The 121,896-nt window shown below is 36.1% G+C and overlaps 2 protein-coding genes across 8 annotated transcripts; one reads left to right on the top strand and one right to left on the bottom strand.

The window, feature by feature from the left end:
- Positions 1–287: 287 nt before the first annotated feature.
- LOC139117745 (V-type proton ATPase 116 kDa subunit a 1-like) lies at positions 288–37,405 on the bottom strand. Of its 6 annotated transcripts, none has more exons than XM_070680996.1 (21): positions 37,284–37,405; positions 36,141–36,305; positions 34,462–34,540; positions 31,303–31,400; positions 29,932–30,060; positions 29,284–29,387; positions 27,600–27,726; positions 26,277–26,359; positions 18,292–18,385; positions 17,846–18,058; positions 16,599–16,749; positions 15,725–15,864; positions 14,901–15,046; positions 13,885–13,972; positions 12,630–12,748; positions 11,548–11,761; positions 8,739–8,846; positions 7,739–7,867; positions 6,904–7,021; positions 3,374–3,545; positions 288–2,404 (listed from the first exon to the last, which is right to left on the bottom strand). In XM_070680996.1, exons 2-21 carry the CDS (start codon positions 36,255–36,257, stop codon positions 2,314–2,316), a joined length of 2,520 nt encoding a protein of 839 aa, XP_070537097.1. In that variant the 5' UTR covers positions 36,258–36,305; positions 37,284–37,405; the 3' UTR covers positions 288–2,313. The 6 variants fall into 6 exon arrangements, with proteins under 6 accessions (XP_070537097.1, XP_070537100.1, XP_070537098.1 ...); XM_070680999.1 differs by lacking the exon at positions 7,739–7,867 and adding an exon at positions 7,518–7,607; XM_070680997.1 differs by having other exon boundaries at positions 29,284–29,369.
- A 29-nt stretch (positions 37,406–37,434) lies between these two features.
- On the top strand, positions 37,435–116,712 carry LOC139117747 (V-type proton ATPase 116 kDa subunit a 1-like). Of its 2 annotated transcripts, XR_011548562.1 has the most exons (22): positions 37,440–37,571; positions 42,662–42,833; positions 49,350–49,428; positions 52,347–52,444; positions 52,698–52,826; positions 54,269–54,339; positions 58,791–58,917; positions 60,792–60,874; positions 61,248–61,341; positions 61,617–61,829; positions 72,852–73,002; positions 75,598–75,737; positions 77,250–77,395; positions 78,694–78,781; positions 86,955–87,073; positions 92,437–92,644; positions 99,084–99,194; positions 101,564–101,647; positions 102,492–102,609; positions 104,256–104,427; positions 113,849–115,696; positions 115,778–116,712. XR_011548562.1 is itself a non-coding variant. In XM_070681002.1 (21 exons), the coding sequence occupies exons 2-21, from the start codon at positions 42,717–42,719 to the stop codon at positions 113,937–113,939; spliced, it is 2,439 nt and encodes an 812-aa protein (XP_070537103.1). In that variant the 5' UTR covers positions 37,435–37,571; positions 42,662–42,716; the 3' UTR covers positions 113,940–116,712. The 2 variants fall into 2 exon arrangements, 1 of the variants encoding a protein (XP_070537103.1); XM_070681002.1 differs by having other exon boundaries at positions 37,435–37,571; positions 113,849–116,712.
- The last annotated feature ends 5,184 nt before the right edge of the window (positions 116,713–121,896 follow it).

Below are 121,896 nucleotides of genomic sequence, written 5' to 3'. Positions count from 1 at the left end.
ATCTGTATTATGTTGTAACCCTACTTGCACACAATATTGGTAAAAAGAGGGCAGAGAATTACTTATCCCTGGTGGTTACAACACATACATAATATTTATGATACTGGCACTGTCTGCCAGTGAGTGATGATGGACGGGCAGATAGGTTTGACACACATTGCACTTCTATTGCAGAATTGGATGGTCTGATTCATGTATAAAGCACTACTTTATACCTACCAATAGGCACTTGAGAGTTGGAAATATCAAAATTCTTAATGCATTGAAAAATGACATAAACACTTGGGTAGAAAGAAAATTTGAAGTTACATCCTTTATTACATGCATTTCAAATCCACACAAAAGATGTATTAAGTTTGTGTACAAGTTAACAGATTCATCTGAAAATTATAATAAAACCTATCTTTAGAATGAATCTGAAGATCTCGGTTTGATTGTAGATGATAGGTCACCCAGCACAGAAAAACGTTTATCATTAGAAGATTATGTTGACCTCACTCAACATTTCCATTTCCTAAGACTGATCCATAAAATGCAGTACTGATGATCTAATATAGTATTTCTCAAAAGGCTTCTCATAAGAATGAACCGTGTAAGTTGCTGCCGGTTACTTCATTTTGTATATTTATATACCCATACATACCATCATGGCAAATACTGTAAAAAACATTGTGAGATTATAATGTGATGTCATTTCACGCAAAACAGCAACACGACGGATGTACGTTCATGTTCGTGATGTTTTCCCTTGTACCATACTTGCCAAAGAATTAGATCTCCCGTTGGTGGGCATCAAGTCAAATTTACAACAGAGTTGAATCCATATTCTCTTTCCACTCATATCCTGTATGTTCTGTTCAGGTCCTCCATACTATTGTAATGTACTTGGGATGTTGAATTTCAACTTTGTATTCACAATTAATTATTCTTACATGAGTATTCACAAATAAATTTCACATATATTTGTATCTTATTAGACATACATATATCTCATTATGTGAGTGTCTACACAGCTGTTTAATTAAACACTTGATGAAGAAATATTGCACACTTGTAATTAATCCTTTAGATTAAATTAAATGTAAATGAATCACAAAATACAAGTACTAAGTTCACAAACTCCATGAGATAAAATTGACTAGCTGGGTAATACTAATAGCATTTATAATACATGGGAAATTAGCATACTTTGAATAGCTTTACAGATAAAGATTACAAGATGTTCATTTATCTATCCATGCAAACACTATTTATAAGAAATCTCTTCAAACTCCTGAACCAAGATGATTTTCTCTATAAAGTCAGATCTTAACGTATGATACAGTCCATATCAAACACATTGACAGTTTGTTTATCATGCACAACACGCTCCATGCACACATCAGAAGTTGATTATGTGTTGAATTATTTAGAATAACTTGAAATTACAATTGCAATGATGTTGATTCAGTTTAACTTCAGAACATATTTTTGGTATTGTGTAATTTTTACTTCTTTATACTTCAAGATCAGACCTCATAATATACAATAATGTTTTCAACTGTGGAATGCTATCTTGATTCAATAACACAGCCAGTCTTGTCATGGTATCTCCACATTTGTTTACGATGTCACTGTTTCATTTTTTTACAATGTTGATATTTTAGTTTGTTTACAATGTTGATGTTTTATTTGTTTACAATGTTGATGTTCAGCATTAACAATACGAATATTACTTTGCAATGCTGTGTGAAAACTATTCTCTGTGAAACAATACTGTATTTTCAGATTATACACAAACCAGAGTTTGTTCAACACGAGACCCTCATGTGTGCTATACCCACATGTTGTGTAATTTATTTAAAAGTAGCACTGAAATTACAAACACTGAAACAACATATGCAGCATGGGAGAATTTTGCAAAATATGAGATTGCTAAGGGGAGGGACAACATTACAGTCTCTTGTGAATCAGCAACCCAATATCAAATTTCAACACATACCTATCCTGAGTAACACCTTACACTCTCTAGGTTATGTGACAAATGGTATTTTCTTTTTGCACAACTTCACTGGAAACAGAGAGGCATAAGCATGTTGAATTATGATAAATAAGATAATTACACATTCATTGAAGAATTTAAAAATCCAAACAATCAATTACATATACAAAACAACAAAGACCAGTGAGATACAGAGTTTAATTTTGTTCTACACCTTAACCAAAAACACATATACGATATTTTCAGATTAATAGTGTCCATAATTTTAAATGTCAGACAGGGCATTGACAGAATGACGTATGGCATTGATTACTCTTCCTTGGATTCTATGATTATTCTTCCTTGGATTCCATGATGATTTCAAAGGAGAATGGAGCAAACAAGTGTCCATCGCCAACATAAAATTTATTCTGAAATTCCACCCTGTAATAAAGATATATTGAATCTAATTAGTATATCTCAAAAACAAACATGGCAACAAGACAAGGTCTACATTCTCCATTGGAAATTTGTTACTAGGGTATTATGATGACATAAGAAATAACAAAACTGTAATTTACATTTCCAAAAGGATGAATGAAGTTTACTTGAACTCTTTGGAAAATTTTGAAATTACAAGCCTACTCTTTTCTTCACCCCAATGCTTTGATTCTGAAATACCACGTCAGTACATTAATAGTGAAAATGCTGTGATCTGATTGGCTGGCACATGAAAATATGTGCAATTTTACCAATATAGCTGAGTTAGAAGTGCAAGTTCTTAGTCAGAGGAAAATCCCTCTAGTAAAGTTTTACATCAGAATTTAAAAATACTGTTACAACAACAGAAAACAACCTCAGCAATAGCTATCTAACTTGGTTATGACCAGTTAATGTTTTTGCTATTGTGCAAGCATATGTGTCATCAACTGGTCAAAATCTGGTGGTTACCTGTTGGATTTGGTGGTTTATTGCTAAACCCTTTCAGGACTGAAATTCTGGTAACTTACCAGAGCTACCCCTTAATATAGGGGTTTAGGCCTGAAAGGGTTACATATACCAGCAATAACATGTGAATATCTAATCTAACAGTTGAGCTGCAGGATATTAGAATCAAGTAATGATGCCATTCAAGGCATTGAATGCAGTGGATAAACACACTTTACATCATTTAACCCTTTGAGCGCCAAACTCAACTTTTGTTGCCTTTATAAAATGTACCACGGTCATTTTTTTCAGATTTTTGCCAAAATTTTGATGAAAACCTGTAGCAAATGAAATTTGATGTCCATTTGGTTCAAAATAATAAAGAAAATTACAGAAAAATTCATAAAAATTGTTAAAATTTTGCACTAAAATTTTGGTGGGAAAAATTACAGTACTCAAAGGGTCAACTTGGGATAAGTGACTTACCAGTGAAGACGTAGAGCATGAAGGAAAGCAGACAAACCTTCCATAATCAGTAGAATAGCAATTGTCAACACTGCCCAGAATGCAAATACTCCAAATAGAACAACGCTTCCTAAATAGCCTTCAACTGACAATCCAATGCGCATCACCATCTCCCACAATACCAAGGATAATTCTTGAAACAGAAAAGGAAAATGGATTTCAAAAATCTACAACCATGAAACGCAATCTATCAAAAGCAATGCAAGAGTACATAAAAAGTAACTTTTCATAATTCTGCCTCACCACTTGATTCTTTTGTGGCAAGTTTTGTTTTAAGAGGGGCGCTGAACCAAACAAAGCGTATTTTGCTCAAAAATCACGGTTTTGCAAATATTCATTCAATTTTAATTAATTTGATAACCCCAAATTAAAGTATTGGTTGGGTTTACCTTTTAGCTTGTCAAGCAGTCGAAAGTTGCGTGATAAAGTGTTAATTTATGCAAATGTATGCAAATCACCCCATTTCCTGGCTTCTCTTCTCTCCCAATTTCAAGATTTCCAAAGAATTTAATTCCACCCTGGCTGGGTCAAATTTTCTGAAATTTTCACATTATGTATATTATGCCATACTAAAAAGCACTATTTTGTTTGGCATTAAAGTTCTTACATTTGGAATAAGAAGCATTTTAATTTTGTTAATCATGATTTTCATCCCTTTTTGAGTTTCATTCTTTCTACCATGCCATTTTAGAATGAGGAGATAATGCCAAATAAAATAGTTGTTTGTTTCTACATATATTCTTCTTTCACGTGAAATATTACATTTCAGAAAATTGTGTCAAGATTTTGACTTAATTTAATTTTTACCAAAATTGCTGTTTTTTGCCCCACATATATACCCACTTCATCCTTTGAGTAAACTGCTACCATATTAAACTTTACAGTCTCTGCTTTTTGAAAATATATAGTATGAGGGGGTTTCCTTGTCATCTTTGATGAGAAATATTGCTTTGAAAAAAACTGTGTTGGCAACATGCAGCTCCACCTTAAGAATAATAGACAGCAACTAACAAACAGCCCATTGAAACTATGTAATCATGTAAAGTTTACATTAGGTTATGTTGACTGGCTGTATTGCCTGGCTATGTTGCCTGGCTTAATTCGTTTTTTTAAGTGATGAAATTTCTACGATTTCCTGAAACAACTTTGATTAGCATACAATGTACAAGTATACTTGGCTAGCAAAACTCATATGATGAAAACATTTGTTATCAAGAGAATGATGGCTACATCTTGTCAAGAACAATTACATGGAAACAGCCAGAACGCACGTGACCGATTCTACCGTTAAAAGCGGTGTTCTACAAACATACGTAGCTTGCTTTGCACAGCACCCTCAGACATTGACCCTGGGTATCGCAGATGGCGGGAAAAATCCATGTTTGTTTACAATAGCATTTTACTAATTAATTAGACCTGTTTTGATGAACCCATACCGCATAAAATTATATAGACACATCAAGTTTGTATTTTTACCAGTAAAATTGGGGTTACGTGCCATTTGAAACAATAAAATCTTTGATCGTGCCCCGGCCACTGACACAGGGTTTCACATTTGTTTACAAAAAAATAGCCATATTCTGAAAGAGCGCATTTCCATATTACAAACAAATGTCAAAAACATTTGGGGATTTATGGTTTCCTTGTTTCTTAAGGAAGACATTAAACCATAATTTAGAAATGCCTCATGCCAAAAGTAACTGGCAGCCATATCATGGAGACCTACCCACAGTCGCTTGTATTTCCGTACGAGGCGAACCCGAGCACACATGGAGGTATATCTGCTCACGTATGTCATATACAGAAAACTGAGAAATGCAAGTGACCGTGGACGTGCCATGCAGCTTCTCAAAAAATATGATACACGCGCGACCTAAAGCATGATTTGGACAACAGGTTAGAGGAACTTGTCTGAATCACCTGGCATTTCATTTCAGCAGAGGCAGCATGGTGTGTTTATGAGCAATTTTGACTGTTGCGCTTTTTCAAGGCGATTCACTGACTGTATGTGTTGTAATTGGAAATTTGGTAGGATCTTTCACATTTTCAACAGCGCCATCCCAGGAGTCATCATCAGACTAGGAAGTTGGTTACATAAATTGCTGATTGCTTCACTGTAATTCATTTGTCTCATTTTATTCCACAATTTGTTCAGTGACTTGGTCATACCAAGTTCTGTATGCGATCACTTTGCCAGCTCCAAAAGCAAGTAGCAAGTGCCTCCTGGGCGTTAAGAGATTTTAATCAAAATATGTGCATGGTCCGCCGCCACTGACAGTCCCTAAATTTCCCCTCAGTGTGTAACACAAAGGGCGTTTACCCTTTACAATGATTCAGAAATGCGGTGTCATGTCGATTTTTAAAGAGCGCATTTCCATATTACGAGAGAGAGACACATGAAATTGTATTTTGTGTGTAGTTTACACTGATGTGCAGATAAGAATGGACAGTGAAATTGATCTAAATGTTATCACACTTGTGTAATTGGTTTGTAAAGTTGTTCCAAAACTTGCCTCAGAAGTTGCACTGACTTGTTATGACTGCGGTGAAAATCAGAGAGCTTTTATGGACCCATAATAAACACACACCAGGGAGTACACTTTGAAGTGCACTTCACATACACAGACTCATATTACATTCCTTATATACCGCCGCTCTGAGTTACAGCGTATCACAGCCAAGTCAAGAGTCTAGTTGTCATTAGACTCTTGTTGCCTTTGCATTGTATGAAGTTCTTTGGCAAAAAAATCATGATCCGCAAGAAAAGAGGTGTACATATGCCCGAAGTAGTAAGTGAGAAAGTTGTCGAAATGTACGGGGATAGAAAGTCAGGAAATCTTTACCCTACACACACAGACACTATTCAGTGTCTACTTTACTGCTTTATATCAACAATTACAGCAGAAGCCTACTGTGAGACAACACTATCATCTGTCTGTTGTGTGCCGCAACTCAGGTAAAATTACATATCCTGTAGTAAATTTCGAAACAACTTTGCAAACCAATTACACAAGTGTGATAACATTTAGATCAATTTCACTGTCCATTCTTATCTGCATACGACAATAATATATAATGCAGCAACTCAGCTAGAAGCAAAAGATGCCTCATTGCAAATTTAGCATTTTTTTGCTGAATAACACGTTGACCTTGAATATTCTGACACTGACCTTTGAAAATAAGCTCTCGTAAACGAGTGGAGAAAACATGTATAGTCTAATTACATCTTTCACCATAAAAACAAGTTTGTTGGAAAAAACTTGCATGAAATTTGAACTTTGAACAACCATTTTTGATTCATAAATCGAGCAAAGAAAATTGGAAGCAGAAATGGGTTGAATGGTGTCAATTCAAATTTTCGTCATGTGACCATGTTTATAGAATCAGGTCACGTGACACCACGTTCCGGCTGGAAACATTTTGACAATCATGGCTACACCTTGTCTACGACAATTTACATGGAAACACATTGACAATCAATGGTGATTTACCTGCATGGGCAAGACTGAGAGCCCATAGACGTAGATATGATGCAGTGTTGGAGATGCAACCAAGACAATACTCAATAGTGTGAATAGCTTGAAGAATGAAAACATCACCAAAGTCAAACTGCAAAAAAAAGACAAAACGTATTGTAACACACCTAGTCCAAACTTCATGTTGTCATTTGTTTATCGATAGTCACGTGGTAAGCATCATTTGCATGTGCAAAGCGCAAGTTACCGTTAAGTTTCCAAAATTGTTAACAGGCAAATTACTGAAATAACATGTTAATATGATACAAAGGGTATCAGGTTGATATTTTCAATGACAAGATGGTAATCTGGGGTTGTGACAATAAAATTGGACAAGAGAAATCAAAAGCAACAAAATGAACTTCAATATTATTTTCATGTGTTAATAATGCAAGAAAACAAGGAGAATGGAAAGGTAATCCACGTGAGAAACAAAAACTACACATGCAGTTGATTAGAGAACTTTATCTGGAAAGGTTACAAAGTGAAAAATTTCCTCAACCATGGCCATCTTACAAAAGTGTTATGTATTAATAACTGAACAGTTCCATTGGTGTTCTTGTTGCAGTGTTGTTCAGTGAAATCTTTACCTTCTTTTCCTCTGGTTCAGCAGAGGGAGAAACTATAGTCTGGCCATTTTCTTCGGTTTCAACCTCATTCTCAAATGGTTGGTGTTGACCCTGGCATTAAAACAAGGACAACCAAATTCACAATAACAAGAAAGAAAATCTACACACAAGGAAAAGATGGGATTTGGATAGCATGCACACTGTGAGGACAGAGGTAGCCTTTCTGCTGACTGGAGTTTTACCTTTGGCTTGTCCTCTTCAGTTTGAGAATCAGTATCAGTCGTAGCTAAGGAATCATTTTGAAGAACTTCTGCCATATCCTCACCATTCCCGCCATTGACTATCATGCGAACATTTCCAAATTGCAGTCCCTATGTGGTCAGTATTTAGGACACACACAGAGTGTGGCAAATATTGTTAGAATTTCAATCTCTATCACAAAAATCAACTTTGCAGTCTTCCAAAGTTTGTATCAAATATCATCTCAGTATCTGAGAGTTGGCAAAACGTTTGTTATTGCTATTTCAGTATCTCTATATAATTTCAACCACACAAATTCCTTATGACTCTAAAATAACAAACAATACTGATGTTATGATTAAAATATTGTAAAGTTTACATCACTTTCACCTCATCAATGTCATCTCTACCTCTCAGCAAAACCTGTTGGCATATCCCAATATATCACCTTTATTCCTAAGTAATGCACATATCCAACAGTCTACATCTGGTGATCACAAACCTGTCTAATTGCCAAGTGTACTCAAGGCCATCACTGAAATCTCTTCCTTTATGTTCAATGTTATCATTGATGCAAATTTAGTTTGAATATGGACTAAATCTAAGACCAATGAAATATTTGCTTTGAGGGCCGTAGCTAAAACTTTTGCTGATTTGTTTCACTTTTTTGTTTTATATGTCAATTGCAAATTCTTGTTTCACTTTCCAAAGCATAATGAAATTAAAACTATTTAGTTTGTCAACACAGCATCTATGAGTGTAAAATGCACTGTTGCTGTTTTCATTTGAATTATGGTCTGGACCAGAATTGATTTATAAACAATAAAAACGCAGTCTACACATGTACAAACTCTGCTGACAAGCTGAATAATGTGTATCTCAACATGCTCTGGGAAGTAAGAACAAGACACTACAGCTGACATGAAAAGCAAAAATGGGGAAAAAATGATCAAAAGTCACAGTATGTGGTGCATAAATTAAAGAATATCATTAGAAACTTACCAGCTTCAGACGTTTGTTGTTTTGCACGTAGAGATAGATTGGTTTGATAAACAACATCCATGGTACACAGAGGACAACTACTAATACCAGAAACACCTGCAGTTGATTCTGATATGGAAAAAAACCCACCACTATTAAGTCATTTATGGGTGACTGATGAGAAATAACATTCAAAAGATGGCCTGGTATGAGTACATGTAATATCACTTGTGTTTGTCAACGATTACTGTATTCAGTGAAAGTTATCGGAAAGTCAGAATATCATGTTAACTAGGAACATGTATCAAACAACAATGTTGGCAAATTACCGGATTTTTCTGAGAGTACGCCCACTCGAAAAACCGCCCATGGGCGGTTATTTGGGGGGTGGGCCATTATTAAGAATTTTAAATTTCATCTCAACCTTTGTCTACGGCATTTCAACTTGACTCCCCTTGTAAAAATTACCTACGCAAAGGTCAAAAAGTTTTATATAGCGTACAAAATAAAATAAGTTACACTTCTAAGATAATTACTTCGGCGATATATGTCCGTATCCTCCTATTTACGCAACTAAAATGCAGGTGGAATGATCCAGAAGAACGCAAAGTCAACGTTATAGAGTTTGCCACACAATGCCGACAATGATTGACAGATGAAGCAGGAGCCAGGAATTTTCATTCTGCACGATGGGGATCATGAAATAAATAAAATGACTATCATAAAAAATAACTCTGTTTCATTATTTTTTTATTTAATGTACATCATTACTTTTCAGGTTTTTTTCGCTTTGATACAAAAATCTGATGATTTTTTTCGCGTAAATTTGTTGCATTCACAAACGTAACAGTAGTAGTAATCCCTAGTAGAAATGGTACGATCCACAATTGTTTACGATTATTGACCTCTTTGCGTGCAACGAATGTGAAACACTGTATCTATTTTCACACGTTCGACTACTTTGATTAACTTGTCACACTTACAAACTAGGTCAACCTCAGAACACGTGCACACGTCAAAATCTGATCGATGATTTTCTTCGCTTAAATTTGAATGCGTTCGACAAACCATGGAGGTAGTAGAGAAGGAGTCACAACTGAGATAATTACGTTTATTACTATTGTGCACCATTGTTTAACACCCCTTTCCCGCCATCTGCGTTGCCGACGGTACCTTCGCAACCGAACCGAGTGAAATTAACCTGGGTTTGCTCATGCGACTCAGTTTCTCCACAGTGTCATAACGCATGCGCAAAGACTGTATTTGCGTAGCTCGGGTCAAGTGCGTCATGATAGTGTGAGAACCGACACGTTCCGTCCACGAAAAGTGAAGTTACAAGGAATTTAAGTTTTTCATTCTCAAAATCTTGGTAATTTTAACGTCGTTTTTTATATACTTTACATTCGATCGCAGGAACCTTTCCTTGTTAGAATGAAAGTTCTGATCACGAACTTTTCAATCATGTACTGAGCACAGGCGTACGGAATGTTTCCTAGATCGTCGTCGGATGGGAAATGACTGACACTGTACTGTGAGGCCGAAGGCCGAACCTCGTACTGTATAAGTATTTCCTCGTACTGTATAAGTATTCTTATACAGTACGAGGTTCGGCCTTCGGCCTCACAGTACAGTGTCAGTCATTTCCATCCGACGACGATCTAGGAAACATTCCGTACGCCTGTGGTACTGAGTATGGTGCAGCGGACTGCAGCACTGCCGTGAGCGTGGGTTAAACTTGTAGCGTTTCCCGGGTGTTTAATGACGCGTCGCGACGCCAGCGACGCCATAGGCGACGCTGCGACGCTTTGTTTCAATGCATCGTACGTGTTGTTTTTATATCGCGACCATTCATTAAAGTCATGGACGTAGCAGTTAAAAGCTATGCTTTCTTATTTAACCTTAAATATCATTAATGCCAGTACAACATGATAAAACACGGCAAGAACCAAGAACTGGATTTGGCGTGTTAACGGCGTGTTAACAATGCTGCTGTACGATGTATGGCATTTTTTTTTGTAATCGCACGCTATCATCAACTCAGTCTCCGCGCCTTTGCAGATACAAAAGCTCCCTTCCTCAATTATCTGTTCCTCGACCTCTTTAACATCGTGTACATCAAAATCAGTGGAACGACTCGAACTTCCCGACGCGACGCTTGGACACGTGACGCCATGTTTGAAGATCTGTCAACTGCCGAGGGACGGCCGAAACACCCGAACTACCCCGAACGAACTTAATCTTGATAACTCCTTGATTTTTTAGATAATAATTGGCGGTAAATTTTTACCGAATTACGGCCCTGGGCCGTTATTTAGCTACAGGTGTGAAGCAGACAATGTAGCCATTTTCTGTTTAACGGCCCTGGGCGTACTCTCAGAAAAATCCGGTAAAAATTTAACAAATTTACACTTTGCAAAGAAAAGATGCACTTTTGCTAACACTAACACTCTAATTAAAGCCCCAGTGCTGCTAACTTTCGATGGTTTTTTCATTATTTTTATTTTATAAATCAATTGCAACTTCTTATTCTACTCCCCAAAGAATGTTGAAACACCCACTATTTAGCTTGTCAACTTAGCGTCTATATGTGTAAAATGCATGAATATTGTTTACATTTGAATTCTGGTCCGGACCAGAAGTCAGTTTTCAACAATAACAATGCATTTTACAACCATAGGGGCTGAGTTGACGAGCTGGATACTGTGTAGATCAACATTCTTGGGGGAGAAAAACAAGGAATTATGGTTCACATTCAAAATAAAAATGGTGAAATTATCATCAAAAGTTAGCAGCACTGGATAGCAAGGAGAAATATAACATTTCATGTTACCTGTCCAGCAAACAATAGCTGCGCTTCCGGTACTGGTGTTAACAAAAACATGTTGATAATCACAATAAGAAGGCTTGGAGCATTGGATGAAGTTGCAGCGTCAAACTTGAACCATTTAATGAAGATCATGATGACCAAATATCCAAACATACAGAACAGGAACAAAACTTGGGGAATGAACTCGCAGAATATGTTCAACGGTTTGTTGAAGTACCTGCACATGGGAATGAAAATACATAGCGTTTTGCACATATTTGGTTAGATGAGGCAGAGCAAAGTAAATGTATTTCACAGCTTCTAAAGGCCTTAGCTTGTAATATTCATAATGTCAGGAGCGTTTGAACAGATTTTGATGCACTGTCCATCAAATGCCAAGGGGATGTCATGATTGGCAACCGTTGTAAAGGACACACACATATGGATGAACATACACAATACAGGCAGACAGACAACTCACTAACATATAAGCTCCCTTTGGTATATATACATATACCAAATGAGAGCTAAAAACAGGTTTACAACTCATGTGAGTTTCTGGACTACGATTGCAGTAACACGGTAAGAACTGTTATGATATTGCAAAGGTATGTTTATAACAACACTGAGACTTATCTGAATCAATCACAGAAAAATATATATTAATCTTAGGGAAAAATTAAATGTGTTTTGTCTTTCATTTCTTATGAATAAATAAGCCTTTATTCCATAATCATAATGCTGCCAAACAGTATTACTTTCCCCATGATGTGTAGAACCAGTAAAAAAGCTGCATTGCACCAAATCTGAATGCATCTTCATCTACTTGACATAGTATCTTATAGCAGATTTGGTCTTGAAAAATAACATTTACCGTACCTAAGTTATTCTGGGGTCTTTAAATATTCAAGTATAAGTGTGACATTTAGGAGGGGACCTGTTATGTCTCACTAGTTTTAGCCAACTTGACCTGATGATGACATATGAACTTGGCAGGATAAGGGTTATTGGGCAATATGATTATTTTAAAATGTCTCCATCCTGTACAAAAATCTTTCACAATTGCTTTTTAGTGCTGTATACTGTATATGACTAAAATTACTTACCTATGGTTGAGTAAACTGAGGAAGACACCAAACATCATTTGCATAACACCAAATATAACAGATAACTTCATCTTGAAGGAGTTGGTAAATGTCAGTTCATTGAGAGATATACGCCAAATCTATCATCAAAAAAGTTTTCAGAGGAAATCATCATGAAAATCATCTTTGAACAAGTTGCAGCATAATTACTTTTTAATTTAAGAGCACATAACACTACATCACACCAAATAATGTCTCAAAATAATGAAAATCATTGTAAAAGCATACGGCCACAGATACAAGAAGTTATGAATGACTAAAGAACTGTAATTTGGTTAACAATAAAAGCATTGGATACACAGTAGGTACTGGTAACTATGGGACACTAGCTACTGGTAACTCTTGGATAGATAGTAGGTATTGGTAACTATGGGAGAGACAGTTGGTATTGGTAACTATGAAATAGACAGTTGGTATTGGTAATTATGAAATAGTTGGTATTGGTAATTATGCAATAGTTGGTATAGGTAATTATGAAATAGATAGTTGGTTTTGGTAATTATGGAATAGACAGTTGGTATTGGTAATTATGAAATAGACAGTTGGTATTGGTAATTATGAAATAGTTGGTATTGGTAACCATGAAATAGATGGAACTGGTAACTATGAAATAGACAGTTGATATTGGTAATTATGTAATAGACAGTTGGTATTGGTAATTATGAAATAGTTGTTATTGGTAATTATGAAATAGACAGTTGGTTTTGGTAATTATGAAATAGACAGTTGGTATTGGTAATTATGAAATAGTTGGTATTGATAATTATGAAATAGTTGGTATTGGTAATTATGCAATAGTTGGTATAGGTAATTATGAAATAGACAGTTGGTATTGGTAATTATGAAATAGTTGGTATTGGTAACCATGAAATAGACGGAACTGGTAACTATGAAATAGACAGTTGATATTGGTAATTATGAAATAGACAGTTGGTATTGGTAATTATGGGATAGACAACAGGTACTGGTAACTATGGGAAAGACAGCAGCCAATACAGCAAAGACAGGATATAGAAAACTTTACGGGGTAGCAGATAGCAATTGAGATTAGGTAATTGATTAATATATGTAGTAATGATAAAGTTTTGTCTACAATCAGCAGTAACTACTGAATGAGTTATCACTTTGCAGTTACATCAACCACTGAATCATACATGTTATTTGTTGAAATTTGAACAACAGCAGTTGATGAAGGTTAAATTGTAAGAATACATACTGGATCAAATCCAAATGGATAAGGTGAGCCTGTGTACGTGGTCTGAGGATCAAGCTGTAAAAATTCATTGTTTCGTATTGTCGAATTTCTGGAAAAAAAATCACAAGAACTTTAGTAGTCATTTTCTTGTAAACCTTTTCTTCAGAAAACTTACATTTTTTAAGTATACATCAGTATATGTACACTTACAAATAACACTTTTTTCCTTTTGACCATTTTTATGATTTATTTTCTTGACAGATGCAAGGATTGAATTAAAATGCTGTGGCTTAGAGAAAGAGGTCATTTTCAAATAGGAGGTAACTATAGAGGTATCTGCCATATACCTCTAACCATAGAGGGACAGGCGGGAAAGCAGTTAGCAATTAGCAGCTTTGAATGAACTTGAATGCATAATGATACCACGGAAACCATTCTATTCAATAAATTAACAGTAAATTGTGTTTTTGAAGTCTTTTAATTTTGCTGCCAGTTACTTCTATGTAGGTTGGCTCCTACGCACATCCTGCCCTTAATCCTAAATACAGTCAGCAGCATATATTGTAGTAGTATACAAGCCATTTATAAAGTATCATGAATGAGATATCGCGATCATATTCTTATTGGGATTTTTGCACTTGACATTGCATTGCTGAAATCCCTCTCAAATGAGCGATTTTCACTGAACCAGGAAGAAATTAGCCAAGACCAGCAACCTGTGATATTGTCACTCATCATTCTCACAAAACTGCCTATATGCATGCTGATGTCAAAACTCTCACGAGACTAGGTGTTTGAAAATGTCTGAGAAATATGACATTCAATGAATGCTGGAGTGCATATAGTTTCAGCAGTCCATATGCTGTACATAACATATGCTGTTACCCTCGTAGCCAGTAAATATCTATGAACTGTCAAATCATTACAAGAATTGGTCATGATAGTCAACAAATACAATGTAATAAATTTGATCTTGTCTTACATCTGTGAAGTGAAATACTTCACATACAAAAGATTTAAAAGGTTTTTTCACTTACGTGTAATTAGCATGACTGACGATGAATGAGGATCCGAATAGATTAATAGATTTGGAATAGATGTCATTGTATATGAGTCCAGAGTAGATGGCAAACAGACCCATCAAGAGAATTACATAGCGACCGCCATAGATGGTGCCCCACATCTGGGAGAAGAAAACACAGTAATCTTGTTTTGTTAGCCTATCAATATTTTATGTGTCATTCTGATTATCCTGTTTTATTTTTTCAAATTCTGATAGAATCTGGAAACCAAAACATGATGAATTTTAGTGTCGCATTGGTATAAGATTATAGAAATTATTTGCTCTTTATGCCTTGGTCTAGTGCCTTGTTCCATTCTTCTTTGAAATTCATCAAAATGTCAAACCACAGAAAAATAACATTAAAGAATTTAGCAATGTTCTTAAAATTTAACTTTTAATATGCCTACCCAGTCTTTAGTAACTAACTAATACCAGGTTAAAACAATACCGAAAGTCACTTTGCATTTTCATGTCAACTAATTTATAATAAGCATATCTGATGAGCTTTCAGTTTGGCATATGTAACTTGACGGACTTGACCAAAGGCAATTACACTTGCTATATAAAGTGGTGATACAATGAGAGCAGTCAAAGAAGCTTAGTATTGTTATTTCAGCTAATTACATATTTCTATACTTAATAACCTTTAGAATTAATCTTTGGTGAATCATGTTCATGATGTTGATCAAAACACTTTCGATGAAGTTGCAAACGTGTGGCAAAAGTTTATATTTATTCTCAACTGCAATATATATGAAACACGTGAGCATTTTCAGTTCACATCTGGTCTTTCCATACCTCACTCTCCTTAGCAGATGCTGCAAGCTTCTTCTCATAAATGACGATCCATAAAGCAAATAGTGCCATTATTAAACCATGTCCAGTATCACCAAACATCACAGCAAACAAGAATGGGAAAGTAATGATAGTGTATGGTGCTGCAGTTAAAAAAAGAAAATACTTTAATAAGTTAAAGAAGGCTTCAGATCATTTTTTTTCTCCAGGTTCACATCATCAACCTGAAGTTATCAAATTTGGTTAAATTTTACTATGTCATATGGAAGTCTGCTTTTAACTTAGTCAAATTACAGCTTTACAGGTATTTTGATATTATACTACCGGTACATCACATAAAATTACACAGAATACAAAGAATTTTGAGTACAGGAGATGTGATGTACCAAACGGAAATATGTGGAACAGTACATTTGCCTTATTCCATGGAGATGTCTCGCAACATATAATGTCAACTTTGATTTGTGAGTTTGAAGCTAAGACCTCTGTCAATACTTCCATAGAACAGGAACAATTTTACTAGTTGACTTTTCAAATTTACTTTTTCACTGGGGAATTCTTACTTTGTACATTCATGATTTTACATTTCTACTGACACTCACTGACAGCCACCCTAGTGAGTGTACGAGCGTGAGTGCTTCATGAAATCCACAACGTGTTGAGCGGTTGTAGTCAGAAAAATGTAATCAACTTAGCCCATTATTAAACCACTCTTTTTTGAGAATGGGGATTTGGCCAAGCTGTTCTGTCTGTTGCCTCTCCTCTGCTGTTGCCTCTCTAGGCAACTGGATGCCGTATGTTGTGAGTTCAAACTCTATTGAAAACTAGCCATATTGTGCTTATTGTCATCTGAAATGTTGGCTACGAAAAGAGTTACCTGGATTGATTTCCCGATAGCATGCTACACCATAGGCATCTACAATGGCTTGGAAGGCATTGGTAAACTTATTGGTACGATTGTAAGTTGGTGGTTCTTCTTTTGTTTGCATACGATTCAAGATGGATGGTACACTTGACCCACTTCTTTCCTATTTGAATATGGATACAAAGTATATTTAATACTCTTCGCCATTAAAGTTTATGTCATTACATCAGATTTCTCATAGAGACAGTCATACAAAAATGCTTTAGTTGCTTAGAGTAAAAGGGTTCCCAATTGTATTTTTAGTTCAGGCTAATTTGCATAACTTTTCTCATCCATCTCTTTGTTTGCGATTTATTATTTCAGTGAAAAGAAAAACAGAAGAGAAATTCTAATTGACCTGAGTGATTTTAAATTCTACATATAATTTCTTTCATAAAGTTGGTTACACACCACAAGAAAACTGTTAACAGCTTCCTTTATTTTCTGGAACCCCAATATTCAGGAAATTCTATCGTGCAGACTCAGGATAGTGTAGATTGAAACTTAGGTAGTTAAATAATGATGTGGGATGTAAGAGCCCTTCAAACTCATGGGAAATTCACAAGAGCATTTGAGTGACAACTGGCAACAATGAGGTCCGCTGCTTCGAGAAAATCAGCCAAAAATAAGTCTTAAACAAAACTTATTGGCATGCCATCTTTTACTAGGGTTTATGATGAAATGATAATGGCATCATGGAAATTTCCGACATGACCTTGCTAGCAAGAAGACTAGCAAATAGTAAGATATATTCTTTCAAAAGGTGGATGCTCTATATTTCATTTTGGGTAAGATTTCATCTACACTGTCATTTTAGGATGGGTAAACCTCTGAAACCTAGAGGTTTGTCAACAACAAATAAAGCGTTGCTGTTGAGTTGCTGCAACCCCTTAACCCTTTGAGCTATAATTTTCTCCCGCCAAAATTTTAGTGCAAAATTTTACCAATTTTCATGAATTTTTCTGTAATTTTTTGATAATTTTGGACCAACTGGACCTCACATTTCATTAGCTACAGTTTTTTCTCAAACTTTTTGCAAAAATCTGAGAAAAATTGACTGGGGTTTATTTTATAGAGGAGACAAAAATAGACTTTGGCACTCAAAGCAGAGAACCCTGATATCAAAAACCTTTGTATTGCAGCTACTTTATGATAGATATGAACTATGATATGTTGTTTGACAATGGTTGAGAACCATGCTATGAGGGATGAATACTCACTGTTCCCCTTCTCAAAGCTTGTTGAATGCTGTCCAAGTCAGCAACAGGGCACCAACATTCTGCGATTAAACACTTCTGAGTAACATCAAGATTAAAGAGATTCAAAGTATGGTAAATGGCTTTGATCTTGCACACCTTGATAAACCATACTTTGATATTCTTTGCTGCTGATGCCAACACTCTGTGACGGTGATCCTGAGTTTGACCTAACACCTGTATCACAATACAAACAGCAATTTGAGTTTACCCTAATACAGATACAGATTTACATCAGGCTTAGAGTGAAAACTAATGTGTAGATGCCATTTATAAACTTTGACTCACCATAGATATTAAGAAATTCTGTAAAGCACACATTCCAACATGTTGCAGTCTAATTTCCATGGTGCATAGTGAAGAATACAATAAGTGGCGTAGTATTTATACATAGGGAAGTAAGAACTCACTGTTTGAAGATCTTCAATTCTTGTCATTACACCCATTGCCATTTCACGACGTTCAGCCTGTGTCTCTGGACATGGATACAGAGTTGCACGGAATCTACAATATGTGAAAACAAATGTTGCATTGTGATTTGATAGCAAAACATATAGTCTAAGTGAAGTATGTGTTGAAAACTATCTTTATATACATTGTAGTGAACCTAGTTCATCGGCCCCAAGAACAAAGATAACAAGTCATCGTTGATGACACAGTCCCCACTTGTTAATGGGTACTTTGATTACAGGTCCTCAGAGAGGATAGAGTCCTCTTCATTAGGTCTGAGATAAAAATACTTTTGAATAAATTCGCATGCTACATGTCTGAGTTGTAGTTCAGGACATGAAAAAATCGTAATAAAATGGGCACATGGCAGCCATATTGGATTGTATCACAAACAAATCAATGTGCATAAGTATAACATCGGTCAATGTCCTTGTACCAACTTTGAATGAAATCGGTTGAGATATGCCTGAGTTATGGCTTTGTACATGAAACATGGGGCCCGGGGGCACCGACGTCCTTTGTACCTCCTTACTGTTTATTAATTGCCATAAATGTGAAATTTGGCAAAAAGTCAAATTGTTTTGACATAAATGAAAGTTATTTGAACTGGTTGGTTACCGGTCCAGCATAAGTTCAAGTGTGGATTCTAAGTATCAACAACCTTGATATGAACCATTGACTAAAAAACATTTGCTTGTTACACTCACCACACTTGTACTTAGTATTTGGAGTGTACACCTATCTACAATACAATGATAAAAAGTTTGGACTCTGTAGGTCAACAGTGCATCTTTAATGTATGAGACTAAATAAGCTTACCCTCAAGTATGTATAGGCCAAAAACAATATTTAATTTTGAATTATGTAGTGCAGGGAAGGACATACAATATGGTGAAAAGCAAACTAAATATAAAAACTGAATATACAATTATATGGAAATGTTGTTTTACAGTCATGAGTATCTGGTGTGAGAGACAAATATTAAAATCGGACAGTATCATCCTGACCACAGTTTGTCTGACTGGTTGTTTCCTTCTGATTTTCTGACACGGTGATAGGTACAAAATATTATGCTATTCACGATAGTTATACAACATAGCTTGCATTTTGTTCATAGTAGAACTGAGTTTTACATGTAAGATAACTTTCTCGTAAACTGTAAATTCTGGCTTCTGGCAGCTCAAACGTCGCAATACTACATTTTTTGATATGATATGGAGTGATTTGCACACATGCAGTGACAGTCGATATATTCATAGTATGAGAGTCTACTGTACATAAGAGCATAGTGATGTTGACAACTACATGCATGCCAGTGCACGATTTCAAAGTAGCCAGGAGGAAATTCTAATGGTCTTTTAGTGGAAATATAGGTATTAAACGACAGTGAAACAAACAACATTAGTTATCGTGACCTTGCTAAAGTGCAATCTCGGATCATGTATGATCTGATGATCATGCCAAATTTACCATGTCGGATTTAGCCCTGCGTACGATGCTGTGTGTTCCGCTACAGCTATTCGCCCTGCTCATCACAGCCCTGCAAAGACCCGTACGTAGGGTCGGTGACTTCAAATCCACTTTGGGACTTGACGTAAAAAGCCAAATTACTGCCGAAATTCAGCGTTCTTGGGCCCAAGTCGTATCCCTGCCCACCTCAGCTACTCGATCGCTTCCAAAAATGCCAGTCTTTTATTCACTTTTCGTAAATAACCGTCGATGTCGGCAACTCTCTCGCTAGCCCTGCGTACGTACGCAGTGTACGCAATGCATTCCCTGTGTGCGTTCCTAACACACAGCATCGTACGCAGGGCTAGCGAGAGAGTTGCCGACATCGACGGTTATTAAGTAAAAGATGATGTCAAAATCAATGCACAACTGTCGAAATTACCCAAAATAAGCAACAGAAAACTAAAAGTTATCGCTGTGTCGAAAGGACAGTATATCAACATAAAAAGACGCTAGTTTGTTATGACATGGAGGCCGGAGGTAGAAGGACAGAGCATTCCCTCGCTCTCACCCAGCTATTAGTACGGGCCGCCGGTGGGATTGCCTCGCTATTAAAAGCAATGGATTCGCCGGTACTGGGGAGTACGGAGCCCATCATTCTTCAGTCTATCGAAGGAGCGGTTCGTGCCAAAAAATACATGACAGCAATCAAATATACGCTAAAACCTTTAAAACGTCAAAATCCGCAACTGACCGAGACACATGATGGCAGGCCTTGAAAAACAACGCTAACTTGTTATGTGCGCATGCGCATATTAAGGGGAGACCCATTTGATTTCGGGGGGGGGGGGGGTATGCAGGAAATGGGTATGGGAACTTTTTTTGTTAGACAGACAGCATTTTTTTATTTCTACAGTCAGACCTGCATCAATTTTTTTTTTCAAATGGAGTAGCAGTGCAATTTTCAAATTTAAGCCAGTGTTTCACATATCACAGGATGTTTTTATTTATTCATTTTACATTCCAACAAATGACAAACAAAATGGAAAGTCTATTATATATACAACTTTAAATTATAGAACACTTTTTTGGCAAATCAACTGTGATCAGTACTATACCTGCTTTTCTTTAAAACAGTCAATTCCTTTTAAGTTCTCAGGGGAGATGTTATCTTTTGTGGTCAGAGAAACAAGGCTCACACATTGTATTTCATTATATTTGTTGTTCCTCAATTTTCATTGTCAACTTGTAATCTTTCTAACATATTTATATTGAGAGAATAATGTATTGGTTTTAACACTAGTTTATTGACTCCTATCTTGTGTTTTAAATTTTCACGATTTAGAGAAGTCAAATAGTCCATCTAGATATTGCCTATACCATTGAGATATTGCAACAGAAATCCTGAAACATGATTTCTTGGGTCAGAAAAGGGAAGGAAAACATCAAGTGCACCGAGGTGTACAGTAGTGAATGCTTATATCATAAGTGCTGGAAAAAAAACACATAAGAATTACTTGTGGTAAAAACATTTGCGTGCCTTTGGCAGCATGCCAGCAAAGAATACATGAGAATGAAGTTTCCAAAATTTTGCTCATTTCAACAGCATTGTGACAATTCCTTTTTTATTTCTGTCTGTTATGAGAATATTTTTTTCTCATGCCATTACAGGCTTAATTTTTTTCTTTTATTTCACCTGGTGACAATTTTTTTCCTCGAAATCCTCCATACCCCCCCCCCAGAAATCAAGTGGTTCTCCCCTAAGTGAGCCCCTATACGGGCCAGTGGATTACTTCCTCAGTAGAACTGATATGCCTGCCAGTACCGGTGTTTATCGCCTACGGAGGCCATCATTCTTCAGTCGATCAAAGGCGCCTTTCGTACCAAAAAATACACGACAGCTGCAAAAGTGCATCACTGTCAACTTCATAACTATAGAACATGTTGAAAAACACAGTGAAACGTTCACAATGTAAAAAATGTGTCCAAACCGAGAAACAAGATGGCGTCCGTTTTGATTCTTCAACTCAGATTTTGTCCTACAGTTGTGCGCATGCGCAGACGATAGCTTTAGCGAAAGTGAGGCAAAATCAAGTAAATATAAAATAAAATGGATAAAAATATTGTTTAAAAATAATGTAAGGCATGTACAGTGTTGAATCTAGAGCGCGCCATCGCGGGATTGACGCGTTTCAGCAAAAAATCCCGCTCTGAAATCTACCCAGTGCGTCACTTTGGGCGCACTCACAATAAGGGGGGTCTGTAAATAGGTCAACGTGTGTTTTCTTTCATTGTTAAACGTAACCACTTTGCGTGATGATTTGCTATATTTTGCTAGAATGTTACCAATGATTTCATTTATAAATACTTTAGCAGCACACGTCCGTTTTGAAATGACATTTGCGTTTGTTACATTGTCAATAAAACTTGTTTGTGAATGTACTGACTGACAGCCGTGACGAGAAAAAAAATTCACGTAGGGGAGTAATTTCAAACTAACTCTCACACAGAAAGGTTTTTGAAAAATGTAGCCAACACACCTATTCCATTCAAAAAGAAAAACATGTTCTTGATCAAGCGGAAATCAAACCAAATTCCAAAATTTTCTGAAACATTTCATGTGTCCACATGGATCGAGATACTAGACGTAGCTTGGTTCGTGTTGTTTGTCAAAGTCGTTATGCCACGGTCACGCATGCATGGCTTGCCAAGAAATTCGATCTAGCGAGAACAACAGTGAATATCTATTCAGATCTTATACCAGACGGGTCATATGTCAAGTTCTTTAGTAAGAATGCATTTACTAATACTTGCACGGCTTGCATTGTCAGAGTCGGGACGTTGTGCTGTGTTTGTTTTGCCTCGATGCAGCACATGGTGTCGGCCATTTTCCAAACTTGCTTAGGACAAAAGCGTCATCACTCTAGACTCCCTAGGTTACCCTTTTATGTCTATGGGAACTTACTGCTGCAGAGATCGAGACTACTTAGTCATTAAAAAAAGTCCTGCTCTATCAATGAGAGCTGTGAAATAACAAATGAACTTACTTTTCTCACTGTGGGGAAATTGTCAATTGTATTTTTGCATAATACTGAAAGAATTATCTCTTGAGACCACAGGGGCTCACAAGTGGCTATATAAGTCAATATTACAGCGGTTTTCTTTCTTTTTCAATGTTACAAATAAACTAGCTGAGCCTGAAGAGCACAACACTTGTGTAGCTGTCTTTTGTGTAGCTTGTATTGGCATGTATAGTGCGCCCTCAATAGGGAGTGTGATCATATGTAAATGCGACCTTTGGTTCCGTGACCTCTAGCCATGCCTACTTCCCTCTCCATATGGCCGGCCATGCGTACAGACGTCGCTGTGTTTACTGACGTCGCTGTGTTTACTGTACTAATTAGTACAGTAAGCATAGCGAGGACAGGAAGTAGGAATGGCTAGAGGTCACGGAACTAAAGGTCGCATTTACATATGATCACACTCCCTATTGAGGGCGCACTATACATGCCAATACAAGCTACACAAAAGACAGCTACACAAGTGTTGTGCTCTTCAGGCTCAGCTAGTTTATTTGTAACATTGAAAAAGAAAGAAAAACGCTGTAATATTGACTTATATAGCCATTTGTGAGCCCCTGTGTTGAGACTAACAGAATGTGCTGCATCTTTTCTATGAATGTGAGTGAATTTGTGATACTTTATTCAAAACAATTATATTCTTGAATAGATGTACAAAGACTTCATAGACTTATTTTAAATAAATGCTAATTTAATATGCAGATTAATATGCAAATTTGCTGCAAAAAAATTGTCCCCCAAATTTTGAAAATGTCCCCCAAAATTTAAGGCAGTGGGCCCAAATGTCCCCCAATCCTAAGATCCTAGATTCAACACTGCATGTATCACCAAATTTTGAACATTTCTGACGGTATTTCAACTATACGAACACCCATGCCAAACATCACAATAATCAAATCAGTGGTTTTGAGGAAAAAGTGAAAATAGTGGTTTTCAGAAAAAAGCTAAAAAAGTGACTTTAAAATGATTCAATCAAAAAAAGAAAAAAGACCGTTTGAGATACATGCCCAAGTGACCACCAGACCAAATTTCAGAAAAAGTTACTGAAGCGTTTCTGAGATACCTGCGTCCACAGCATACGGCCCACTATGTTGGCCGTATTGGGCCGCGCCATCACATTAGTACCTTGTGCCCACAGGGCACAAAGTACTAAAAATGGCCGCACGGCAGCCATATTGGATCGTATCACAAAACAAATTAACGTGCATATCTATGACATTGGTCAATCTCCTTGTACCAACTTTGAATAAATTCGCTCGATACATGTCTGAGTTATGGTTCTGGACATGAAAAAACGTAATATAAAATGGCAAGAGTTCTCCCCAGGCCATTTTAGCGTAGCGGTTCCGCTACGCTTTCGCCTCTCCCCGCTACACTTTGATTCTCCCCGCTACGCTTTAAAATATTCCCGCCATCCTTTAGTGCACACGCTAGCGCTCTGCGTAGCTACCAGCTGTTGCATGCATTGTCTACACATTCCCGCTCACTGCAACTTTCAACCTGGTGAAAGAGTGGAAGGTGTGAAGTATGGTATGTGTCCGATAAGTTGTCCGTGAGTGGTGTTGAGAGGAACGTTAAAACAATAGAAGAATCAGCTGGGTTGTTCACGACTATTACGACCAACAAAGACCTTTTAGTCGGTATACATCGAGGAAAAGTATTAACAGAGTTAGGCGGTGTAGCACTAGTGGGGCCTTTGATCACATTCCCATGCTTTGATCAACGAAATGGACCGCAAAAGAAACAAAAGAAGCAGTTGACTAGTGAGGTTGATTATGATTTTACAAGGATGATCTTTTTTTTCGTCCGAGTACGATCACGATCGCGATCGAGTTCACATTGCATAAATTCCAATATGGCGGCAGCCATGTTGGCCGATATGTTTATAACGTGTTGACATTGATCCTGGCGTCGCGTGTGGTTCCACTCTGACACGTTCTCTGAAAGATTATACACCTGATTTTCGGGTGATTCTAGTCGTACTTAGTTCATGTCTTGCGATCATCTTGATGGTATTTTTAAAATCAAGAATCGAACGACGATGTTCAGTGGCAGTGGTAGGTATGCGGGGGGGGGGGGGGGGGGAGGATGGGGGGGGATGGGTGGGTGGGTGGATGAAATTGATCCCCGTGATGAAATATTATTCGCGGTGTTTGTCGTCCAAAAATGATATAAAACTCAATTACATTTGAATCGTGTAAAGCTTAAACTTATGAACTTTCCTCTTTGTTGGCAATTTTTGACAATTTTATTAGCAATATATGTATTAATGAAACTCCAATCAGACGAACCATTTCTTGCTTTCAATCTGAACTTGCTGTTACTGTTTGAATCTTCTATTTTAATTGCAATTTTACTATACTGTGATGATTTATTTAAGTGTAATAAAGAGTTTCCATGATGTTCACATTGCATACTTGTGTGTTACCATTGCATTTTGTAGTGTACATGAATGCCTGGGTGCATGTGTAAGCTTATATCCATATGCAAATATAAATTAATGATATGCAAATGATTATGCAAATTAGCCGCTACACTTTTGCTTGATCCTAAGGGGGGAACACTGATGGCCACACAGTGGCCATATTTGATCGTATCACAAAACAAATTGACGAGAATATGTATGACATAGGTCAATGTCCTTGTATTCAGTTTGAATAAAATCCGTTGAGATATGCCTGAGTTATGGCTTTATACATGAAAAAATCGTAACAAAATGGCCGCCTGGCAGCCATATTGGATTGTATCGCATGACAAATTGATGTGCATATCTATGACATTGGTCAATGTCCTTATACCAACTTTGAATAAAATCAGATGAAACTTGCCTGAGTAATGGCTCTGTACATGAAAAAATCATAATAAAATGGCTCCCTGGCGGCCATATTGAATCGTATCACAAAGCAAATCAACATGAATATGTATGACTTAGGTCAATGTCCCTGTTTAAAGTTTAAATAAAATCGGTTGAAACATGTCTGAGTTATGGCTCTGTACATGAAAAAATCGTAATAAAATGGCCGCCTGGCGGCCATATTGGATCTATTGGATCGTTTCAGAAAACAAATTGACGTGCGTCTGTATGACATATGAAGTAATCCTTGTACTAAATTTGAATGAAATCGCTCCAGGCATCTCTGAGATATCTGCGTGAACGGACGGACGGACGGACGCACGCACGGACATGACCAAACCTATAAGTCCCCACAGACACCGTCTGGGGGGGGGACTAACAATTATCCTGTAAGCTATGAAGCATACCCTATTAAGTGGGCTGTACCTATGCACATCACGTCACATTACAAGATTTTTTTCACAAGGAACACAGCAACTTAAAACTCTGAAAATACAATTACAAATGAAAACAGATTCATACTGTTCTGTTTACACTGATATACATCAATCATTCATCTTACCCTTCACATATTTTCTTCACACGTGATTTCAGTTGATCTCCTTGAAAGAAGATGATGAAGACTGTCTTGTGGACTTGGTCACCCTATCAGATTGATCAATATTGATGATTAGTCACATGACACTTGGTCAACCTATCAAGATGATCAATATTGATGATTTAGTCACATGACACTTGGTCTCCCTATCAGATTGATCACATGACACTTGGTCATCTTATCAGATTGATCAATATTGATGATTTAGTCACATGACACTTGGTCTCCCTATCAGATTGATCAATATTGATGATTTAGTCACATGACACTTGGTCTCCCTATCAGATTGATCACATGATACTTGGTCAACCTATCAGATTTATCAATATTGATGATTTAGTCACATGACACTTGGTCTCCCTATCAGATTGATCAATATTGATGATTTAGTCACATGACACTTGGTCAACCTATCAGATTGATCAATATTGATGATTTAGTCACATGACACTTGGTCACCCTATCAGATTGATCAATATTGATGATTTAGTCACATGACACTTGGTCACCCTATCAGATTGATCAATATTGATGATTTTGTCACATGACACTTGGTCACCCTATCAAAATGATCAATATTGATGATTTAGTCACATGACACTTGGTCACCCTATCAGATTGATCAATATTGATGATTTAGTCACATGACACTTGGTCAACCTATCAGATTGATCAATATTGATGATTTAGTCACATGACAGCATCTTTCATATTTGTGAGGAAGTAAATACTTTCTGAGTAGCAGCTCATAAGTATGCATGGTCTACTCAGCATACCGGTATGTGATGTCCTTTTGAAAACAAGGATGTTTAAGTCTAAATCTGTACGCCCTAAGGAAGTGTAAGCAAGTGACGTATTTTTGTTAGCTGGTTCCTAGTTTGTTACCATTGATTTAACCTGGATGGACATAAAATATAAACTTGTTGAATCACTCACTGTGTACCAGAGCATCATGACTAAGGATGGGCTAGGATTTTTGTTACAAAAATATCCTCAAAAATATTAACAAAATTTGAGCAAATCCAACGTAAAGGCCACTGGATAGGTGATTATTCATGAAAGAGTTGAAAGTTGACAAACTCAATGAAACCTAGGTAAGGCTTCACAAATTTCAAATGATAATTTACATTCAAGATCTATTGTAAGTGTGCTAACACACTAATGCCTTGACCTGTGTTTACTACTTTTAAATGAAATACCTGCAAAGAGAGAAAAAAGAAGAGAAAAAGATAAGGGATGGAAAAAGGAAAGAGTAAGTACTGAGTCATAATGATGAGATTGGCTTACAGTGCTTGGATCTTCCAATGGTGACTCTATTTCTGCCTGCTTTAGAAATACATTACCACGACATGCACGCCATAACATCCTCTCAAAACTTGGAATGCGTTCACGTGGAATGACACCAGCAACAAACCTGGAACACAAAAGGTTTAATTGTCATTGCAAAATATTTTATTCTCTTAGCAGATTACTGATACCAATACTGCATTGCAAAAGGCCTTCATGGCATGATGCCATCAATATTACAGATGGTGTGAAAATAAAAAATAAGACCCAAACTAATAAAGTCATGGTATTTAAATGTACAATTAAAAATTCTGACATATTAGAAAACATCCCAGGAAGTTTACTGATAAGAAATGGATAAATGTCACATCACAACAAATGTCAGATGACTTCTTCAAACCAGAGACAATTGTCAATTGGTTCATACAAGGTGGAGCTGCACGTTGCCAACAGTTTTTTAAAGAAATATTTCTCATCTAAGATGACAAGGAAACTACCTAATAGAATATATTTTCAAAAAGCAGAGAATCTAAGGTTTAGTATGGTAGAAATAATTTACTTGAACGATGAAGGGATGTATACTCGGGGAAAAAAATCTCAATTTTGTAAATTTATTTGAGTCAAAATTTGATACTATTTTCTGAAATGTAATATTTCACTTAAAAGAAGAGTATATGTAGGAAAAAATGACTATTTTATTTTGCATTATCAATCCTCATTCTAAAGTGGCATGGGTTGAAAGACTGACACTCAAAAAAGTGATTAAAAACATGACCAGCAAAACTAAAATGCCTCTTAGTCAAAGTGTAAGAGCTTTATTGCCAAACAAAATAGTTGTTTTGTTATATAGCATTTAAAGAACATAATGTGAAAAATTCAGAAAATTTGACCCAGCCAGATCGGAGTTAAATTCTTTGAAAATTTTGAAATTGGGAGAAAAGAGAAGTCATGAAATAGGGTGGTTTGCATACATTTACATAAATTAACACTTCTTTATCACGCAACTTACGACTGCTTGACAAGCTAAAATGTGGACCATACCAATATTTTAATCTTTGGTTAACATTGGATGAATATTTGCAAAAAAGTGATTTTAAAACAGAATACACTGTGTTGAGTGCAGAGCCCTATTAAATAGTAATTACGAATACAACACTTGAACACAAATCTTTTAACAAATAATTGACCAACCTACTTCTGTTAGTTTCATTTGGCATATGAAGTAATCATTGCAATATCAGTTTACAAAATTACAACTGAACATCAAAGTTGTTGATTTACACATGTATTGCATTACCAAGAACAAAACAACATCAAAGTTGTATGGCGCAACAGTAGTTTATTACACGCCTGACGGTGGTATGAGAATTGTCACAGAGGGGTATTAAGAAACTGTAGATGACCTTAGAATGTGAACATGACCTTCATGACTTAGAACATTGATGGTAGCTAACACAATAGTTAGCTAGTATCTTTCAAATAAATAAAACCATTGAAAGTCATTGTGTACAGGAAAACATTTATAAGTCATGTTACAGTTATTACATGCATATAACAAAAAATGCTATATGTGGTAAAATCTGCAAATAATTTTTGTAACCCAGTGTAGATCGTCTTGTAGGTCGCCTTTGGACAACTTTTGTAAATTTGGTTTAATATATTATTGTATTGGTATGTTACCTACCCAAGTCTCATGGCTTGTCCAGGTCTCATCCCTTCTTCACCCAATAAGGCATGGGACTCCTCTGCTAGACTAGGATCATGCATCTGCTGGTGATGCAATTCAGCCTATATTACCACCGGGAAAACAAATTACCGGTACTATCATGACTACAGGGCCAAGCATGCAACAATTACAAAACACAGCAATAAACAAAAATCAACACCCATATGGCTAAAATCAATCTCAAACAATAGATGTATACATAAACTTTGGTTAGAGTTTACTTGTAGTACATGCATTACATCACTAACAACGCATGCTGTGAGCACAGCTTTATATATGAAATGGTATAGTGTTGTTGACCAATTGAAATAAAAGATATGGCTATGACAACCATTGAAATTAAATTGGCCCTGCAAAACAAATTAATGGGGATATGGCTTTAAAAAGACAACAATAGTCAAATGACAGTATACTTTTTGTCAAATTTGTTGCAGTATGTTTGCAAACGTCAATAACATTGAAAACACACCTTAAGTTGACTTCTGTATGATTGATACTGATAATTGTGTATAATATGACAGTGAACCACTCTTTGTTCATCTATGTCAAATGGAAATACAAAACACACACTTCTAACAAAAAACAATACCACAGAAGAGTACATACTTCATCAAAAAAATTCTGGGTTTTCCTCAAAATGTGTTTAAGCTCAGTGAGTTCCAAAAAATTTCTTTTTAGAGCTTCTTGGTTGGTGTTAACCTCTTTCATTTCATTCTCCAGCTTTTCAAAAGTTGCCTGTTTAAAAAGAGAAACAAATACATTAACTACATATAAATACAATCATTTTCAATTATCTTATCAATAGTTACTCACTTCAGACCCCTTATCAATAAATTATCTGGCCTTCAAATGGCTGCATGTTACAAAGATTCTACAAAAGATTCTAAAAAATGTGACAGAATCCATGTTGTTAGACAAGGAATTGAAACGGCAGTGGTTACTCATCTCAAATGTTATAGAAATAATGCACGATGCGCTGACCATTAACGTTTATTTAATGGGCAAGGGCGAGAGGAAAGCCAAAAATTAATGGGCGAGGCTTGCCGAGCCTGTTAATTTGGCTTTCGTAAAGCCCGCACCCATAAATAAACGTTAATGGTCAGCGCAGACTCAGTTATTTCCATTGTATTATCAACGAACCCTGAAGAACCGTCAAAATTTTCGAAAATTTCCCGTGCGAATGACAACGGGGCCCCAGAACCTGTCAGTGAGTAGTGCGCGCTGCAAAAATTTTGCAAATCCGGATATTTTTTTGAAAAACAGCGTCTAAACTTGGCCCACAAATGCTCCATTTTATTTTGTGGTTGATGATGATCTTTGTACAAACCACAATTTTCGTTTTAGCTGTAAAGTTACTATGTTTACGATATTATTCATATTCATGGGCATAAAAACAAACCATTACTGTATATTTGTGGGCAGTCACGTGGTTCAGCTCGTTCCAATCAAAACGCGATGGACAGAGCATGGTAATACAATGTGTGATCTATGAACCAAAACTAACCTGTCAAAAACTATTAACCCTTTTAGCGCTTTAATTTTCTCCCGCCAAAATTTTAGTGCAAAATTTTACCAATTTTTATGAATTTTTCAGTAATTTTTGGATAATTTTGGACCAAATGGTCATCACATTTCATTGGCTACAGTTTTTTCTCAAAATTTTGGCCAAAATCTGAGAAAAATTGACAGGGGTTTATTTTATTTAGGGGACAAAAATAGACTTTGGCGCTTAAAGGGTTAAAATCATAATTATATAAACTCTAAAATCATAATTATATAAACTCTAATAATGTGATTATTTCAACATGGCAGAGCCATTTGTCACAATGAGAGGTTTTTGTTACACAGAGTTACAATAATGATTTAACCTAAAACTACTGGTTCTCATTCACAAACAATGCAGTGCAATCACATGAATCAATATACCCTGTAGTGCTATCACATGATTTTTTTTAAGATGTTAGAACGCTTACTTACCTCCAAATCAATCATTTCTCTTGGTGGTGGGGCTTCTGGATTTTCACCAGTATCCAATATTGGAATATTGGCCTTCTTGATTTCCTTCTCCAGGAAACCTATAAACAAGCATTATGATACATTTGTGTACTTACAATTTAAAAACAACTTTATACATCCACTTATACGTACTCCTATATAGACCTTTATCAGGTTATCCCACAATGCATTACTGTGGCTGTTTAATTAAGCAATAAACTGCACCCAGCAATGGTATATCGCAAGATTCTGATCAGTTTACGACATAGATGCACAAGCGATAGTGAGTGCACTATGTGAACTGGTTCTAACCGAATTATTATATCATAATAGTATATTGAAATTCTGGCATGAAATGCCAGAAAAGGATTTTTGCTCTTGGAGAGAGCTTGTGTGCGCAAACCTGCTATATCATGAGTATACCATCAGATTGCTGTATTTGTGCCGTCAATATACTAGCATAATATAATACTCATTGTACAATCTCGAAACAAAATATGATTTTTTTTCATTGTATAAATATTGTATCATATTTTCCAGTAATATAATTCTTAATACCAAACAAGGTTATTGCCTTGTGTATAAATCAGTGACAAATATATCATTCAGGGTAGCATCAGTAACAAGTGCCATAACAGCATACGCCACTCGCCCTGTGAAAAAATAGCGTCAATGACACTGTAGCTCCCATCCTGGACTATTTAGCGTTTGTTCTCTAGTCAGATATTTGAACATGTGTGAAAGGGATAAAGTGCATGACGTGAAAATACTTAAATGTGATGTACTGGAGACAGTGAAATATGTTTAATGTATTTATTCAGAATATAAAATGGAAAAAATACAGAATTAGAAATATCGAATACTGTGATACAACCATTAACTCAACAAGTCATTGACAATGACATGTCCCCACTTGTAATAGGAGTATTAATCTTGATGGGGCAGGGAAATGTGGTCATTAAGAAGTATCACTGGAGTGTATATGTTGAGATCTATGGGCACATAGGTCTATGTCGTTGTTCCCAATTTGAAACACATGAGGCATCTCTAAGTTACGGTTCTAAATCGGGAAAAAAGATCAGACCTCTAGCAGTATTGGCCAGCCAAGAAATACATATGCGCATAATAAATGAGGTACAAGATGTGACATCTTAAGGTATAATATCCTATCAAAATATTGAGGGTATAGAACTTGTGGTTACTGAGATATGCATAAATATGTATAATCAAGGTCAAAGGTCATTGAGGTCACATGACATTTTGAAAAAAAATTATATTGCTTATTAATCCTTATATGCCAAAAAATCAGACCTCTAGCTCTATTCACTTGTCCAGAATTAGATGTGTGCATAATTAATGAGGTAAAGCGTGTGTTGTCATAAGGTCTCCCATCCTACTAAATACAAAGGACATAGCACTTGTGGTTACTTATTTATTGACATAAACATATATTTTAGGTAAAAGGTCATCGAGGTCACATGACATTTGGTCAAAAAATTTCTCTCCTATAGTTATCCCTATATACCAAAAATCAGACATTCAGATCTATGGGTTTGCTCAGAATTAGATATACGCATAATTAATGAGGTACAGTATGAAGCATCATAAGGTCTCCCATCATACCATATATGAAGGGTGTACCACTTGTGGTTACTGAGTTATGGACAAATATGTATATTTGAGGTCAAAGGTCATTGAGGTCATGTGACATTTTGTTAAAAAAATTGTATTGCTAAGTTATCCCTATATACCAAAAATCAGAAATCGAGGTCTATTGGCTCACCCAAAATTAGATATGCACATAATTAATGAGGTACAATATGTGGCGTCATAAGGTGTCCGATCATACCATACATGAAGGGTGTAGCACTTGTGGTTACTGAGTTATGGACAAATATGTATATTTGAGGTCAAAGGTCATCCAGGTCATGTGACATTTTGTCAAAAAAATTGCATTGCTAAGTTATCCCTATATATATCAAAAATCAGACCTCTAGCTCTATTGGCTCACTCAAAATTAGATATGCACATAATTAATAAGGTACAATATGTGGCGTCATAAGGTGTCCCATCATACCATATATGAAGGGTGGTAGCACTTGTGGTTACTGAGTTATGGACAAATATGCATATTTGAGGTCAAAGGTCAGCGAGGTCACATGACATTTTGTCAAAATATCTGAGATATCTGCGTGAACGGATGGACTCACGGATGGACGAACAGACGGACATGACCCAATCTATACGGACTTCATCCGTGGGGATTAAAAATTGTGTCACTGCATCCTTTTTGCAATATGAATATGATGAGAAACTAAATTTTTATTTTTCGTGGCATTATACATGGGAATCTATGGAGATCTGCCTTATACATGGGAGTCTATGGACGTGTAAACTAAAAATATGCAAATTTCACCACGATTTGCCCAAATTTGGGAAAGGTCACTCCTATGCACTTCCATACCAAGTTTCAAATCAATCGGACCTGTGGTTTCAGAGAAGAAGATTTTTTGACCAAAAATGGGAGAAAATTATAAAAAAATTCATGAAAAATAGCAAGTCCAAGATACTGACCCAAGAAGTGCACAATCATTTCAGGTCAGCCCAAAGTACTTACATGCTAATTTTTCATGTAATCTGCTCAGTGGCTATTGAGTTTTCAATTTTGACTGTTTTTTACATTTTTTCACTTAATTTGCACGTTTTTGGCAATGACAACTTCATTTGAACAAAATCTCATCTACAGCCCATCATCCATGTACACACCAAATATCAAGATGAAATGTGCAGCGGTTTTGGAGTTTTTGATGTTGACGGACAGACATACAGACACACAGACATATTACATAAAGACAGTTCCCTAGCCTATAAGAATAGCTTCCATTGCCATATATACATATGGCTATGGGAGCTAAAAAATCATCATTGAAGACGACTAATATCACATAGAGCAAGCACTTCATGAGTATGTAACAAAAAGAAAGCTTCATACATTTTCTATAAATCAAACTTGATCGTCACTGTACATATCATAAAAGAAAACCCTACACATACTGTGACACTGTGATCTGATCAGATGACATACAACAGCTAAACGTTCTTTCTGCTTTTTCAAAGAATAAATAAACAAGGAAAACATACGTAATTTTCTTTCCATTTCATCACAGCGCCTGACTTCATTGACAAACTTCCTCTGAAAAGCATTGACATCTGGATTCAACTGTAAAAAACACCGTTACTGAGTTAATAAACACCACTTCATTAAAACTACATGTATCATGATTATACAATTAGTGCTATGTGAAGACTTCATGCTAGATTTAAAAGTCACTGTAAATGACCAGCTGGGGTAAACATTGCTCAGACCATGATAAATTTGAATAATCATGAGTAACAGTTTGCAAATGGGGTCAAATGATCATTCAGCTTTTGAAACACATGCGTTCTCTGATAAAAAACAAAACTTTTTTACAGTTTACCGTTGGTATTTTTGACTGAAGTGTAATGACTACAGTGTATGTATTCACAGACATCATATGCAAGATTCAATTACACTGAACACAATATGGGATTCTGGGACCAAACATGACATGTCCAATCAGTAGCGTGATTTAGCCAATAAAGATTGCTACTGTTGTGAAGTATTTCTAAAAGGTATGTTTCAGGAAACACACACATTATTTCTTTGACACAAAACACATTACGTTTAACACATGACACAAAATTAACCGTTTTTGAGGTACAGGACAACCATTTTAGACAGTTAGTAGTCCGAAGAAGACATCTGTTTTTAAGTCAACCATATGGCTCATTTTCATAAATGATCAATATTTCTGAAAATCTGATAAACACATGTATATCATATTCTATCATCATTTCTATTCAAATTTAATATTAAGACAATCAGCCAGCAAACAGTGACTGTGTATGGCAAGTTTTTAGTCAAAAATATTGTATAATACCACAAAATACTGAATTTCATGCCATGTACATGGTAGTCCCATGGGACAACCATTTCTACAAATTAGTAGTCCTAAGGCAAGGTTTGGTTGTTCTGAAACCTATACTATTAATTGTAAGGATTTAATTACACATCTAGTAGGCCATAGTATCTCTTTTGAATCTTTGGGCCTAAATATTATTCTGAACAGATTCATTCAGGGAGTATTAATGCTCTTCTATTGTACTTTTTTCTCCACACATTATAACAAAATAATATATGATGGACATGAATTACTGTTCATTAGATTGAAACTTTGGTATGGTACAACTTTGCTTTTATCGTTCTTCAGGCCCGGCAGGTTAAGGGCTAATAATGTTGCAGTCATACATGCGCCATGATAATGGAGTATTCTATTGCCTAAACATAGGTACCTGCATCTACATCATCACACACATGTACTACAATAACACTTGATCATTTGTAATTTATTCATCATCCCCTTCCATTGTTAATGTACCAGCATTTCTACAGAAAATTTGCTTCCTCCTAAATGTAAATATTATACACTTTCAAGACAAACCGGTATGTTGGCAAATGCAAATTCACCACAGAAAATGTGCACCATCAAGGAAAATTACATTTAAAACAATCAATGGATCTATCTTGCTTTATTTTGCAACACACTGATTGATAACAGAAACACATGTCATTTCAAATGTTGCAACATTCAAGTTGGCTAGCATACTTTGATGTTTAAATTTTAATCTATTAATATGGACAAAAATCTCAGTAACCTATGATACCATTGCCATTCAGGTATTGATTCATTTGGAAACAATTTTATTGGTATTTAGCTAATATGCTGACAACAACTTACATCTCTGAACTGAACCACTCCCAATTCTCCAAGTTCAGAAACACATGCATATGCTGCCTCAGACTGTAAAAACAGCTGGGCTAAGGTCATCTCTTCACTTCTGTACAAAGACCCCATTTTGGAGCTTTATAGAGCACTATCGTTGTAACTTATGTACTCAGTGACCTGTGTACAGACAACAAAGGTTACAGTGGTTATAAATTACAAGGTGAAAACTGATACAATCTATCATTAAAAACGACACTGCTTCAAGTGCATAAGTATGCCATTTTCATAACCAAACGCAGACTATTTATGCATACTAAAACATTATGATACTGAGGGATATTCTACTTTGGCACCAGTGAAATATACCATAAATATACACTGTATCTTTCGACTTTCATGAAAATTCCGATCATCAAGAAAAAAACACGGACTGACCGAACTTGCGATTTAAACAGTTTTCGGGCAGTGGCAGACAAAATCCTGCTACGAATTACCTGAATGCGTGAAAATTACCTAATGCGTGTGTTAGCATTACGTGAATAGAGATCACATTTCCTTGATACACTCGCATATTACTAGGCTATGGGTCCGTGGCTGCTGTGGTATTTTCAGACTGGATTCCTGCCTTTTAAGGGCTGATTTTGACTTTTAAGACCTTAAACTTTTATGATGAATGGTGACTTTGTGGTGGAGGGTGAGGTCCCTTCTCTCCTTCTAGTTCTACCTCCATGGTAGAAGTCAAAATCGGCTTGCATAAAATACGCGCGTTGAACATAACTAACTACTGATAACGTACAGTCGGATACAAATTTGCTGTAAATGTTAGACTTAAATTTCGTATTTATCAGTCGAAGTAGATAGACAGTGATTCGTTGATTGATGTATAAATGACAAAGCCGGTTCATTACATCTTAATTTACTATCCTATATATTATATATGTCTATGTAAATTTTACAGTGAGAAAAAAAATAGTAGACCCGCAAATCCGAAATCGCTTCGACTTTCAATAGTCGGATACGTGTCTCTACTGTACTGTAGTGCAGTTTTGTAAAAACAAGTTAAAATACGCAGTGAACAATGGTATTATTCTGATCAGATGCATTCGTTCAGATTTTCTGTACCAAAATAAACATGGTATTTCTTTTTTAACTTACCGAACTAGATGAGACGTCAGACGCGAGACAACACGGTTGTATCGGAGCTGTCGGACAACTGCGGTTGAGCAAAATGGCGATGGTGAGACAAATTTGTCAGGTGACCATGACGTCATAAAAATCCTCCAAGTAATGAACTCCAGGTGGCGCTAGTACAAGTGACCTGTGACCTTGAAAACTTTCCTCTGAATGTTGGTACGGTGGGTGTTTCATTCCCCAAACACCGTACCCGGAAGGAAGCTGAAACCTGAACATCGTGCGACCGGCGGCTCTTTGGAGAATCGTAAGGTAATATTAACCCGCATATCAATCTTTTAATACTCTCACGTTCATGAAAGATTTGATCAGCGTGCGGCATATGGTTGAAACCTCTCGTTGCGCCATATCAGAAAAACACTGATCTCATACCTTGTGACGAGAGTCACATGATTTTGACTACAAAAGTTCACACCTCAAAACTGGCAAAAACGATTGCAGGTTGATCAAGCTGGCTAATCACAGCCTGTCCTGATTGTTTAGAGCACGTTTACTGTACCCCGTGTTTAGATGTTGCTTTGAAATTTAACAATCCTGCATTTTTGGTCTGGTACAAATGTTCAAAGCAACCACCCATATCACCTGTACCTGAAATTGCAGCTCTCACATAGTACTTTGACATGGATATGGTCCTTGGCATGGAGGAAGCAAACATGATTAGTTTTCTTTCCCCTCCCCCGTCTTCAATATCATTTTCTTTTCTTTAGCAGAGCTTAAAATTTGTATTTGTGAATTCCCCTATCATAGTGCCATCAGTTTATAACAGGTATTAACAAGCAAAACAGGATGTGACAATGTATTTGAAAGATATCTATTGTCATACTTACAAAGTGTTTCTGTTTGTAATTGTATCGTCTCAATAAAACTGAATTTCTGCCTCAGCTTTTGCCATGAATCCTAATGATTGGGTTTCGATTTCAGTACTATTGTAGTTGTTTGTTGAAGGTTGTATCTTTGAGTTTTGTAATTTTGCCTTACCACACTACCTGAGTGTGTTGTTGAGCAATAAAGTAAAGTAAAGTAACAGCAAGAGTAGCAGAGATACATCTGCTCCAGTACGTCAATGGTATTGTGCACAAAGCTGCATTGCAGCCTTCATGGCCTAGTCAATTGGTTTTACAAGTCCCTTTGGATGACCTGACCTGGGTCTGTTCAAGATGCTCATGAAATTTGTCAATGCCAAATTTTAGGGCTTATTCTGTCAATTTTGGTTAACACATCTCCTCTGATGGCCATGGCCTGATACTGTGATAGCTTTCTGCAAATTTGAATGTAGCTTTAAAAGTGATGCCCTGATTTGGATTTAGTGTGACATTATGTAAAAAAAATATTTCAGTAAAGTTAATCTCCCAAATGATACAACTGAAAATCACCATATTTCTCTACTAACAAAACAAGAGTAACAGTTGTCTTTTAATGAACAATTTGCAGCTTATGTTTTTACTTTATATTAACAAAGAAATACCTAGTTATATTTATTGTTAGCTATTATCATTATGCTGTATTACTTTATCTTTAAAGCTTGAACTTATTTTTATATTACACTTTTATTACCATAAGTGTGATGCAAATCCTATATTTACAAGCAAGCAATAAAATATTATTGTTAGTATCATTTAAGTATGTAAATTTTTTAGAATGTTTGGCTAGATGGTTTTGCTCATTTTCTGCAAAGTTATTTCCTCTGTAAGTGCCTGTCTGATCATTGTCAAGTTTAGTATGTAGGTTCCCAGGACTGACCTCATTCATAGTTTTTTCATAAGCTTTCTTGTAAATTTAAACATCTGACATTTCAGAAATATTTAAATGATACTACTTTTAGAATGGCTTTGTTACAATTCTTAGTATCATGACATGAATTTTTTATGAAAAGGGCAAAAAACTACATGTTAGGCTTGACCATGAGCAAAGACAACATCCATTCCATTGTGATGGTGTGAAAGATGAGTTTCACATTTTGCTGGTGTGTCTAGTTTATCAAGATATCAGGGAAAGATTATACCTAAAGTTTACTGAAATTTAGCCTGTGAATGGAAATCTGTGTTGCTGCTCCAGTCAGACAAGTCATACACTTTATAATATTTAAGTAGATATATTTTTTATTCTTTTAAAAAATGACAGAAACATTTGAATGACAATGACATGTAGTTATATAAAGCATTAAGGTAGCTGTAAAAGATATATTTGTTCTTTTGAATGATAGTGATGTGTAGTTATATAAAGCCTAGTGACTTTAACCTTTGTTCAAATTATGTTAAAGGCCTGTGGCCTATAGTTCCGAATAAAGATAATACTAATATATTTAATTTCCATATAAACTACCAAGCCTTATGTCAGAGCAGCAGTTTGGCTTTGTTTCTGAAATAATCAGTATGAAACTTAGATGCCATATTCATGCAATATATATTTTATTCATGTACATTTTGATCAAATAGTTGCTCAGTGCCATTTGGTAAAAAATAGCACTTGGCCCTTGAGTTTCCAGCCATGTTTGTACCGGTAAGGTTCCGAGGTATGATACCAGTCAGATTTTGTAAATGATGCCGGAAATTTTATATTATGAATATTGAAACATTATGAATATTGAAATGTTATGGTCAGTTTTCTTAGTGTTGAAGTTGTTGGTAAAAATGCTACTCTGCTGCATTTATTGAAATTCCTCGTCTCAAATGTACGTCAATTTTGATTAAAAAGGAGTACAACATCAATTGGACTATGTTCAAACATTAATGATTGTCATCAAGCAATGAATGACAAGCACTAACTTCACAATTATTGCATTACTCCCCAAAATAACAATAGTCAAACTGCTGTCACCAAGTATCAATATTGTCACTACCGCCATTTTTAGCTCGTGTGTTCACACATGTGAGCTAATGTCATAGCAATGTCTGTCTGTCTGTCTGTCTGTCTGTGTGTCTGTTTACATGATAACTCAAAAACACCTGGACAGATTCAAGTCAGATTTTGTAGACTGGTACCGTATGCTAATTACAAGAACTGATTAGATTTTGGTCAGTGTGGCTTGCATATTAATGAACTTATGACATATCTTTTTTTTTCATACAATGGTTTCCCTATGGAGACAGTAATGATATTGTTGACATATATCAAGAAATACTGCACAAAATTTCATGAAACTTTTCACAGATGACAATCTCAGAACATTAGGGTGATACTATGAGTGTCATGTCAATTATCTGCTCATTTGCATATTAAATGAACTTCGTAATTAGGTATATAACTCTAATATTACAGCACCCAATTCGGTGAAACCTGCTACAGATTTTGATCCGATAAATATCTAATTGTGCTACGAAACATTAAGCAGTATCAAGTTAATTAAGGGTTCATTTGCATATTTAATGAACTTTGTAATTAGTGATATTACTCCCGAATTACAGAATTAAATTTGATAAAACGTGCTACATATGTTGATCTGATAGATATCTAATTGTACCATGAAGCATTGAGCAGTGTCAAGTTAATAAACAGCTCATTTGCATATTAAATAAAGTTTTGTAATTAGTGATTTAACTCTAAGAGTACTGTGCGAAAGTTGATGAAACCTGTTACATATATAGATATTACAGATATCTGATTATTCTGTGAAGCGTATTACTATTAATGAACCTGTTGTAAAACACCTGAGGACATTCAGTTCACATCTGGTACTGTTTGATAATCTTTGTAGCTTGAGGTTCCCTAGGACTCTATGCCATCAATACCATATGAATACATGGGCTGCATTTTTAGCTACTATAGACTATAGTCTATAGAAGCTATTGGGATGGGTATCCTTCTGGCGTCCGGTGTCAGTCTGTGTGTATGTATGTATGTATGTATGTATGTATGTATGTATGTCTGTTTGTGAGGCGTCCGTCCACTCAGATATCTTGAGAACCGCAGTACTTACTGATTTGATATTTGTTGTGTAGATGAATAACATGATTATGAGAAACTGTTTTTTTTTTAATTTTTTGATGTTGTTGAAAATATGCAAATTTGTGCCAAAAACGCATTTTTGATAAAAAATCGTCTTCTTCATAACCCCTGGTCAGACAGCTTTGTTATGTGGTATACAGGTCCCTAGGGATAACCCAACTTAGATTTCTTCAAATTGTGATGAAATATGCAAATCTGTATTTTTAAGGAATTTTATTATCATTTTTGGTCAAAACTTTATTTCATCGAAATTGCTCGTGTGACAGCTTTGGTATTTGGTATACAGGTTCCTACAGATGAACCATTCTCGTGAGCCAGAGCAATAATTTCCGCTCCGCTGACCTACACAAAAATCACGGGTAGCGCTGAGCTGTTGCCGTAAAGAGGCACGTGGTTTACGACGATGCAGATGAACTAAATATGACATATTGAATATATGATGAAATCTGAAATTTTGTATTTTGGTGCAATTTTTGCCATTTTTGGTCAAAAATGTATTTCTCAAAAACTACTTGTCTGATGCCCTTGATATTTGGTATACAGGTTCCTAGGGGATGTCTTAGTGTGGTATAATTAAATTTGATGAAATCTTCAATTTTTGAATTTTAGGTCAATTTTTGCCATTTTTTGTCAAAATATTTGTTTCTCAAAAGTTACTTATCTGATAGGTTTGATATTAAGTATACAGGTTCCTAGGCTTTATCTCAATGTAATATATTGAAATAGCGCTGATTGCAAATGACATCACTGTTCTCTCTCATTAATATGCATAAATAAATATTTTTTCTCATTTCCGCATGAACGACGAAAATAAAACCTGCGAGTGTTAGAATGGCTATTTAGCGTCACACTTATTTGTATGCATTGATGACTGAGACTACAAGCTGCAACAACAGCGGCATATACAACGATAAAATTTGTCCGAATTTCAGCATATTTGTCCGAAAGTCGCATGCGTGCAGCTATATTTAGTAACAAACCCGAAATCGCGATCAACGCTATTATGATGAAATCTTCAATTTTGTATTTTTGCAACTAATTTTGCCATTATTGGTCAGGCCATCCTGAAATGAACAATCAAAGATATCCGCCTTCTTCATCAATACATGTGTTACAAAAAGTTATTCTCTACATAACACAGCAGAGCTATGTCGACTGTTGGGTCGCTTTTTTCAAAACCGCTGGTCAGACAGCTTTAATATTTGGTTTACAGGTCCCTAGGATGATCTTAGTGAGATACTTTCATACAGTCAGTAAATATTTAATTTTGTATCCATGTCTATAGTAGCTTCTGGGACTTTGGCCCTATGTTTTATCATGGTTGTAATATATTCAGATGACAAAATTCAAGTGATGTCTCGAAATATTTTAATTCTAAATGTTTTTACGTACAACAGGTACCTACCAAACTGGTGGCGTTGAGAATCTTGGATAGAAGATCACAAAGAAGTCATGGGTTCTCTGTTCAGAAGTGAACAGATGACCTTAGCCCAGCTGTTTTTACAGTCTGAGGCAGCATATGCATGTGTTTCTGAACTTGGAGAATTGGGAGTGGTTCAGTTTAGAGATGTAAGTCGTTGATTTTGCAAAGGCAGTAAAGTCAGACTAAAATAAATTACTTGTTCTTCGGAATCAGTGCTTCCTTCTAGGAAAATGATCTTCTATGTGAATACTGACTCGGATGCTACTGTGAACACTGACTGGGATGCCAAAATTACAAATGCATTCATGAGTAAATACAGCAGCTATAGAGCTGTCAAAATAACAACCTTTATCTGTGTTGATATACACTTCAAAATGCTTACAGATTTTTAGCTCACATTTGGTGTACCAATGTGAGGTTATCATATAAGCTGAAGTCGGCGTCTGTGTGTATGTGTATATACCGTACTCGTCCGAGTATAAGCCCCCGGTTCGACAACACTAAACAGCGGTAAAACTAGGGGAGGGGCTTATACTCGAGCAACCCCAAGTTATCTGGCATGGACGCTTAATTTATGCTAATTTTATGCACGATTTTTTCAACACCACTCGATTTTTCTATCGCTTTCAAAATCGACTTACAAATCCAAAGAAATTGATTGTACAATCTCTGAATACAGAAGTGACATTTTGGTGAAATTTCCGCGTCGAAAAAAAACCCCAAACTTGAAACAAAGACGTCATGTATGCTGCTGATCAACAGTAATGTGAACAGGCATGCATGCCCACACGGAAAGGCAACTCAATATTCCAATATCAAACTGTCTACATCTTGTGAAAACAACAACATAGCAGTGAAAATTGTAATAGTCACAGGAAAAGTCTTCACAAATGAAAGGATAATTACTTCAAACAAAAGAAACTGCATGTTTCAAGCATGAAAACATCGTGGCCGTGAATGAAAATAAACAATGGCGGATCGAGTGAGACTATTCTATTTAGGCGACGGGGGTGAGTAGGGTCAAAGAATCAAGATAGTACTGGAAAAACGTGTCATTTTCCTTACGATATTGTCAAGGGAACTCTAGTTTCCCATTGCTTTAACATCTTTTAATGGTTTCTTTATTATCTAAAATTAATTTTACCAAGTCAAATGACCAAATATACTCCCCTAACCTTTCTGTATATGAGTTACACTAGGGTAGGGGCTTATACACGGATGTAATGCATTTTCTAAATCCTTTAAAATCAGTAGGGGGCTTATACACGAGCAGGGGCTTATACTCGGACGAGTACGGTATATGTATGTATGTGTGTATGTATAGTATGTCTGTCAACATCAAATCTCATGAACCGCTGCACATTTCAGCTTGGTATTTGGTGTGTGGATGCGCATCCTTGGCTATAGATTGGATTTTCTTCAAATGAAGGTTGCACTGCCAAAATAATGCAAATGAGCTTTAAAAATGTGAAAATGGTCAAGAATTAGTAACTCAAAAAATGCTACTTTGATTGCTTTGAAAATTTGTGTGCAAGTACCTTAGGGAGACCTTATACAGTTTTATGAATATTGTAAAGATATCTTGAATTTTGTATATTTGCTGATTTTTTTTTTATTTTTCTAACTTTACATTAAAAATTCTTTTTTTCTGAAACCGCCAGTGCATTGCTTTCAAATTTGGGTTGGATGTTTGCAAGGGTATTACCCTTTTAAATTGTTGAAATTACGACAAAATTGGAAATATTACTGATTCGGGGCAATTTTTCTCATTTTTGGTCAAAAAAATCTTAAAAAAAATATTTTCTTTTTAAAGCCACTTGACAGACAGCTTTTATATTTTGTATGCAGATGTCCAGGCCAGGGATAACAATAATAGATATGTGGAAATTGTCCTGAAATATACAAATTTGTATTTTTTAGGACAATTTTGTCATTTTTGGTCAAGAAAACCTGTTCTCAAAATTACTTATCTGATAGCTTTGTAATTTGGCATAAAAGACCCAAGGGATGTTATTAGATAAATTTTCTAAGTGTTGGGAAACCCCCAAATTTGTATATTTTAGGTAATTTTCTCAGTTTATGACCTTAAATGACCTATACCAACCCAGGATATGTTGTGAGAGAGTTTCGAAGGCTATGAACATAATTTTGTCATATTTGGTATCAATTTGTAGTAAAATTTGATCCAGAAAACAAAGCTGAGGTGAATCTTTTCATTGCGGACCAATTTTTGCAACTTTTCCGCGTAAGACACACAAGAACTGATGAGAAACTTGTATCCAGGATAATTCCAGATGTCATAATCACCCCCGCAGTGGAAGGCTTTTCACTATCTGTAACTAACTTAAGTGCTGTTTACATTGGAATGATAGCACTCATAGCATTAATTAAAAAATCCCTGAGATTTAAAATACATTTCCTGCCATCTGGTCAACGTAAACATGGTCAATATCAAGGGGTGGTACATTTGATATTGAGGAAGGGGTAGGGTCTAGAAGATTGATGAGGTAGCATTACTTTTTTACCAGATCCTTTGTACATTTTCCCCCCACTCTTCATATTTTCCCACTCTCCCACCTTTTCTTTTTGTCAAGCCTTCTCTGGCCGATTTTTATGTTGACATTTGCTTATGTATTTAGGATCTGCTTGTCCCATTGCTAAAGAAGTTGATATGCATGTTCCCCAAGTCGACCTCCCGTACCTAAGTTGCAGACCTTATTTGCTTTCGTCATGCTTGTGTTTCTGGTTTTAATATTTCTTGAATGGACCAATTCAAACTGAATGTGAGCACATAGTGTCTTTGATGGTATTTTTATGATTAAGTCGTACTGATAACATTTTTTGCCAAATGAAATAAAAAGTCAATCCTCTCTCAACTGATTACTGTATAAAATCACTCATCACATTATGGTGGTGTTAGACTGTCAGACAAAATATGTTGCCATACTAGTAAAGAGGCCAAAAGATAGATCTGGTCATAGTAAAATGAAAAATCCCAAATATGAAGTCCCCACCTTCAGGAGGTCTAAGGGACAACAGTGTATACTTACACTTTTTCAGCACTTTAGTTCAATTTTGCTTACATTTTCGTGTTCTATTCTGAAAAGCATATTGAACTGGTCTCCAGATATCACTTTGTAAACACTACCAATAAATGTAATGTGCATTACAGTTATTGTTGTTTAAAGTCATCGATATTTTGATATCAATGTGTCACCTTTTCTCTCCTGGGCTCAACTTCAACCAAGGTCAAGGTCAAAGTCAAGTCAGCGACTGAGAGAGAGATAATGTTATTAGTCCCCACGGACACCGTCCGGGGGGACTTATAGGTTTGGTCGTGTCCGTGCGTGTGTGCGTGCGTCCGTCCGTGCGTCCGTCCGTCCGTTCACGCAGATATCTCAGAGATGCCCGAAGCGATTTCATTCAAACTTGGTACAAGGATTACTTCATATGTCATACAGATGCACGTCGATTTGTTTTGTGATACGATCCAATATGGCTGCCAGGCGGCCATTTTTATTACGATTTTTTCATGTACAGAGCCATAATTCAGGCATGTTTCACCTGATTTTATTCAAAGTTGGTACAAGGACATTGACGAATGTCATAGATATGCACGTCAATTCTTTTTGTGATACAATCCAATATGGCCGCCGTGCGGCCATTTTGTTACGATTTTTTCATGTACAGAGCCATAACTCAGGCATATCTCAACCGATTATATTCAAACTTGGTACAAGGACATTGACCTATGTCATACATATGCACATCAATTTGTTTTGTGATACGATCCAATATGGCCGCCAGGCGGCCATTTTATTACGATTTTTTCATGTACAGAGCCATAATTCAGGCATGTTTCAACTGATTTTATTCAAAGTTGGTACAAGGACATTGACCAATGTCATAGCTATGCACATCAATTTTTTTTGTGATACGATCCAATATGGCCGCCGTGCGGCCATTTTGTTACGATTTTTTCATGTACAGAGCCATAACTCAGGCATATCTCAACCAATTTTATTCAAAGTTGGTACAAGGACATCAACCTATGTCATACACATGCACATTGACTTGTTTTGTGATACGATCCAATATGGCCACCGTGTGGCCATTTTATTACGTTTTTTCATGTCCAGAACCATAACTCAGACATGTATCAAGCAAATTTATTCAAAGTTGGTACAAGGAGATTGACCAATGTCATACATATGCATGTTAATTTGTTTTGTGATACGATCCAATATGGCTGCTGTGCGGCCATTTTGTTATGATTTTTTCATGTACAAAGCCATAACTGAGGCATATTTCAACCAATTTTAATCAAAGTTGGTACAAGGACATTGACCTACTGTATGTCATACATATGCAAATTGATTTGTTTTGTGATTCGATCCATTATGGCCACCATGTGGCCATTTTATTACGATTTTTTCATGTCCTGAACTACAACTCAGACATGTATCAAGCGAATTTATTCAAAAGTATTTTTATCACAGACCTAATCAAGAGGACTCTATCCTCTCTGAGGACCTGTAATCAAAGCACCCATTAACAAGTGGGGACTGTGTCATCAACGATGACTTTTTTATGGAAGATTGCTTGCTGCCACAAGTGTTTTTGTTAGTCCCCATGGACACTGTCCGGGGGGACTTATAGGTTTGGTCATGTCCGTGCGTGTGTGCGTGCGTCCGTCCGTGCGTCCGTCCGTCCGTTCACGCAGATATCTCAGAGATGCCTGAAGCGATTTCATTCAAACTTGGTACAAGGATTACTTCATATGTCATACAGATGCACGTCGATTTGTTTTGTGATACGATCCAATATGGCTGCCAGGCGCCCATTTTTATTACGATTTTTTCATGTACAGAGCCATAATTCAGGCATGTTTCACCTGATTTTATTCAAAGTTGGTACAAGGACATTGATTAATGTCATAGATATGCATGTCAATTCTTTTTGTGATACGATCCAATATGGCCACCGTGCGGCCATTTTGTTACGATTTTTTCATGTACAGAGCCATAACTCAGCAGGCATATCACAACCGATTTTATTCAAAATTGGTACAAGGACATTGACTTATGTCATACATATGCACGTCAATTTGTTTTGTGATACAATCCAATATGGCTGCCAGGCGGCCATTTTATTGCGATTTTTTCATGTACAGAGCCATTACTCAGGCATGTTTCTACAGATTTTATTCAAAGTTGATACAAGGACATTGACCGATATCATAGCTATGCACATCAATTTGTTTTATGATACGATCCAATATGGTCGCCGTGCGGCCATTCTGTTACGATTTTTTCATGTACAGAGCCATAACTCAGGCATATCTCAACCAATGTTATTCAAACTTGGTACAAGGACATCGACCTATGTCATACACATGCACATTGACTTGTTTTGTGATACAATCCAATATGGCCGCCGTGTGGCCATTTTATTACGTTTTTTCATGTCCAGAACCATAACTCAGACATGTATCAAGCAAATTTATTCAAAGTTGGTACAAGGAGATTGACCAAATTGGTAATATATGTCATACATATGCATGTAAATTTGTTTTGTGATACGATCCAATATGGCTGCTGTGCGGCCATTTTGTTATGATTTTTTTCATGTACAAAGCCATAACTCAGGCATATTTCAGCCGATTTTAATCAAAGTTGGTACAAGGACATTAACCTATGTCATACATATGCACATTGATTTATTTTGTGATTCGATCCAATATGGCCACCATGTGACCATTTTATTACGATTTTTTCATGTCCTGAACTACAACTCAGACATGTATCAAGCTAATTTATTCAAAAGTATTTTTATCACAGACCTAATGAAGAGGACTCTATCCTCTCTGAGGACCTGTAATCAAAGCACCCATTAACAAGTGGGGACTGTGTCATCAACGATGACTTGTTCAAGGCTGGGTTTGGGTGCAGTCAGGTCGTTTGTGGATGTCGAGTGCCGAGTAGAGTAAGAGCAAAGGGGAACAGCCTCGCACTCCTATATGATGAAAGCACGGAGAGAAGAATTAAAGTCAAATCCAACTGCGTATTTATTACTTCCAGAAAAGTTAACATACTATTCAGATAGCTGTAGCTTGCTCAGCATAATCCACTGGGGAAACTGGGCAATTGCTCCCAGCCGGCCTTCTAAGTTCTACTCTCTACGGGCAACTGCTCTCTCTTGAGGCCTAATTCAAGTACGGTAGTTTTACGAGCTATTTATAGTGCTCGGCCGGATCAACTGGTATGAAGATAATTTGCATTGTGAACGTCAAAGAAAAGACTGATTTGAACAATTTACCTAAAAAGACCGGGAGAAAATGTTGCATTGCTAGCCAACATCAACAAACAGATCCACAGCACTGTCAATCAAATTTACTGTTAGGCATAAACAGATCTGCCTAGGTGATTAGAAACTAACCGCAAGTGAGTGTGGTCAAAAATATGTTGATTGCATTCCAGACAGAAGTGTCACAAATGTAACTGTTTATAGAGTGAGTGAACAATCTGAGGTCACTTCCCACTGCTCAACCTCCCTAAGGCTTAATATCAGAGACCACAAACTTTATATTTTAAAGACAAAATTAATACATTCTATTATTTACCGGGTAATTTTTACCCTTTTCTTAATTTTACATCCTACAGCTAAATCCAGATGTCAATGCTTTCCAGAGGAAGTTCGTCAATGAAGTCAGGCGCTGTGATGAAATGGAAAGAAAATTACGTAAGGGGTTAATATCTTTCTCACCGGATCTCTGTAAAAAATGTGTATTATTTTCCATCACCAAATGATTTTATTGACATTTGATTGTGATCTATGAAGTTAAGGGCTAAGAATGCAGTAGCTGTTAATGGCCATGGGCTGACAATGAAGTTGATATTACTTGGGATAAAGTGTATGGAATGTTGATGGCATATTTGTATATATTTGAAAGGATCCTTTGAGAACCCAGATGCACCTATGCAATTTTATAATGCATTGATTATTGAACATCTTTTACCTTTCATAAGGGCTACACCCAATTTACTGGGCTGTGCATGACCAGAAATACTATGACAGAACCCCATGACCTGTGAGTGCAATCGCGCCGTACTAGTGATATTTCCACAAGTGCTGCGGTGTATTCTGTGGCAGTCTTTTCATGAGTGAAGCAATGTACTGCAGTGTATTTGGCTGTCCTTTCACTCCCAGACTGCCGCAAAATACACCGCAGCGCTCGTGCAAATACCACTAGTACGGCACGATTGCACTCACAGGTCATGGGGTTCTATTATTATTACATATGTTATATCTTTTATTTGCATCATTTAGCGAGAAAATCAACAATTAGTCGTGGGTACTACTTGTCTATCAAATCGTTTAACGTGACTTCATAAGCTTCAGCTTGACCTGCGGAGTTATATAATATTGTCATCACTGTAATGAGGCATCGAATGAGCTTTCACTTTTCATCAGTCAATGCCGCCACACCCTCTATTTTGATTGGCTAAACTATTGTGTACTTGTTTATCGAGGATGACCTCAGAGAAACGTCGCAACGGAGAGCGTGAATTCTGCTCGCGATCACTCACACATATGTCGCAACTTTACAGAAGCCATAGATAGTCAAACAAAGAGAACTTTGAACATTTTGAGCATGAAATTTGATACAAATAACACTTTGAATATTTTTAGGAGAATTTTAAGAGTCAGATACAGCAAACGCAACTGGTCGAACGATCAAATTTCTGTCTTCGCCTCGGCACACAAGCGCTCAACGGTTATCGATAGTGTGTGGGACACACAAACGGCGTAAACTGCACACAAAAAATGACGTTCTAAATATTCTTAAAGATTGATAATAGAGAATGTTCAGTGAGAAAACTACTGGCTAAAACGTCTCTGCGCTGAAGATGTTAACTGTTTAATTCGCTCCGCTACGCCCACAGTTGTGTGTGGTTGGATACACGGTGGCCACCGTGGCCATGTAACTGTGGCTGCGCCGACGTTGTCCGTTGTCTTTTCGCTTCACTGATGACAAAGTGCTCTTCCGGATAATAAAAATCATCCTCACACTGCAATAAGTACATGCAATTTTCCCTGTTGTAAATTTTATCGGTAATGTCATCCATTTTACGATAACTAGCACCGAATCAAAGTGAAATGAAATCTTGTAGACAACAACTTTTGTGTTAACATATAAAAATAGTTTTGGGTTAAAATTGGTAAATACTCATTAACATAAAGAAATGGCACAATGCTTTTGGTATTGCACAGCAGTGTGCGTGCTCTTTGATGCAAGTAAACAGTGGTACATGTAATAATATGCTATTTCCTGAAGCCTTGTGTCAAGGGAATCAGGAAACAGCATTGTGTTTCCAGTGATGCAAACCATCATAAAGTGGATAATAAAACTGGCACTTTACCTATATAAAGGCTGGGTAGAAGGTGTTTCATAACATTTTGAATGCTTATGGTGGTCTGTATTATTGTTTTTATTGTGCTTAACCCTTTGAGTGCTGTGATTTTTTCCCGCCAAAATTTTGGTGCAACATTTTACAAATATTTTTGAATTTTTCTGTATTTTTTAATAATTTTGGACCAAATGGACGTCACATTTCATCAGCTACAGTTTCTTTCTCAAAATTTTGGCAAAAATCTGAGAAAAATTGACTGCAGTTTATTTTATAAAGCGGACAAAAATAGACTTAGGTGCTCAAAGGGTTAATGCACTCACCACAACAATATATTGTGAATAGTTTACGTGGTGAGTTTGCCACAGTGGTAATGGTGATGCTAGTTTCTTCACAAAAAAAAGTAAATATGTCCTTGGCATACTGAATAATGTACTGTCTTTGTGCACTTGAATCTTTATTGTCAATAAACTGTTCAAGTTCCAGGGCTGTTAGAATGCAAAATCTTGCTATTTTTGTCAAAGACTGATCACATCTGACCTCCCACCATGGGGTGTGTTTGGGCGCACTGTTCTCAACACGAGAACGGTGCTCGGATATGCCGAGCGAGCTCGATTCTCTTTGCTACATTTCCGGAAATAGCCGATCTTTGTTCCGAGAACGGAGAACACAACCCTGGTCTGTACCGGGAGCAGACGAGAACAAGATGGCGGAAACCAGCAGCGCGAAAATGAAAATGTTAGTGCTCTGTTGCTATTGTATAAAAAACGTCTCAGGATACAAGTCGAGATAGGTGAATTATTACTACAAGTTTGATCTTTCCAAACATGTGATGTTTTTCGGTTTTGGAGTGTTGTCAAAAATTTTCGAGAGTAAACTGTTGTACAAATACAACGAACGTCTTCAACGTAATATTTGGGTAAAGCTTCTGTATGAACGATGATTAAAATATAGCGCTACCACTATAGAAACAGGATCTCCTTCGTGACAGTTGTCTGTTGCGGTGACTATAATTACATTTGTACCAAGTTAAGCCAAAGCGAGGCCGTGTCGTTTGGTCGTCAAGAACAAGAACAGCCATCAGAAGCTTGCCCTCGTTGGATGTTCTCCTGACAAGAACGGTACGCCCAAACGCACCCATGGTTTCAAAGCAGCAGACAGCAATATGCTAATTGCCGTACATAAACCTCACAAATGACTGAACTCTTAAAAAGTTCTTGCATGTTTTCTCTTCATTCTTGTCGGCAGGATTTTTGGAAACAGAAATCAAGAAAGCTGAAATCTCTATTACAGAGACAGAAGACTACCCTCGAGCACCGCCTCCAAGAGAAATGATTGATCTAGAAGTATGTCTCCAACTATACTAATATCCTAACTATTTATTCATTATTTTATTCTCTTTAGTGTATCATGCCTTTAGAACGATTACTTTCTGATGTGCAAAACACAAGAAGCCCCTGTTCTCAAAAATGCTTTGATGATTTGTGTATTTTCCATCAATAAAGGGTGAACATATACCTAAACTTTGGATATTTGAAGTAATTGTAGATTTTGCTTACTTTTTACAATCATAAAACTGTTTATTTTCTGTCCATTTAGGTAAAATTTGAAAAACTTGAAAATGAAATGAAAGAAGTACTGGTCAACCAAGTCACTTTGAAGAAGAACTTCCAGGAGCTCACAGAATTAAAACATGTCCTGGTGAAAACAAGGCACTTTTTCAGAGAAGTAAGAATCAATAGAAACTCCATGATGATGTTGTTCTGTTTCAGTCATTACAAATAAGACATAGTCAGCATTACATGAGAAGTGGAAGCACTGCAATCTTGGAGTGAACACACCATGCAATACCACTAACCTGTACAAACCATTCAATACAACTAACCTCCACAAACCATATGATACCACTAACCTGTACAAACCATTCAATACCACTAACCTCCACAAACCATGGAATACCACTAACCTGTACAAAACATTCAATATAACTAACCTCCACAAACCATATGATACCACTAACCTGTACAAACCATTCAATACAACTAACCTCCACAAACCATATGATACCACTAACCTGTACAAACCATTCAATACCACTAACCTCCACAAACCATGCAATACCACTAACCTGTACAAACCATTCAATACAACTAACCTCCACAAACCATATGATACACTAACCTGTACAAACCATTCAATACCACTAACCTCCACAAACCATGCAATACCACTAACCTGTACAAACCATTCAATACAACTAACCTCCACAAACCATATGATACCACTAACCTGTACAAACCATTCAATACCACTAACCACCACAAACCATGCAATACCACTAACCTGTACAAACCATTCAATACAACTAACCTCCACAAACCATATGATACCACAAACCTGTACAAACCATTCAATACCACTAACCTCCACAAACCGTGGAATACCACTAACCTCTACCACTAACCTATACAAACCATTCAATACAACTAACCTCCACAAACAATATGATACCACTAACCTGTACAAACCATTCAATACCACTAACTTCCACAAACCATGGAATACCACTAACCTCTACAAACCATTCAATACAACTAACCTCCACAAACCATATGATACCACTAACCTGTACAAACCATTCAATACCACTAACCTCCACAAACCATGGAATACCACTGACCTCTACAAACCATTCAATACAACTAACCTCCACAAACCATATGATACCACTGACCTCTACAAACCATACAGTACCACTAACCTCTACAAACCATACAATACCATTAACCATTACAAACGTGCAATACCACTGATCTCTCCAAACCATGCAATACCACTAACATCTATAAACCATGCAATACCATAACCCTTACAAACCATACATTACCACTGACCTCTACAAACTATGCAATACCAACTACCTTTACCAACCTTGTGATACCTCTTCCTTCAACCAGCCATATTTTCCAAATACATGTAAAAATTAAGACATCTGACCACCACATTACAGTATATACTGTGGTATGTGGACTGCAAAGAATTTGTATATCAGCTATTTCTGTATGAGCATGCAAACATTCAACAACTGTGTTCATTGATCTGTACATGTCAGTGAATCTCCCAATCTCCCAATATTTCAATATACAGGATGTAACTTTTTATGACTTCAGGTGGAGGTACAAAGTCAAAAGATGCAAACTGGAATGGAAGAGGGGCTTCGTGCTGATACAATTGGACTCGGGTAAGCTATATAGCTAGTCAAAACCATAAATTAATGAGATTGACTGATTCTGATTCAGAGTTTAAATGTAAAAGGAATTTACATTTAAACTTGATCAGGTAAGGTTTTCCTTCAGACTCCAAGCAAATGTTGTAGGCTTGCCCAAGTTGTAAAAGATGGAAAATATTGGATGGATTTGGAATAGTTCGCGAGATTGTAGACAAGCTATTCAAATCACGGAGAGATAATAGAATGTGCATAATAATATATATATATAAAAAGCACAGAATATTCAATCTCTAGAATCCCTTCAAGACAAAAGCGCACGTGAAATTCAAAATGCTTTGCAATAATAGTGAGGTGCGGAACAAGTCATTGTTTTGAACCCATGTACAAACAAACATGGCTGACAATTCAATTTATGAAATGCTAAATTTTTTATTGCACTCGTGGTACTTTACACTAAAAAAATACCAAATATCCCCAACCAATGAAGGTTTTGACAGCAAACAAAGTAGAAGATAATCAAAACATTATATACAAATGTGTTTGAAATGGAAAACAGAAAAATTATTTATCATCCATGAACGCATGTGATATTTATAAGCACATTAACAGTAATTATGTGCAATGGATAAAATTGACAGTGTTTTCATGTTTTATGATGAAGAAGTAGTTTTGTGCAGTTTTTGTGCTATGTGTAAAAAAGCAATATAAGTCATCTACAGTAACAACAACAATTTGTTAGGCCTCTTGATTTTAACCCTTTGAGCGCCGAAGTCAATTTTTGTCACCTTTATAAAATATACCTCAGTAAATTTTTGTCAGATTTTTGCCAAAATTTTGATAAAAAACTGGCCAATGAACTGTTGTGTCCATTCGGTCTAAAAGTATCAGAAGAATTACAAAAACGTTCATATAAATTGGTAAAATGTTGCACTAAAATTTTGGTCGGAAAAAATATAGCATTCAAAGGGTTAGTGTCTTTTAACCAAACTGTGACATTGCTCAGTGCCAAGGTTGCCAGGCACTCAGTGTTTCCTGGTATCTGTCTAAGTTGTCATTGCCCCTGAAATACCTTATTCTTTCCAGACTCGTGTACTAATCTGATGCTTCAGTGAATTCTGATCTAATGAATTTCTTTCCAAATCTTGCTGACCGACCTTTTTGCTGCCAAATTAACAGTTCCTAAAAATCACCATCAAAACTGTTGCAATCAGGAAATAGATCTAAGTCCTTATGTCATGGATGGATGTAGAGAAAATAACAAGAATCTTACCCTTGATGAAGGTTACAGTTTCAAAACCCTTTTCTAATCAGATAGATAAATCTGAAAAAGTTACATGAAATGAAAGAGACATTACTCAATCAGATGCTTGTTCAGTTTTCCAAGCAGTTTTCCAAGTCAGTTTTGAAAATAGCGTCAAATGTGAATTATATTATATCATGCTACCATGGGCCATTCTGATTCGACAAGAGCTCATTCCACCGATGCTAAAATACTGTTTTAGCACTGATAGCAGTGGTAAAACGGGCCCCTAAACCAGCATTTTCCAAAATTGCCCGGTCGGTGCATTTGAACGTACCTATCTAAACCATAGAGCCTCGAGAAAAACCGAAACAGTCCACTTTGTTTCAAAGACAGAAGACCGAATTTTGATACACAGATAAAGTGTGGGTCGGTAACTCACCTCTTGGTGTAAACAAGTCATCGTTGATGAAACAGTCCCCACTTGTTAATGGGTACTTTGATTACATGTCCTCAGAGAGGATAGAGTCCTCTTCATTAATTAGGTCTGTGATAAAATACTTTGATACAGATGGCACTCAATGGCCAATTCTATGGTGATTAAAACATAAAACCAAAGTAGGCCACCATCCTAAAGTTCATAAAATGAGTCTACTAGGAATTAATCAACAGGATGTTGCAAAATATTTTTGCATATAATCCTAACACTTAACAGATTATCACTTGTACCATATTTCATAAAGTTTGATGCAGTATTTACAACATATATACATATGTATAAATAAGTCAATGTCCTTGTACCAACTTTGAATAAATTTGCTTGATACATGTCTGAGTTATGGTTCTGGACATGAAAAAATCGGAAAAAATGGCCACAAGGCGGCCATATTGGATTGTATCACAAAACAAATCAATGTGCATATGTATGACATAGGTCGATGTCCCTGTACTAAGTTTAAATAAAATCGGTGAATAAAATCAGTTGAGACATGCCCAAGTTTTGGCTAAGGACACGAAAAAATTGTAACCAATATGGCTGCCATGCAGCCATATTGGATCATATCATAAAACAATTGACGTACATATGTATGACATTGTTCAATGTCCTTATACCAACTTTGAATAAAATCGATTGAGATATGCCTGACTTATGGCTCTGTACATGAAAAAATCGTTAGAAAATGGCTGCCTGGCGGCCATATTGGATTGTATTACAAACAAATTGACGTGCATATCTATGACATTGTTCAATGTCCTTGTACCAACTTTGAATAAAATCGGTTGAGATATGCCTGACTTATGGCTCTGTACATGAAAAAATCGTTACAAAATGGCCGCCTGGCGGCCATATTGGATCGTATCACAAAACAAATTGACGTGCATATCTATGACATTGGTCAATGTCCTTGTACCAACTTTGAATAAAATCGGTTGAAACATGTCTTAGTTATGGCTCTGTACATGAAAAAATCGTTAGAAAATGGCCGCCTGGCGGCCATATTGGATCGTATCACAAAACAAATTGACGTACATATCTATGACATTGGTCAATGTCCTTGTACTAACTTTGAATAAAATCGGTTGAAACGTGTCTGAGTTATGGCTCTGTACATGAAAAAATTGTTACAAAATGGCCGCCTGGCGGCCATATTGGATCATATCACAAAACAAATTGACGTGCACTTTTATGACATTGGTCAATGTCCTTGTACCAACTTTGAATAAAATCGGTTGAAACGTGTCTGAGTTATGGCTCTGTACATGAAAAAATCGTAATAACATGGCTGCCTGGCGGCCATATTGGATCGTATCACAAAACAAATTGACGTGCATCTGTATGACATATGAAGTAATTCTTGTACCAAGTTTGAATGAAATCGCTCCTTGCATCTCTGAGATATCTGCGTGAACGGACGGACGCAGGCACGGACGCACACACGCACGCACGCACGCACGGACGCACACACGCACGGACACGACCAAACCTATAAGTCCCCCCGTACGGTGTCCGTGGGGACTAATAAGTTAGGATACATGATGAAATACATCTCTGAAGCAGCCCATTCGGGGTGTGATGCACACAAGAAATATTAGGCGACATAGCGCACCGTGAACTTTGCTTGATAAATATCAATGATATATCCTATCAAGATCCTATTCTATCAAGATAGTATTCGTTCATACACAAATAAATTGACACTTCCTCACAGTAAGAGTATGTCAGATATTCTTTACCAAAGTTTAGGCTGTAACAGACTGGGGTGTCCTAACGATGTAGACCAAGAAGTTCAAAATAACAATGGGATGACTCCTGGCGACTGCGATGGAATTTGACATCAAATGCAACGAGCAGTGTCAGCGTCCAGCTCTCCCTACATCGGGCAACACACTCTGCACAACTGTTCATCACAGTTGCAGTAATCGCAAGTCTTGATTATTTCAAAACTGCTTGTTTTCTGGTACAATTAACATCCAAATTATCCATAAAAAATAGATCCTTAAACTTCACTGTGCCACCTCTGAATGTTGCGACGGTCGACCGTATATGCGTATGCGGTACAGGATGAGACAAATCTATTTTTAGTATGCCAAAAAAGCCAGGACCATTGTTCTTATGTAAATTTTCGAAAAAAATTGTTACTTTTTTCTTTTGATTTGAACTCTTGACCCATTTTCTGTGTGACTGCAGCAGGTATTTTTTGACAAGTATAGTGTTCGTGTTGCATGCGAATAAAATGCAATGTAATTATGAACGTAATGCGTATTTATCGTAGGATACTGTGTGCCTGTACGTAATCCCAACGAATAAAAATGCTCGGTCTCGGGTGCAGAATTTCGTCCGTTCGATCTCTCAGACGTTCGTTTTCTGTATTTGGGGCTTAGAGTGATGATAATACCCAAGTAAGACAACAAAGACACGCAAGTTGATATAATATAGTAGCAATAACCCCCTTCGCAGTTGGGTATACACTCGATTTTGGTACAATTTGCTCCATACAGCACTCGCCTATCGGCTCGTGTTATATGTCGCGCACTGTACCAAAATCTCGTGTATACCCTCCTGCGGCAGGGGTTATTGCTTAAATAAGGAATGATTCAGCATTAAATATCAGTGTGTTTCTATAAAATCTATGTAGAGATCATTTCAGATCTGAACCCTTCTACTCAAGAATTGGACTTATTTTAGTGTGGTCACATTTACATGACCTGAATGTCTTTACAGAATCATTGCAGGTGTTGTTGAACAGAAAAAGTTTCCAAGTTTTGAAAGGATGTTATGGAGAGTTTGCCATGGAAAAGCATTTCTAAGACATGCAGACATCGAAACTCCACTGGAAGATCCTGTCACGGTAAGGTGATATTTGAAGTTACAGAAAAATTAAACGCCTTTCATGTATCTGTTCCTATGTAGTAGTTCGAAGAGCATACAAAATTGCAAAGTAGAGGCTATGTTTGCATTTTGAAGGGGTTTATAGAATTTTTATATTGCTTTTCTGTTTTCAAAATTATTATTGGTTTCTGTGAAATCAGCATAGACTGGCTGACATTAAATTGTAAAGAAAACTTGTGAAGGTACAAAGGCCCATTGTGTAAGGATCAGGTAGGTCAATGTAAAATGGTAGATCAACCTAAAATGTAACATAACATAAGGCACTTCAAATTCTATAAAAATTTCCAACAAGAATTTTTTAAATCACCATAAAACCATGTCACTCACAGCCACTTGTTCATCGATTCCAGCCCAATCTCTGGTGGTTGACTTTCCAGAGTTGACCACCAACTTGTCCAATTTCTACATATTTGCAGTGGTTCTGGTGTTTGGTCAGGCCTGGCTCATTATTACTAAATCTTTCCACTTGAGGACAGCCAAGTCAAAATGTTAAACTGAAACATTGGTTCAAAAACTTCCAAACCAGGAGCTCATGACACACACCATCACACTTCTCGTACTTGCCACAAGACATGACAGTAACTCTGTGATTTTATCATTTATCAAAGATCAGATTTATCTAGAATATCATGGTTGAGTAAACAAAGTAGGAGAGAGTGAAAGATTTGTTTCTCTGAAAAAGAGTTCCTTGAGAGAGGGAGTCTCGATCCATTTTCTTTGTACACATGTGAGTTGCACATCATGTTGCAATACCGGTATAACCATGGCTTATTTCTTAAAGGGACATTATCGCTATCTTTTGACCCTTTTTACACCAACATTGTCGCAAACGAGCAGTTGCTGATGCTGTTCGATTTATTGAAAGATGTCTAAAAAATGGTCAACCATAGACAACTTCCATCAGTTTGCCTACATTGTGTAGAAAAACCTCAGGTCAGGGGTTAACAGTAGCCCACCTAAAACCTCTGACCCCAGGTTTTTCTACACAGTGTAGGCTAAATTGGATGGAAGTTTTCTATGGTCGACCATTTTTTAGACATCTTTCAATAAGTCGAACGACATCAGCAATTGTTCGCTTGCAACAATATTGGTGAAAAAAGGGTCAAAAGATAGCGAAAATGTCCCTTTAATTCAATCAATTGGTCAAGTCTAATAGCATGATTTTAACAAAATTCAAACAACTTAAGAGTGATCAAGGAGTAGAAAGAATAGTGTTCTAATGCTACCAACAATGCAGTGCTTGGTGGAGACTTTCATGTTCAAACAGCAAGATGCATAACAGGAGACAAATTCATATCTATAGGTAAACCACAATAGCATGCACCTCATTGGCCTAGGTACCTGTGAGCTGATAATCATTGTCTGCATATTATGCATTGAGTAAACAGCTTGTCAAAATGTATTCTACAGGTTGGTGGTGCTCGTCAGGTTCCTAAGCTGCTGACTTTGTTATAAAACTTGCAATACTGGGTTTTGTGTCAAGCTTAATGTGTAGACCCTACTGTATAAAGTTAGCCAAAATTGAACTCTTGGCTGATCACATGTACAAACAGTCATATGCAGTGAAACTAGATACCTAAGAAGCCTGCTGTTTATTATTTCTTTTTTTAATTTAAAGACTTGGACTATAAGTCTACTAGTTAGCTATCTATTTTTGCCCTTTATAACTGAATGACTGCACTGGTCAATTGTGCCCTATGTAGCCATTGGATGTCCATTGCAGCCAAGTGATATCCAGGTGCTTGTACTGTTTCATAGAAACTGAATAGTAGAATGTTGTTAGGTATATTCTCTTTTCAAAATTACATTTTTCATAATCATTATTTTTAACAGGGTTACCATGTAAAGAAGTCTGTCTTTGTCATATTTTTTCAAGGAAGTCAACTGAAAACAAGAGTAAAACGTATTTGTGAAGGGTAGGTTTTTATACCATCAAAACACCATCAAAATGTCTTTTCATTAAAGAAACTGTAAGTGATTTCTCAAAATGGCAAAAAAATCACACTTTATCCTAAATTCAACGAATTTTTTTCTTTTAAGAGAGCTCTGTAGTTTATAGACCATTCCATTCTTTGACCCAGGCATGATATATCTGTGTGTTTTGTCAGTGAGAATTGATCAGTAGGATTTCTATGTACATAGTATGCTTGCTGTGGAATGATGCATGATGAAATTTGAAGACCATAGACTATCAAAAGTACCAGGATCCAAAATCAGAGTGATAAAAATGGACTACCATTGTAGCATCATAAGCGGTGATAAAGCAATAATACATTTGTTGCCTTGTAGGTTCCATGCTAATATCTACCCAAGTCCAGAATCCCAAACAGAATGTCAAGAAATGATCGAAGGAGTAAACACAAGACTTCAAGATTTACAAAGTGTATGTGAAATTACATCTGACTATCAATTTAATTCAAAGAACCAATATATAATTTGTGATTGTGTAATCAATCAAAGAGAGGTATTCTCAGCAAAGGCTAATATTCAAATTAAATTTTGTTGAAATACAAGTTCTAGTAGAGGTCTTCTTTGAGTGTAAATTTTCTTTCGGGTGGAGAATGTCTCAGTGAAAAAATATTAATGTCTTCAAGAAAATTTTAAGATACATTTGAAGGTCATTGTCCATATGATGTTCTTTATTTCTTTTGTTGATAGGTATTGAATCAAACTGAGGACCATCGTTACCGAGCACTGCAACTTGCAGCCAAGAATATAAAAACCTGGTTCATCAAAGTGTGTAAGATCAAAGCAATCTACCATACCCTCAATTTGTTTGACCTTGACGTGACGAGGAATTGTCTGATAGCAGAGTGTTGGTGTCCAGTAGTTGATCTGGATCAAATACAACAAGCCCTCAGTCTTGGAACGGTCAGTACTTTGTGGCTCAGATAACAATTTTGAGTAATTCATCTTTTTGGCAAGACACAGATTGTTGAACATACAGTAGTTTCCTTACGTGACATCTCTAAAACTAGAACAGATTCATATTCTAGACAAATAATCTCAATATGTATAATTCAATATTTCAAAAACAATATGTATCCAGATTATTAATTATTTAGATGATGACTTACTGAAGCCAATGGAACAGGGAATAGATTATGGTATTTTCAATAGAACTACATGTGGAAAGTTTTCAGCAAGTTAACAGAAAAAGGACCAAATAAATTTGTTAACATGTGCTTTGATAACACTGATGTGCATTCAAAAACAAGCAATGTAGAGAAGCTGGTGCCAAACATAAATGAAAATCATATGCTTTTCCATAATAATGTCATTAGTTAAAAATGTATGGTCATCCTGATTGGTGTTCTTGAAAAGCATCATTTATCCAAGAATCAATTTACAGGCTGTTGCTCTTGTTGAACCCGAATCAATACAAGATTTTACAGTGTCTAAGTATAATTCATGTATTGCTAGTATAGCAGAATACCTGGTATTGATTGATATAATGGAGACATAGCATAGCAGAATACCTGGTATTGATTGATATAATGGAGACATAGCATAGCAGAATACCTGGTATTGATTGATATAATGGAGACATAGCATAGCAGAATACCTGGTATTGATTGATATAATGGAGACATAGCATAGCAGAATACCTGGTATTGATTGATATAATGGAGACATAGCATAGCAGAATACCTGGTATTGATTGATATAATGGAGACATAGCATAGCAGAATACCTGGTATTGATTGATATAATGGAGATACAGTGTAGCAGAATACCTAGTATTGGTTGATATGCTGAAGATGCAAACTTTTGTCAAAAATAGAACTTTTATATAAGAGTTTTACATGTTTAATTGTCGAAATAATGGTTAAGTTGCTTATGGTTTTTATTAGCTCACATTTGGTATACCAATGTGAGGTTGTCGTATAAGCTGAAGTCGGTGGCATCTGTCTGCATGTATGTATGTATGTATGTATATGTGCATGTATGTATGTATGTACGTACGTACGTAAAGTATGACCGTCAACATTAAAAACTCGCAAACCGCTGCACTTTTTAGCTTGGTATTTGGTGTGTGGATGCATCCTGGACTTTAGATGGCATATTATTCAAGAAAAGTTTTGCATTGCTAAAATTATGCATTGAGCTTTAAAAATGTAAAAATGGTCAAAAATTAATAACTCAAGAACTGCTGTTTTGATTGCTTTTATGTGCTTTGTGTGCTTAGTGTGCAAGTACCTCAGGTTCACCTTATACAGTTGTATGTATATCGTGAGGATATTTTGAATTTTGTATTTTTGCTGAATTTTTTTCATGTCTTTCTCATTTTAAGTAAAAATAATTTTTCTCTGAAACTGCCAGCCCAATTACTCTCAAATTTTGGTTGGATATTTGCAAGGGTGATACCCTTCTACTACATTGAAATTACGAAAAAAATTGGCAAAATTACCGTTTTTGGGCAATTTTTGTCATTTTTGGTCAAAAATCACTAGAAAATCTTTTTTTCTTTAAAACTACTGGACAGACAGCTTTTATATTTGGTGTACAGATGCCCAGGGATGACAATAGTTGGATATGTACGTGCTCCGCTGTCAGCGTCACGGGGCTTATCAAATAGGTTGATTTTACTCCATGGTCGTCGTCGCCCATCAACAATTGCCTTCTCCTCTGAAACCGCAAGGTCTGATTGCTTTGAAATTTTATATGCAGTTCACTTTGGGTGACCTCACGTAAGTTTGTTCAAATTGTGGTGAAATTTGCATATTTGTATTTTTGGGGCAATTTTGCTGTTTTTGGTAAAAAAAATCTTCTTCACTGAAACCGCTTGTCCGATTGCTTTGAAATTTGATATGCAGTTTACTTAGGGTGCTTTCAGTTAGATTTGTTCAAATCGTGGTGAAATTTGCATATTTGTAGTTTTAAGGTAATTGTCGTTTTTGGTAAAACAATCTTTGAAAATCTTCTTCAAAACTACCAGTCAGATAGCTTTGATATTTGGTACATAGGTCCCTAGGGATGATCTATTTCAGATTTGTTCAAATTATGCAGAAATATGCAAATTTGTATTTTTAGGGCAATTTTTGCCATTTTTGGTCAAAAAATGTATTTCTCAAAAAGTACTGGTCTTGTAGCTTTGAAATTTAATATACAGGTTGCTATAGATGAACTAAGTAATATATATTGAATTTCTGATGAAATCTGTAATTTTGCATTTTTGGGGCAATTTTTAGCTCACATTTGGTTTTATATATAAATAACAAAAAGAGCTTATATTATGAGTCTGAGTGGCGTCTGTATGTCTGTATATTTGTGGGTATGTGCGGATGTATGTCCGTCACACACAAAGGCTCCTATACTGCCAAAGCTACCGTCTCAGTATTTGGAGTACAGGTAGATGTAGGGGTTGAGATATGAATTTGTTCAAATGAACACATCAGTGTCAAAAATGTGCAAATGAGGTAAGAAAAAGGGAAATACTGCAAGTGTGCAGGAGTGGTGGCAGTGAACTGAATCAGCCCACACATCTGAATAAGAGGATTTTGACCTTTAACCTATTTGTATGCAGGGTACCTATTATGTTTGGGAGTGGTAGCAGTAACTGAAACAGCTAATTCGTCATTTCCTGTCATTGTTTATGAACTGTGACACATTAACAGATCTGCTTAAGGTGGAATGCGGGTAACAGTGACGTTAATCAGGATTTTTCTGAAACTTTCAGGAGATGTCTAGGGTGAGATGAAATGTTAAAAAATGAGAAAAAAAGATGGGGTCCCCATGCAAATTTTGGAGATATGGCGCCCTTTATGTTGTCCCCCGAAAACATTTAGCTGAAATTGGTTAAAATGTTGTATTATTCGATTATCTAGTGTTATTAAATAATAAAACTGAAATATAGTAAAAACAATTTAACAGATTTTATACAACACATGTCCCCGTATTGTATTGTATTAGTTTTGTGATCTGCTTTTGAAAATATCAGAAAATATAGCAACGTTTCCATGAATAGTGCTTTTATCAAAAGAGCAAAGTTTGGCCAAATTTTGATATTTTCATTACAAATGTCATGATCTGAAATCTACCTTTTCTTTAAACTCTCGTAAATTAAGCCCAACAATATATGGATTGCGAATCAAACGAAAAAAATGGGGGTCACCGCACAATTTTTTAAGATATGGGCTTTTTTAATACAAAAAATGCTACACTGAAGCGCCCTCTAGCGACAGATCCCTGTTTAATATGATATTCAAAACTTGTTTTAATAGGTATGAAATAAAGTTTAGTTCACTCAAATACTGCAAATAATCCCACATTTGTCACACTTAAAACGGGCCTGTTACACAAAGTTTGCTATCTTGGTGTGAACTCTTTTGACAAACCAAATTTGAAAGTCGCACCTCAAAGTAATTATGCTATATCGCAACAAAAAGACCACTTCCGGAAAGAACGCTTGCAGAAAGAACGTTCGTACGCGTGCGCAGATACGATGCGCAGTACGAATATTCGCGTTACCCGCAAGCTACGTTAAACCACGGATATCTATTTTTGTACATCCATGGTAGAAAGATTCTCTGCTATGCATGTTGCTAAAGTTGACCTTCAGTACCTAAAGTTTCAGACCTTATTTAGGGTTTCGAGACCACGGGTCCGAAACCCTCTAGTAATCGTTCCGTTTTTAGCTACTATAGACTATAGTCTATAGAAGCTATTGGGATGGGTATCCGTCCGGCGTCCGGCGTCAGTCTGTATGTATGTATGTATGTATGTATGTATGTATGTATGTATGTATGTATGTATGTATGTATGTATGTATGTCCGTTTGTGAGGCGTCCGTCCACTCAAATATCTTGAGAACCGCAGTACTTACTGATTTGATATTTGTTGTGTAGATGAAAAATATGATTTTGAGAAATTACTTTTTTAAATTTTTTGATATTGTTGAAAATAGGCAAATTAATGCCAAAAAAGGTGTTTTTGGTAAAAAATCTTCCTATTCATAACCGCTGGTCAGACAGCTTTGTTATTTGGTATACAGGTCCCTAGGGATAACCCAACTTAGATTTGTTCAAATTGTGATGAAATATGCAAATGTGTATTTTTATGGAATTTTTTTGTCATTTTTGGTCAAAGTTTGACTTACATTGTATGTAATTCTTGTACTGTATAAACCCTATAAATCCACCCAGGAAACAATAATTAATATGATTTTAAATAATGGGATTAATTAGGAAATCATCAAAGCCAAAATAATTTTAGTGTGGAATTATCAGAAAGTTCAACTTTTTTTGGTAGTTCATAGTGAATTGAGGATTAAAACATGTAAAGGCAACTTTCCTGAATCCCAACTTTGATATATTCTGAACCACCATTTATGTTATCTAAAAGAAATTGCTCATAATAGTTTGTCATGATAGGATGGTCAAATAAATAGAGATAGAGAAAGTTCTAATTTCAATTTATGGTTGACTTGGTAAGGATAAAGTAAGATTACTTTTTGAGGAAAAAAATAGAGTGGTCAATTAAAAGAGTGATCAAAGTGATAGGGTTTTTATGGTAAAGCTGGGCTGTAAGATTCCTCGTGCTATTTATAGCAATTATGCAATCTGTGTAAACAGTGCAATGAAAGTGTAACATGATTCCTTATAATGCTTTTGATGACCTTGAACTTCTTAAGTTTCAAACATTTGTCTCTTCAGTGTGCTTTCTCTGAGTATGTACAGTCTCAACTTATTCAACAGAACTTACTTACAATGTTAATTTGAAAGTTAAAATGTGCTTGGTTAATAGGATGAAAATACTGATATTAAAAGATAAGCAGCTTAAGATTCTTTATAACCTGACAGATATGCTGTTTTTTTATGATGTAAATCTTGATTTAAGCAAGTCTTGTTTACTTTAATTAGAATGTAATTGACTCTCGTTTATTTGCTGTTATAGACTAATATAGGCTGATGAAATATGCAGATCTGTATTTTTACAGAATTTTTTTCCATTTTTGGTCAGGCCATGCTGAAATGAGCTATCAAAGATATCCACCTTCTTCATCAATACATGTGTCACAAAAGGTTATTCTCTACATAACACAGCAGAGCTCTGTCAACTGTTGAGTCGCTTGTTAGTCCCCACGGACACCGTCTGGGGGGACTTATAGGTTTGGTCATGTCCGTGCGTGCGTGCGTCCGTGTGTGCGTGCGTGCGTGCGTGCGTCCGTTCACGCAGATATCTCAGAGACGCCTGGAGCGATTTCGTTCAAACTTGGTACAAGGATAGTACCCAACCTCATACAGATGCATGTTGATTTGTTTCACAATGCAATCAAATTTGGCCGTGTTAGAGGACTTTTTAGTTTTCACCTCCATAGACTCCCATGTATAAGGCAGTCCATAGACTCCCACGTATAAGGCAGTCCATAGACTCCCATGTATAAGGCAGTCCATAGACTCCCATGTATAAGGCCAAGAAAAATAAACATTTAGTTTCTCATCTTATTCATATTGCAAAAAGGATGCAGTGACACAGTTTTTAGTCCCCACAGATAAAGTCCGAGGGCTAAATAGATTGGGTCATGTCCGTCCGTGAGTCCATCCGTGAGTCCATCCGTTCACGCAGATATCTCAGACACTTTGTCAAAATGTCAAGTGACCTTGATGACCTTTGACCTCGAATATACATATTTGTCCATAACTCCGTAACCACAAGTGCTAAACCTTGCATATATGGTTTGATGGGACACCCTATGACGCCACATATTGTACCTCATTAATTATGCACATATCTAATTTTGAGCGAGCCAATAAAGCTAGAGGTCTGATTTTTGGTATATATGGATAACTTAGCAATACAATTTTTTTGACAAAATGTCACGTGACCTTGGTGACCTTTGACCTCAAATATACATATTTGTCCATAACTCTGTAACCACAAGTGCTACACCCTTCAAATTTGGTATGATGGGACACCTTATGACGCCACATATTGCACCTCATTAATTATGCACATATCTAATTTTGAGCGAGCCAATAGAGCTAGAGGTCTGAATTTTGGTATATAGGGATAACTTAGCAATACAATTTTTTTGACAAAATGTCACGTGACCTTGGTGACCTTTGACCTCAAATATACATATTTGTCCATAACTCAGTAACCACAAGTGCTACACCCTTCAAATTTGGTATGATGGGACACCTTATGACGCCACATATTGTTCCTCATTAATTATGCACATATCTAATTTTGAGCGAGCCAATAGAGCTAGAGGTCTGATTTTTGGTATATAGGGATAACTTAGCAATACAATTTTTTGACAAAATGTCATGTGACCTCGGTGACCTTTGACCTCAAATATACATATTTGTCCATAACTCAGTAACCACAAGTGCTACACCCTTCAAATTTGGTATGATGGGACACCTTATGACGCCACATATTGTACCTCATTAATTATGCACATATCTAATTTTGTGCGAGCCAATTGAGCTAGACGTCTGAATTTTGGTATATAGGGATAACTTAGCAATACAATTTTTTTGACAAAATGTCACGTGACCTCGGTGACCTTCGCCCTCAAATTTACATATTTGTCCATAACTCAGTAACCACAAGTGCTACACCCTTCATATTTGGTATGATAGGACACCTTATGACGCTACATATTGTAACTCATTAATTATGCACATATCTAATTTTGAGCGAGCCAATAGAGCAAGGGGTCTGATTTTTGGTATATGGGGATAACTTATCAAGACAATTTTTTTGACAAAATGTCACGTGACCTTGGTGACCTTTGCCCTCAAATTTACATGTTTGTCCATAACTCAGGAACCACAAGTGCTACACCCTTCATATTTTGTATGAATGCACACCTTATGACGCCACATATTGTACCTCATTAATTATGTGCATATCTAATTTTGAGCGAGCCAGTAGAGCTAGATGTATGATATTTGGTATATAGGGATAGACTATAGGATAGAAATTTTTTGACAAAATGTCGTGTGACCTCAATAACCTTTTACCTAAAATACACGATTATGTCAATAAATAAGTAACCACAAGTGCTATGTCCTTTATATTTAGTAGGATTGGAGACCTTATGATAACACATGCTTTACCTCGTTAATTATGCCCATATCTAATTCAGGGCAAGCCAATAGAGCTGGAGGTCTGAATTTTGGCATATAGGGATTAATTAGCAATGCAATTTTTTTTTTCAAAATGTCACGTTACCTTGATGACCTTTGACCTTGGTTATACATATATATGCATAACTCAGTAACCACAAGTTCTATACGGTTCAATTTTGATAGGATATTAGACCTTAAGATGTCACATCTTGTACCTCATTTATTATGCAGATATGTATTTATTGGCTGGCCAATACAGCTAGAGGTCTGATCTTTTTTCCCGATTTAGAACCATAACTTAGACATGCCTCTTGTTTCAAATTGGGAGCAACGACATAGACCTATGTGTCCATAGATCTGAACATTACACTCCAGTGATACTTCTTAATGACCACATTTCCCTGCCCCATCAAGACTAATACTCCTCTTACAAGTGGGGACTATGTCATTGTCAATGACTTGTTTTTTCAAAACCGCTAGTCAGACAGCTTTAATATTTGGTTTACATGTCCCTAGGATGACCTTAGTGAGATAATTTCATACAGTCAGGAAATACTTAATTTTGTATCCATGTCTACAGTAGCTTCAGGGACTTTGGCCCTATGTTTTATTATTATTATTATTATTATTATTATTATTATTGTTATTATTATTATTCTTTTTCTTCTTCTTCTTCTTCCGTCCTCTAAATGCAACAGCCACGCGAACACTGTTGCACCTAGAGACTTCAAATTTGGCACATAGGTAAAATTCCTCACAAGTAATTTTTTGATCACATGACCATAACAATGGGTCACGTGACCTGGCAGCCATATTGAAATTAAACTTTCAACTTGGCTTAATTTGCATAAAAATAAACCAATCAAAATTCTGTCAGACATTTTTGTAGACCATAGGGCTAGGCTCCTTCATGCCAAATTTCAAGGTCATAGGCCCTGCCGATTTTGAAAGGAAGATTTTTAAAGTATTATTTTTCACATTTTTCAGTGACCTTTGACCTCCCCTATAGATTTACAAATGCCCATTACAGGCTAGCCAATAGAGCTAGGAGTCTGGTTCTTTTTCGACGTAGACAATCATTGGCTGTTAATGTTCAACGAAATATTTTGGGTCAGGTCACGTGACCTTGACCTCATTAATTATGTGCATATCTAATTCTTGGCTAACCAATAGGGCTAGAGATCCGAATTTTGGTACACATGGACTACTATGGGATAGAAATCTATTGCAAATATGTCACGTGACCAGACCTCATTAATTATGCACATATCTAATTCAAGGCTACGCAATAGGGCTAGAGATCTGAATTTTGGTACACAGGGACTATTATGGGATAGAAATCTATTGCAAATATGTCACGTGACCAGACCTCATTAATTATGCACATATCTAATTCAAGGCTACGCAATAGGGCTAGAGATCTGAATTTTGGTACACAGGGACTACTATGGGATAGAAATCTATTGTCAATATGTCACGTGACCAGACCTCATTAATTATGTACATATCTAATTCTAGGCTTACCAATAGGGCTAGAAAACCGAATTTTGGTACACAGGGTGTACTATGGGATAGAAATCTAATGTCAATATGTCACATGACAAGACCTCATTAATTATGCACATATCTAATTCTAGGCTAACCAATAGGGCTAGAGATCCGAATTTTGGTACACAGATAGTAGTATAGGATAGAAATCTATTGTCAATATGTCACGTGACCAGACCTCATTAATTATGCGCATATCTAGTTCTAGGCTCACCAATAGGGCTAAAAAACCGAATTTTGGTACACAGGGAGTACTATGATATTGAATTCTTTCAACAAAATGTCACATCACCTCGACTACTTTTGACCTCGATTTCACAAATACTACCATAGCCTCCCATCTTTTTGCATATGTATTTCTCTATTGCCCCTGTTGACTGAGATGTCTCGAAACCCGCTGATTGCTGCTTTGCAGCTATATTTACTTTTGTCATTCTTAATTTTCTGGTTTAAATATTTCTTATTGTTTTTCTGGTTGTACTGTGCAGAAATTGTCACAACATCAACGTATAATTTGCCTGCACTGAACATATAGAAAAACACTTATTGTTGATCTTTGGTATGTACCAATTCTGATCAAATTTGAGCGACGCCGTATAATTGCGGTATTTTTGCCATTTTTGGTCAAAAAATGTGTATTTCTAAAAGTACATATACGATAGCTTTGAAATTTGGTATACAGGTTCCTACAGATGAACTAAATGATATTTGATGAAACTATGATGAAATCTGCAATTTGGTATTTTTGGGGAAATTTTTGCCATTTTTAGTCAAAAAGGTGTTACTCAATAAGTACTGGTCTAATCGCTTTGAAATTCGGCATACATGTTTCTACAGATGAACTAAGTAAAATATATATAGAATTTGTGATAAAATCTGTAATTTTGTATTTTGGGGCAATTTTTGCCATTTTTGGTCAAAAAATGTGTATTTACAAAACTACTTATCTGATAGCTTTGAAATTCGGTATACAGGTTCCTACAGATGATCTAAATGATATTTATTGAAAAAATGATGAAATCTGCAATTTTGTAATTTTGGGGCAAGTTTTTCCATTTTTGGTCAAAAAATGTGTTTCTCAAAAATTACTGGTCTGATAGCTTTGAAATTTGATATGCAGGTTCCTACAGATGAACTAAAATGCGATATATATTGAAATTATGATTAAATCTACAATTTTGTATTTTGGGGGCAATCTTTGCCATTTCACTATCTGTAACTAATTTAAGTGCTGTTTACATTGGAATGATAGCACTGATAGCATTTAAAGAATCCCCAAGGTTGTAAATAGCTCAACTACTTTACATATCCTGCCATCTGGCCATTGTAGCTCTTCATGTAAACACAGTCAATACCAAGGGGTGGAAAATTTGATATGGGGGGGGGGGGGGTGGTCGTGTACCTGTAGAAGATTGATTTGGTAGCATTAATTTTTTTTTACCTGATCCTTTGTACACTATTTTTGTCCCCACTCTCCCACCTTTTCTTTTTGCCAAGCCTTCTCTGGCTGATTTTTAGCTCATATTTGGTATGTATATAAATATCAAAAAAGAGCTTGTATGGTGAGTTGATGGCATCTGTATGTCTGTATTTATGTATGTAAATATGTATGTATGAATGTATGTATGTATGTGCGGATGTACCAGTATGTCCGTCACACGCAAAAGCTCCCAAACCGGGCACCTACAATTACAGTATTTGGTGTACAGGTAGACCCAGGGGTTGAGATGTGACGTTGTTCAAATGAACATGTAAGTGTCAAAAATATGCAAATAAGGTAAGAAAAAGGGGAAATCCTGCAAATGTGCAGGAGTGGTGGCATTAACTGAAACAGCTCACTCATCTGAGTTGGAGATTCTGTAATCTCTAACCTATTTGTATGCAGTGTACCTATTATGTCTGGGAGTGGTGGCAGTGACTGAAACAGGATACTCCACTGACCATTTCCTGTCATCGTTCATGAACTGATACATATTGGCAGATCTGCTGAAACCATGAAGGACTGTGTTGAAACATTCCTCTGCTAAGCCTGTTCCTAAAGTTGACCTACAGTACCGATGTTGCAGACCTTATTTTCTATTTGTCATTCGTATTTTTCTTGTTGTACTGTGTAGAAATCATCTTCATAACATCAAAGCAGAATTTTGCTGCACTGAACAGACAGAAAAAACATTCATCATTGATCTTTGGTACCAATACTAGTATGTACCAATTCTGATCAAATGTGAGCAACACCGTATCATTTGTGGTATTTTTTCTGTAGGAAAGAAGTGAATCGACTGTGCCATCTATTTTACATATTGTGGAGACAGATCACAGCCATCCAACTTACAACCGCACCAATCAGTTTACAAAGGCTTACCAGGCTATTGTAAATGCCTATGGTGTTGCGAATTACAGAGAAGTGAACCCAGGTAAGTACTGTGTCATACATAGAACATTTTGTAAAAGTATATACGTGCTGTTTTAGTACTCATGCATGAATAGTTTTTCTTCAAACTGGCAGAGAAAATACTAGAGGGGAAAAAATTCATTATTTAATAGTCTCCACAGGATGAAGTCCCGAATGAGACTCATGAATTAGGTTCTGTCCATCTGTCTGCCTGGAGCTCTTTCTCTGACTTGCCGAAGCATGTCTAAATGTTATACAAGGACAATACACTATGGCTTACATATGCACATAAAATTATTTTGTAATCCAATCCATTAGTGCACCAATGTCATCTCTCTGTCAGTCTAAATGTCAGTCTGTCTATCTGTTGACCAAATTTGTAGTGCTCCACTACTCAAAATTATTGCACCAAATGTGACCAGCTTTGGTATGAGGAATGTTTGCAACAGCCACATTGTACCTCACATGGAGTTTTGGACATACCTGGTTCATTTGCTGCCAAGGCACAGCCAAATGACTTCATGGAAGTGTTTGGAAATTGGTAAAGGTTTCTTTATGCTAAAACTTGGGCCAAAATCAGTAAATCTTTCCACCGTAAAATGTACCTCTGCATTGACAATGCAGTAAGCAAAAAGAGGAAAAGGACTCATATTTTATAAGGGACTGGTCAGTTTCTTCGGCCTGGGGGGGTGGATTATTTTTTGCCGACGTCAAAAGTGGCTGACCCCCCTATTCCAAATTTTGAAAACAGGGTGACCCCCTATTCCAACTTTCAAAAACAGGGTGACCCCCCTCCCCCCCGCGCGACATAGGTAAAACAAAAGGTGGACATAATTATATATATATATATATATATATATATATATATATATATATATTATATTATATTATATATTATTATTATATTTTACATTTTACATATATTTATATTTTAAATAGTCATTCTATGTTTTAATGAAATTATTGACATGTCAGTTGTAAGATAGGAATTTCAAAGTGTCAATCTTAAAGTTTGAATACAGTATATTTTGAATGAGCTGTATTTTGAATGAGCTGTGAATGTATTTCACACTTTCTATGCTTAACCAGATGTCCTGAACTGTTGTACAGAAATGGATGTCAATCATTAATATCAAAGATGAAAAAGCAGTGAATCAAAAATTTTGATGGGTGTTAAGACTTGCCAACTATCCAATAAATCTCCTGAGGAGCCATAGAGAGCTTTTTTAGCCAAATCTGATGTGTACAGAGTCTGAGAGGACCTTTTCTTGTAACATTGAAACCATAAAAGCACAGCTAATAATGACAAAAACTGCCCTTTTAACTGTTATTTTGTTCATAAAAAAGCATCTTTCTACAGAAAACCTGTGACACAAAGGAAAATAATTGCATCAATGAGAAGGAAGGATATCTTGTCATTTTTCTATTTCGAAAATAAGTCACTGTATCAAATATATATTGTGAAATATTTGTTCATGTTGCTTTCTCATACTGAATTCTCATAGAGAGAACAGAAGAGTATCAGGAATTTGTCATCCTTTTCACATGAAATGCAGATTTCATAATGTTACACTTTCACTTAGCAAACATCAAGATATCTCTGATTTATTAAAGTATTGCGCCTGAAGGGTGCGCCGAAAAATATGAAACATCCTGATATCTTTGAATAATATGCCTTGTATATTAAAGTCGTGCACCTGAAGGGCATGCTAAAAAATGTCTGATATATTAAAGTAATGAGCTTGAAGAGCACGCTGAAAAATATTGAACATACAGATATCTCTGATGTATGTATGCTTGATATGTTAAAGTTGGGCATGCTGAAAAATATGACTGATTATTAAAGTTACGCGCCCTTGCCAACTTTCAGCACCCTACACCATTTTAGTCAAAAAATTATCCAAAGCCAATGGTGGTATTGCTTTAAAATTTGGTTTACAGGTACCTAAGGATGACCAAAACAGGATAAATTGAAATCATGATGGAATTTGCATATTTGTATTTTTTGGCAATTTTTGGTCAAAAACTCTTCTTTGAAACTGTGTATCACATCACTTTTAAAGTAGGTGCAAAGATCATTATGAGGTGGATCATTTCATATTGCTGGGGTATAAGATTAATTTGGACTTGCAATGGAATTTTCTTGGTAATCATTCTGTAAGAATGCAATGTCATGTGTGTACTAGTACTTAATATTTCTGTAGAATTGGAGGACAGATTTATTGACACTATTTTTTACATCTCCAATACAATGATCGTTCTGTAATTTTCCAAAGTATCGTCAAATACAAGAAAAAATGTAACTAGAAGGTAGTTCGCCTGAAATTATCGTGCATTACAAATCTGTTTCCAAGTTCTGAAATAAGTATCTTTAAATAGATGGATTTTATTTGTATCAAAGTCATGTTGCAACTTCAAAATATGGTTCCAGCAAGGAAAGGTATGCAACACATTTTAAATGTGTACATCTTAGATTTTGCAACTTTGTCATGAAAGAATCTTTCTCATTGCTGACGTGGAAATACTTTGAAAGAAATAGGTTTGATTTTCTAATTGAGTCATATCCTATGCTTGTTGATTTAATTGTAATTCATTTTATTTCCTTGCCAACTTTCAGCACCCTACACTATCATCACCTTCCCATTCCTGTTCTCTGTCATGTTTGGTGATGGCGGCCATGGCCTAGTGATGGCACTGTTTGGTCTGTGGATGTGCGTCTATCAGAAATCACTTGCTGCTTCTGCCGGAAACAATGAAGTGAGTTGTATTGTTTGTTATTGTGGAATACACAGTTAGTAATGGACAACCAAAGTACTGCATTTACAAGTCCCATGTAGTTTCCAAGATTCAGCTTTGTAGTGGTTTTCAAAGGAGAAAAAGAAAAAGAAACTTAATGGACACATTGAAACAATTGAATGCAATGTAGTGTCAAAGAGAAACTTTTTTAAAATTTATATTTAAACTCGACAACTCCATATGTGAAACACCTCTTTTCATGGAGGTCGAGTACTTCAAAATACCCATAACCCACAACCCCAATGGAGCACAGAGGAGTAAAGTGCCTTGCTCAGGGCACAGTCCCTGTGCTCAAGGGCACAACACTGAGCTGGAGTCTCAAATTCACCGTCCTCCGACAGTGAATCCGCTACTCTGGATCTACTGGGATTTGAACTGGGTTTCGAACTCACCATCCTCCGATAGTTAGTCCGTTACCCTAACCAGCCAAGTTTAATATCTACATATCAGACTATCAGCAGTAAATAATATCAGTGGATAGGCTCTAGTTTGCTACACAGCTTCTGGTCCATTGCTGACACTGATATGCTGTCAACTGTCTGGCTGAGCAAGCCCCAAGACAAATATGTAGCAACATCTTGACACGTTTTCAACCAAATTATCGGCATATGGAAAATACTTAAAATTGATGTATACTGTTCTGTGAAAAGTTCCTGAAAATGAAATCTGGGCAACACCTATTCATCTATTCAACATGAATATCTCTTCATTTACTGTCATGAAATAATATGTACAAAATAATGATCATGAAATTAACCAACTTTTACTCAAACTTTCTTCAATGATACTTTCGACCATTCTCTTACCAAAGCAAGAATAAAAATCGGAGCTCACCGTGCAAAATTTGATTTTAAAGGAACAAATTACCTAAAATTTCCCAATATTTGAAATACAAAATGGCAGCCATCCCTGTATTAACTCTATGGGAAAAATAAAATTTTGACTTCTGAAAAACTAAGACAATGAAATTTGTTCTTTCCCCAAGAGCTTTAAAATGAGCCCCAATAAGTGGTTGATCAGAAGAAAATTGGAAAGCCCGAATTTCTGTGCCCAAGGCGCATTATATCTTAAAGGAATACAGTTGTTGGAACTGCGCTCAAAGGTCGTATGGGATCCATACGACCAATGTAAACACTGTATCCCAGGTACAATGGTGATTGATAAAAGTTAAAACATGTCTGTCATAATCTACATCATATAATATAAATGTTGCAGCTATGATGAGGAGGTGCATCTAGATATCGTGCACGAAATATATTGTTTGTAAACAAGGAACGTGCACAGGCGCAGTTCTGACAACTGTTTCCCTTTAATGAACATTAGTAGTAAGATAAAATCTCTATGCTACAGTTTTACATTGTTTCAAAGAGTTTGACATTTGTATGTTTTCTTTCAAATGATAAATTAAAAATATATGACTTAAACATCCCTAACAATGGAATGTTATCTAAATATCATTAATGTTTATTATAGATGTGGGGTACAATATACGCAGGTCGGTATGTGGTATTGCCAATGGGTCTATTTTCCATCTATTCTGGCCTGATCTACAATGACTTCTTTTCCAAGTCGCTGAACATATTTGGATCATCATTCAATGTGTCTGGAGCTGAGTACAGGTAAACATTTCTTGAAAAATATGGAGTGTAACACGAATTGTTAGTACATTTAATAGACAAGCCAAGTTTGTCGTCTCCGAACAAAAAATTCGGGATTTATTCTCTGGTCGTTCTACGTCACGACAACCTGTGTCTATGTCATCAATTTTGGTGCGTCGGACCTTTTTTTGGTCGATCTTCAGTGTGCTCGTATTAAATGTAAACAAACAACATGGCGGCCGATGTTTCTCCCACAATCAAATGTGTTTGACATAAAAATATCGCAAACATTAGTCATGATTATTAGAGTCTGACAATACATCAACTAGGCAAATTTTTGAGACCTCGTGTTTTTGTCGCCGATATGCATTTGGTTCGTATTCATATGGACCCGGCGGACGCCTGAACTTTCGACGCACTGTACTTTCATATGGTAGACCAGGGTAGAACACGGTCCCATGGGTAGACATAACGTTTCCACTGCAACAAGGGGGTCAAGTGCAGTGTCCATGCCTCCAAAAGTTATGTAATGAAATCGATATTTTCACAGACTACGACATTAATATTCCGAACAATGTAAACACAAGAGTGTACCGCCTGTATATTCCAAAGGAATTACGTACTAAATATTTTGCGGAAACAACGAACTCGAAGCTGGTCACGTTACCGTGGGTTCTGTAAGCACCGCAAACAGGGTCAGGCGCGACGTTTACAGTGTTCGCAACGTCGAGATTCAGTCGATATTTGTTCCCGAAAAATAGCATATCTTGGTCTGTGATAAATTTCTAGGCCTATGCTCTCTTTGAAATAGTATATAACTTTACGGAAGGTACGTGTAGACCGAAAGGTCCTCTGGCATTTGCTCTATACAAGAACGAACGTGAACACTCAGGCATGCGACGGACGACTGGAAATGATTGACAACTTGCGCATGGCGTACTGATGTTATTCCTAAAATATTTCAAAAGTTTAAATGCGGAATCGTCATGGAAAACTTCTTTTTTACTTTGCAAAAAATAATGAATGGCTTGTGCATGTGATAAGTATATTATTCGTTGTCTTCGACTCATGGTGACGCGGTCATTACGTCACAAGTATTTTCCTTCACTGAACGAAGAAAAATATTAGGGAATAATATCTAATTGTTATTGAAATCATGTATTAAGTGATCCACTGCATGCACCTTGTTCAAATAAATCATCATCATTTCATGTAAACACTTTCAACAAGTCATATCGAATATCATACTCTATACTACTTTGCTGTAATTTCCTCACATTTTTATTGTCCAAGTTATGTATTTTGTTTCACTTTTCCAGCAATGAAACAATACGACATAATGAGTTTTTACAGTTGGCTCCAGAATCTACCTTCTCAGGTTCTCCATATCCACTTGGCTTTGATCCAGTAAGTAGTGATACTTGTTGTTTTGGATTCAGTGACAGTGGTATGATATGTTTATCTGTTTGTTACTTTAATCTGTTTATTCACACATGTGTTAGTCATTTACAGTGAGACACACTTTCTGTTGTGTTTCCCTGACAAGAGTTTCCTTATGTTAATAGCAAAGGACGATTTTCCTGTGTATTGCAAAGGTATGATATTCGTGTTATGTTTGTCAGTGGATTTATAGTCTGTGTTGATGATGCACAGCATAAGAATGTGTATTTCAGATTTAAATACAGTTCACTAGAATGTAGTTTCTAAATTTAGGAATCTACCAAAACAAGACGGTGGCATCAAATCCATATCCCCTATCTAAAAAACAGTTATGTAGGGTTTTCTATTGCTTAGCCTTCCCATATGTTGAAACATTTGAAGGTTGTACATCAACAGCAATCTATACATGTCTTGTATATCAACTTACCCTTTGAGCGCCAAAGTCGATTTTTGTCCCCTTTAGTCCCCTTTAGTCAATTTTTCTCAGATTTTTGCCAAATTTTTGAGAAAAAAACTGAGGAAATGAAATGTGATATCCATTTGGTCCAAAATTATCAAAAAGATTACAGAAAAATTCATAAAAATTGGTAAAATGTTGCTCAAAATTTTGACAGGGGAAATTTCAGCGCTCAAAGGATTAATACTCTTGTAAATTTTACTCATACTGGCATAGCTACTGTCCACTAATGATCAGATTCTTACTATTTACAAGTCACACATGTGAAATGGCCTGAAATCAATGTATGAAAGGACAGGGCCTTGTATAACAGGTCACCTTCTCATTGGGAGGTCAGTGAGTGGAAATATTTTGGGTCAGCACACTTCCAACCACTTCATGAAAACTATGCCAACAGAGTCATAATTGAATAATGAAGACACCAATGCATGCACAATGTATTGTGAATATATAGTGATTGACACTATCAAGAAAATGTCAGGAAATTTTGGGAAATAGAGCTGATTTTGATAGAGGATCATATCCTCACTAGCAAATGTTTATATTTAGGTGCTTTATAGAGATTCCCGTCATTGCTGTTTTTAGTCCCCATGGACACCGTCCGGGGAGACTTATAGTTTTGGTCATGTCCGTGCATGGGTCTGTCTGTCTGTCTGTCCATATGTCCATCTGTTCACGCAGATATCTTAGAGATGCCTTAAGCAATTTCATTCAAACTTGGTACAAGGATTACTCCTATGTCATACATACGCACAGTGCATAGTTTTCATACATACATTGTTTTGTGATCTGATCCCATGTGGCCGTGTGATGGCCATTTTATTAAAAAAGTGGGGACTATGTCATTGACACTGACTTAATGAAAAAAGAGCTCTGTATCTAGAGCAAGTGACTGCACTAAATTTGATGAAACTTTCCGTCACACAGAGCTCTGATAGCACATAATGAGATATGTCAGTATTGCATCAATTAATTGCGAATTTGCATATTTAATGAAGGTATGTAATTAGAGAGATATGCCTAGAAATACTGGAGCAAACTTTATGAAACTAAGCACAGATCTTAAGCACACTGTCTCATAATAGTGTACAAAGACACTCTATAGTGACATGCAAATTAATTGCTAATTTGCATATTTAATGAACTTTCCTAATTACTGGGCTATCTCCAGGACCATTGCATCAAATTTGATGAAACTTGGTACAGATGTTTATCTTCCAGTAGTGTTATGGCATGCAAATATATGTATAAATTTTCGTAATACCGTAAAATTCCCAATTGAAGCCGCGGCTTGTATTAGAAACATTTTTGAGGGACCCCTAGGATCACGCACTGAAGTCCCGGTGCGGCTTCAATTAGGTACATTTCCTGTGTTTCGATATTTTTCTCAATGCTCACCAAGCATTGCACGGGCAATCGCTATTGTTATGCAAATTGGTACCAATGAATTCTGCGTGAATAAATTACCCGCATAAAAAGCCCCTACCCTAGTGTAACTCCAATATAGAAACGTTAGGAGAGTGTATTTGGTCGTTAAACTTGGTAAAATTCCTTTTAGATAATAACGAAACTATTAAAAGATGTTCAAACAATGGGAAACTGGAGTTCCCTTGACAGAATCGTAAGGAAAATGACACGTTTTACCAGTACTTTCTTGATTCTCTGACCCTGCTGACCCCCGTCCCCTAAATAGAATAGTCTCACTAAGGTCGGCCATGTTGACCAGCATGCATCAATCAATCAATCTTTATTTACTCGACACATACTAACAGAGAGTATGGTATGGTACATCAAGATGTGTTACAAATGTAAGTGAACAATACAGAGAAAGAAAAACAACCATTCATCTCTGTAATACGAAAACATGCAATAATTACATTCATTGGAGCTGCTTCAGCTCAGTATAAACATGTGCTCTTTAAGGTAGCGACTCAGGTTCATTGTCACTTATTTTCAATCCTCATTTTCACAAAGAAGAAGTGGTCACACACCCGACATGTGGTACTTTTTTTATCTGCTCGGTCACCGAAGAGTTCAGAAAATTTGTTAGTTTTTCAAAAACAGTGCGCATACGGCTGTATTACTCAAAAACACGTGTTTTTTAGTTTTTTTACTCAAAAAAGTGTAAGTACAAATCTCCAATCGGCCTTGGTGATCTGTTTACGGCAATCGACGGCTGGGTATACTGGGCAAAAAACCGTGTCCCGAATTTTTGAAATTCTCTTTTGTTTTCGCACAATGCGCCTTCAAAGTGTCAACTTGACGATTTTTGCGTAAATTATCGGCCTTTGTTCAAGTTTGTCAGGATATCTTCACTTCCAGGCCTTTTATCGGAAATCTGAGACACGGTCTTTCAGATATATTCATTCACTGTCCACAGGTGAAAAATCAGGCTAATCTGTCCAGGCGCCGCCGACTTATACTTATTTGAATAATGTACGCACTGCCAAAAACGGAACTGAGAAAATCGACGATTTGTGTAAACGACCTATGCGTCACACATTGTGGCCAAGAAATCCGAGTCGCGCACCATTTTCTGCAAATGTTCTTACACCAGGACTAAGTTGAAATATTTAGAGTAAGTTTTGGGAATTTAGAATATGTTTAGGATTGCAGATCGTGTGAAAATAGAAAGAAAACATAGGGCCAAAGTCCCTGAAGCTACTATAGACATGGATACAAAATTAAGTATTTCCTGACTGTATGAAATTATCTCACTAAGGTCATCCCAGGGACATGTAAACCAAATATTAAAGCTGTCTGACCAGCGGTTTTGAAAAAACAAGCGACTCAACAGTTGACAGAGCTCTGCTGTGTTAACCTTTTGTGACACATGTATTGATGAAGAAGGTGGATATTTTTGATAGCTCATTTCAGGATGGCCTGACCAAAATTGGAAAAAAATTCCGTAAAAATACAGATTTGCATATTTCATCAGACTATATTAGTCTATAATAGCAAATAAACCAGAGTTAATTACATTCTAATTAAAGTAAACAAGACTTGCTTAAATCAAGATTAAGTCATAAAAAAACAGCATATCTGTCAGGTTATAAAGATTCTTGAGCTGGTTACCTTTATCAGTATTTTCATCCTATTAACCAAGCACATTTTAACTTTCAAATTAACATTGTAAGTAAGTTCTGTTGAATAAGTTGAGACTGTGCGTACTCAGAGAAAGCACACTGAAGAGACAAATGTTTGAAACTTAAGAAGTTCAAGGTCATCAAAAGCATTATAAGGAATCATGTTACACTTTCATTGCACTGTTTACACAGATTGCATAATTGCTATAAATAGCACATGAGGAATCTTACAGCCATGCTTTACCATAAAAATCCTATCACTTTGACCACTCTTTTGATTGACCACTCTATTTTTTTCCTCAAAAAGTAATCTTATTTTATCCTTACCAAGTCAACCATAAATGGAAATTAGAACTTTCTCTATCTCTATTTATTTGACCACCCTATCATGACAAACTATTATGAGCAATTTCTTTTAGATAACATAAATGGTGGTTCAGAATATCAAAGTTGGGATTCAGGAAAGTTGTCTTTACAGTAAGCATTTCACTATGAACTGTCAAAAAAAGTTGAACTTTCTAATAATTCCACACTAAAATAATTTTGGCTTTGATGATTTCCTAATTAATTCAATTATTTAAAATCTTATTAATTATTTTTTTCTGGGTGAATTGATAGGGTTTATACAGTACAAGAATTACATACAATGTAAGTCAAATTTTGACCAAAAATGACAAAAAATTCCTTAAAAATACACATTTGCATATTTCATCACAATTTGAACAAATCTAACTTGGGTTATCCCTAGGGACCTGTATACCAAATAACAAAGCTGTCTGACCAGCGGTTATGAAGAAGAAGATTTTTTTACCAAAAACACCTTTTTTGGCATTAATTTGCCTATTTTCAACAATATCAAAAAATTAAAAAAAGAGTTTCTCAAAATCATATTTTTCATCTACACAACAAATATCAAATCAGTAAGTACTGCGGTTCTCAAGATATTTGAGTGGACGGACGCCTCACAAACGGACATACATACATACATACATACATACATACATACATACAGACTGACGACGGACGCCGGACGGATACCCATCCCAATAGCTTCTATAGACTATAGTCTATAGTAGCTAATTATACACTGAACTGGCAAATTCTTAGTGCCAGCAGTGGATGGTATTTACACAACAAACACAGAGGGGTAATTAGCGATTTAATCCATTTTTGGACGTTTAACTAGTAGATTAACTGTATACTGTTGTCTCAACGGTTACAATCTGGTTACTAGTGTTCACAGTCAAGACGAACTGAGACGTTGAAACTTGTGTAAAAAAGTCTATCCGATCGAGACCTGTGTGCTGTTGTCGTGCGATCGCGTCGGGCATTCACTTGTTCTTGACTCAAGTTGTCTACTTCCTGTCTCGCGATCGGCAATTTATGCATGTTCTTTGTGAAAAATGATTGTCAAGTTCATGTTAGCACCGACACTGTGCGAACGGGACGTCAGTTGCTAGTTTTCCTTCCTCAAGATGAGACGAACACATGTAACTCTTGACAACATAAAATGTCTGTTGTATTTTCTTAGCTTTTGCACCGCAATGCAAACTTGTCGCCCTTCGTTACGACGGGAGAGGTTGACTCGTGTTAATTTTTTCAAACTTTATCTATATGTGTTCTTATACCGATTTTATCAAACTAATAATAATCACGCCGTAGCGTAGAACAGTGCAGGCTGTCATCGACAGAGTGTTCCGAGAGACAGAGTATCGACAAGTCTACAGTGGAGTCACTCGACTTGCGCAATACCAGCGCTCAAATAATTATTTCGGAGATTTTTACTTTTAATCAAAATTTTGATGACTGACCTCATATAGCAAAATTGCTAGTTTCAGCACTTCTAGAAGTTGAGCCGGGTTTGTTTTACGTTCAGTGTTGAGGTCCAGCTAGCAGCTGTGGAGTCTGCGGGTAATAGATAAGTTTAGACAACACGCACACAAGAATCATTTGTGAACCTCGCAATCCACGTTTGACGTAATTTATTTTTTTGGTCATATTTAAAGAAAGAAAGGGCATGAAATAAAAAAAATATTTGCATTTCGTTTCGACAAATTAGCAGATCGGTGAACTTGCTCTTGTGAATCTGCATCATGTGTGTATGAACTCCTGCACTCGCTTGGGAAACTCCTTGACATAAATGTCGCGTGTTTTCGGGTACGGTGTTGTTCAAGGTTTCTCAGCAGACACGAAAAGGCTGCACGATAGAAAGATGAAACTTCGAGTGTAAAAATATAAAAGAACTCGATACTAACACCAAGCATGTACAGCAAGAGTGATAAAATTATCGCAACTAACAGAAGTTTCATCTCGCTCAGGCTAATTTTTGGACTCGGGTATGTAATCAGCGTAGCCTAATATGTTCGAAAAGCAGCTTGTCAAATACTTTCATTGTTGTTGAAATGAGCACGTCTCCGTTAACGTCTGCGTCCTCGGCCAAATCTGACTCTTCACTGCATTCTTGATCGGTTATTGCAGGGAGTATGAGCCAAAGTCCGACTGTTTTACATTTAAATCGACCTTTGCGCACGTTGCCGTCTTTTCAGGTCCGCTTTTGTGGACCTCGCTTGCTTTTTCGACGGTACTGAGCGCGAGCGCCGGCTTTAGTCTGCTCGACGTGTTTGCCGTACCGATACATGCGGAGTTCAAAACGCTGAGCATAACGTTGAAGATAGCGCATGCGCACTATACCGCCAAGCCTATACATAATCTCTGCGTGTTTATCAAAGATATCGTGGTCGGTAGTCCGCGACCGTTAAGACAAAAGGGAAAGAATGGCACGCGGTGTAGCTGATAGTTTGCCATTTTAGTAATATTTCAGGAATTTCCCGGTACGATGTGACCCAACACCTTTTCCCACAGAAAGGCCACGTGTCAGTGGTTCGAAATTTGAAATTAAAAAAAAATTGCTAAAATTGACCTTTGAACCTGAGTCGCATCGTTAAGAAAACAGTAAAAGTCTGAACAACAAATGAACAAAAGTTACCAGGACATTTTTCAGCCCGGAGCTGCTGGAGGGTTCAGCATACATTTGTATTCTTTAGAAATACAGCTAGATCAAGAACATTTTGTTCCATTAACTTTTTAACAACTTCTTCTTTTTCTAAGAGACTATAACATTTACAAAAATCTGTACCACTACTATGCATGATGTCTTTGTTTCAAGTTTAGGGGTTTTTGGACGCTGAAATTTCACAAAAAATGTCACTGCTGTATTCAGAGATTGTACAATCAATTTCTTTGGACGTGTAAGTTGATTTTGAAAGCGATAGAAGATCAAATGGTGTTGAAAAAAATCGTGCATAAAATTAGCATAAATTAAGCGTCCATGGCAGACGGGTCCCCTTGATTTACAGCTGTCTTGTGTTGCCGAACCGGTGGCTCATACTCGGATAGTGCAATAAAGGCAAGTGAATGACCTTTGGTAACTTTACTGGCATGTCTTTGTGAACTGTTTTGTGGTCAAATTTTATTTTCTCATGATCAAAAACGGAACGTGTACAAGCTTATATGCACCCACCATGGTCATTCAGTACAGTATAGGCATGTCAATATGATGCAGGTGGTGTTGTTGTACGTCAGGCATCGGTAAGGGTACGTGGGTAGTGAATGAAAACTACGTATCTCAATCTCTCAACTATTTTAACTTGTACACAAACACCGTTGCTTCAAAATTGTTGCATCAGATAATTGACTATGGCGGTGTTTACCACACTGACAAAAACTTCGGCCGTGTTCAAACATTCACACAAACGAGCCGATACATGGGGCATTGTTTGTACTTTTGTTACTATCAATGACAAAATGCACAATGGTAGTAGTGTTAAAAAGGAACTTTTTATTGGGTATTTTTTCTGTAAGAAAGACACCTGTCAATCATTAGCACAAGTCAATGACGCGAGGCAAGCCAGCTGGTATTTCAGCATGCATTGTTTCATGATGGGCTCAGAGAAGGGGTGCGGCTTCTATAATGGTACAATTCAAAAACCCAAAATGGGCAAACAATGAGCCAAGACAATGTTTCAAAGTCAGGGTGCGGCTTCAATTAGAGGTGCGGCCTCAATTGGGAATTTTACGGTATGCTGATATGTCAAGAAATGGTTCATCAAATTTCATGAAACTTGGTATAGATGTTGAGCTTACATTGCTTTCACATTGAATAAAAAAACTAATAGCAGTGTCATGTTAATTAATTTTGATTTAATATTTAATGAACTTTCCAAATTAGAGTGATATGTTCAGAAATACTTCATCAAATTTGATGAAACTTGGTACAGATGTTGATCTCACAGTGCTGTAATACAATTTATTGAGACTCAGCACATATCGTTTCTGAAATATGGTACAGGTGATAATCTGTCAGTGTTATTATAGAATGCAAAAATCTTTGGCAACATCCTGTTGATTAATTTTTGACTTATTTAATAACTTTTTGTAATTAGGGTGGCAGCCCACATTGGTTTTACGTTTTCGCCACCACGGAACTCATTCTTAATCACAGAACCAATTGTTGAACAGGACTCTATCCTCTCCTAACAGTAGAGCTTTGTTTCAAGACATCATAATTATTCTTTCTATATGATCTGGTGTCTTTCAGGTATGGAGACTTGCATCCAATGAGTTGACATTTACCAATTCCTTCAAAATGAAGTTATCTGTCATATTTGGCGTAATACATATGATGTTTGGTGTATTCCTTAGTCTCTTAAATCATGTGTAAGTTGTTCATTGTTTTTATTCTTGTCAGTTAAGGTCAGATGCAAGATGTACAATTTTTGGCTGAAGTCTAAAAATTCAAGGTTGCAAAGGACAGTTTAATTGCCAATTAAAGTTGTTGCCTTAAATACCATTGAAACTAAATTTGGCAACATTGGTCAGACCTTTATTCCAAAGTGTTTCATGTCCAATGATAAATCAAATCATTATGTCAGGTGTAATTTTTTGGTGAATGGCCAACTTTCTACAGTACGTGCAAAAAAAAGGAAACATATGTACAGTACGGATACTGGTACGGTATGGATAAGGTTTGGTACGGTTCAATTATTGATCTGATACATGCACGTTCATGTTAACCTTATTGTACGGTACAGTACGTTACTGGTACGGTTGACTAAATTTTGGTGATATTTGACATAGCCGGACAGGCCAACATTCACACCCTATCCGATCTCTTGACGATAAGACAGCCTGAACAATGTAAGTGTTGTTCTGTAATATGGTTTAATTTTTTAAATAACTCCATAGTTACAATATTCAATCCCTTTCCTATTCTGAGGATATACAAGTTTTACAAGTTACTGCATGCGTTGACTACATTTCTCGCTCATCACATGCAATGAAACTTTACGCTATTTTTTCCACAGTTTTAATTGACATAAGTTTCTAGTAAAGTCGACATGTTTGACAGATTCTACGGTAATCCGACATTTGATTGTTGTGAATGTATGTCGAAGACGATGTAATGTTGTGCAGTTAGCAGCACACCCAGGCCTGAATGCTTTGTCTGAAGGATATGATTTTCCCGCGAACAGCGCGCAATGATTTCAGATCTAGATCTGTTAATCGTAGTATTATTCACCATATTAGTCTAAAGACATAATGACAGGGAAAAGTCAAATTGAACAAAGTCAAGCTTTAGAAGTGATTTTATTAACACCTCTCCAAAACAATAGAAAGGCAGCACATTTGGTATTGTTTTGGACGAAAGCAGTGCTCACTGCAGAAAGAGGTTATGAACAATGTCTCATGTTAAAAGATAATCTTAAGTAGATCAAGATATCATTTTTATCAGCTGCACTGTAGAGAAATTTGCGATAAATTGAAATGTTCCCGTTTTTCCCTAGAAGTATGCGAGTATTCATACTATATAGCTCTGCATGCCATATGAATAATTTAAACCATGGACATACCGGTATCATGATTTGACACAAATTCTTCACACCACCCAGCCTGCCGTACTATGGCACGGTACAGGTACTACGATACGGTACGTGTATGGTACAGAACTGGTCCCGAACTGTTCACGGCAATAGTACATGCTTAACCATATGGCCGACGTAAAGTTTGGACAGCTTGGACTTAGTGGTTAAGACTTTCGGCCGGCATATTAAAGTGTCGAAAACAAAAGAGTTATTCAACGAATCAGATTCTAGAATAATACTAAAACCACAGAGTCTTTTTCCTTCATTCAACATAAATTCTAAATACCGCCCAGTTTACTGTACCCTAGTACAGTATATGGAAAGGGAATTGTATTAAAAAATTACAATAACAGAGTACGTTTAGTGAATATCTACAACAGTGGACTTAAACACAGTAAAATGAAACGAAAGAAATATACACTTAAACATTATCTGAAAAATGTAAGTTAATCCTATCAACTACAACTATCTGTATGTTTGGCCAATGTCGCTGATCGAAGTTACTACGCAACAAAGTCACAAACAATTTCTGGTACCCCGCTGCTCTGCCTTCTACTTCAATCATTTTGGGAATGACACACGAAGATGTCGAATGTACTTTCGACTTTTTGTGACGTCAGCGGTATTCCAGAAGGCTCTTATCCCATCGATTAACTCTTGCTTCACACGTGGTTTTACTTTGCGTTGAATGTGTTGTTACGTGCAGAGAAAACGAACAAAAGGGTGAACTCAGCAGTTTCCGTTTAAACAAAATTTATTACGAAAATAAAACTAATTGCTAAGTCAGGGATAGAGTACAAGCTTTAAAAGTGTACAGACTACTTATCTCAGCTGGGACGGCAAAGCTCCAGTCTCAGAGTTGTAACAGTCAGTCGGATGAATGAACAGTCCTTTGGCTTGCAGGCTTGAAGCTGCACAAAGTCCACAGTATAAATCCAGCGTTGGCAGTGAAGGTCTTGAAAAGTCTTTAGAATGACTTCTGCTGGGTTTCCAAACACATGTAGTAACACACAAGAGACACGATCCCAAAAGTCTGACTGGAAGCTGTGCACGTCCCTTTTATACCCATGTGCTTACATAAAGGCATATAAGAACAATCTAGAACTTTTATTGACATGCTAATTACTGTTCTAAAATTATCTCTCTCACACAACTAATTAACTTTCCAGAACATTCAAAACATGACTAATTGAATTCAAGGTTGTGAAGTCATTAAGGGCAGTGACCTTGAGAATGTTCTAGACTAATTAACTCAGGTCATGATGAGTGTGGGGGAAATGACCTACATAACAGTGTTCTTTCAGTTCATGTCACAGATTCTCGATGGGGTTAGCGTCTGGTGATACTGGTGGTGTCAGCCACCAGTTGATGCCATTTCTGGTGAAATAGTTGCGAGCACACTTTGATGTGTGTTTTGGGTCATTGTCCTGCATGAAGCGATGACCCGATGATAATGACTTCTATATGAAAGACAGCAGAGCCTCATTGAGAATATCGACGTATAGTATTGCGTCCATAATCCCATCAAAAATACAAATCTGGGTCGGCCCCTCGCCATGATATACCTCCCCACATGTGAACTTTACACAATGCTTTGCTTGTGGCTTTGGTTTCAGCTGTTCACCTTCCTTGTGGTAAGACTTGCTTCAATGCGTCTGAAGCCTGGCTCAGAAGACTCGTCAGTCCAAATGACATCGTAGAAACCCGGTGATTAGTTCTCCTTCGCCCACTGAAGTCTTTTGACTTAATTTGTTGACATCTCTGATCATCTGACAATATGCAGAACCAATGTTACAGAAAAAGACAAGAAAAAAGAATAAGTGAATATGGGTTTTTAGTCCCCACAGACACCATTTGGGGGGACTTATTGGTTTGGTTATGTCCTTGCATGCGTGCATGCATGCATGCGTCTGTGCGTCCGTCCATTCACGCAGATATCTCAGAGATACCTAGAATGATTTCATTCAAACTTGGTACAAGGATTACATCATACCGTATGTCATGCATATGCACGTTGATTTATTTTGTGATACAATCCAATATGGCCGCCATGCAGCCATTTTATTACGATTTTTTTTCATGTACAGAGCCATATCTCAGACATGTTTCAACCGATTTTATTCAAAGTTGGTACAAGGACATTGACCTGTGTCATACATATGCACATTAACTTGTTTTGTGATATGATCCAATATGGCTGGCGTGCGGCCATTTTGTTACCATTTTTTTCATGTACAGAGCCATAACTCAGGCATATCTCAACAGATTTTATTCAAAGTTGGTACAAGGACATTAACCTATGTCATACATATGCACATCACTTTGTTTCATGATATGATCCAATGTGGCTGCATGGCAGCCATTTTGTTACAATTTTTTCATGTCCTAAGCCAAAATTTGGGCATGTCTCAACCAATTTTATTCAAACTTGGTACAAGGACATGGACCTATGTCATACATATGCACATTGATTTGTTTTGTGATACGATCCAATATGGCCACCATATAGCCATTTTTTAAATAATTTTTTCATGTCCGGAACCATAACTCAGACATGTATCAAGCGAATTTATTCAAAGTTGGTACAAGGACATTGACTTATGTTATACATATATACGTCAATTTGTTTCACGATATGATCCAATATGGCCACATGGTGGCAATTTTGTTGTGTTTTTTTTTCATATTGAGAGCCATAACTCTTGCAAGTCTCAACCGATTTTATTCCACGTTGGTACATGGACATTGACTTATGTCATACATATGCATGAAGGATCAAATATGGCTGCGTGGCGGCAATTTTTCTCATGTACAGAGCCATAACTCAGACATATTTCCACCAGTATCATTCAAAGTTGGTACAACCTATTTCATACATATGCTCGTCAATTTGTTTCACGTCATGTAGCAGTATCATATCAATTATTGAAGTTTCGCATTAGGCTGATATGTCAAGAAAAACCATCAAATTTCATGAAACTTGGTACAGATGTTAAGCTCACATTGCTTTAACCCTTTCACCCCAGTTCCCTGTGTACAGGTCCGACTTCACCATAGAAAACAATGGATTTGGGACAAACCATGGTGATGAAAGGGTTAACAGTGAAAAAGACATTTATCAGTGTCATTTAAATTAATTTGTAATTGCATATGGAATGAACTTTCCTAATTAGAGTGATATATCCACAAATACTGTGTCAAATTTGATGAAACTTGATACAGATGATGATCTCATAGTGTTGTAAATACTGCATGAAACTTTATGAAATATGGTACCGGTGATAATCTGTCAGTGTTAGGATAGTATGAATTAAAATGCCTCTTATTCAAATTGTAATAACTTTATTGCCAAACAAAATCATTATTTTGTTATATAGCATTTAAAGAACACAATGTTAAATTTTCAGAAAATTTGACCAAGCCAGAGTGGAGTTAAATTCTTTGGAAATTTTGAAATTGGGGAGAAAAAGAAGCCGGGAAATCGGGTGATTTGCATACATTTGCATAAATTGACACGTCTTTATCACGCAACTTTTGACTGCTTGACAAGCTACAAGGGGAACCCAACCAATATTTTAATCTTGGGTCAACAAATTCATTAAAATTGCATAAATATTTGCAAAAAAGTGATTTTTGAACAAAATATGCTGTGTTGGGTGCAGCGCCCCCTTAAATAAACATGAAGACAAAGACGGATGCAGTATACGATGTACACCTTTAGAGTGCACGTTTGTTTCTTTTTGTGTTGTGCAAATTTATCTACATGTCCATGAGATTGGTTTTTACTGCACAGTTCCTATGTCGTTCTACAAGTAGTTTACATGCCACAATCAAACCACATGTACTGAACTGTACCGTACTGTACCGTATCAAATCCGAACCGTACCGTATCAAATCCATACCGTACTGTACCCAAACCGTACCGTACAGTATCAGTACTGAACCGTACCATACCGTACCGTACATATGTTTCTATTTTTTGACACGTACTGTAAATAGCTGAAATCACTAAGAATTAGTATCTCATGTTTATTTTAACAATGGCCCCAAATGGATATGACAAAAGCAAATAAACACTGAAAAATGAGTTACAGATCACTATAGCTGTATCTGTCCATTAATCAAGATTTATACTGATTTTTTTTATCCCAATGATAGACATTTCAACAAACTATTAAACATCATCTGTGAGTTTATCCCTCAAGTTCTCTTCCTGACATCGATGTTTGGATATTTGGTCATTATGATCTTCATCAAGTGGTTTATCTTCAGTGCTGCAAATTCTGACAAAGCTCCAAGTCTGCTGATTACAATTATCAACATGTTTCTCTTCAAACCTCCTCCAGAACAACTGTATGCAGGACAGGTAAGTTCAAACAATTTTTATTAAATCATGTTTTCACAACAAGTAAGGCCATATCAAATTCAACTTATCTAGTTAAAGTAAGTAAACTCGTCATGTTTGTAAATCACAGTCATTTATGTAATTACATAAAAACTAGCAGAATATTTTGTTCATATTTATATGAATATATAATGGTGAATCATTTAGGGACGACATCAAAATTTCAATAACTTATAAAAAACTTTATTCTCTAAGTTTTTCACAAAATCCCCCATCCCCCTTGAAACTTAATTGTTGAATGCTGATCAAAGGTTCCCATTATTTCCTTAGTGTAATACTTCCACTCATACTTAAACATTCGCAAGATTGGTGATATTGCAAAAGACAAAATTATTCAAATGAAAAACACCTTTATTTTTTTTCAAAACACCTTTTCGTTTGTCGTTGTAAATATAACAAAGTATCTGCTTTAGATAACAACAACAATGTAAAAACAAGAATTGTAACATGGTTACTTGCAATACTGTAAATGTAAAAATCAACGAATTGGATGTTTCAAACAATGTGGGCAAGATGACTAATATTATCACACTTAATGAATTCTACCATTTAAATTCTCGTCACACAGTATTTCATCAAAAATCTGAACTCTTGCCTGAGATTTTCTACTGTCATCTCTGCAATACAAGTGAAACTCATTGAATTTTGGCAAGGAATCAATTTTTACCTTCTTTTGGCTTATTTGCACTCTTGTCCTATTCAACTGATCGTTTATAACATTTTTTATCTTCTCAAATTCAACTATCATAGTTTTCAACTGTGACGCTTTATGCAATGTTGTTTGTAACAAACTCTTTGAATCTACTCTTACTTTCAGTTGTGCAAGCTTTGCAAACTGAGCTTTCATGTTGCCCATGGCTTGGTTGATTACTAGCTCATTGGTTGCGACCTTTGTAGCAGTTTTGCGTTTTGGAAAAAGCTGCTTGTATTCCAGTAACGTTTCCATGTACAAGAAATGTGTGGCTGCCATATGCCACAATGGTTCCATAAATGATGAAGCACCAACAGCATCAGGCGTTATAATTTGTTTGGATTCAATGCTCAAATCACCATTCAAGATTGGATGACTTCGGCATGACCTAGTGGGCTAGGAAGCTGGCCTTTCTATCACTTTTGTATTTTGATTGCCAGAGTAGAGACAATTGGCATCATTCTGCACTGAGGCCTGTGATTTTCCGCGTTGCTGTTTCACATTTATATCCATAACTTATTCGTCAGCTGTTGGAAATCCGTAGACAGATTTTTATACATTGTGTGAAGAGAACTTCAGGTAGAATTTAGTCAAAGTGTACCCACCTGCTTCTAGCTGTGTCCGATCTCGACCAATGTGCCAAGAATATATAAGTTGTGCACATGTGCATAATTTGTCATGATCTCGTTTACGGCTTAGTCTAGCAGTTGTTTCAGGTCTCAATCGACTTCCCTGCAAAAGGAGAGAAAATGCGTAATTGCTGCAGAATTTCTCAACCAAACCAAAGTAGGATATCGTTATATCGTTTTTGTCGGACAGAAACTTTTTTTGGGTTAAACCCCACCCCCACCCCAAACTAAGAGAATTCATTTTTATCTGACATCGATCTTTTGATGTCGTCCCTTAATTGTCAGATATCAATATAATATTTGTCATTTTATGGTTATCAATAATTTGAATATCTTTGTGAAGTCATTATCAAATAAAGTTGGAAAGTGGATCACATTATCACTATAAACTTTTGTGTACATGAAATAGAGCCGCGTGCTTTCATGTTTGTCTTTTAGATGCAATGTAGAACTATATATCTGTATATGCAGCAAATAGTTTGGCACAAATGTCACTAAGGTTCACAGTGACATAAAAAATTATATAATAACATGATGCAATGAAATATATTTGATACGAACAGTCTTGCCCAACAAGGCACATGATACCCTATCATACCATTGGATAGATCCTATTGAACTATCCTTCAGGTCAAACAAAATTCTACGGGATACACTCAGTGTGACAGTTCTCAGACAGGGTAGTGAATTTCACCCAAAGCCGTTTCATAAATGACGAACAGTACGAAATCTTATTACCATACCTTTCGAAACCTTTTTGTGTTTATCCTCAAACTTTTAAGAGGACGGAAGTGGTATTTAGGGGGTCAAAGTTGCCAAATTGTTGACCCCATGCAGAGTGCGTAGTAATCTGACTGTTATCTCAGTAATCGGTCATCATATTTGGAATGCAATTATAGGGGCTAAATATTGATATTTTGAAACTTCCAACCTCCGATTTCCAATTTCGATGTGTTTAGAAAACTGTTTATAAAAATGTTGTGATAAATTAGCTATAAATTCATGGACGATGCAACTATGATTCGACATGTATGGCGCTTAGATATCGGACATGGGCTGTCTCTGTGTGTTGCGTTCGACACCTTGTATCGTACGGTGTGGCTAACTTCGCCAAGTTTGTAGCCTGAAATAGCTTCTACTGAAAAAAAACTATCCAAAATGGGACAGCAGCATCACCTTACTTAATATGCGGTAACATGACTTGTAAAACGCTATCAATGCAGAGCGAAGTGAGTACAACGAACAGCATGTCATTAAATGTCCAAAAACTGAGGTCGTCCGAATACTGTAACACTGAGTGTACTTACACAATAGCCCTGTTCGACAGACAGTCGGGTCAGTCACAATCAGGGTGCGCTAGAGTGTGTCACTTAGGTCAAAATTTCAAGTTCATGATAACTGTCCAGTTAAATAATATGTTGAAAGGTTATGGTATGGGGCATATCTTCCTAAAATGTGGTGAAGCAAACGTCATTAGTATTACCACAGTACACATTGTTTTATATGGTCGACGCAGTGTCACGGACGCTACAGAAATGTTGTACATGAAACACAAATGTCATAATAAAATTTTAAACAATGATTTGTTAATGCTTTTTTATGTTATTACAATATAAAAGATGCATATTGGCATTAAAATAAGCTATACTTGGTATGATTTATTTAATTTTTCCATGAATAAACACAACCTCAAGTTTAGTGAGAAATACAACAATATTGATCGTATTTTTTAATAGGACTTTCAACTTCTCTATGTCCTTCCGCTGGTATGCTGTACTTAAAAGTTTTATTGTCATGAATTAACCATGCTATAGCAACAATATTAATACCATTCAGTGTAATCAAAATGAACTTCTTTCTAAAATATTTTCTGTTTAGTATGACATGTAATTTTGTCACGGACGCTACCAAAATCAAACTTGAAAGTTAGGTCAATTTGAAATATAAAAAGCAATTAACAATCTGTTTTTTCTTTCTCTTTTCTCCAAAACCTTTCTCTATCAAACATTTAAATTGTGAAAATTGTGTCAAAACATTGACAATTTCTTTAAATTGAACAAGAAAGCTATAGCAACTACTGCAAAAATCAGTTGGAGTAAAAAATCACTGCAGCTGAGCTTACTTCTGGGATCAACCCTCGAGTTGTTTTCTAACGACACTCCTCATGGTCTATAAAATGAGCATCTTAAACAAATCCTTCTTACAAAATCATAGCTCGTTATGTAACTTTGACCAACATGTGAAGGAGTAAGCAGTCTGTCAATATCCGGAACGACAACCGAAAGGTCCGGTGAGTTAATTCAAACACACTTTGCCCATATCGCACAAACAGTTAAAAGGTTTCACGATAGCGGTTTTAACAACGGGGAAACTGAATTTTTTTTTTTAATTTGTCTCCATTTTATGCCACAACTTATCGTATAAAACCAAGATGCAATCTGTCACCAAATTGGTACTACAATCAACCAAACTGAAAAGATTGCTGAGCAATACAGAAAACATCATCTGGCAAAGAAAATCAAAAACTGAGAGAGCTGCCATATAAGTAATCAAAGTTGGCGGCATGAATTAAATGAACCAAAACTCTCCTCAGACCAAACCAATTTCAAAGGCTGTTTACAGCAAATATTGTTAACGAAACCATGAAACCTGGGAATGGCTAAACACAGAGAAATAAGATTTATTTCTCAAAACAGCCTTTCACAACATGCTTTTCAAACACCGGAAAGCAGGCACCAATATTGACCCGAAATCTATTACAAAGTCCATGAAAAATTGACACAAAGCCAAAAGTTCCGTTAATTGATTTAAATGCCTAAAACAAGTAATCGTTGTCAGATTAGTACAACATTTACTGTTAACACAGCGAGCACTAGCAACGCTCAAAATATGCCCTAAAACAAAAATCCTTATAAGCGTCCAGAAACTGCGGTCGATGCTTGGTCATGTTAATTATAATATGACACCACACACCGGATCGCTCACTATAGAGTCAGTCAATAGTGGCTAACTCTCTCAAAAACGAATCTGGCTTCTCCTCCTCGAGGACGAAGATGACTTCATCACACAACCAAGCGGAGGGGATACAAAACAAGAGAGCGACTGATGAAGGAACCCCATTTTTGGTTCTGAAACACCGTTAAGACGAATCACTCAATCAACTAACTGGTTTACCGGGGACCCAGATCACATGACTAGGGTCAAAGCACTATCGATTCACCGGTGTCTCGCCATGTATTCCACACAAAATAAATGCAATGATCGTTATATTCACCATATCGTAATACTAAACAATCTTGGTAGAGCCGAAGTGTGGAGTTGCCCTCATTTTCCTTTACCGTATATAAAATGTGGTAGTTATTTCACATTTAGATTGGCTTATAATCTGAAAAACAATGTTTGCATTTTATTGAAGCATCCGTGACATAATGAATTGAAATGGAATACACAATAATAAATGCATATACAGCACAGAATTCATTGTTCTTTTCACTAGAATTCTAATAACATATTCAATATAATTACTGCATTCTTAAAAAACACCAATCTAAGTGTTACAGTTGAGGCTCAACATAACTTTTTGAGTGTTTTATTACTTTTTAAAAAATCAATTTTGTGCAAATTTACAATTTTATGCCTTGAAGACATTTTGTAACCCAACTCCTTGTATGTACACACAATACACACTAGTATTAATATGTTTCAGTGGATTAACTGCTTTAAAATGTTTTAAATAGTTATTAATTATGACCATATAGTAAACACCGTCACGGACGCTACACCGTCACGGATGCTACATTTCCATATTTTAGGAATATTAATAGTGAATGCAAGGGACAGTAATTATATAATTTGTTTATTTACGGTAGGCACCTATTGACACTTAGGCCTGTGACATCAGATCTTTTATAACTCCTGTTGTCCTTAAGATATGAGTGTGTCACGGACGCTACAAGAAATTCCAACCACAACGATTTCCATTTTCATTTATTCACAAAACAATACAATATGCAATTTTATTTAAATTTTGGTGTATAAAATGCTTGCCATGGATGTTGAGGTTGGAATTAAATTCGATATTACAATATGTTATCCATTTTTCTACATATAAACTAAAGGTATATGTACTTATGGTCATAAAACACAAAAAACATAACGATGTTACAGTTTTGGTAAAAATACCACAGCTTCTGTTCCGATGCACATAATCACATGAAATAACTTGTGAAAGAAAGGTTAGGTATTCTGCAATAACATATGTAAGCTAAAAATTCCACAATTTTAACACTGTGTTCCAAAAAACATTTTGAAATTAAGTACATTTTGAAGTGAAACAGCATAACGCTACTTTTTAGAGTTTTTAAAGGCATTTTTGTTGATGTACAACCAAACCTGCGCAATATACGCAATATTTCTTTATATGACTAAGTTAGTTACAACTATTACTATTTATTAGAAACAAATAAGCAATATAATATCAGTCTGAATAGCAGATATATGTCCATAACAAATGAATATCATCTAGCGCACCCTGATTGTGACTGACCCGAGTGTATATCCTACAAAACATCTCACAGGTCTCCCTTAGGATCAATACTGCCCTCCAGGAATATTGCAGCAGTCATGGTTTTCTTCCAGGTGTGGCACTCAACAATTTCACAACACTGTTATGTCAGAACCCCTACTCTATGCAATAACAAAATTCCTAGATTTGCTTCTGTATTTGCATATTAATATTCAGAATTGTTGACTGTTTTGTATTTTTCCAATTCATTGAACATGATCTCTTACAGTAGAAAGTACACACACCGGTTAAAGGTATACAGTCACCTGTAATTTGAATATGCCCATATATGGTCAAAGGGGCATTCCTTGGTATTCAAAATGCCCATGTGAGGGCGCTGTTTTTAAAAAGTGGCCACCCGCTTAAAATCTGTGATTGGTTAGATTTTCTCTTTCCATGGTAACTGTGGACAAATTGGAACAGTGACAGTATGTATACCTTTAATTGATGGAGTTGAATCAAATAAAGTATGATAAGCTGAATAACATTATTTTTATTTTGTTTTGTTTTTTGTAGCAAATCGTACAAACAGTATTGGTTGTCATTGTAATTCTGTGTGTACCATGGATGTTAGCTATCAAACCATTAGTTCTCCTCTCACAGAGTCGTAAAAGAGTTGTCAGAAAGGTAATTATATTGTTGCTATGACAAAAACATGGCTATAAGATGAGAATTCCTTTCCATTTTAGTTCCATTGTAGCTAAGGCACACTGAGGGACCAGTGTCATCACTCTGTCAGTCAATCTAACAAGCTGTTTGTTCATCCATCCTTGTAGATTCACTTTTGGTGCTTAAAACTCAAAAACAACAAGCAAATGTTGCAATTATATTAGGATGATTATGTAGGACAGTAATGGGATCTTGTAGATGTAACTTACATTACTTCTCGTATTTATTTATTAAAAACTTTCCTGTTAAAAAATGGAATTGTTGTTGTTTGGTACAGATGTTTTTTAGGATGCCCTATTAAATAGATAGAGGTTGAAATTAACATAATATTTGCATATTTTAGAATTATTTTTTTTTTTTATAAAAAATCTTCTTTTCATTTCAAATATACTATTTAGGTTCTGGAGTATAGGATAAAGCCCGAGTACGAGGGCTCTTCTGGTATATAAAGTCCAACCCAACGATAAAATGCCGAGGCCGCAGGCCGAGACATTTTATCGTAGGGTTGGACTTTATATACCAGAAGGGCCCGAGTATGAGGGTTTTATCCGACTTAAAAACTATCGCCCCTAACTGATATATTTTCGTTTTCAATGTGTTTACGTCAACCGTCCCCTTTGTCAATGTAACATGTTTAGGATATGAATTAAAACTTTTATTTGTGAAATAGCCTTCCAATGTAATGGAACATCCTATAAATGCCCTAGGGCACATTATATAAATGCCCTAGGGCACAGCAGATTTTGTGTTGCAGCTGGTTTCCGCTGTGTTACCAAATTTGAATATTAAAACGTACCAGATGTCTACAGAATATGACATGTTCACTTTTGATTGGACAGTACTTTACTACGGCGCTGTCATTCGTTTCTGGAATTTGGTGACCAAGGCTTTATGAGTAAATAAAACACCCTGAATTGAGCACCCTGATTGGTCAATCAACAGTAGATAGTTTTTAAGGATAATTAAAGCCCCAATAGCTGCTAATTTTATGCATTATTTTCATGATTTTATTTTCAAACCAGAGTTTGCTCGTTTAAATGTACTTGCTGAAGGACGTGTTTTGAAGTATCACTGCTCGCTGATTTGGACCATGCCTACACGTTTTAACAGGTTTAATAATAAATGGGTGCCGCACCCATAAAATGGCGCCCCCACGGGAAAATACAAAAAACAGTATTTTCCTACACATATACATCGTGATCATAACAGAAACAAGTATGATGCCATTTACTTGAATGCATCACACGATGGCTATTTAAACATTTTGTTGTTGTAATCTTTATTTTCTTTGTCATATGACAAGTTTTTGAAAATGGTGGGAAATCTAAAATGACGTGAAAACCTTTGCATTTACATGCCACTCATGACACTCATGGCAGCGTTATACACTTTTTCAGTCTCTAATGAGTCTTATTCAAAGAAACCTCTTGGGAAACTTAGGATATTTTGAGATCGATTTATTAAACATTTGCAGCTATTGGGGCTTAATGAAAGGCCCAGATGATGTAAATTACATTATGTAAATTGATCAGGACAGTTTGCTCAATTTTGGTCCACCTATCACGTCTATGAAAACTTTTTGTCAGATAGCTTTTTAAAAATGGTTTATAGGTTCCGGAGATGTTTTTAATTTATTCAATTTTGATTTGAGAAAATTGTAGTGTCATACCCTACGGTATGTAAAGTAAGTAAGTAAGTAAATTTTAAAGGAAATGTCAAAACAGGGTTTTCTTTGACCGAGTATAACTTGAATGTTTTTCGTTGTTTTGTATGTCAATATATATATTGACAAACTGAAGTCTGATCAGGGTTTTATGAAACACATACCCAACATGGTAGGAATACAGGTACATCATACTGTTTTTTAGTCTTTGAGCTAGCTTTCATCCAAAAATTGTTCATTTCCACAAAGTTTTCACTTTTAACTTGCTGATATGTCTCAGAACACACACATAATTTGTTTACATCGTAGTTATTCTCGAAATTATGCACAGAAAATATTGAGCAGTGTACATCTCTGTCACTGAATGATTGACAGCTGTTTTGAATTGCATAAGAACTGCTTCCCAAGGACTCTTCTCTTTGCTGCTGTGGTGATTCCCCCAAATCTTCATAATTTGCAAAAGTTATATAAAATTTTACAGATGGCTGTATGATCTAACATTTTGTTATGCCACATATGTTCATGATATGATGGCTAGGAAGTTTTGATAATACATGGTTATTGCCAATTAAGAAAAGTTCTCTGTAGATTATGTATTTACATGTAATGTATTTAATAAGTTTATGTTTATGACTTAATGTCTAATTGTGTATTTATTGAACAGCCAAACTACCAGGCTTTGGTCAATGAAAATGAAGAAGACAGTACAATGGTTGAACCAGCTTCTGACTCAGATAAAAATCAAGACGTACGTAACAAGAGTATCATTGTTAAGACAATAACTTGACCTCCTTTGCATTATTTTAAGAGTCCATGATCTTTTTATTAGCACTGTTTCTTGGTGCCCAAACATAGACCATTCTACTTTTCGATCATTGTTATATAAGTCGAGGAAATGACATTGTGCAATTTTATCTCTCTTTGTAAACTTGCTGTTAGAATTGTTTGTTGTAAAGTGAACTGTTAGAATGTAGGCATTCCTTGTTGCGCTCATTTGATTGTTATTGTAGCCCACTTGAAATAATGTTAGAGAGTGTATGTATCTGAAAACAGTATGAAAACTTGCCAAAAAAAGTTTTACTTTCAGTAATATGTACTTAGGGTTATTGAAGTGGTTGCAATGATTTAACACATTTATAGCTGCAGTGTCTGTAATAATTTCATTAATGGATTTCTGTAATTACAATCATTGTTTTAGTAAATTACTTCAATTTGCAGTGGTGTGATTAGTGAATTGCTGTAAAATAAAAAATTTTCAGTAATGTTCAATGATCTACAATAAATTAATACAACGCTGAAGATGATTAAGAAACTGTGGCAAAGAATTGTACAGAATTACAGTCATTTTGTTTTATATACAATGTTCATGGACATCAAACTTTTGTAGGCTAAATATTTTCATAGAGACGAAATTTATTAAGTTCTAAACTTTAGGAGTATTAATGACAAGATGTAAGCATCGGCTTCTTTGTTATGTGTAACATGGATGATCCATATATATATGGTTAATGACCAATGTGAATAATAGAAACTTATCAAATTTCCTTGAAATTAAAACCTTCAAAAATCTTTTCAAATTCTTCCCATTTCAGTTTGATTTCAGTGATGTGTTTATACGCCAGGCTATTCACACTATTGAGTATTGTCTTGGTTGCATCTCCAACACTGCATCATATCTACGTCTATGGGCTCTCAGTCTTGCCCATGCAGGTAAGTTGCATATCAATCTAAAGTATTCTCTATAGACATACTCCATTAAATTATTTTATCACAAGCCAATCATAATCTTGTTTTTCAATAGAGGAAAGATTGGGTTTTTTCAAATTTTTAACTAATTCATCAATTTACTGAGCAAATCAAATACAGCATTTGGTAATGATGAAAATAAATAGACAATGTACACAATGTATTATATAGTAATACAAAATTTCTCTACTCTGAAAAAAACATAAGGTTCGTTACATTATTTAAATTAAAAGGCCCAAATTTTATGGTTTGGATAGTTTTCATGTCCACTGACCCTTGGAGAGTCTATGGTTATACAGTGTTTGTTTTGCAAAATTGAATCATGTAAACGAAAAGCCACATATGCTTGCACAACCATGAGAACAGCAAATATTCACCGTGTGTACTTGTTATGCCAGTGCTTCAGTTTTTTAGCTCCGCCGTCAGCGACGCGGAGCTTATCAAATAGATTGATTTTCCGTCGTTGTCCGTTGTCGTCCATCGGCGTCCGTCGTTGTCGTCCGTCAACAATTGCCTTCTCCTCTGACACCGCAAGTCCAATTGCTTTGAAATTTTATATGCAGCTCACTTGGGGTGATCTGACTTAAGTTTGTTCAAATCGTGGTGAAATTTGCATATTTGTATTTTGGGGGCATTTTTTGCTGTTTTTGGTAAAAAAATCTTCTCTGAAACCGCCTGTCCGATTTCCTTGAAATTTGATATGCACTTTACTTAGGGTGACTTTATTTAGATTTGTTCAAATCTTGGTGAAATTTGAATATTTGTATTTTTAAGGCAATATTTGTCATTTTTGGTAAAAAAATCTTTAAAAATCTTCTTCTTCAAAACTACCAGTCAGATAGCTTTGATATTTGGTACATATGTCCTTAGGGATGATCTATTTCAGATTTGTTCAAATTGTGCAGAAATATGCAAATTTGCATTTTTAAGGCAATTTTTGCCATTTTTGGTCAAAAAATGTATTTCTCAAAAGGTGCTGGTCTGATAGTTTTGAAATTTGGTATACAGGTTTCTACAGATGAGCTAAGTAATATATATTGAAATTATGATGAAATCTGTAATTTTGTATTTTTGGGGCAATTTTGCCGTTTTTGATTAAAAAATGTGTATTTCCAAAACTACTTATTTGATAGCTTTGAAATTTGGTATACAGGTTCCTACAGATGAACTAAATGATATTTATTGAAATGATGATGAAATCTGCAATTTTTATTTTTAGGGGCAATTGTTGCCATTTTTGGTCAGAAAATTTTATTCTCAAAAAACTACTCATCAGATAGCTTTGGTTGACATGTTCTTAGGGATGACCCGATGTGATATATTCAAAGTATGATGAAATCTTCAATTGTGTATTTTTGCAGCTATTTTAGCCACTTTTTTCTGGCCACTGCATTGAGCTATCAAAGACTTCCACCTTCTTCATCAACATGTGTCAAAAATAGTTATTCTCTACATAAACACAGCGGAGCTATATCGGCCGCTAGGTCGCTTGTATGTAAATTTAAATCGCTTTTATTGCGTGATTTTATATTTATTTTGCCCTTTATATGCAATGTCTAGCCAAGTGATTTAATTTTTGAAAGTCACAATTGATGTTTAAATTGTCACAGAATTATCAGCGGTGTTGTGGAGAATGGTGCTTCGTATTGGTTTAAAGATGGATAGCTATATTGGAAGTGTTGTTCTAGTTGGAGTATTTGCATTCTGGGCAGTGTTGACAATTGCTATTCTACTGATTATGGAAGGCTTGTCTGCTTTCCTTCATGCTCTACGTCTTCACTGGTAAGTCATTTTGTTTCTGTAACTCTCCATTATTAGCAATGCAGCTCAATTCGTTTGTCAAAGTGTTGAATAGTCAACTAAAATCATGGCCCTATGTCACTGAATCATAACCTCCAATCGACCCAAGACTGTATAAAGGAGCAATTCGTAATCGTACCCATTCTGGAACAAATTATAACCAAAAATTCCTTGTTTTACCATTTTGTAGTTTACATAGCAGCTGCTATGCACAAAGTAATGTTGATGATATTGGAAGCCAATCAGAGACATACAGCATAAGATTTATTTGCAGCATAAGATTTATTAAAACAAGAGTTTTATAGCCTGTCAGAGATAGATTTGCAGCATACAATTTCTTACAACAAAAGTTTTATAGCCTGTCAGAGATAGATTTGCAACATAAGATTTCTTACAACAATAGTTTTATAGCCTGTCAGAGATAGATTTGCAACATAAGATTAAAACAAAAGTTTTATGGCCTGTTTATATATGCTATTTCTATATGCAATTATAAGTTGAGAATGCCAAGACAAGAAGTGTTCCCCTTCAGAAGAAGCCAACAGCTGTTGATGGCAAAATATCGACACACATCCATACTACTCTATCATATATGATACAGGACTAAGAATTGATTCCTAAGAACAAAAAACATTTTAACCCTTTGAGCGCCAAAGTCAATTTTGTTTTTATAAAATATATTAAAGTAAATTTTTTTCAGATTTTTGACAAAATTTTGATAAAAACTTCAGCCAATGAAATTTGATATCCTTTTTGGTCCAAAATTATCAAAAAAATTACAGAAAACTTCATAAGAAATTGGTAAAATGTTGCACTCAAATTTTGGCTGGAAAAAATTATAGCACTCAAAGGGTTAAAGTAATTGGACATATGATACATGCAGTGTTTCATCTAGGATGCTACACAAAGGGGGGACTGGTCCCCCTCTGCAGGAATTTTTGAGGGGTATTTTAAAATTTTGGGGGGGATTTAATTGAAACATATTATCACGACTTTACACATTACGGGTAGTTTTAATGTTGCAATGATGTCACTTGTGATACACATACTACAAGCCATAAATCACCTGCTTACACAATCCAAGCTGCTGGCTGCAAACACCATCCTCTATAAGATTTTTTCAAAAGTTAACAAATTGGAGTATCTCTGTTGTGAATGTATATAGAGCTTAGACGAGTGGCGGCGGCTCATTAATATTCATAAGCATTAATATTCCTGGAAAAATAGAAGCGTATTTTGTATGCTACAATATTCTGTATGTTTGTTCGTACATATTCTGTATGTTTTCTTTCTTAGGGTTTAAAAGTACATTCAAACATAATAACAACAGCTAGCCATTTCCACTGTACATGTACCTTCAAGGGAATTTTTTGATTTTTAACTGAACTGTGTGTACTTACACAAAGCAAGAGAAAATCTTTAGTAGTTATAAAGGAATGTTTTTCTATCTTCTGAAAAAAATAATATACCTGTTTGTCACGTTTTTACTGTGCTTATATCATCCCTAACCACTGTAGAGTTTGGATCAAGATTACCCTATACAAACCAGTTAGCTGTATTTTTCTAGTGACCTAGCTGGTCTTGTAGTCTTGTGCGCAGACTCAGTAGAGTTTAACCGAACAACAAAAGAGGTCAGATTAGTCTGTCTGCCGTGTTTTGAATGTTGAGTTTCTCGATGTCAGATTCGCTCCAATTGCTTTTTGTCAGTCATTTTACAGTGGGAAAATAACAAAAAGAAAGGTTGGTTGTCACCAACAGTTAGCTTTAGGGTTTATTTGCCAGAAAACAAGTCAATTATTTTTGTTCACTGAATTCAAAACCGGGCCCATTGACACTACAGTTTGCTTGTGTCATTGCATGCAATCCCGTCAAAGTGCCAATGCCATGCCATTCACTGAACTGAACACGTTTCTGTGACAGAAAAGTCCAATTTCCGTGTCAATTTTTGCTACCAGAATTATTTTCAGTGTTATGGACATTCATACTATGCACAAAAACTTCAGTTTGTCTCCTTTTCTCGATCGTACAGAGATAATGAGACACAAAACCTTATATAGCCAGGGCAATGAACTTTTGTGAACGTAACTCTCAATGGGCTGAAAGGCTTTCATATGCAAAATCAGCATACGGAAAGTACAAAAAGTATCAAAATCGAACTAAAATTAGTCACTTTCATGTAAATGTATTTTTGTTCACTGAATTCAAAAACCGGGCATTTGATATTTGATATGCCATTCCAGCCAGCTAGCTCAGTGCAGTGCGCGATGGGTCGCCCCTTCTACGTACAATTGGCGGCGCGCAGCACACCAAAGAGGGGGAATCGCGCAATCGCGCAGCCTAGATGAAACACTGTACATGTATAAGAAAGGTGAATGTTTCTAAACTGCATAATTAAAACAATTGACCTCAAAATTTACATGTTAATTCAAACAAACCTGAATGGGTGGAACATGTAACCACTTTTCAAAACTACCAAATATTAGTCATGTGACAGAAGAAGAGTTCTAATGAAAACTCTATTAAGTATTAAATATCTACAAATAAATACCAATTGTTTGCAAGAATATTTTTTGAGATTGTTTCACCTTTTTGCAAAACTGTTGAAAGTTTTTTTAGTCCCCGCAGATGCAGTCCGGCGGGGGCTTATAGATTGGGTCCCGTCCATCGGTCCGTCAGCAGCTGTTTCTCTGTCACCCCTGAACCGATTTTTTCAAACTTTGTGCAAGAATAAAGTACTGTGGCTTACATAGGCACATCAATTTATTTTGCGATACCATACAATATGGCCGCTGGGTGGCCATTTTGTTGCAATTTTTGTCATGTTTTTGAACCATATCTCAACTATCCCTAAACCGATTTCATTCAATGTTGGTACACAGATAACGTATTATGGCATATATATGCACATACATTTCATGATACCATACAATATGGCCGCTGGGCGGCCATTTTGTTGCAATTTTTCATGTTTTTGAACCATATCTCAAGTATCCCTGAACGGATTTCGTTCAATGTTGGTACACAGATATAGTACTGTGGCATATATATTCACGTCAAATTATTTCATGATACGATTCAATATGGCTGCCAGGCGGCCATTTTGTTGCGATTTTTAGTCCTTTGGGCCTTTGGCCCAAAGTACTAATGTGATGACGCGGCCTCTGTTGTTGCATACAGTGGGCCGTATGCTGTGGACGCAGGTATCTCAGAAACGCTTCAGTAACTTTTTCTGAAATTTGGTCTGGTGGTCACTTTGGCATGTATCTCAAACGGTCTTTTTTCTTTTTTTGATTGAATCATTTTAAAGTCACTTTTTTAGCTTTTTTGTGAAAACCACTATTTTCAATTTTTCCTCAAAAGCACTGATTTGATTATTGTGATATTTGGCATGGGTGTTCGTATAGTTGAAATGCCGTCAGAAATGTTCAAAATTTGGTGATACATGCCTTGTATTATTTTTAAACAATATTTTTATCCATTTTTATTTTATATTTACATGAGTTTGACTCGCTTTCGTTAAAGCTACCGTCTGCGCATGCGCACAACTCTAGGACAAAATCTGAGTTGAAGAATCGAATCGGACGCCATCTTGTTTCTCGGTCTCGGCACAGTTTTTACTTTTTGAACGTTTCACTGTGTCTTTCAATATGTTCTATAGTTATGAAGTTGACAGTGATGCACTTTTGCGGCTGTCGTGTATTATTTGGTACGAAAGGCGCGTTTGATCGACTGAAGAATGATGGTACCGGCAGGCATATCAGTTCCACTGAGGAAGTAATCCACTGGCCCGCATAGGTCAGAGACTCACTTAAGGGAGAACCACTTGATTTCTGGGGGGGGGGTATGGAGGATTTTGAGGAAAAAAAATTGTCACCAGGTGAAATAAAAGAAAAAAATAAGCCTGTAATGGCTTGAGAAAAAAAAATTCTCATAACAGACGGAAATAAAAAAGGAATTGTCATTATGCAGTTGAAATGAGCAAAATTTTGGAAACTTCATTCTCATGTGTTCTTTGCTAGCATGCTGCCATAGGCAGCACAAATGTTTTTACCACAAGCAATTCTCATGTGTTTTTTTTCCCAGCACTTATGATATAAGCATTGACTACTTTACATCTCAGTGCACTCGATGTTTTCCTTCCCTTTTCTGACCCAAGAAATCATGTTTCAGGATTTCTGTTGCAATATCTCAATGGTACAGGCAATATCTAGATGGACTATTTGACTTCTGTACATTGTGAAAATTAAACACAAGACAGGAGTCAATAAACTAGTGTAAAAACCAATATATTATTCTCTCAACATAAATATGTTAGAAAGATTACAAGTTGTCAAAGAAAATTGAGGAACAACAAATATAATGAAGTCAATGTGTGAGCCTTGTTTCTCTGACCACAAAAGATAACATCTCCCCTGAGAACTTAAAAGGAATTGACTGTTATAAAGAAAAGCAGGTATAGTACTGATCACTGTTGATTTGCCAAACAAGTGTTCTATAATTTAAAGTTGTATATATACTAGACTTTCCATTTTGTTTTCATTCGTTGGAATGTAAAATGAATATATAAAACCATCCTGTGATATGTGAAACACTGGCTTAAATTTGAAAAATTGCACTGCTACTCCATTTGATAAAAAAAATTGATGCAGGTGTGACAGTTGAAATGCTGTCTCTCTGACAAAAAAAGTTCCCATACCCACTTCCTGCATACCCCCCTGAAATCAAATGGGTCTCCCCTTAATATGCGCATGCGCATATAACAAGTTAGCTTTGTTTTGCAAGGACCAGCTCCTGGCAAGGACTTTGAAAAATCAAACCGACGCTGTCTTGTTTCTCGGTCTTGTGCGAATTTTGACGTTTTGAAGCTTTTAGCGTTTATTTGATGATATTTTGTAAATATGAAGTTCACAGTGATTGTATTTTTGTTGCTGTCATGTATTTTTTTGGCACGAAACGCTCCTTCGTTACCGGCGAATCCCATTGCTTTAGCGAGGCAATCCCACCGGCCGGCGGCCCGTTAGTAATAGCTGGGTGAGAGCGAGGGAATTCGCTCTGTCCTTCTACCTCCATGTCATAACAAACTAGCGTCGTTTTATGTTGATGTACTGTCCTTTCGACACAGCGATAACTTAAGTTTTCTGTTGCTTATTTTGGGTAATTTCGACAGTTGTGCATTGATTTTGACATCATTGTTGAAGACAGTGTGTGCTTTCGACTGTCGACAGTCCTCGTGCCTTCTTTTGACCGGATCCGGAGTCACTTGCGGTAGTAATCCAACGTAGGCGATCGAGCGCCGAAGGCGCAAGGTCGAGTGCCGAAGGCACGAGCTTGTATAAATACGGTACCGAAAGCTACGCGAGACCAAGCAGTACAAGCGACTGGCGAGAGTCTATGTCTGCTTTTGTTGACCGATTTACGCGCACTTCAGAATCACGGCATAATCAGACATGGTAATTTGGCATGATCATCAGATCATACATGATCCGAGATTGCACTTTAGCAAGGTCACGATAACTAATGTTGTTTGTTCACTGTCGTTTAATACCTATATTTCCACTAAAAGACCATTAGAATTTCCTCCTGGCTACTTTGAAATCGTGCACTGGCATGCATGTAGTTGTCAACATCACTATGCTTGAATGTAGTAGACTCTTACTATGAATATATCGACTGTCACTGCATATTGCATATGTGTGCAAGTCACTCCATATCATATCAAAAAATGTAGTATTGCGATGTTTGAGCTGCCACAAGCCAGAATTTACAGTTTATGAGAAAGTTATCTTGCATGTAAAACTCAGTTCTACTGTGAACAAAATGCAAGCTATGTTGCATAACTATGGTGAATAACATAATATTTTGTACCTATCACCGTGTCAGAAAATCAGAAGGAAACAACCACTCAGACAAACTCTGGTCAGGATGATACTGTCCAATTTTAATATTTGTCTCTCGGCACACACTAGATACTCATGACTGTAAAACAACATTTCCATATAATTGTATATTCAGTTTTTAGTCCCCACGGACACCGTCCGGGGGGACTTATAGGTTTGGTCATGTCCGTGCGTGCGTCCGTGCGTGCGTGCGTGCGTGCGTGTGTGCGTCCGTCCGTGCGTCCGTCCGTTCACGCAGATATCTCAGAGACGCTTGGAGCGATTTCGTTCAAACTTGGTACAAGGATAGTACCTTACCTCATACAGATGCACATCGATTTGTTTCACAATGCGATCAAATTTGGCCGTGTTAGAGGACTTTTTAGTTTTCACCTCCATAGACTCCCATGTATAAGGCAGTCCATAGACTTCCATGTATAAGGCAGTCCATAGACTCCCATGTATAAGGCAGTCCATAGACTCCCATGTATAAGGCAGTCCATAGACTCCCATGTATAAGGCAGTCCATAGACTCCCATGTATAAGGCAGTCCATAGACTCCCATGTATAAGGCCAAGAAAAATAAAAATTTAGTTTCTCATGGTATTCATATTGCAAAAAGGATGCAGTTACAGTTTTTAGTCCCCAAAGATAAAGTCAAGGGGGCTTTTAGATTGGGTCATGTCCGTCCGTGAGTCCATCCATGAGTCCATCCGTTCACGCAGATATCTCAGACACTTTGACAAAATGTCACGTGACCTTGGTGACCTTTGACCTCGAATATACATATTTGTCCATAACTCAGTAACCACAAGTCCTAAACCTTTCATATATGGTATGATGGGACACCCTATGACACCATATTGTACCTCATTAATTATGTGCATATCTAATTTTGAGCGAGCCAATAGAGCTAGAGGTCTGATTTTTTGTATATATGGATAACTTAGCAATAAATTTTTTTTTGACAAAATGTCATGTGACCTCGGTGACCTTTGACCTCAAATATACATATTTGTGCATAACTCAGTAACCACAAGTGCTACATCCTTCATATTTGGTATGATGGGACACCTTATGACGCCACATATTGTACCTCATTAATTATGTGCATATCTAATTTTGAGCAAGCAAATAGAGCTAGAGGTCTGATTTTTGGTATATAGGGATAACTTAGCACTACAATTTTTTTGACAAAATGTCACGTGACCTCGGTGACCTTTGACCTCAAATATACATATTTGTCCATAACTCAGGAACCACAAGTGGTACACCCTTCATATATGGTATGATGGGACAGCTTATGACGCCACATATTGTACCTCATCAATTATGCGCATATCTAATTTTGAGCGAGCCAATAGAGCTAGAGGTCTGATTTTTGGTATATAGGGATAACTTAGCACTACAATTTTTTTGACAAAATGTCATGTGACCTCGGTGACCTTTGACCTCAAATATACATATTTGTCCATAACTCAGGAACCACAAGTGGTACACCCTTCATATATGGTATGACGGGACACCTTATTACGCCACATATTGTACCTCATCAATTATGCGCATGTCTAATTTTGAGCGAGCCAATTGAGCTAGAGGTCTGATTTTTGGTATATAGGGATAACTTAGCAATACAATTTTTTTGGCAAAATGTCATGTGACCTCGGTGACCTTTGACCTCAAATATACATATTTGTCCATAACTCAGGAACCACAAGTGGTACACCCTTCATATATGGTATGATGGGAGACCTTATGATGCTTCATACTGTACCTCATTAATTATGCATATATCTAATTCTGAGCAAACCCATAGAGCTGGATGTCTGTCATACATATGCACATAGATTTGTTCTGTGATAAGATCCAATAAGGCCGCCATGTGGCCATTTTATTACGATTCTTTCATGTCCTGAACTACAGCTCAGACATGTATCAAGCGAATTTATTTAAAAGTATTTTTATCACAGACCTAATGAAGAGGACTCTATCCTCTCTGAGGACCTGTAATCAAAGTACCCATTAACAAGTGGGGACTGTGTCATCAACGATGACTTGTTATATTTAGTTTGCTTTTCACCATATTCTATGTCCTTCCCTGCACTACATAATTCAAAATTAAATATTGTTTTTGGCCTATACGTACTTGAGGGGTAAGCTTATTTAGTCTCATACATTAAAGATGCACTGTTGACCATCAGAGTCAAAACTTTTTATCATTGTATTGTAGATAGGTGTACACTCCAAATACTAAGTACAAGTGTGGTGAGTGTAACAAGCAAATGTTTTTTAGTCAATGGCCCAAATTTATTTTCTATTTGATGGACAATAAATACATGTGTAATCAATGCCAACAATCCAGTTTAAGTAATTTGGTTTAGATTAGCCATTGTCCATTATATTACAATAGTTTGTGGCTAAATTTTCTCCCCTTCTGTATCATATAAGTTCACCGTTTCCTGTTTTAGATATTGTTGATCCTATTGAGTTCCATCTCTTATTCTTGATTCACTTTCATATTAACTTTCATTTATGTCCAAACAATTTTACTTTTTGCCAAATTTCACATTTATGGCAAATAATAAACAGTAAGGAGGCACAAAGGACGTCGGTGCCCCCGGGCCCCATGTTTAGGTTTTTGAACCATAACTATCATTGAACCAATTTTGTTCAATGTTGGTACACAGATTATGTACTGTGGCATATATATGCACGTCAATTTATTTCACGACACAATCCAATATGGCCACCAGGTGGAAGTTTTTTTTGTGATTTTTTCATGTTTTTGAACCATAACTCAGCTATCCGTGAACAGATTTTGTTCAATGTTGGCACACAGACATTGTATTGTAGTATGCATGTGCACGTCAATTAATGGTGTGAGCGGGGACTGTGTCATCAGCGATGACTTGTTTCTCTGAAACTGCTTATCAAATTTCATATTTTGCTAATAATGCAGTTCCAAGGGATGACTTTACTCTGATTTTATAATTCCTTATCAAAGTTTGTCAGTTAGTGTTTTATGATATCATCATTCAAATCTGTGTTTGGTCATTTAATGTTTGTCAACATCCTAAATGTTGAATTATTTTTATTTCAAAACATTGATAGAGTAGCAATTTAAGTTTGTTTTCATATTTGATTCTTGTGTGAAATACACCCATACCATTTATTACTGCTGTTGTTGTTGACAGCTACAAATTATAAAGTTATATCCAGCAAAACAAAAACTATAAATTGTGATGTACTTTTTATGAGTTTTATGCATACACTGCTGAACTCATATCAGTTTTGCTGCTTCAATTAAGTACATTTATCATACTCAAATAGAATAATCTGAAATACAACATTCTGGTCAATACTGGCACCTAGCTGCTTTATCTGTGACAGTAATAAAGTATTCCCAGTCATAACAAGTTGTCTATATTACCAATCCCATGTAGAACGCGTACTTGTTACAAAAGCATGCAAAGTGAACTTGTAAATCAGAAAATTGTGTATAACCCTTCATTTGTTTTGATCAACAGGGTTGAATTTCAGAATAAATTTTACACCGGAGATGGTCACCTATTCATGCCGTTCTCATTCAGAGCAATACTTGAAGCCAGAGAAGAGTAACGGTGCATTTAGAATCTCTAAGAATTCTACAAACGATGACATTGTATTTTGAAAGGGTCACATCCTTACTTGTTATTTTCACAAAACTTTAATTATAGATAATGATACATTTATTCTGCTTCTTATCAATGCATTGATCTTACTTCTTTGAAGGTTGTGCAAATGTTCACTCAAAAGAACTATTTAGTTTTCAAATTTTGATTTGTGAAAATTATTAAGAAATTTGCATATACATTTTTACTACAAGTTTTCGTGTTTTTTGGTCAGAAGACCACTTGGCGTTCTGTTGCAATATGACAACACATCTGTTTCTCAAATGATGAGCTATAGCATTTCTTGCTTTCACTCACAACAGTAATTTGATGGTTTTGTTGATTTACACAAAATTTGTCAATTGTAAATGGGTGAATCGTAATGGGTATAGCATACTAACAAGTTACACTTAGTAATTATGGACAGATAGTATCACCACTAGGTAGTGATTATGGACAGATAGTATCACCACTAGGTAGTGATTATGGACAGATAGTATCACCACTAGGTAGTGATTATGGACAGATAGTATCACCACTAGGTAGTGGTTTAAGATAATCATGTTGCTCTTGTCACTTTCTGTTTGTTTCCTGGATCTACCTTGAATGATGCTGATGGATTGGTTTTGATGTCACACTGCACAATTATAAATACTTTATTTTTGGTCAAAAAGTCAAGAAATACCAATTTCAGTTATTTCCATGTTAAATTTTAGATGTCTTGCACTTGTTCACCTCAGCAAAAGCTGTTGATGATTTCATTGTATTCTTTTTTCATCATGACAGCCATATCACACAGAGGGCAATAAAGTCTCATGTTCATTTTCTACTTTAGCTCCCATTTGCCATACTATGTGTAGCATGGGTTGTGGTTGATCTGGCTTTTGTCTTTATATGTGTATGTATGTGTGTGTATCCATTCTCTGGTACCATAAAAAAACTTCTGTAAAAGGTGTATCAGTATATTTCAGTTTTCTTTTTCTTACTTTTGCCGTTAGTATGCAAATGGTTTTTAAAATACAAAAACTGTAACAAATTTTCTCCAAAACCAAGCAGGGTATCAGTAGTATTTGGAGTACAGGTCCTTTGGAATGGCATCACATTGCTTTCAAATGTGTGATGTAGGATCTTGGGATTATTTACTTCTTTATGGTGAAACAAATTTTCCCTGAAAAGATATGTTTAATAGCATTCGAATTCAATTCATCTGTGCACTGGGATGACTTCATTTGGATTTAAGGAAATAATCATGAAAATTTCATTGATACATACTCTTTTCTCTGAAACTTTTTCTCTATTGGAATGATGTACTTTTGTTCTGATCAAATAGGAACACAGAGTCATGAACACTTTTTCTTTGTTGAAAACATTTTTGAATTTTTTGTGTGCCAAAGAGATCCATTGCAATTTTAACTAAAATCTTAACATGTTTTTCACTTTTATTCAGATGAGGACAAAATTGGCCACATTTTACTTGCAGGCATATTTTTGTTATTTTGTTAGGGAAATTTTTATCTCAGAAATCACATAATGATTAGTCTGAAATTTATTGCACTGATTCCCCAGGATATTTTTATTTTAGATTTTTGATAAGGTAATTGAACAAAAACGTGATGAGGATCAATTCTTTGATTTAACTCAGGGTTTTGTTGACATTGGCTTGGTGCTGGAGCATTAAGCCAGGGTTTTGTTGACATTGGCTTGGTGCTGGAGCATTAAGCCAGGGTTTTGTTGACATTGGCTTGGTGCTGGAGCATTAAGCCAGGGTTTTGTTGACATTGGCTTGGTGCTGGAGCATTAAGCCAGGGTTTTGTTGACATTGGCTTGGTGCTGGAGCAAATATCTACATTAAACACTGACGGGTGTAAATCATTTATTCATGCATGCATTGATTTTGACCAACGGGAGCATTATTTCATTTACATTTATGTTACTTTTGTCTCTTAAAAATCAAACCTAACTTCTGTTAGTTAAAGTAACACCTTTGAAATCCTACATACTACACCAGAAAGGTTAACACATTTGTATTTTGTTTATATTCAGAAGCTTTTATATGTGAATTGCAGTTTGTTTTTTCACTCTACAGAATGCAAACTGTGATGTAAAATTATTTCATGAAGTGTGAAATATTCAAATATTTTCAAAGGTCTCAATGTTAACAGTTGTCTTTTGAACTTGGCCAAGCAGGATGTACCACTGAACAAGTTCAGTCTTACTTTACATGGTCAAGCCTCAAGTTTCAAATAGTCACAATTAAAGGCCTTGATTGAATTCCTGGATATATGTTATATTTCAGCACAATCTACCGTTAAAATGTGACTCTTTTGCCAAGATCTGCACCATTGTTAAGTTTTTTGCTTGTCATTATTTTGTTTGAAATGAGACAGCATACTTCTGACTGCAACATTTTCGATATTCTTAATCATTGTTGCAGGAATGCAGGATGTTAAATAATCTGTCATGTTTTGTACATATAAAATCCTGTGGTAGATTTAAATCATTTTCACTCCTGAAAGTCACACAGTGATCATTGTCTAGATATATAAGGTACTCAGTACAGAATTTATATAGAGAGAGATATCTTGAATGAGAGGTTGTTACCATAGTGAAGGTGAAGAAGCAACTTTCCACTTAAATTGAAATTGCAAGAATTTTGTTTGATTGTTTGATCCTTTTGTATTTTTTCTCAACAAAACTGACTTCAACAAAGTACAAGAAATAAAGCATCATAGAACCAAAAACACCTGCCTTCCTGTCTGTGTTATCAGTTTCTTTGCTCAGGTTGTCAATTTTCTTTCCTTGTCAGTCTTTAAGTTTTGACAATTTTCCGGGTAAAATTGTTTTTTGAATCACAGTCCCTCCACACAAGTGGAGGGACTGTGCTTGAAATGAAAGAACGGAAAGAAATGACTGAAACATTTTACCCTAATATGCCATAATTTCTGCAACTTTCCAGTATAATGACCTTCTAGAAAATGATTTTTTACGGTATTAAGGTGTTGAACTTCAAGATCATAAAAAATGTCTAGAAATGGATACTATTAAAGTTTAAAGGTCAATTTTGTAGCAAGCCTATCAAAGTACAGAATTATGCTGGTATATTTGAAAAGTCTTTATTCAGTGAACTCAATGCTATGTGAAGGCCAAACATTGATTTTTTACGGCAAGTGAAACTTCTTGTATGAGTTAATGTATTCCTCCTACGTATGATTTTTACCTTTTAATGAATTGTAGCTATCCTTCACTTTATTTATTTCTTGGTAATCAAGGTTTCTTTTTCTTAATTTTCAGTTCATATAGAGGATAGGTATATAGACACACATGTAGACAAACAGATCAGTAGATAGATACGATAGAAGGAGTAGATAGACATAATAGATGGATGGATTGATAATACTAAAGAAGTAACAGTCAATGGGTGAACAAATAAATTGGCATTTAGGTCCCTAGGGATAGCGTAAGGCCAATTTGTTCAAAGTGTGATGACAAGATTGTTGTGTACAGGCAATTTATGCCACTGTGGTCAAATGTTTCAGAAATGATATCTGCCAGGTTTTCATATTACTATACAGGCTCCTTGGAGTGACGTAAATCATCCTGTTGAAATGATGAAATAATTGTTGAGACAATTTAGGTCATTGTCAGTGTAAAATCTTCTCAGACTTTGCTCCCGTAATAATAATAATAATAATAATAATAATAATTATAGCTTATTTATATTGCGTCTAAATCTACATAAAACAGTGATCAGAGACGCTTAAAATACACTTTAAAAAAGTAAATTAACAAAAGCAATTTTAAAAATGTCTACGAGATTGAAATTTCAGATATTAAAAAAAGAATTAAAATCAAAGACAACCTAAAATTCTAATTTAAAAATGTAAGTCTAAAAAATTAGGTTTTTAGCAAACGCTTAAAACTATTAAAGTTTGAACATAAACGGATGTTCAGTGGAAGAGCGTTCCACAATTTGGGAGCAGCGGCACTGAAAGCTCTGTCACCATATTTCTTTGTTCTCACTCTGATGGAACACAACTTGAAATGCTCTGCCGAACGTAGATTACGCCTTGGGGTGTAAAGACTTAACATTTCTGTGAGATATTTAGGGGCAGAACCATGAATACATCTGAAAGTGATTATCAAGATTTTGAAAGTAATACTTTGATGAACTGGCAACCAGTGCAATTCCTGTAAAAGTGGAGTAGTGTGAGCATGACGATTTGAAAGGGTAACAATCCTGGCAGCAATATTTTGTATGTGTTGGATACGACTAATCGAATATTTGGGTATGCCGTACAGCAAAGAATTACACATGTCGATACGGGAGGTTATTAGAGCATGAACTAACTGTTCAGTAGTTGTCCTAGACAAATATTTACGGATGAGGGCAATGCGACGAATGTGAAACATAGGGGACTGACAGATCGAGCCGACGTGGGTTTTCATAGAAAGACATGAATCAAGAAGAACACCCAGGGACTTTGCATTACAATTAGCTGGAATCAATGCATCACCGATACGAATTTTCCTTGCTCCACTATCAGTGGGATCATTATATGAAGAAAAAATCACAAATTCAGTTTTGTCATCATTTAGACACAGGAAGTTAGAAAACATCCAGTTTCTGACATCAGACATACATGCTTCAAGATTTGTGATTGTAACATCATAATGTGCTCTCTGAAAAACCATTTACATGCTTTAGTCATCTGCATAAAAGTGGTATTTAGAGTCGTGTTTAGAAATCACATCACCGAGAGGAGATGTGTGTAAATGTTGAAAAGTATAGGTCCAAGGACAGAACCTTGAGGTACACCAGTATCAACAGAGTAATAAGGTGACTTAGCAGAGTCTACAATTACACATTGTCTACGATTTGAAAGATGTGACTTAAACCAACTCAAAGCAGTACCAGTGATACCGATACGATACTCTAAGCGGATTTAACAAAACAGTGTGATTGACAGTGTCAAAAGCAGCTGAAAGGTCTAGAAAAATGACGGATACATCATGCTTTGAGTCGAGAGCAAGTAAAATGTCATTGGTTACTTTTAAGAGAGCAGTCTCAGTGCTATGACCAGGTTTATAAGCAGATTGTAAAGGTTCATCTAAAGAATTACAAGAAATATGTGTCTTTTAGTCTAATGGAAACAATACGTTCCAAAACTTAGATAGAAATGGCAAGTTTGACACAGGACGGAAATTTTTTAAGATGTTAATCTAATGTGGATTTTTTCAGCAAGGGTTTAACAACAGCTTGTTTAAAAGAAGTAGTACCAACCCCGTATTTGGTGAATTAATGACAAATTTCGGTAATGAAAGGTAACAGAACTGGAATAACAACTTTATCCTTCAAGATTCCGGTGGGGACAGGATCAAGACAGCAAGTAGACGAGGGCAATGAGCTGGTAATAACTTTGAAAGTTGGTATTTAGGTCCCTAATTCAAATTTGCTTGAAATAAGTTCAGTTTTCAAGTCTGACAAATTGTCCTTTCTGTCAGGGTTTGGTTATTTTTTGAATTTGGTTGTACCATTCTGGTTGAGTGCATTGGCTTTGAAGGTTGATGTATACATGTGACTGAGATGCCAGATGTAATATTTGCATATTAAATGCATATTGCACCATAAGTGTTTGTGCCTGGTGGATGCACTCTGATCTTCATTTGTTCAGAGGGGCACCTGTTTTTCAACATGGGTACCAACCAGCATCAGGTTTACAGATATGACATAATCAAGTGGGAATATATACAAGATACAAGCTGTGAAGGGCTTTATCCAGCATGTGCTTTCTATTTTCTGAGGTCATTGCTGTCACTTCATGCCATCATTTTCCTGCCGTAGCTGTTGCCAAAGTTTGGAGATCTTCACAAAGGTATCGTAACCATTTTGCAAAGTTAGTGTGATCAGAGGTGATGATATTCTGCCCTTTTGTATGATTGTATTCTTTTTGATCTTCAAAACGGAGCACATCTCTTTCTTGGTAAAGATACAATTGCAGCAAAAAACTTCATGTCTTCACTTATTTGAATGATGGTGCATGGTATTTGGCCAATATGTGGACATAATCCACAAACTGGAAATATGTCACGACTGTTTTCATGTGTATATAAAACTTGCATATCAGTATATAACTTTTCTGAGTGTATTTTTGAACCGTCTATCAGTTAAGGGAGCCATCATTACTTTTATGGCAGGGAGTGTCAAAAGAATTTGAGGGGAATCCTGCAAAAATTGATGAGCAGGAAGGGGATTAATATTAATTTACAGAATAAAAATCATGAAAAATTATCAAAATCTACAGCTTCTGTCCCTTGAATATTAAGCTTTACCCGCAGATGAGAAAAACAGACTTTCAGTGAGCAAAGCATGGGTGCATTAACATTTACCTTGATGGCTGATAATAATCATACTGTTTCTGAAATTTTGAATTGGGGACGGGGGGTGGTGAAGCCATGTTTGGTTTTTCCATTTAGGGGTCAGCCACTGTTTGATGTTCACAAAAAAATGATTCACTCAGCGCCCCCCCCCCCCCCCCCCCAAGCTGAAGAAATTGACCAGTCCCTAAACAAGAAAGACGAATGGGAATCGTCTTTTCTGTTAACTTTGTCGTTATATAATTAATCAGAGCACAACATATATCAAGACAGGGTCCCTCCACAAGTGATCATAATACTTTAATTTTGAGTTTGCTCTCACCTTCAATTTGCCCAAACATTCAATAGCTGTGTAAAAAGGTTCTTTAGTATATATAATTATGGGAGACAAATATATCTGTTGTTAAAAATGTAAATTCAGAATGATTCAATAAGAATCTGACATGAATATAAGCTTAACATTTGCACAGACTTAGTGCCAGACTGAATGCCATCAACTGTCAGGTCTTTGAGGGGATAATACATGTGTCACAAAATGTTATTCTCTACATAACACAGCAGAGCTCTGTCAACTGTTAGGTCGCTTGTTTTTTTCAAAACCGCTTGTCAGACAGCTTTAATATTTGGTTTACAAGTCCCTAGGATGACCTAAGTGAGATAATTTCATACAGTCAGGAAATACTTAATTTTGTATCCATGTCTATAGTAGCTTCAGGGACTTTGGCCCTATGTTTAGTTCATTAACATATTTTGTACAGAACAAGTGCATTTAAAACAAATTCAAATTGTTACCATGGGATAAAGTTTTACTATAGACAACTTGTATGTGATGGTTGAAATCTTACGAAAACAACTGTGAATCAAAAATCCTATTTTGTGCATTGAATTAGAGGAATCTAAGTTTAGATGGGTATGAATAAACCAGATGAAAGCTTCATTACTTCTTTATGTCTGCACAGGCAGTTTTTAATGTACTTTTACTAAAAAATTTTTCATCCCATTTTAATTGTATACATCAACCTATTTCCTTTTCCAGTCTTATTTGTATGCCAGGAAAAGAATTTATGTGCCCACAACCCATGGTATCATAAAGGTTTTTCTTGCGTGCATTTTCTGTCTTCTTAATCTATGTGACAGAAATGCAGACATTTTATGATTCTACACATACTAAAAAAGTTGCTTTTATCCTTTCCAATGTGATCATAGTGTAACAGTACTTTCTGTGCTTGTTTTATCAGTCAACTTTAACTTTTGTTGGTTTATTATCAAGTTTTTATACAAGTCTGTATTTAAATATTAGCAAACAGTACATGTTCAACCAGTCTGATGTTTTCAACTGTAACAATTCACTTTGAATCCGAGTATCTCCTTTTCCTGCAATATTAGTTGATGTAACTGAATTCACTTGAAAGCAACTTATTTTTTATGAACTTGCAAATTCAAAGTATCTTTAACAAATTTGACTCCTCTGTTCAATTTCTCTAAATATGTATTTTCAAAGTTGCAGAATTGCATTCACGTTAAGTAAAGGTTATTAGTCCCCATGGACA

Source organism: Ptychodera flava, chromosome 18 (assembly GCF_041260155.1).
Source record: "Ptychodera flava strain L36383 chromosome 18, AS_Pfla_20210202, whole genome shotgun sequence".
Classification (NCBI taxonomy): domain Eukaryota; kingdom Metazoa; phylum Hemichordata; class Enteropneusta; family Ptychoderidae; genus Ptychodera; species Ptychodera flava.
This window is presented reverse-complemented; position numbering and strand designations above follow the sequence as displayed.

Coding starts and splice junctions, on each gene's coding strand:
- LOC139117745 (XM_070680996.1), bottom strand. CDS start 36,257: ATGGGGTCTTTGTACAGAAGTGAAGAGATGACCTTAGCCCAGCTGTTT. Junction 29,388..29,931: donor CCCAGAATTTTTTTGATGAA/GTATGTACTCTT, acceptor GTGGTAATATAG/GCTGAATTGCATCACCAGCA. Junction 13,973..14,900: donor GTCAGTCATGCTAATTACAC/GTAAGTGAAAAA, acceptor TTTTTTTTCCAG/AAATTCGACAATACGAAACA.
- LOC139117747 (XM_070681002.1), top strand. CDS start 42,717: ATGGGTTCTCTGTTCAGAAGTGAACAGATGACCTTAGCCCAGCTGTTT. Junction 52,445..52,697: donor GAGAAATGATTGATCTAGAA/GTATGTCTCCAA, acceptor CTGTCCATTTAG/GTAAAATTTGAAAAACTTGA. Junction 101,648..102,491: donor ACTCAGATAAAAATCAAGAC/GTACGTAACAAG, acceptor TTCCCATTTCAG/TTTGATTTCAGTGATGTGTT.